The sequence below is a fragment of the Artemia franciscana genome, chromosome 9 (assembly GCF_032884065.1).
Source record: "Artemia franciscana chromosome 9, ASM3288406v1, whole genome shotgun sequence".
Classification (NCBI taxonomy): domain Eukaryota; kingdom Metazoa; phylum Arthropoda; class Branchiopoda; order Anostraca; family Artemiidae; genus Artemia; species Artemia franciscana.
The window spans coordinates 15,646,385-15,790,563 of NC_088871.1; the positions used below are offsets into that span (position 1 = coordinate 15,646,385).

At 34.7% G+C, this 144,179-nt stretch overlaps 1 protein-coding gene and 1 long non-coding RNA gene across 3 annotated transcripts; one reads left to right on the forward strand and one right to left on the reverse strand.

Moving 5' to 3' along the window:
- The first annotated feature begins 16,544 nt into the window (after positions 1 to 16,544).
- LOC136031052 (uncharacterized) lies at positions 16,545 to 71,399 on the forward strand. Of its 2 annotated transcripts, none has more exons than XR_010618418.1 (3): positions 16,545 to 16,693; positions 38,607 to 38,842; positions 70,984 to 71,399. It is a non-coding gene; the product is annotated as an uncharacterized LOC136031052 (long non-coding RNA). The 2 variants fall into 2 exon arrangements; XR_010618419.1 differs by lacking the exon at positions 16,545 to 16,693 and adding an exon at positions 23,474 to 24,128.
- LOC136031531 (forkhead box protein I1-like) lies at positions 41,746 to 58,652 on the reverse strand. The gene is made up of 2 exons (XM_065711201.1): positions 58,504 to 58,652; positions 41,746 to 43,044 (listed from the first exon to the last, which is right to left on the reverse strand). The coding sequence occupies exons 1-2, from the start codon at positions 58,650 to 58,652 to the stop codon at positions 41,970 to 41,972; spliced, it is 1,224 nt and encodes a 407-aa protein (XP_065567273.1). The 3' UTR covers positions 41,746 to 41,969.
- Positions 71,400 to 144,179: the final 72,780 nt, after the last annotated feature.

A 144,179-nucleotide genomic window follows, 5' to 3' on the forward strand; every position in this document is an offset into this window, starting at 1 on the left:
AAGGTAAAAAACAAAAAAAAAACTAAAAACTAAAAAAGAAAAAACTGAAAAATAAGAGAAAAAGAAAACTAAAAAAATATTAATAAATATAAAAAATATAAATATAAATATAATATAAATTAGCAATCAACAAAGCACCGAGACACAAATGACGACCGGGACACAGGGAGTATAAATGACGACCAGGACATAAGTAAAAAAAAAAAACTAAAAAAACTAAAAAAATGGTAAAAACTACAAAAAAACTAAAAACTAATAAAAAAACTAAAAAATCTAAAAATCTAAATAAACTAAAAAAGAAAAAAAAGAAAAAAGGAAAAAAATAAAGGAGAAAAACAAAACTAAAAAACGAATGTATATACAGACCGGGACACCGGGATACAAATGACGACCGGGACACAGGGAATATAAATGACGACCGGGACACAGGGACACAACTACAATGGGGACGCCGGGGGGCACAGGGGGATATAAATGACGACCGGGACACCGGGACACAAAGAATGTAAATGACGCCCGGGACACTCAAAGAGAAATCACAGACTGGAACACCGGGACACAAATGACGACCGGGACACAGGGATATAACTACAAAGGGGACGCCGGGGTGCACAGGGGGATATATAAATGACGATGGCGACTCAGGGAATGGTCGATTAGCAATCACCATCAACAAAGCTCAAGGGCAATCATTAGAATCATGAGGTATAGATCTGAATACGGATTGTTTTCCCATGGACCATTATATGTTGCATGTTCAAGAGTCGGTAAACCTGACAATCTATTTATATGCACAGACAATGGGACAGCAAAGAATGTTGTATATTCGCAAGTTTTACGTAGTTAAAAACATATATATATATATATATATATATATATATATATATATATATATATATATATATATATATCTATATTCACAGGTGGGACATAGGGACACAACTACAATGGCGCGTAACTAATATGGCGCGTAACGACTTACGCGCGCGGGGGGGCTTGGGGAGGGGGGGGCGAAGCGCCCCCACCAACTAGGTGTTGGGGTGGCGCGAAGCGCCACCACAACAGCTAGTTTTTATATATATAGACTACTTAAAATCCTAGCAGTGTTTGATCGGATGAGTCATTTCAACATTATACGATAGATCTTTGGCAAAAACCAAAAGAGATTGGAAACATCTTTTTTTCTTTTTTTTTACCAAATCTATGCTATTGTGTAAACTATGAGACGCTTGTATTAAACAATTCTTTTTTGGGGCAATTCCAATATTATGCAGCCCCAAAGTTTTGCAGTTAAAAAGAAATACATGACTTAAAAAAATAGCCTGGGTCATTTTAAAGGATTTTTAAAGGATTTGTGAAAAATTATTTTTGAGCTATTAGTACGTTGGACATTTGAAAACAACATTTAATTGTTTGTGTCACAATTGCGTAGAAACTTCTTTTAAATAAAATACTTTAATTATTGAAAGGCAATTTAAATATTGTAATAACTCGATCTATTTGGTTAAATCCGATGATTTCTTGTGTCATCGGTTAGAAAGCCCTGTGCATTGAAGGAGGATACACAATCCTCTATCGGAAACATGGTTCAGATATAAACTTACCACATCAATAAGTGGAAGTAGGTAGCATTATGTAGCAAATCGAGGGTGCAAACTAGGAGAGGAAGTTCAAGTAACCCAAGAATAAAAAAGAATCTTCGCGAATAAAAAAATGAGATTACAAAATTTAAAACTCATTCATACATAGTTTATTTCTTTTGCTCCAGCATTACCCTCTGTACATTGACTTTTAATCTATAGTTTCCTAATTTAAGGTTTTGGTTAAATTTAACTTTCTTGGGAAGCACATTTCTTCTAGACCTGGATTATGGTGACGATTTAAGCATCCTAGGTAAAACTGTTAGCAACAGGTATGAACCTTTAAAGGTTTTAAGAGTTAAAAGTACAAGGACAGGTTTTGATGTTAAGGAGACTAGGTCGCTAAGACTAGGACTAAATGAAGATGAAAGGGTGGTTTTGGCTAACGAGTAGATCGATAAAGTGGGCAGCTTTATTTACATAGGTAGTATTATTATTGAAGATGGTGGGTGCAGTTAAGATGCTAAATGTAAAATAGCCAAGGCCCAGGGTTTCTTATGGTTAAAAAGTTTGGAAGGAAATGAAGATAATTCCCAAACCAAGATCAGAATATTGGAAGCTACAGTGATGACAGTGTTTAAGCATGGTCGTGAAGCATGGGCAATCCGAAAAACCGAGGAGGATTTGCAGGGTTGAGAGAAATTGCCTACATATTGCTTTGGGTACCGTATCTCAAATAGTAAGCTTCACGAAAAATGTGGCCCAATCCCACTTGCTACGGCTATAATAAGGGAAAGGTTGAGATGGCTAGGACGCGTTCTGCGAATGAAGCATGACAGATTTCCAAAGATCGTCCTAGTCGGTCAACCTTCTCGGGCCAAACGAAAAGCAAACCATCCTCGAATAGGGCGGGAGGATGTCACGAGGAGAGATTTAAGGGAAGTGGAAACTTCTTGGGAAGGTGTAAAGAGGGAAGATTTGAATAGATTGAGATGAAGAGGAGCGTTTTTAGCTGTGTTGGCCTCAGGCGACATGTTGCTGCAGTTAATTGTTAGTAGCATTAGTAGTGATTTAACCTTTACTATATTAAGGGTCTAGCAGATTGACAGGAATGCATATATATACGTAAATAGAGTAAGTAGTGCCATCTCTTCCATGAGTATCGATGTAGGTAGTTTTCAACCATTCGATTCACACAGAGTGAGATCTAAGTCATACTTCAACACACTCTAAGTACTTGGTATCATAGCGCTAAAGGACCGTCGGATTTTAATTCATGGACAAGATTTGGAAACAACTCTAGACAGCTGAAAGTGTGTTAAACTTTAATTATAATCATAAAAGTCTTTTTCACTTAAAAACTTAAACATTTAACCACAGGAGTGAAGCTTCTTAAAACAATGAGCATTTAACGTTTTTTATAACTCAAAATTCAACATGAGACCAAGATTAAGTTTGATTTATAATCAGAGTATTTTAACAGAAACGATACAATCAAAAGCCATATTACGTACTATCAAAGCAATATGGTAGTTAGAATTGTAATAGGCATTTAAACCATTTTTGATGAAAGATATAGCAGCTTTTGTTTTTTTAGTAGCAGGTGGTGGTGCCAATAAATCAAAAGTGATCAGTCTGCCTCTTGTCCTTTGCCTTTTTTAATCACTAGTTTTTATCCATACCTTGAACTATCAATCAGGTCGTGGTAGCGATCTGTATGTAAGGAGTCACGCGGCTTAATAGTAACCGAAACTGTTAGGAACAGAGTCTTGATAACAATTGATGCATAAAAAAAAAAAAAAATCAAATTTTGGTGCTGATTTAAAATATATAAAATTCATCAAGCTTAATGTTACCCATCAAAAGTTACGAGCCTGAAAAAATTTCCTCAATTTTTGAAAAACGGGAGAAAAAAGGGGCCGAGTCACGACGTAGGCAATAATGCTCCTAAGCCAATGAGACCCCCAAAAAATCAAACGACCTTAATGAAAATCACGACGTCTGAATCAGCATATTAGAAAACCCTACTGAAGAGGTTTCAAGCTCCTATACACAATAAATATAGAATTTTCCATTTTTTTTTCAGAAGAAAGATCACGGATGCGTGTTTATTCATTTTTTTGTATGTTTTTCCAAGGGGTGATTGGATCAAACCAATAGTCCTAAAAGATCGAGAGAAGGCTTATTTGATAATAAATTGAAATTCTAACGCCCCTTTTAAGTGACCAAAAATATTGGAGTGCAGCTTTCCCTCCTCCAACGCCCTGTTTCTATAAAGTCGTCAATCAAAACTTTGAGACAAACATTTTGTTCACCATAGTTGAAAGATTCAATAGCTATGCTCTTAGGGATAGTATGACGCTCATAGTGCCTGGGGAAAAGGTTGCAGGATGCAAAATTTACCAATTGTTTACTTATAATATTTTTCAGCGAGGATGGAATTGTCTAGAGAGAGCTTTACGGGGGGGAGTTGTTTTGCGTAGGAGAACTTTCTATGGAGGAGTTTCCCGTAACGGTAGGGGATGTTTCATTATGTAAAATATCAAAAATCAAATTAGAAAACAAACTTTCTTCAACTGAAAGTAAGGAGCAAAATTAAATTGAAAATAAATAGAAATTACTCTGTATTTGAAGGGGCTGTCCCTCTTCTAAATACCTTGCTCTTTTGCGTGAAGAATAAACTTTAGCGTGTTTTTTTTTTTTTTTAATCGTCTGAAAGGATTACCAGATGAATCTGATGGAGAAATATCTTCGGGGATGATGTATCTTTGAAGGGTAAATTTGGAGACCTTTTCATTACTGAGATATCAATTGCTTTACTCGGAAATTTAATTTTAAGCCCTTTATGGATCCTTAAAGATGATACCTTTTTCTCTTATTTTTGACTTTACGTAAGGGTTGAAATACTGGTTGAAAACTTACTAATTGATTTAAATCCATTTCTGCTTAAGTTATATAATCCACAGGATTGATTTGTCGTGAATCAATGAGTAAAAAAAAATCATGAATAAAAAAAAGGCATTGGGTGGTTTGTTCTCCTAATTCGTACCTCTGTAATAGAAAAGGCCCGAGCCTTACCCCTCGAAGATATAATGTTGATATGCATCGCAGAGGGTTTTTATTTTAAATATTGTATCTTTGGTGTTTCATCTTGTGAGAACTAAGAGTTTTAAAAATAGGTAGTTTCTCTATGAGTTGCCTTGTTTTTCTCGTTATCCTATTTTTTTTGTAATTTCTTGTTTAGCAAGTGTGGTACCTATTTATGTAATCAGGGCTAGCTATGTTCCTATATCCAAAGAAAAAAAGAGTATATAATTGAACTATAGTTTTATGTCATATAGTAGGCTTCAGTTCCACTGGTTTATTCTTGGCAGGTATTCTCTTGTTTGTCGATAAAACTATTTAGACGCGCGTTATCTGCCAGGGCATGAGAATAAGAGAGACTTCCATATTTGGCAACAGGCCTTATTAAAATTGCATAGAGGGGCGTTCGAGCCTCATGGATGAAAGTTTTTTGAGTAAATAAATTTGGTTACTTGTATGATATAGCTACTACATTTTATAACCTTAGCGACCACGCTCAAGAAGTGAAGTTAGGTTAATCATATTAAAATATAACAAAATATGATGAATGTGTAATACTTTAGTAATAAAATTACGGAAAGTACAACAGAGAATAATGGAGAACAGGCCGCCCAGAACGCATAATATTTAATACCTAATACCATTCAATTAAAAAATATGTGCACAGTAGTTTATCTCACTCAGGCTATGCTTATTATCTCAGAGTGCACGCGGAAACCGGTTTTATTACAGGTCAAGAACAAAATGTGGTCACTATATCATATAGCGCTATTGGGTTTATAAAAAAAAACATACCTCTAGCAAAGTCGCTGCAGGAGGAAATTTTGCATATTTTAATAACTTCTGTTTTGAGTGTCTTCTCTCCTTTTTTTTGATTTTTTTTATATATTAAGTTTTCTAAGAACAAGAAAAACTCAAGATTGTTAGTACTGATTAAGACTAATAAAATTAAAGCTGGAAAAAACAATCCCACATATCTTGAAAAACGACTCTGAGGAAAGGGCAAAAAGACAAAGATGGCAAAAAAACTGACCAAATCTATATAAATAAATAAATATTACTTTATTTTAAACTTGTGTTGTTCTATTGGAAGCCAAAAATAAGGAGGGAAGGGTTACGAAAAATTTCAAGCAAGAGATCAACATCATTAGTTGATTTGTTGTTTTTCTTCTTCCGGTAACGCATTCTATAAATAACTTTTGGTGTGAGATTTGTCATTTAAGTTAGTTGTACTATTTTGAATACAAAAGCTGTACGACAAGAAAAAAAAATAAACAATTAAAATTTTTAAAACAGATTAAGGTCGGTGAAAACAAGAAAAAAATGGACGAATATTTTGTATCAATATTCTTAAAAACAAAAATTCACACCAATATTAAAATTATTTATGATATTAATAGAAAATATTTTTTGCCGTTTCCTCCCCCCTCCTCTTTACGGCTGAAGAGGACAGTGGAAATCCGTCCGGATTATTTGCCAACATTTTCACTCGTTTTTCTTTTTTCAGAACCCCGACCGATAAAAAAGTAATGTTACATTTCCTTTTCGTTTTGATTGGCCAATCCTACCCAAAAATCGCAATAATAGATTTTTCAGTGAAAGTGAAAATCATGATTTAAGCTTTAAAAGAAAAAAAAAAGGCTACTGCCACTTCTACCCCGGCTGTGAGTTTAAGCTAAGAGACAATCTTGTCTAACAGAAGGACATTTTGTGCCATGAATAAATTTCAGAGAATTTTGAGAAAATCTATTGTGACCCATTAGAAACCGCGTCTTACTTAGCCCTGTTGGCTTGGAATTACTCTAAAGACTAATTTATATATTTTTCGTTTCATATTGTTAAAGACGATGTCATATTTCTTTTAGAGCACAGTCAAAGACACGTGATTTTTTTCTCTTTTTTTAAGGGTTGATCGTATTGAACCTGTAGTTACAGAATATTGTGAGAGGGCTCATTCTAACAAAGTGATTAAGTTTAGTGCGCTTTTAAGTAATGAATGCAGGGCCATATCCAGGACTAAATGGAAGCAGAAACCCTCTCCCTTCTGAAGGCGGGGGGTCAAGAGGGTGTCGTTACCAAATAATTTTTATTCGGAATGGGATTAGGGGTGCCAAGGGAGTCTTTTCGGAGGGAACGGTGATTGTCAAGGGTTCTTACCTGCAATTTTTAAGTTTGAGAAATAATTGTTGTTTTTTTGGGAGAAATAGTCTTCTTAGCAGCATTTTACGGTTAATTGACAAGACGCAGGAACTTTTCGGGGGATAGTTCAAATGCAGTAGCCCTTAACTTCTCACATCCACCTCTTTAGTGTATCCCACAGAACAAAAGAGAACGAATTCCAACAAGCATATTTTTCAGCCTTTTTGTGCTGTAAAACAACAGTTTTGGCCCAAATAGGGCCAACGTACTGCTGTCGATTAGCAGTAAGTTTAACGTTATCCCTTACTTTCAATTAGAAACATCATACTGCAATGGGGTCTTGAACGCTTTCCAAAAAGCTCCTTTGCTTAGTTTTTTGTTTTTGTCAGCTTTAGCTATACTATTTATTAAATTTCAAATATTTGTGCTTACGCTTTACTTCTCTTACTATCCTCATGAGCATAGCTAGGAATTTTCCTGAAGTGGGGGGGGGGACTTGCCTGACCCTTAGATTCATAAAATTACAAGGATATGCTTTCCTTTCAACACAAAGATAAATTGAATCGAACAATAATTTTATTTTAAGATCTATTTAAATAATTCCATTTTAAAATGCTAAAACAAAATATTCATACTTAATGACTCATAGATGGCATTTTGGATCTCTATAAAGGGGCGAACTATAAGTATTGCGAATTGTTTTCCAACACATATTTGAGATTCTACTCACCGATTATTTAGAAATCTTCACTAGAGCATTGGTTATCTTGCGGTTCGTAAGCACATGCTATGTTTTACTTTGTTTACGTACTTCTTCTTCTTTTTCTCCTGGAATTAAAGGATAGAACTACTGGTTGGCAAAGACACAATAAGAAGAACTTAGAATATCAATTGAAGTACATCTGATAAGTTTTTAGTATTATATTTATCACCCGAAACAGTTTGGTCATACCGTTTCATGTCCTACTCCTTTTTTTAAGCTTTGATATTATCATGGTATATTGGTATATTGGGTATATTGCATGGTATATTGGCGAGACAGACGCAGCGTTTTTAGGCGTGTTTGAAAACTACTAAAATATAAGCGGGTAGTCCACAAAGTATAGCCCTACTCTCATTTTCGTGAACGAAAGTTTAACAAATATCTTTTAAAAGATGATTTAGGACGCATTTGTATGAACAGATAAAAGTTTAAATTATATTTGTTAATTTTGATGAAAATCTTATATTTATATTGACAATAAAAATATAATTTAAACATCATTCGGCAAGTAAAAAAGCAATCAAAACTGGGGTTTTGTAGGCTGGTGGAGTTTGAAAGAAAAATATAAAGTGAATATTTTACTTTTGTTATTAATACCAACAGAATGGCAAAATGTCCTTGGAGTTTCTGATGACATTCACTTTGCTCGGACGACAGCTAAGGCTGACTGACCTTGCAGATCTCACTAAACGGGGATTGACGCTTTTGTGCTACTTGACCAATACCATCACGTCATAAAATCTCACTCTAAAATCCTCGCCTTACATAAATTAATATTTCTATTAAAAAAAAAACTGTTTGGCAAAAACAGATTTTGGCTAGTAAAAAGTAAAAGCAATTATAGAAAAATTATTGCGGATTCTTTGCCTTTATGAAATACCATTTTGAAACTTCACTACTCGTAGGAGACAATTTTCGTCTAAAATCATAAAAGCCTCATGGTATTAAATCTGCCCGTAGTTCAAGATACGTGTATAAATGTGATCTGGAATAGTATCCTCATGTGATAAAACCCAAACTGCTTTCAATGAGTGTCTAAAGTTCATGTATCCATGAACGTGATTTTGTGATTTTTGAACGTGAATTTTGATGAACGTGATTTTGTAAGCACGTGATTTTGTAACAACTTTATAGCTTTAATTTGCGCCTAAAAGACAATATACTTGAATAACTTGATTTATTACTTTCAGATTTATCCATTCATTAAACCAGAGCTATGTTATTACTTAAACTTTTTCTGAGAGTGACCAAAACTTGCTTAGAAATAGAGAAACTTTTCTATTATGTCTCTGCGACGTTTTCAGTATATTTTGCCAAAAGAGAACAGCTGAATTAAAAAAAAGAAAAGAATTTGGTAGACAAATAAATCTGAATCTGAGCTATCAAATGATAGTACGGAAATTGCTGTCGAGTTAAAAACATTAAAGTCATAGGACCGAAGAAAAATAACCTACCGGGAACTTAAACTTTAACTGACCGAAGAATTGTGGAAACATTCTCCAGCTGGTAAAAAGTGTACTAAAAACAAACTACCTGTCCTTAAATAATAACTTAAATATTGAGATTGAAATTTTTGATTAAAATATCTTCCCTTTAAATAGTAGCTTAAATATTGAAATTGAAATTTTTGATTAAAATATCTTTCCTCTAAATATTAACTTAAATATTGGAATTGAAATTTTTGATGAAAATATCTTTCCTCTAACTATTAACTTAAATATTGAAGTTGAAATTTTCATGAAAATATTTTTCCTTTAAGTAGTAACTTAAATGTTGAAATTGAAATTTTTGATGAAAATATCTTTCATTTAACAGTAACTAAAGTATCGAAATTGAAATTTTTGATGAAAATATCTTTCTTTTAAATAGTAACTTAAATATAAAAATTTAAATTTTGATGAAAATTCTTTTAAATTTTATAAACTGTTTTATGGACTTCGTCAAACTGCCTTCTTATCCATTTTACAACTCTCCCTCCCCCCTAAAAAAGAATATATATTCCTGGTATTTTACTTTATACCGAAGGAAAATTGTGATCTCACGCTTGGACTCACGACACTGTTATTGGGAGTATGATGATCTACGATCAGATCTAACCAGGCCTGTTAGTGGGTTTTCCTCCTTTGCTGCATTCAAACATATACTCCCTCTTAAACAAGCAATTTCACGACAAGCCAGCAGCTGTAATTTACAAGAAAAGGACAAGATACTCATGTCATTGGATTTGCTTGTCTCAGGTCTATCTATCACCAACATAGAGCTATGTTATTACTTGGAGTTTCTTCCAAAGAAGGATCTAAACATGCTTAAAAAATTACCCTTTTTTTGACAATTTTTGAACAAACTTTCAAATTATCTTCAATCTATGTACCCTATATAACAAGTTTCAAAAATTCCAGGTCGATAAATACATAAAACTCAATCTCAGCTATGGTGCGATAGCAAAATTTTCATCCTTCGTTCAGAAATAAAAAAAGGGACGAGAGCAGAAAAATAGTATACCAAATTTTTTTAAGGGAACATTCACCTTAATATTTGCACACAAATAGGTTTTGTTTTCTCTAGACATAGGTACATAAGCAAATTATATAGGTAGAAAATGGTGATATTTACTAAGTGAATTTTTCCTTTTTTTTATAAGGTGAATTCGGATAAGGTAAGGTGAAGTAATAAGAATTTTTCAAACAGTTCGTGGTAACGAACTGTAGTATGGAATGACCCGGCTCAATAGTGACCGAAACTCTAAAAAACGGAATTTTGATACCAATAGTTACATCAAAGAATCATACTTTAGTGCTGATATTAAATATATAAGTTTTATCCAGTTTAGCCTTACCCATAAAAAATTACGAGCATGAGAAAATTTGCCATATTTTAGAAAATAGGGGTAAAAATCCCCTAAAAGTCGCGGAATCTTAACGAAAATCACACCATCAGATTCAGCGGATCAGAAAAGTCAACTGTAGAAGTTTCAAGTCATATTTACAAAAATTTAGAATTTTGTTTTTTTGCGAGAAGACAGATCACGGAGGCGTGTTTATTTGTTTTTTTTTGTGTTTTTTTTCCCAGGGGTGATCATATCGACGCAGTGGTACTGAAATTTCGGGAGAGGGCTTATTCTAAAGGTAGTTGAAAGTTATACTTTCTTTTTTAAGTGAAAATAAAAAAAAACAAGTTTTTTGAAATGAAAGTAAGGAGCGACATTAAAACTTAAAACGGACAGAAATTACTCCTTATATGAAAGGGGCTTTTCCTCCTCGACACCCCGCTCTTTACGCTAAAGTTTTTTATTGTTTTAATAAGTAGAGTTGCGAGAAAGAGTCATACTTTAGCGCAAGGAGCGGGGTGTCGAGGAGGAAAAGCCCCTTTCATATAAGGAGTAATTTCTGTTCGTTTTAAGTTTTAATGTCGCTCCTTACTTTCATTTCAAAAAACTTGTTTTTTTATTTAATTTCTGAAAGTTTTTGAATTAATGCATGTCTGATTTTGGCTCTCCGTACATAAATTTGCTATTAATTCTTTTTTTGGCTAAATGGCTTTCTCTTAGTTTTGATCAGACGATGTTGAGAAATAAGGGGTGGGGAATGGGGCCTAGTTGCCCTCCAATTTTTTCGGTTACTTATAAAGGCAACTAGAACTTTTAATTTCTAACGAACGTTTTTATTAGTAAAAAATATACGTAACTTAAGAATTAACTTACGTAACAAACTTTTATATTCTTATATTTTTGATTATATATATGAGGGAGTTTGTCCCCCCGTTAATACCTCACTCTTCACACTAAATCTTAAGTTTTGTCCCAATTCTTTAAGAATGACCCCTGAATCAGAAAGGCCGTAGAATAAATAGTTGAAATTACTAAAAATAATTTAGCATAAAGAGCGAAGTATTTATCTCCTTCTAAATACCTCGCTCTTTATGCTAAAGTATTTTAGAACCCCTCATATGCGTAATAATCTCTGTTCGTTTTAAGTTTTAATGCTTCTCCTTACTTTCAATTGAAAAAACTTTTTCATGTTTATATTTTCATTGTTTTTTTTTTTAATAGTAATGCTAGAAAATCCTTTTCATTGAATTTCTCTTCCCCCATGAAATATTCCTCCAAGGAAAGATCTTCTCATATAGTCCTCTCCCCTCCCACACCCAAACAATAAATCCCCCTGAAAATGTCGGTACACTTCCCAATAACCATTACTGTATGTAAACATTGGTCAAAGTTAGTAACTTGCAGCCCCTCCTCCAGGGACTGTGGGGGGTAAGTCATCCCCAAAGACATAGTTATTGTGGTTTTCGACTATGCGGAACAAAATGGTTATCTCAAAATTTTGATCCGTTGACTTTGAGAAAAAAATGAGCGTGGGAGGGGGCCTAGGTGCCCTCCAATTTTTTCGGTCACTTAAAAAGGGCACTAGAACTTTTTATTATCGTTAGAATGAGCCCTCTTGCAACACTCTAGGACCACTTGGTCGATACGATGACCCCTGGGGAAAAGATAAAAAAAAAAAAAACAAATGAACACGCACCCGTGATTAGTCTTCTGGCGAAAATTACGAAATCCCACATTTTTGTAGATTGGACCTTGAAATTTTTTTCTATAGGGTTCTCTGATACGCTGAATGCAATGGTGTGATTTTGTTACGATCCAATAACTTTTAGGGGGTGTTTCCCCCTATTTTCTAAAAATAAGGCAAATTTTCTCAGGCTCGTAACTTCTGATGACAAGGACTAAATTTGATAAAACTTATATATTTGAAATCAGCATAAAAATCCGATTCTTTTGATATATCTTTTAGCATCGACATTCCGTTTTTTAGAGTTTCGTTTACTATTGAGCCGGGTCGCTCCTTACTACAGTTCGCTACCACGAACTGTTTGACCAAAAAATTGGAGGGCACCTAAGCCCCCTCTCACGCACATTTTTTCCCCAAAGTCACCAGATCAAAATTTTGAGAAAGCCATTATATTCAACTTAGTCGAGAACCTAATAACTATGTCTTTCGGGACGACTTAATCCCTCACAGTCCCCAGGGGAGGGGCTGCAAGTTTTAAAATTTGACCATTGTTTACATATTGTAATGGTTATTATGAAGTGTACCGACGTTTTCAGGGGGAATTTTTCGCGTTGGGGTGAGTGTGGGTCGTGGAGAGGGGGTTATGTGGGAGGATCTTTCCATGGAGGAATTTATCATTAGGGGAAAAAATTTCCATGAAGGCCGCGCAGGATTTTCTGGCATTATTAAAAAAAAATGAGAAAATAAATATTTTTTTTCAACTGGAGGTAATGAGAAGCATTAAAACTTAAAACAAACATAAAATATTATGTATATAAGAGGGTTCGTCCCCTTCACAATACCTTGCTCTTTACGCTGAAGTATTTTTTGTAACTTCAACTATTTATTCTACGGCCTTTGTGATTCAGGGGTCATTCTTAAAGATTTGCGACAAAATTCAAGCTTTAGTGTAAAGAGCTAGGTATTGACAAGGGGGCGAGCCCCCTCATATACATAATAAAAATACACAAATATAGAAGTTCGTTACGTAAGTTAATTTGTAAGGTAAGTATGTTTATTACTAACAAAAAAGTTTGTAAAAAATAAAAAATCTAGTTGCATTTGTAAGTAATCAAAAATTGAAGGGTAACTGTATATATTTTAATTTTGCCTGGATTCGGAATAAAGCCATTTAACAAAAAAAAATGTAGATTTCGTTTTAATTATTCACGTGCGCTGAGCCAAAATCATAACATTTTGGCGTGAAGAGTATTGAGGATGGGACAACCTCTTTCATATACGGAATAATTTCTGTTCCTTTTAAGTTTTAATGTCGCTCCTTACTTACAGTTAAAAAAAACTGTTTTTTTTAATTTAATTTTCTTTATAAGGTGAAGTCGGATAAGGTAAGGTGAAGTAAGGTGAATTATTTTCTTTATTAGGTGAAGTCGGATAAGGAAAGGTGAGATAAGTGATTTTTTTCTTTATAAAGAGAAGTCGGATAAGGTAAGGCGAAGTAATGTGAGTGGTTTTTTCTTTGTAAGATGAAGTCGGATAAAGTAAGGCAAAATAAGCAGATTTTTTTCTTTATAAGGAGAAATCGGATAAGGTAAGGTGAAGTAAGGTGAATTATTTTTCTTTATTAGGTGAAGTCCGATAAAGAAAGGTGAAATAAGTGATTTTTTTTCTTTATAAAGAGAAGTCGGATAAGGTAAGGCGAAGTATTGTGAGTGGTTTTTTCTTTGTAAGTTGAAGTCGGATAAGGTAAGGTAAAATAAACAAATCTTTTTCTTTATGAGGAGAAGTCGGATAAGGTAGGGTGAAGTAAGGTGAATTTTTCTTTATTTGTAAGGTGAATTCGGAAAATATAAGTCAAAGTACGGTGAATTTCTTTTCTTTATAGTGTGAAGTCGGATAAGGTAAGGTGAAGTAAAGGAGATTTTTTTCTTTACAGGGTGAACACGTATAAGATAAGGTGAATTTATTTTCTTTTTATAAGGGAATGTCTTCTTCTGTTTCACCTCTGTTCTTTGGAGTTGATGAGAACTTTACAAAATATCAGCCGCTATTTGCAGTCTTGATCCAACTGTTTCATTGAGCTAGTCAAATTTGCCTTTTACCTATTAATTTAACCTTGTAGCTATTCGAAGCAAATGCGACGATAAACATGGAATGTAAATATGAGTTAGGAATCCAACTTATAGATTCTAATCCATTCTGATGTTTGAATATACAAACGTGAAGGGTGGGCGGATGTCTTAATATAATCTGTGTTCCTGTCACTTCATCCCCACCTGTCCAAAGGGTTAATCCTGTCAACCCTTCCCTTGAATATACTCGTAGTATTGTTACACCACTCAAATTTAAACCACTAGGATAGTACACTTAGACATCTGATTACAATCGATTCATTCATAAAGGTATTCTTCTTAAGGTCATTATGGGAATATGAGTGAGCAAAACTTATGGTTTTGTTTCTAATGTAAATTCCTACTTGCTTTCTAAAACAATTTTGTTTATCTGATTGATAAAGGACTGAAGTTTTATTTTTTATTGCCGCTAAGTGTTTTAAGCAATTTCAAGCACCAAGGGTGACATTTTTCAGCTTACAAAATTATATTCAATGTCCAGACATGTATCTTAAAATAATTGTGTATTTTACACTGAAATAAACGTAAATTTTTTCTAATGTAAACTTTTTTCTCTTTACTATGAGATTTCTTTATTTAGACTGAAGAAGAACCTGTCTTTCATACTGTATTTCAAAGTGAAATAGACAAATGTTTGTTAATTTGTCCTATCAGTTAAATTTTTTCCGGAATAGCATTTCCCTAGAATTAACAAATCTTAAACCTCATACAGGGTCATATCCAGTATTTTTTTAGGGGGATGGGTTATAAAATAATTTTTGGTGGGGGGCTATAAAAAGATTTTTTGGGGTACAAAAAAACTTTAAGAAACACAGCTGTAAATTGTTTATACTGATTTTTGTAACGTTTTTACGTGTCCAGACAAAATTTCCACGGAGGATTTCAACCCCCAACCCCCCCCCCCTGTATACGGTCTTGGCCCCAAGAAATCATATAAAATGGTTGGTTATTTTTCTTAAGGTTATTAATAAAGAAAAATTAGAATCATTTTTACTAATACAAACGGTTTTTTAATATTATTTTGTCTTAATTGGAAAATGAATTAGTTAATTTCTTACGTTGAACTTTGCCTAAGTCTAAGAAAAATAAACTCTTATCGATCAATTTTTTTCTTTAGTTTTAGTTTATGTTTTTAGCATCAAGAAGTGATCTAAATTACTTAACTTTATATTATTCTTCTGAAATCTTCAATTTTTGTTTAATCAAACTGCTTACACCACTGAGTTCACTGATCACGCAAAGTTGTTTATATTCAAATTTTTCTGTGAGATACTGAAAGGAACATAGGGCTTTGTCGATGTTCTTATCAAACTCTTTTGATCACTAATCAGATCAGACTGAGCTTGGGTCTCCTAAAGAGCTTCTTTTTTTTCAGAGTATGCAAGGTTCTTTAGTTCTTGTTAAAAAGTTTCTTTTCTAAAAAAAGGGCTTTTTTCTTAAAAACCAGCATAAAAAGCCAACACAAAACAATAGATATCTTCACTTTAATTCAAATCACCCCCCACAAGTTAAAAGAGCAGTTGTAACTTCCCTCATTGATCGTGCCCTGAATATTTGCTCCGATTCGAATATAAATGCAGAAATAAACTTTATCAGAGATATTCTTTTTGGTAATGGATACCCCATTCCTTTTGTCAATAAAATAATTAACCGTAGAGTAAAAAGACATTCTTGTAAAATCGAAGAAGATATTTCACAATGTGAGGCTACTGATAAGCCTTCAAATATTGTCTATCTTCCGTATGTCCCAAAAGTCACAACAAAATTAAAAAATATTTGCACAAAAAATAATCTGTGCGTAGTTTTCACTAATAATTTTAAAATCATTAATTTCTTAAATTCCGGTAAAGATAAGACCCCAGTTACTCGCCAAAGTGGGGTCTATCAAATACCCTGTGATTGTGGAAATTACTATGTCGGTAGGACCCATCAGAATCTAGAAAAACGGTTACAACAGCATAAAAAAGACATAGACAAGGCATTAATTTCATATAGTTCCAACAACTCCTTTGATTCTGCTTTAGGTTGGCATATATTTAATAATCCGTCCCACACGATACTTTTTGAAAAATCTTCACTCATCAGTAATGATTTGGGGATAAAACAGGTGGTTCGAGAATCAATCGATATTAATCTTAAAATAAATAATAATATTTCTTTGAACTAGGACTTAGGGGAATACTCACTAAATTCTTTATACTCAAATTTAATTAAAAATGATCTAACAAAATATTTTACTAAACCGATTTATAATAGTGTTGAACCAGCTACGAAAAGGCCTTTGAGACAGGCTGCTAAAAAAAACAAGGTTGGCTCTGAGAGATTGCACTTAATCACTTTGTTCTCTTTAGTTTGAATGAATTTATATTCTCGCTTCATTCTTTTTGTCAGTCCTGGTTGAACTTCGTTGAAGTAAGGATGCTAGGGATGTTTTTAAAAAAAAAGTTTTTAAAATATATTATTTAGTTTTAATTCTCACAATTTAATGTAAGCTTATTTATGTATTCATATTTTCTCTCTTATTCTCGTATTATGCTGAAGACGGCCCTTGGACATAGGGCCAAAATATTCACAGAATTGATTTCCACTGTCTTGAAAAGATTTTCCTTATTGTTTCTACTTTGTATTTGTTTGTTATTGAAAGGCAGTGTGGTCTTCGTCGCTATTTTTTACCCTCCTTATTTGGTACTGCACTGATTTGAAATAGCCCTAAAACACTTAAAATTGTTGACCTTCAAGGCCAACTTTGGCCTTAATATGCCTGAAGCCATTGGTAACCCCAGAGATAGGATTTGAACAGAATTATCTGAAAAATCTAATCCGGAAAAAAAACAAAGCTAAAACGGATAATCTGATAATCTACAAAACTGAAAAACTTGATTTTATTCTTACGTCCCAGGAAGTCCATTTTGAACATCAGTATATTTGGGAAAAATCAATTTAGTTTCATTTGTATAACTTCCATTAAATTATCATCAATATTTTCTTCATTTGAAAGCCATTTCAGACAAAAACTACCAATTAACGTCAAAGTTTAATTTAGGCATCAATTTCTATTCTTGTAAATGAAATCAGATCAGAATGAAGAATGATGACATAAACAAATTTGTCCTTTTAAAAGAGTAAAAGTAAATGAAAAGTCACAAATATCTTTATTTTTAAGAATTTTTTTGCCAAGTATAAAATTGATTACGGTAGTGGTTTTATTAGTACTTATCTGTTAGCCAGTATGCACTCGAGGATTTGGATCAATATATATATATATATATATATATATATATATATATATATATATATATATATATATATATATATATATATATATATATATATATATATATATATATATACAAAATATAATTTGGGCTGTATATTTCCATATTAGGGGGTTGGGGTTAAGTATAGTAGGGATGTATGTAAAATTTAACCTAGCCAAACCAAAATAGTAATTAAATATTTATTAAAATATGGCTACAATGTCGTTTTCCACTTAGCCTAAACCAATTATCTCCGTATACAAACAGCAATAAATCAGTTACTGTCTGATTTATTACATCCAAATTCTCGAGTGTGTACTGGCTAACAGATAAGTACCGTTTTACTATATTTTTTTCTAGATGCTATGACATATAGAAATCGCTGTTTAAAGTATATCTTGCTTTTGGTGAGGTGCAGATGACACTCAATCCTTTTTAGGGGGTTTTATTTCCTCTCTTAGTTGTTATAATTTCAGTTTGATTTGAACGTGACCTGATAATTGATCTGAGGTTCTGTTTGACTTGGGTTTTAAGCTAAGTTTGCGTTGTTGTTTCAACAATAGTGGTCTTTCAGCTGGCCATCTAGTAATGTTAGTAATTTAATGTCTTTATTTTTGAACGCTTAGACTTTAATATCATTCATTTATTTTTCTTCGGAAAAATTCTTTTGGAAAGTTTATTTGAATCAATTACCCAGAAAAGTTGCCTTTAAGAGTTATTTTACTGTCCACACACGTCCGCTCTTGAAACTTTCAAAGAAACGCTACATCTATAAATGCCCTTAAACCCAAACTATTATTTCGTAGTCTCGGACTTGTCACATTCGTAAACCCTAGTGACATGCGACTCCATTAGAGACATAATAAAAAAAAGGTGTTTCTAATCCCTCGTTGTCAAAGTTAATTCGTTGTCATAAGTAAATGCTTTCAACCAGTTTGGGTAGACATATCAACTAATGCTAACTTGTCATCAGAACTGTACCGACTGATCACCAACCTTAAAAGCATTACTCAACTTTTTCTCTACCGCCATTCCTCTTTTATTATTAATAACAGTACATGAGCTATTAACTACTCAACTATCTGTCTTTATTATCTAAAACGTAGCCACAGATGATTACTTGTTTAGAAGCTTTTGGTGGGATATTCGCGGCTTATAATTATAAGGTGATACTCCTTTGATTTGCTAGATAAAAGTGTTTGTCCTGGCGTGAATGCTGTAACCTTTCTAGGGTAAATATTTTCCTAGCAAGTTTTGGGCATAATTTATTCCAATAAATGGGGCAGTGTGGGAATAAATTGATAAAGAGTAATTGTCAAAAAGCCTTTAAGTATGGCAAGTGTCGATATAGCTATAGAAATACCTTGTGTGTATGTCCTCTTGCATGTATGGAGGGTTTAAAACACTTTCCTTTTGCTAAGAGCAAGAATCAATCAAAGGGACTTTAGTTATACCAAGAATAAAAAAAAAGTAAAAGACAGTAACTCTAATCTGGTAAAAAAAAATATAAAAAGTTCTTTTGCAGGCCCAAATTTTCCATTTTTAGGGAACCTCCTTCAGATAAATTCAAAAGGAGGGGATGGAGGAAACTTTAGCCCTTGGCCTCTATTCTTCATGATAATTATTTTTGGGCCAAGTCTGCAATATTGTTACTGTGGGTCGAGAGCTCTCCATTTATTGTAGTTTATTCTAACTTTTACGTAAAGTATTACGACTCCCACATAACTCAACCACCGTCAACTCAACCACTATAACTTGACTACCAAACAACTCAACCACCTTGAAATCAACTACCACATAACTCAGATCTGTTCCAATTGTTGTCTCGTGATGGATTTTTTAATATATTGTTTTAGATAAGGAGCAAAAAACGAAACTGTGTAAAAGGTGCCGTTTTTCAGAATAGCAAAACGTGACTCAAAGAGAGAAAATGCGACTCCAGAGGGCAAAAGTGTTGCCCTCTGGGCAACAGAGAGCAATTCGTATTTATTTTTCCGCTATTTTTTCATAAAATCCTCAATAACTGTAAATGTTGTTATTTTCCAAATTTATTTAAGCTTCGGTGTGACCATAGGCATTGGAAATGTTAATAGAAAAGCACGTATTTGTGGGTATTTTTGCATTCAAAGCATCTTTTTATTCTTGCATATGAGCAATTGCTTGTTTTCTTCCTGAGGGTATATTTAAACGTATCTTGAAAGTCGTTGACAAAGTATTTTACATTTTGATATTTTCTGACCCCGCTGTTGAGCAAAAAGCTTCTAAAGACTTGGAATGAGCACAGATGAAAACTAACCATTAAGGATGTTCATCTTAAGAAGTTACTCAAGAGAAAATCACAATTATTAGTTTGGGCAAAATGAACACAGTGTTCATCAAACACTCTTCCAACATCTTTAATGGAACAAAAGCTAAGGCTGAGATGCTTTTGACGAGAATATAAAAAAATTGGGTTCGTTTCCAACTCTTGCTTTAGTCTCAGCGATTGAACTTTTCTTATTTCTAGACTCTTAAAAGTTAAAGAAACATCCCAATAGCTTAGAATTTGGAAACTCAACTCGAAAAGCATTTATACCAGCTTTTTCAAAATCTGTCAGAGTTCTAGGAGAATTGGCTCTTGCACCAAGTCTTTAAGTGGCGTTTAGCATGCCTCAATATGTGCTTTCCACCTTATCAGGCAAAAGAAAACAAATACATGATGGATATGAATCCCCTGCTTAAGCATGTATTGTATATAGCTGGAAGAAAAAGCCGGGGAATGAATCTTGAATGTTTCATCACCTAAGAACAGTCCTGATCTCTCAAGATACTATAACATATCCCTATGACCTATAGCCAAAATTATTTTGGGTATGTTTTTTTTCTGGAATCGTAAAGGACAAGATCTCGTTACAAATGTGTGACTTCAAAATCCATTGGCTTTTGGTTCAAGAGCCAATGGTTCTCGAAAATTATAACCGTTTTTTGTCTTTCTCGACGAATAGACTCTTCTAAGGCACTCTTTGCAGATATTCTAGCAAGTACGACCTCATTTTCAATTTGAAGCTGCTCCCCTAAAAGGTTTCTAGTTGAAGTGGCTACTGCTTGTTCAATGTTGGACTTTATTTGAGAAGTCCTCACATTGCTCTGATCACCAAGATGTGAATACTCACCAGGCTTTAGGGATTGATCAACAGATCTGAGTAAAACAGATCTGAGTTATGCGGTAGTTGAGTTACGCAGTGGTTGAGTTGTTTAGTGGTTGAATTTAAGGTAGTTGAGTTAAGTGGTAGTTAAGTTCTGGGTAGTTGAGTTGTTTGGTGGTCGCGTTGATGGTGGTTGAGTTGTCTTTTCACCAGGATTACGTACAAATATTTACCCGTACAAAAGGGAAGAGGTGGGGCGCCCTCAACAGAGATACTGTTTCTTTTTAAGAACTCCTCTTGTAAACGCAGTGACCTTAACATTCATTGATACCATTTTACAGTTACATACCTATAGAAAACTCTTCTGTAAACGCTTTCATGTATTGGGGGCTTTAAAGACATTTCTTGTACGAGATTTTGATTATAAACATTCTGAAAAATGTATGAAACCGATCCCCTTTGACAAAAAAAGAAAACAAACAGGAGCTAAACAACTTCACAAATAATTCAGTTTAAGTAGTTAAATTAATTGATCAATTAAGTGGCAATTTCCCTTCAATATTTTAGTAGAAATTACAAGATAGTACTGACGTATTATGCACTGAATAAGCAAAAGTTCCATAAGGATGCATGCAATCATAATTTAGATGTCACCAATCGATACCGTTAAGATTATTAGTGCATTTGAAGTGTCACATCAAGATGTCCTATGTTTTAAAACTGAATTGCACCAAAGTATATCCGTGGACCTAATGAAAAAAAATGAGCCACGTCATGATTAACCGGCGCTGAAATGCTTTTCTTTGGATAAATGGTCTACCTATTTTAGACACCGACTGACAAAATGCCTCAGATAGAGCCGTTCTAGGTGTTGGTGACGCACAGGATAAAATTTATCTCCCCCAAACCTCCCAAGAAATATTATGAGAACTAGGAAATAATTAAGGCAATTGCCTAAAATGATTTTGGCCATGGCTCTTGAAGCAGATTGAATTCACCCCCCCCCCCAATGAACAATTTTGAAAACTAAAACAATTTGAGCATTTAGAGAAATGTCAATAAAACTGATAGAAGACTATGTTGTAATAAATCTGAGAAAAAAAGGACTGGCTATTAGAATTTCTTCATTCCCAAAATAAGGGCTTACTTGACACTTTCGTAATCTAAATAAAGGAGATTTTCGCAAAAACAGTATGTGTTGATGTTTTAATAATATCTTTCTTATAAAAAATATGTTGACTTGGTGTAAGAAAAAGAGAGAAATAAACATTTTCCCTTTACCGTTTATGAATAAAATTTACCGCTGCAAACGCAACTGGTGAAAAAAAACTTATGCTGAGTGTTTCTTTGTAACTTATTAGGTCAAACATTTTAGCTTTCTATCATGAAATAAAATTGAAAAAGTTGATAAGAAAACTTTTGTTTTTGACTCTATAAATTTAGGAATGGAAGAATTTGGTTTAGTTGCACAAGGAACAATAGTATTTCCAGCATAATAATAAATCGGTATGTAATTATGACCATTTTTTATTGTGGGTGCGGGGTCAAATTTAAAAAAAAGGCATAAATTTTGATAGAGCGGAAGACGTGCACTTTAAACTGCGTTGACAGAAAATTATGTAACAATCACCACAGTCATGGGGAAAGGCAGACACGATCCCGCCTATTTTTGCGCCAAGGCCTATTAGAGCCTTAATGTTTTCCTCAATAGGGTAAAATTTAAGAGGGGTGAAGAAGAATGAAGGAGATGTAAACTATCCAGAACTTCAAAGTATAACACATTTTGCCCCTGGGTCCAGAGGCGCCATTTGGGAGGGGGGTCAGGGGTGGGCAAATGTCCACCTCAGATTTTCCAGGGGGCCCAAGCTTCCACCACAAAGGGCCCTTTGCCGGCCTTAATAATCCATTATGTCCAACATAATCCAGTCTGTCCAATTGATTTGAAATTACTGCACGCCTTGAGCGTGCAATAATTTCAAAGCTTATGCTACTGCACAAGTAATTTGAGCGTGCTACTGCACGCATTAACCAAAGAGCGTAATTACATGACGACCCTTGGGGTAATTACGCTCTTTGCTCTTAATTACTGTAAACTTTGAAAGTAGGTAAGATACATAATAAAATTCTCGAGTTCTGTCGAATGCCCATTTCCTAGATGATTACGCGACACGAAGTGAGTCGGGGGGGGGGGGGGCCCAAGGTGGAGTTTATGCCCACCCCAAGATTTGGTCCAAATGGTGCCTCTGCCTGGGTCCATTTTTGGCCTATCCTTACCAAAAAATCAAAATTTTCTAATTTTCTTTTGCGTGTTTCAAAATCATGAATCTCTTAGGAGAATACCCAATTTTCGTCTGTGTTGCCTCGTTAAATTGTGAAAATCAAATAATAAAACCAATTATTAAAATTGACAACACCTTTCGTCCGTAAAAATTCAAACGTTTACAATATGTTAAATTCTAAGGACAACAATACCTTCAAAGGATAGCTACACCGATTTAAGGTGTTTGGTGCCAAATGCTTTATGCCTTTTGTTGCACTTTTCAAGGCACAGATCAAGACTTCAATCATCCAGGCAAGATCGTATCTGAGGGGAGGGGGTACAGGGGTTAACCCCATCCCCCGTAATTTTTGCTTGACTCGAAAGAACATAATAAAAAGGTACATAATAAAAGTTTTTTTTTAATTAAAAAAAAAGTTTTTATAACCCCTCTTCCTCCAAAAAAAAAAAAAAAAAAAAAAAATACTGGATGTGCCCTTGCATTTTCGCAACAAGAATTTTTAAAGAATTAGCTATTAATAGAAATAAAAGTTACCTGTATTGTACAGAGTTGTTCAACAGGAACGTTTATAGTATGTTTTTTCAGTTATTGAGCTGATAGAGAAAAAAGTAAAAATTCAAAAAGTATAAATCGTACGAACGTCAGCATTCTTCAGCATTGTTTTTCCTTCAAGTTTACCGAGGAAGCTTTGAGCTACTTGAGCTGAAAAAGTCTATTTGCCTACTATCAATTACAAAAGCTAACGGACAAACCCATCTTCCCGTCTATGATACGGAATGACACTAAGAGTAGTTTGTAAACATATTTGGAAAGACATTTCTTGTCTGTCAACAGATAGCATAGCTGAACAATCATTGACAACTCAGCATTTTTAGAAGAAATAGTTGATTGTATTCATATTGCTTGTAAGCGACACTGGGATATCGATATTTTGTGAAGTAATGGCGTTAAGTGAGGTATTAAATGTTTGCTCTTCTGATACACCCTCCATTCTGTTCAACCAGGTGTGTGATAGCGACACCCCTTCTCTTTATATTCGCTAAATTCTTTGACGCTGTTAAGTGGGAGCTGAAAGTGGAATGTCTCCTCTTCAACATGCAGCACCAGACAAATTCTAAGTAGAAGCTTAAAAAATAAAAGAAAAAATTGGCAACTTTGAACCAGTGGCATGCGGTGGAATTCTTCAGCTTTGGGACGGAATGAAGTCTGTCTCTACCCTTTTTTTGACAGAAAACATTGATTGCAGTGAGTCTTCAATGAGGTATTTACCTTTACTATCAATTATCAGCTGTTAGTTAAAAAAAGGGGAAAAGAACAAGCCGTAATTTGAAACTGTAATTTTTTTCAATCAGTTAAAAAATATTTTCATTTTATTTTTGTGATGCATAGCCCATCACTCATCCCAGTACATATTTGGCTTTCCATGATAGTTTCAGAGGAAAAAGGTTCGTTCCATATTGCATGCGACAAATTATTTCCATTGCTTAATTTTTTGTAACAAAAGTCTTGTAGTTATGAAAAGATATTATTATCAAAAACTCTGCTTATCGCAAAAAAAGTGTTAAGTGCGAATAATACTATTAAAAAAAAATCCGATTAAAGAGTGACTTAAAGAAAAGTGTAAAAATTAGGAACCAAACGTAAAGCCCCTTCTATTCAAACAAGAGCTAAGAGCTCATATGGCACTTGTGACGAGGTCGGAAGAGCCAAGAGCCATGAGCTCATATGGTATGAGCTCTAGCGAAATTCTAAGAATCAATAGATTGCTTTAAGAGGAAAATCAGAAGCTTAATGACGGTCGGGATTTAAATTAAGTGCTCTGAGTCACGAGGTCCTTCTAAATATCAAAATTAATTAAGATCCGATCACCCACTCGTAAATTAAAAATACCTCAATTTTTCTAACTTTTCCTCTCCCTTCAGCCCCCCCCCCCCGATGGTCGAATCGGGGAAAAGGACTTTATAAAGTCATTTTGTGCAGCTCCCTGACACGCCTACCAATTGTCATCGTCCTAGCATGTCCAGAAGCACCAAACTCGCCAAAGCACTGAACTCTACCCCCTAACTCCCTCAAAGAAAGCGGATCCAGTTCGGTTACGTCAATCACGTATTTGACGTATCTAATACATTTATAAGTGTTTTCCAAGATTTTTGGTTTCCCCCTCCAACTCCCTCCAATGTCAACAGATCTGATTGGGATTTGAAATAAGAGCTCTGAGACATGGCTTCCTTGTAAATATCAAATTTCATTAAGATCGCCCATTCTTAAGTTAAAACACTTCAATTTTTCTAATTTTCCCAAATTAACAACCCCCACCTCCTCTAAAGAGAACGGATCCGTTCCAATTATGTCAATCACATATATAACTTGTGCTTATTCTTCTCTTCAAGTTTCATCCATATCTCTCCACTCTAAGCGTTTTCCAAGATTTCCGGTTTCCCCCTCCAGCTCCCCCCAATGTCACCAGATCTGGTCAGGATTTAAAAAGAGAGTTCTAAAGCACAAGATCCTTCTAAAGACCATATTTCATTAAGATCTGATCACCTGTTCGTAAGTTACACATACCTCATTTTTTCTATTTTCCCGAATTACCCCCCCCCCCCCAACGCCACCAAAGAGGTCGGATCTGGTCCGGTTATTTCCGTCACGTTTCTTGGACTTGTGCTTATTCTTCGCACCAAGTATCATCCTGATTTCTCCACTTTAACCGTTTTCCAAGATTTCCGCCCCCCCAATGACTTTAAATCCGGTCGGGATTTAAAATAAGAGATCTGAGTTACGAGGTCCTTCTAAATATGAAATTTCATTAAGATCCGATCACACCTTCGTGAGTAAAAAATACGTTTTTTTAATTTTTTAGAATTAACCTCCCCCCCAACTCCCCCAAAGAGAGCAGATCTGTTCCGGTTATGTCAATCACGTATCTAGGACTTGTGCTTAGTTTCCCCACCAAGTTTCATCCCGATCTCTCCACTCTAAGCGTTTGCAAGATTTTAGTTCCCCCCAACTCCCCCAAATGTCACCGGATCCGGTCAGGACTTAAAATAAGAGCTCTAGGGCATGATATACTTCCAAATATCAAATTTCATTAAGATCCAAGCTCTCATTCGTAAGTTAAAAATACCTCATGTTTTCGAATTTTTATCGGAATTAACCCTCCTCCCCCAACTCCCCTAGAGAGAGCGGATCCGTTCCGGTTATATCAATCACGTATCTAGGACTTGTTATTGTTTTTTCCACCAGCTTTCATCCCGATCCCTCCACTCTAAGTGTTTTCCATGATTTTAGGTACCCCCCCCCCAGCTCCCCGCAATGTCAGCAGATACGGTCGGGTTTTGAAATAAGAGCTCTGAGACACGATATCCTTCCAAAAATCAAATTTCTTTAAGATCTGATCACCCGTTCGTAAATTAGAAATACCTCATTTTTTCTAATTTTTTCCGATTTAACCGTCCCCCCATTCCCCCAGATGGTCAAATCGGGGAAACGACAATTTCTAATTTAACCTAATCTGGTTCCTGATGCGCCTGACAAATTTCATCGTCCTAGCTTACCTGGAACTGCCATTTTGTAGCAAAACTGGGACAGACAGACCGACAGACAGACCGACAGAATTTGCAATCGCTATATGTCACTTGGTAGATACTAAGTGCCATAAAAAGTTACTAGATATAGGTGATATATAAAGCTGCTTTACAGTTGATACAGAAGTATCAAGCTCATAATGATATAAATTGATATTTGAGTAAGGTTAAATTGAAATAGAGACCTCCTGTTGTTTAATTGACTCAACTGATACATATAGCATTGTTCTTAGAACCAACCCAGGAACTGAGCACCTGAACCACCGTGGAACTAAACCCTTTTGCAACTGAACCCACATGTAGCTGAGACACTGTATAATTGCAATCACCGTGCAACTGAACCCTTGGATAACTAAACCCTCATGCAACTGAACAGCTGAACTCAGTTTTTTTAGTATTCTACAAATACGAGGCAATATCATTGGATAAAACACAAGCTAGAATCTTTACATGTTGGAATTCTCTTTTGTTGTCATAAAAATAAAGAAAATCAGGTGTCACAAACCACTAAGCCAGATTCGTTTCTGGTCTTTTTTGTCTGTTAGTCAGGTTCGCTCCGCCCTATCATTGTCTACTGGTCAAAGCATTTACTCTCCACCTAGAAAATACCCCATGGAAAATAAACTTTAATTGTGAATACTTTAAAAATTTTTACTTGAAACTTTAAAGTTTAGAGTTTAAACTTTTCTAAAGCTTTAACTGTGAAATTGATGCTTAATCCCTCTTGGCTTCTGATAATAATTCTGGTCTGAATTGTTATACCATTGATATACCATTTTGACAACCTTCAGGCATAGAGCGCGTTTTGATCCACATGCACCCTAACACCCCCTGAAAGTTTCACTTTAATGCCCTTATCCATTCCAGATATGTTCCAGATTTGCCCTATAAAAGTCTATGCTTAGTTAGACATCCTCGTCAACATGTACTGAAAGCTATAACTTACCTCCCTTCATCTAGTCCTAGGTTATCACAAATCCGCCCTCATGAAAAAGCTGAATGGACCAATGTAACGCCTCCAGCTGTTCCTGGGATATTGCAAATGCACCTTTTTGACAGTCTGGATACACACCGTACCTTTTCATACTTTTTCACCTCCTCAAATTTCCCTGAAAATTTTCAGGGAGAGTAGAAATAAAATTTCATAAAATAAAACTTATTTTTCAGGGTTTTTATAGCATTTTGACAACCTGAATGAACTTAAACCCTTTTCATTTAGTTCAATTGCGGTAGCAGTAGAGGCAGTAGTAGTAGCTAAGAAAGTTTCAACTTAATAGTCTCAGCGGTTCTTTAGATATTGCTGATACGTCCTATTAACAAACAACATATACATAGCGCCTTTGATTTAGTTTTTTGGCAACGAAAACTTTACCTATAAGTTTTTATTTCATATCCTGCTCTAGTCTTGAGATATCCGACCTGTGCCATTTTGACAACCTGAATGTACTTAAATTATTTCGATTTAGTTTGATGTTAGCAGTAGCTATAGCAAAAGTAATAGTGTATAACTAAAAGCGAACGTGGTAGTAATATTAGTAGCCCTGAAAGTTTTTGCTTAATACCCCAAGGTGTTGCTAGGATAATGTTGATACGCAGCATTGATAACCCATACATACATAGTTCGATTTGATTTAGTTCAATATCCCCCCCTATAAGCTGTTTCTTAGATATTGCTGATATGTCATTTTGACAATCCGCATGCACATAGTGTATTTTGAATCGGTTCAGCACCATCCTCACCGTTCCCTGTATGTTTTACCTTAATCCCCTAAGCATTAGAAAAACCAATAGCCTAGGAGTAGTAGTAGGAGTAGTGGAAGTAGTAGGAATAGCAGTAGTAGTAGTAGTAGTAGCAGCAGCAGTAAAAGTAGTTGTATGAACATGGTGCTTTTTATTTAGTTCCATATCCCCCTTAACATGGCCCGAAATTTCAATTTAATATCCTAAGTCGCTTGTGGGTAATTGCTGATACGCCCTTTTGATAACGTACATGGACATAGTGTGTTTTTATTTAATTCGCCATCCCCTAAGCTTTCCTGGAAAGTTTCACCTTAGCACCATTAGTCTCAATAGTGGTATTATCAGTATGTACATATTGCCGTTTCGTTTGTTCAATATCACCCTTAACATGCCCTGAATGTTTAAACTTAATGCTCTAAGCTATTCCTGAGAAACTGCCAATCCTCCCTTTTGATAACCTGCATGTGCTTAATGTATTTCCAATTTGTTCACTTTTGGAACTTCAACATTCCCCTAAAATTGCCAGAAAATTTCATTTTAATACCATTAGCCTCAGCAGTAGTAGTCGAAGCAGTAGTGTAGTAGTTGTAGCAGTAGTAGCAGTTGTAGCAGTAGTAGTAGTCGTAGTAGCTGTAGCAATAGTGGTAGTATGCAATAGTGACTTCCGTTAGCTCAACATCCACCTCAACATCCCCTGAAAATTTCAATTAAATAGTCTAAGCCGGTGCTAACATATTAATTACATAAAAAAACTAGTTTTTTTTAACTGAAAGTAAGGAGCAACATTAAAACTTAAAACGAACAGAAATTACTCTGTATATGAAATGGGTTGTCCCCTCCGCAATCCCTCGCTCTTTACGCTAAAGCTTTTAATTGTTTTAAAAAGCAGAATTGTGGCAAAGAGTCAAACTTTAGCGTAAAGAGCGAGGGATTGCGGAGGGGACAACCCATTTCATATACGGAGTAATTTCTGTTCGCTTTTGAGTTTTAATGTCGCTCCTTACTTTCAGTTAAAAAAACTAGTTTTTTTATGTAATTTCTGAACGTTTTTGAATTAATGCATGTTTGATTTTGGCTCTCCACACATAAATTATAAAAATGAAATTTGCATATTAATTCCTTTTTTGGCTAAATGGCTTTCTCTTAGTTTTGATCAGACGATTTTGAGAAATAAGGGATGGGGAAGGAGGCCTAGTTGCCATGCAATTTTTCGGTTACATAAAAAGGCAACTATAAATTTTAAGTTTTCACGAATTTTTTTATTAGTAAAAAATATACGTAACATAAGGATTAACTTACGTAACAAACTTTTATATTCTTTAATTCTTATTATGTATATGAGGGGGTTTGTACCCTCGTTAATACCTCGTTCTTTACACTAAATCGTAAGTTTTGTCCCAATTCTTTAAGAATGACCCCTGAATCAGAATGGCCGTAGAATAAATAGTTGAAATTACTAAAAATACTATAGCATAAAGAGCGAGGTATTTATCTCCACCTAAATACCTCGCTCTTTATGCTAAAGTATTTTTAGAACCCCTCATATGCGTAATAATCTCTGTTCGTTTCAAGTTTCAATGCTACTCTTTACTTTCAATTGAAAAAATCTTTTCCATGTTTATTTTTTCATTGTTTTTTTTTTTTAGTAATTTTAGAAAATCCTGCGCTCTTTTCATTGAATTTCTGTTCCCCCATGATATATTTCTCCAAGGAAAGATCCTCCCACATAGCCCCCTCCACTCATACCCACCCCCAATACCAAAAAAAATCCCCTGAAAGCGACTGTACACTTCACAATAACCATAATTATATGTAAACACTGGTCGAAGTTTGTAACTTGCAGCCCCTCCCCCAGGGACTGTGGGGGAGTAAGTCATTCCCAAAGACATAGTTATTATGGTTTTTGAATATGCAGAACAAAATGGCTATCTCAAAATTTTGATCCGTTGTCTTTGAGAAAAAATGAGCGTGGGAGGGGGACTAGGTGCCCTCCAATTTTTTTGGTCACTTAAAAAGGGCACTAGAACTTTTCATTTCCGTTAGAATGAGCCCTCTTGCGACATTCTAGGACCACTTGGTCGATACGATGACCCCTGGGAAAAAAACAAAACAAACAAACAAATAAAATTGATTTTGAGAAATAAGGGATGGGGAATTAGGTCTAGTTACCATGCAATTTTTCGGTTACATAAAAAGGCAACTATAAATTTTAATTTTTCACGAATTTTTTATTAGTAAAAAATATACGTAACTTAAGAATTAACTTACGTAACAAACTTTTATATTCTTTAATTCTGATTATGTATATGAGGGGGTTTATCCCCTTGTTAACACCTCGCTCTGCACAATAAATCTTAAGTTTTGTCCCAATTCTTTAAGATTGACCCCTGAATCAGAAAGGCCGTAGAATAAATAGTTGAAATTACTAAAAATAATTTAGCATGAAAAGCGAAGTATTTATCTCCTTCTAAATACCTCGCTCTTTATGCTGAAGTATTTTTAGAACCCCTCATATGCGTAATAATCTCTGTTCGTTTTAAGTTTTAATGCTTCTCCTTACTTTCAATTGAAAAAACTTTTTCATGTTTGTATTTTCTTTGTTTTTTTTTAATAGTAATGCTAGAAAATCCTGCGCCCTTTTCATTGAATTTCTCTTCTCCCAAAGAATATTCCTCCAAGGAAAGATCCTCCCATATAGCCCCCTCCCCTGAACCCTACACCCAAACATAAAAATCCCCCTGAAAACGTCGGTACACTTCCCAAGAACCATTACTGTATGTAAACATTGGTCAAAGTTAGTAACTTGCAGCCCCTCCCCCAGGGACTGTGAGGGGTAAGTCATCCTCAAAGACATAGTTATTATGATTTTCGACTATGCGGAACAAAATGGCTATCTCAAAATTTTGATCCGTTGACTTTGGGAAAAAATGAGCGTGGGAGGGGGCCTAGGTGCCCTCCAATTTTTTCGGTCACTTAAAAAGGGCACTAGAACTTTTCATTTCCGTTAAAATGAGCCCTCTTGCAACACTCTAGGACCACTTGGTCGATGCGATGACCCCTGGGAAAAAACAAAAAAAAAAAAACAAATAAACACGCACCCGTGATTAGTCTTCTGGCAAAAAATACGAAATCCCATATTTTTGTAGATTGGACCTTGAAATTTTTTCTATGGGGTTCTCTGATACGCTGAATGCGATGGTGTGATTTTCGTTAAGATTCTGTGACTTTTAGGGGGTGTTTCCCCCCTATTTTCCAAATTAAGGCAAATTTTCTCAGGCTCTTAAATTTTGATGACAAAGTCTAAATTTGATAAAACTTATATATTTGAAATCAGCATAAAAATATAATTCTTTTGATATATCTTTTAGCATCGAAATTCCGTTTTTTAGAATTTCGTTTACTATTGAGCCAGGTCGCTCCTTACTACAGTTCGTTACCACGAACTGTTTGATGATGGGCCTTTCTGACCACCTGCATGCACATAGTACATTCTGATTTAGTTCAACATCCCTGTAAACATGTCCCGAACGCTTCAATTTAATACTCTAAGCCTTTTGGTTACTTCAGCGTCCTCCTCAACATGCCGTGAAAGTGTCAACTTAATACTCTATGCTGTTCTTAAGATATTACTGATACTCTTTTGACAACCTGCTTACACATACTGTGTTTTGATTTGGTTCAATAATCCCCCTTAATATTCTCTGAAAATTTTACATTAATACACTTAGCTTTAGTAGAAGAAGCAGCAGCAACTGTAGCATCAGCAGTAGTTTTAGCAATAGTAATTGCAGTAGTATTAGTATTAGTAGTAGCGTGCAAAAATCTGGTCAGTCTATTCAATTGTAATGTGGTCAGTTGCTCATCCCCTCGTCATTCCTTGACAGTTACAACTTTTTACCCTAAGCCGTTCTTTAGATACGCCCTTTTGAAAACCTGCATGCACATGGAGTGTTTTGATTAGTTCGACATTCTCCTTAGCATTCTCTGAAAGCTTAAACCTAATACCCTTAGCCTTATTGGACACCAAGGGTCAAACATGGCCCTCTTTCTCAATACCAAATGCTACATGTAAACAGCGTGAAAACTGCAAAACTTCAGCCCTTGCCAGACTGCCTTTTATTTTCCAATCAAATGACTCCGCTCTGGGGTATCTACGTCAACCCCTTCCCTACGAAGTACCTCGGCAAAAAGAAAAAATACAATAATACATAGACATCGCAATGTTAAAATAAAAAGATGTGGGAGGAACCTTCTATGGAGGAATATGCCATGGGGGAAAAGAAATTCAATTAAGAGGGCACAGTAGTTTCTAGAATCACTATAAAAAAAAAACAAGAAAAAATAAATATGAAAAACTTTTTCAACGGAAAGTAAGGAGCAGTCCTAAAACTTAAAACGAACAAAGATCATTACGCATATGAGGGGTTCTTGTCCTCCTAAATACCTTGCTCTTTACGCTTAAGTATTTTTAGTAATTTCAACTATTTATTCTACGATCTTTCTGATTCAGGGGCCATTCTTAAAGAATTGGAAAAAAGTTTAAGCTTTAGTGTAAAGAGCGAGGTTTTAACGATGGGACAAAGCCCCTCATATACACAATAAAAATATACGAATTTAGAAGTTCGTTGCGTAAGTCAATTCTTAAGTTACATATATTTTTTGCTAATAAAAACTTCTGTTAAAAATTAAAAGTTGTGGTTGCCTTATTAAGTAACCGCATAATTGGAGGGCAACTAGTCCTCCTCCCCCGCCACTTTTTTCTCGATATCGTCTGATCAAAACTAAGGGAAAGCCATTTAGCCAAAAAAAAATGCAAATTTTATTTTAATAATTTATGTGAGGAGAGCCAAAATCAAACATGCATTAATTCAAAATTTCCAGAAATTAAATAGAAGAAACAAGTTTTTTTTTTTTTACTGAAAGTATGGAGCGACATTAAAACTTAAAACAAACAGAAATTACTCTGCGTATGGAAGGGGCTGTTCCCTTCTCAACGCCCCGCTCTTTACGCTAAAGCTTTTTATTTTTAATAAAGTGGAATTGAGAGAAAGAGTCAAACTTTAGCGAAAAGAGCTGGGCGTTGAGAAGGGAATAGCCCCTCCATAAATGGAGTAATTTCTGTTCATTTTAAGTTTTAGTGTCGCTCCTTACTTTCAGTTAAAATAACTAGTTTTTTTGTATTCAATTTTAAAAAATAATTCCAACAAAAAGTCAAACTTTAGCCTAAAGGATGACTGGTTGAAGAGGGGTAGATCCCTAATATGCAGAATAATTTCTGTTTGTTTTGAGTTTTAATGTTGCTCCTTACATTTAGTTGAAAAGACTTGCTTTTTCATTCAATTTCTGATTGTTTTTTTTTTCAATTCATGCCTGGGCATAACCAAGAAATAATGGGTAATACCAGCCCCATGAACCCCTCATCTCTTTTTATTGACGTTTTTTCAGTTTTTCTGCTTAAGAATTGTGTTGCGAGAGCAACACTTTGGTTTTGTCGTGGTTTTTTTTTTTTTTTGTTCCTAGCACCCCGATTTCAGCTTATTCCTAGAAAGTGGTAAGGGTCTAACCTCTGCGGTTTTTACGGAAAGTGTGGACCTTAGGCCGGATTGATGAATATGACTTTACATTTTGGAAAGCTTCGTAGAACTCTTGCCTGGGGCCAAAAAGGATGGTTTTTGCTTGTCCTTGAGCCAGAGCCTATAGTATGTGAAGTGAAGAGGAGTTGTATAGCCTATGTCAGAGAGGACTATCTGAAGTTATGCAGCCAAGCTTTCGTTTCATCAAACCATGTTTCTGCTTTCGAGTGGAAAGCTCCGTTCTAGCAGGCAAGCAGGCAGGCACCAATTTCAAATTGAAGATGGACTAAAATCTATGAGTGTTAAATATATGTAGCAGTTACCCGGCCCCACAGCCAATATATCTTCTTTGAGTGATAAATAGAAAAATTTACAGAAATAAAAAAGTGGGAACCGAGAGTGCTGCCATCTATTCTTTCTACCCATTTCTGTTCGTGATTTCAGCTGAGTTTATCATTCGGTTTTTCGCACTTGGGATTGCGGTAGAGAAATGGTATCAGATGTGCCTCTTAAACTTTAAAAGTTCTCTCATTGCTAAAGAAATTAGAGTTTATCCTTTGCTCCTTTCTAAGTGATGACGTTAGAAAGTTGGCCTACGGCGAAAAAGTCAACTTTTGAACTAAGACAGATAGATTTTTTTTTTCGACGGCAGTCGATAGCTTTTGATGAGCTGATCAAAGTATATGTCATCCATTTTTTTGTACAAAAATACCTTCATGGGATATACCAGTTTGAAAGTTTAAAGGGGTTGACAACTTCAGTAGTAAGGTACACACCGAAACCAAAAATAGGCCGATACCAATTGTGAGACAAATAGGGGAGTTGTAAGCAACAGTCGGCTGTTAGCTCATAATCATCCTCGGCAATGAGGGGTTCGCAACTCTTACTAGTTGGTGTAGGCCTACCTATTTTTTGTTTCCGTTGTATTTGATGGTAAGACCAATTTAGTTCCAGTGGTAAGACATGTAGGGGACTTGTAAGTAATAATCGGCTGTAAGGCTACAATCATCTTTAGCAATGAGGAGTTTGCAACTTTTGCGAGTTGGTGTACCTAGTATGTATTTTAGCATCCTTACAGATTAACAACTTCAGCGTTTAGTCGCAGCGAGGAAACAAAACCAAAGTGTTGCTCTCGCAACACTTTACTCGGCGAAGCCGAGCAAAGGTTGCCGCAACACCTCACGTTGCCCATGCAACGTAGATCTAGTTAAAATGTTGGATTGTAATTAAAGTTGCGGACGAAACTTGAATATTTAGTTATAATTTTCGAGGGTAATTCGGCATTAAACTCTTTAAAGCATCTACCCTCCAACGCCAGTAAATGACCCAACACCCCTCTTTTAAGATTATCTGACATGCTGAATTTTAAGGTGTGATTTTATTACAATCCTTTGGGGTGTGTCACCCTGTTATCGAAAAAAAGGCAAATTTTCTCAAGCTCTTAATGCTTGATGAGGACTACTTTTGATGTACCATTTGTTGCCAAAATTCGCTTGTTAGAATTTTGGTTACTATCGGCCCGAATCGCTTCTAATTTACAGTTTGTTACTACAAATTGTTTGAAATTTGAAGACAATAAAAAGAACGAAAGTTCTTAAGCCGACACAGGGAATTTAAATATTGACCCAATTTATGATATTCTTTAAAAAAATGAACCAATAGCCGATGGGGGAATTAAAATTTTACACAATCACCAGGGGACGAGATTACCCACTAGACCAAAAAGAGTTGCTTCAATGTTAGCTTACAAGAGGATTATTTCGCAACAGAATAATTAACTAAGTTTCAATTTTCATAAATTTTTCCTCAGTTGCTCTTTGATTCTCATTGAAGTAACTCGCATAGCTGTTTTTCCCTACGTGGATAAGTAGCGACAATTGTATTTATTATATTTGGTGATGTTTTCTTTTTTATTAGTTTTCTTTTAATTTTCTATCTTGTGATCTTAACTTTCTATTTTTGTAGAGTTTTATCTCTCTTGATTGTTTATTAATAAAAAGAACGAAATGTATTTGAGTCACAGTATTTTTACCAAGCAAGCTCTCTATTTGCGTGTTCATCACCTTGAAAAGTTAGTGAAATTTACATCAAACCTTTTTTGAAATATCTGGTGAATTATAAAGTACTCAGCTAGTAACAAATAAATACGCATAAAAGAAAATTTAATTTTTCTTACCCTTAAATGTTTCTTAAAGCCCTCTTGAATAAATTCTCCACCGTGTATCTCTATTCCTTTATCGCCGGAAGCGCTCAGATGGAACTACTACATGCAAATAGTTCAAAGTGTTTGATTTCAAGTTTGAATTCTGTTTTCGTTCCAATGTTCCTTGGTTTTAGTTTGACATGGCCAATTAAATGGAAGCGAACTTTCTAAAATAGAATTATGCTAATATCTTTTTGACGGCTGAATGTCAAATGGATTGTAACACCTTGTTATATTAAGAGGCGTTTGTCTCCCAGCTTTTGATCTTTCATTTAGACCAATTTGCAAGTACAAAACTTTGTTCCAGGCGTGATGGAGATACACAAACAGGAAAATTTAAGTACCAGAGGGATATGCTAAATTTCCAAGGAAGTGTTGAGAAATAACCGTATTCTTTTTCAGCAATAAAACAATAGGTTCTATCGAGTTGCCCATTTAGGATTGCAAAAAGAAAAATTTTCAATAAAGGCTAAAACGGTTCAGCCTACATAATGTTAGGATTGGAATTTCCCTTTTCTACAATAAATAAGTGTAGAAAGTCGGTTAAACAGTTTTTTTTTTTTAGTTTAAGCAAGTGCGTATATTTCAAAAGCAAAAATAAGAATTGAGAAACAAATAACAAGTAAACGTCTTCGTATTACTTTATTTTCTTTTCTTCGTTACTTAAGTTTTTTCTGCTTCTTTGGCTGTCGTTCTTTTATTTTCAATTCTATTTTTTTATTCTTGTCTATTCAGTTTTCCTATTTCCCCCATTCAGCAGTTATTATGCGTCGTTTTATTTCCTATTTTTGTCATCATTAGTTGATTTTCAAGATTTCCAAGAGACGACTTTGGAAGTTGTTTCTAGGCACCCAGTGTGCATGACTATATGGATAAGTTGACTATAGCGTTCCCATTAGATTGCTATTGCGGTCGTTGGTAGCGCAACAGATTCTGCGAGATCAAGGTTCATCCCAGCTAAGTCGACCCACTTTGTTTCTAATCTGTTTGAAAACTATTTGTCTGAAATCAAGTCAGATCGAACTGAGTCTAAGATTTTTCCTTGTTGCTTAGAAAATCGTTCAAGTTTTTACATGGATAGGTGAATAGCCTATCTTACAGCCCTCCACCTTCACGGAGTTATGCCAGGCTGCTTGTCAAACCCTGGGAGGGCATAAATCCTTACAAGCAGAGGTGAGGATTCGTGAAACTATGGAAATAAAACTCCTGGCTGAAGCTAAGTAAAAAAAAAAAAAAAAAAAAATACTCGTAAGTATTAAAAAGCTCGTTTATAAAAAAAAATTGTTTTCACTGGTGAATTACGTTTTTTATTGCAAAATCCATTATCGTCTCAAAGAAATAGAATAACTAAATTAAAAATCATTTATCTTTTATTTCAGATTATTTTAAAGCAAATTACTGTAGCTTTTCATTCTTGCTGCACCTCTCATTTGCCACGCTTTCATTCTAAGCTCCCTAAACTTCCTAAGAAGCTACCACAGAGAAACAGAAAACTTGCTTGTAAAAAAGTTGTTACTACAAGATTTGTTTATGTCTACTGCTTGAACTAATCAGGTTTTAAAAAAGCGCCATAAAAAGAGTTAAATGTCCCTCCAGAAATTATATTTCCATCACTGTCCAGATTTGTCTTTCTAGACCCAACTTACCATATTACCACTTACCAACTTACCACTTACCATAAGTTGACCCAAACCATTCGTCGGCCCGGTTTTAGAAGGGTTGATGCTGTTTGTCTTTTCAGAAGTAAGGGATAATGTGGCTATTTTGCAAAAATATTTTACAAAATAAACCAATGAGTTAAAGAACACATTTTAACAAAGAAATATAGGATAGCAGTCTCTCTTTTTTTCCTCTTTGAAACTATTTTAAGTTCCTACGGAAACATTCTAACTTCCTGGGAACAGATATTTAAATAATTTTAAATAAAAAAAAAATATTAAATACGTTTTATCTTATTGTTCTTATGGAAATATCCCCTCCCAAGTTTTTTTTAAGCTTTTCCACGCTAGTTTTCCCCTAAATGTAAGAAGGAGACTTATTTGGATTAGAATTTGTAGTTCAGTCAAAAATTTATTATAATACAATTTTTGTTTTGATTGTCTGTAGTGGTAATTTTTTTTTAGCAGCCAATCTTGTTTGTTTTTCGAAATCTTGTTTTTCTCTAACGGGTAATCCCAACGAAGCAGTAGTCGTAGAATACCGCAAAAGGTTTCACTCGAATGGATATCGAAGTTTCAATGCTCATTTTGAGAAATAAAGAGAATGTGCCAAGAAAAGTGCTGATTTCTGCAATTTTAAACCTTAAATAGCTCTATATGCCCAAAGAGGATAAGACACTACAAAATGAGAATTTTGAGATGGTCAATCCGTTTCAAACTACTGACAAAGCAGTTAGAATCCTTTCGTAGTTTTTTTTTTATCGCCACAAACATTTAGTTTCCTACATTTTGTGCCACAGACGTACATTTTTCCCTGAACAGGGCCAAAATGCTAGCAAGTAAAAATTCCAGGACAACTCATCGGCTTAGAAATATGGAAAAGTTGGATATCCTTTCAGTTTCAGAGGTTATTGTTATCCATATGTATCCATTTCAGCATCTATTTCTATATATCTCATCATCTGTTTGCATCTTCTTCAGATGCCACCGGCAATCTCTGCTAGATTTATACACGACTTTGACCCCAAATGCCAGGGTTGGTCATGCCCAAAGGGCATACCTTTGGCTAGATGGAAGGGCAGCCCACAGAAGTTTATCAACATGGTCAACATTGCTGCTGACGAGGCCTCTTTCATAGCAGCAGATCGGTCCGCCTGGGGTAGAAAGGCTGCTACACTCTCTACGCCACACGTCATGCGACAGGAGCCTTAAGTAAAGTAAGTCAAGCTATCTTTATTACTCTGTTACCCTCTTAATAGTTAGCAATGCCATATCTAGGAGAGGGTAGGAGTGAACCCCCCGAAATTTGTGTCTGATTTTTAAAAGCGCAACAAAATACATTAAATGAATCTTAAATGCGTGTCTTAACACATTCTTGTTTAATTCCCCCTTCCCTCTACCCGAATAAATATACCCTCCGAACAAAAATACTGTATTAGTTCCCATACCGACATTTAATTGTACTTGAATTATCATTTTGTATAATCTCAGTGTTAATTGTATGTATTTTTCATCAATGATGTTAGGTCGTGCATTAGCTTATAATTTTTACCAGTGAAATGACTTAGTTTGCCCTAGTATATCAAAGCGGCGTGTAATTTTCCTAAATGGATATTTATGAATGAATTGGTGAGAAATGTCTTCGTAACCTAGTATGGGACTTTGGATTAGAAATGTTATTTAAATTGAGTAATTTTTCTAAGTCACTTCGTGAAAAGGTTGAATTAGTATTAATAAGCTTCAAAAGAAATAAAAGTGGAATTTTTCTAGGATAGTAATAATGTCAAATATATAACAATTGTAAAAAAAATTCTAATTTAAAAAGAGGGAAAGAGTAGTATTGTGGAGTGATAGGTATTGGCATTTTCAGGGTTTCCTTTTGGTCCTGTTCTTCTGTTGTATCAAGACGAAGAAATTGATCAAATATATTTTAAGTTGTCCTAGAATTTTGATTCTGAGAGGGAGTCAAGGAGTCACTCTCTTTCCACCACCTGGCTTACATCTCTGTACACCAAGTGTGGTGTAAAGTTTCGCTTCAAGTGGCACAGTCCCCATAACGCTTGAAACAATTCCACCGTGCTTGGCAAACTTTCGCCGCACTTGACATACGCCACCTAGTGTACGTGATTTCTGAAATTCAACACTCCTCGGAAGGAATAGGAACATTTATAACAGACAGGTTCCAACGTGGTACTGCATTCGTTCTAAATTATGTATACAGTCCATGTAAAATGAATGGTTAAGATATAAAATGTATTTAACATATTGCTAACGGTTATAAGGTATTGTATTATTGTATGTTAACTATAAGGGGAGAGTGGAGGATCAGTGGATCTTATCTAAGGAGTAAGGGGTGTCCGAAACCACGAAAACCGAATTCATTTTAAGTTTCTTAGTTTGAATTCAGTGTTATTATTTTTTTTTTTAGATCTTCATCCATCAAATGAAAGTAAAGGTTGACATCACAACCTTAGAAACAGAAATTATCGTGTATATAAGCCGAAATTCTGCCCCCTTAAGTCCTACGCTTACGTTTGACCTTTTCCCACCGATTGCTTAAGGAACAGATGCTCTTATTAAAAGGCAATCTGATAAAGAAGCTCTTTTTTGTAACGTAAAAAAAGGAAGGGTTTATTTAATTGAATAGTCTTTAGACAATGAAGCTTTTAGTTTAAGTGTTTTGAAAGATAATCGGTGAATCAAGACCTGCAATAACCAACTGGCAATATACTTTGCCCGATTCGACGATTTTGTTTAATTTTTAGTTAAAATTCAATGTAAAGAGTGGAAGGGTGAGGGACAGTATCGCTCCTCAGCCAGAGAATAATTTCTATTTGTTTTCACTTTTGATGTCACTCTTATATTTCATTTGAAAAACTTGTTTTAAGTATAATAGCCTTATTAAGACGCAAGTTGGAAGGCATTAGAATGTTTAATGGCTTACCACCTACTGCGTGGCATATCAGGCGGTGAGTAACGTTTACTGTTTCTGCTAAAAATCTGGATTTAAATAGCTGTCAAGTTTTTGCTATTAAACCTGTCTACTACTACTACTACTACTACAAACACAAAGAGAAAAACAAACACACAAACAAAATCAACAAAAGAAATGGATAAGACGGTGGTGAGGGGATAGGCACAAAGAAGCTCTTCTGAAGAGTTTTCTGTGTAGAATCTCCGACTTTAAAGTTATTAAACAAAAAAAACAAGTTTTTTTAAATGAAAGTAAGGAGCGACATTAAAACTTAAAACGAACAGAAATTACTCCGTATATGAAAGGGGCTTTTCCTCCTCAACGCCCCGCTCTTTACGCTAAAGTTTTTTACTGTTTTAAAATGTAGAGTTAAGAGAAAGAGTCAAACAAAGAGTCAAACAGCGGGGCGTTGAGGCGGAAAAGACCCTTTCATATACGGAGTAATTTCTGTTCGTTTTAAGTTTTAATGTCGCTCCTTACTTTCATTTAAAAAAACTTGTTTTTTGTTTAATTTTGCAAAAAAAACACCTGAAGAAATTCCTGGATACGACTCTGACTCGAAGCCTTAATTTAAGCAGGTTAAATGTGAACTAAAATACATAAATTTACTTTTTCATTTATAAAAACAGGATTGTGTGTCAAATCACATTAACAATTCAAAGGAGAGTCCTTGAATTTCTTGTAAATTCTGTAGGGTGTGGGATTCCTCTGGAATTGGAACCATATATGTAAATAATAGAGGATATATTCTTCGTATATATATCGTTTCTATTTCTTTCGTAAAGAAAATCATTTCTATATATTCTTAAAATTTTGGTTTTAAAGTATAACTATTAATAATATCTTTATTCCATTGGCAACGGCTAAAGCATATCACAGAAAAAAAAGTTTATGGTCTTAGAAAAGTCAAGTTGCATCTAATTAAAACGACACCTGACTCTTGTTTTTTTTTTACAATAACCATCAAAAAGATTAAATTTTTTAATTTTATTTGATTTTGCTTAATCAGTATATTCAAATTAATGAAAAATTAGATTAGTTACGAAATTCATCTAGTTTCAACTCTCAGGGCCTCTTACCTCTTAATCATGTGAAAGAACGACATAATTTGCAGATTTTGACCAATCATTTAGACACAAACCACTCTCTAAAGAACCCCTGGGAAAGCAGATTTTGGCCGTGACAACACTGCAGAAGAAAAGCAAAATGTGCCTGTGATCAATACCAATTAAATGAACACGAAAAATAACAATTTCGAATAAACATCTATTTACTTCGTTTAAGGGATGATAATAAGATACAAGTTTTACAGCGCATAACAAATAGCTAAACATCTTAATTCACGTATCACACAGGCAAAAGCAGTTGGTTTAATGCAGAGTAGCTTGATCATCTGGACTTTCACTAATACGAGGACTGGTATCACTAGTTAGGCATTCAACAACATAGTTAGTTCTCGTAGATGTTTCCCTAGGTGCAAGCAGTGTTGCCACATCAAACAGTCTCTTTGGTTGCACACCCGAATGAGATAAGTGCTGCGTCCCTGATGAGGATGGTTGTTCACAAGAAAAATAGCTACTTTCATTTTTAGTTACTGTTGCTTGCGCAACATCTGGGAAGGTTCCTAAAAGAGGAGAGGACGGCGGTGTAGGAGAGTCTTCACCGTCAACACAAAGTCCCATATGTTTCCTCACTTTTCTTTGGGCCTTTCTTCTGCGGAAGTCTCCTCTTTTAAAGTCTTCGATGTTTGCCGGATGTATTGCCCAGTAATGACCTTTTCCGTTCGCAGACCTACCCGCTTTAATGAAGCAATCATTAAGTGACAGGTTATGCCGAATTGAATTTCGCCAGCCTGGACCTCTTGCTCGGAAGTAAGCATAATTGTCAAGTATATACTGGTATATATCACTTAGAACTAATTTTTTTTCAGGTGAACTCAGTATAGCAAAAGCAATAAGTCCAATATAGCTATGCTGTGGTTTTGGTTCTTCTGTAATACCGGGGAAACGTAAGAAATTAAATCTTGGGTCGAAATTTTTCATTTGGAATAAGAGAGGGTTATGGTAATTCATTGGTATTCCTGCCGAAAGACTTTGCTCCATTGCATCTCCAAATCTAAACAGCCCATCCCATGGCTGCACCGGTGATGGTAAAGACGGCAGATATTGCGCAGCCGTGGCGACAGCTGCCATTTTTAGCCTTTCATTCATTGCTAGATGGTAATAGTTCATTCGAAATGTTTCCAAAAGCTGACTTGGATTTAGCTGTGAAGGGGGTGGCATAAATCCATGTATAGGCGGGAGAGAACACTGTGACTTAGTTAAAGGATTACCATCATTGTGCAGGGGGTACATTCCAATCTCGGGTTTCTTGGGTGGAGTAGAATGGGAGTACAGAATTGTCGGTGGACTTACTGATTCTGAGCTCGGACTTGCATCTTCCATTCTAAAACAAAAATAAATTTATATAGCTAGTATAATTTAAGGGAGCAGGTTAGTTGATAGAATAAGAAGTCTTAAGAAGTGATAAGCTCCCTAAACCTTTAAAGAGCATTCATTCACGCATTTGGAGTTTAACAAGTATATTTTTGAGAAAGCAAGCCAAAGACTAATCTTAACCGTGTGTTAATAGATATTAGCTTAGATTTACACAGAGCAAGTAGCAAGGGCACGCCCTGCATTTTTGTTCGTTTTTTTTCAGGGGAGGGGGCTCACAAAAACTTTTCAAAATTCGTTTATACGTATTTTCTTTTATTTCGTACGAAAACAATTTTTTGAGGAGGTTAAAACCCGGTTACAACCACCCCCGGTGGATACGGCCTTAGAAAACAGGTGTACATGGTTTGAAGAAGTGATATAAAGAGCGGTGGAATGGCCGTTGTACGTATCTGGAAGGGTTAAAGCACACGGTTTAAAGAAAAAAACCCAAATAACAATCGTAATAATAATTTGTATAATGTGGAAGCTAACAAACAGACAGAGTAGATAGAACTTAACACAAAACAAGCCAATACAATCGCTTTAATATGCGAAAAAGAGCCCATGATTCTGTCCTAGTCTCAGGAAGTTCTACATCTTTAGAGTTACCCCAAAATCCTTCTTTTGCAATTGTTCACATCCAACTAGTCGGTAAAATTTTACCCCAAAAAGTATTTCTTTAAATCTGCCAATTACACAAAATGGGAGGCCAAATCGACATTAGGGTTTTGGATGATATCAGATAATTTTTTTCAAAAGTAAACTTTCATAAAAGTTTGTAAAAGATCAGTAGATCATACTTCTTTAAGTTGTAGTGATAAGGGAAGAAAAGAATGGTTTAAACAGAGCTCCTCAACCTAACTTTATTCTAGGCTATAGAGTAACTGCCGAGTCGACATTAATTGGAGTAGTAAGTACAGCAAAGCTTTTTAATTACATTTCTGTTCATTAATATGATTTTGATTTCAAGAGGTACCAGAACAAATATCGTTGGTTTCTTTAGCGACTCTATTGAATCTACCTCCTCTACAATTGAACCTGCTTAGCTTCAGGTCTGTTTCTTTGATGCCTATTTTAAGCCCGTGTCTCCGTTCAGCCTCACTGCCTTAGCCGTACACGGTGAAACATTGTTTGGAACGTGATTTCTCCCTCTTCTTTTATTAAACTATTCTTATTAAAGGTTGTCTTAGTAATCCTGTACGGTTATTTTTATACTTTTTCCTTAATCAGATTTTTGAATGTGCACTTTGAAAATCACTATGTGGGAATACAGACGTGAACTATCAAACCATCCATGGTAATGAATATTATGTAAGAAATGAGGTTTTTCAACAGAAACCAAACCCCCCTCCCCCCAAAAAAGAAAAACAAAAAAAGAAAAAGTTTCATAACAGCTATACACGAAAAGAAATCTGCCTTCAAACCTAACTAAAAATAGATTAAATCATAAAGTTACCCACTAAACGTTGCTTGTTTAAGCAAACATGTATAGTATAGGTTAAAACACCCCTAAAAGGGAGGGCGATCTTAGCAGAGGTGATCATATATCAGTTATATGAGTGATTGTAGAATATCGGAAAATGAATCAATTGAATGAAACTTTAATCTTTAGTGCCTTTCTTTGAAACAAAAGGAGGCTGCACCCCAACAATATAACAGTATATGCTATTTAATGACACAAAAGTAAAAAACACTAGCCAAACTTACGCCAAAGTGCTCGCAGGTGATGATTTTGAGATAGTCAATCTGTTTAGAATTACCAATCTCCCAGCTTTAAAGGGTTGACTGCCGCGCGGCATTGTATTCACCACTCAATACTCGTAAAGCAGTATATATGGTCAATAAAGCTTTGTTTTTAGAACTTTATTTCAAAATCATAAACGAATTCCAATATTACTATCAAGGTGGTGTTGGTGACAACCTTCTTTTGGTGCCCCCGAGAGTAATATGAACAAATATGAGCCTATAGTGGTAATTTCACTCACCATCCAGCCGCAGAGCGTCCTGCCCTCTATCTGATCATAAAGCGAGGTATTTTGTAGGATATGCTGAGATTGGATGGAATGAATTTAAAAATGGCTTATAAAATGACGCAAGAGGGGGGGGGGTCTTTACCCCTGAGTATATGAAGCACAAACCGTGGTGCAAGAAAAGGTCCATTGGAAGAGAAAGAAATTAAATTTCCAGTATTGGTTCTGAGGATCAAATACCGCTTGTCATGTTTGACTGAATAGTGATAGACAACTCCCTACTCTGTGTTTTGAGGGAGGAATGCAGCCCGCCTAAACCGGTCTGAAGCTCACGGGTAGGGTTCTTAGTAATCGGGGGAAACAACAGTGGATACCTTGACACTAATAAAGAAAGCTCTTGTGGAAACGGGAAAAATAGATGGACATAATCCCTGTCTGAAAATACCACACCCAAGGTGGTGTGAATAGACCAGTGGGCTATTGGTGGTATTCCATTAATTTAATTTTATTTTGTGGGTGGAATAGATGGGCTTTTGTCACCAGAGCCTCGACTCAGTCTTGTGAGTACGCCCACAATAATAATAACGATGACAATAATTATAATAATAACGGTCAGTTGGTTTAAATCAAAAAGCTGCAGATACAGCCTCCCTGGTCCAAGAACCTTACTATCATGCAGTGACAAATCTGTCCCTCAAGATATGTAGACCAGTATAAATATTGTCACTAAAGGGAAGTTCAATATTCGTCTTTAAAACAAAATCACCCACACTTGTTATTCGATTGATAGACATTTTCAGAAATCCACTCTTGAGATCACTCAGGCGTGTCTTCAAAAATTTCTAGACAAATGAATGAAACCAATCACTATAAACGTGCTTTGTTGCTCTGAGCTTCATTTTGGAAAGGGGTAGAAACCAAGAAGGGTAGAAACCAAGTCCATCAGAACAGAATGTGAGGCTTGTATGCCATGTCCCACTAAAGCAATGGGACGATTGTTAAGGCCCCTGGGTATCTACCTGTATTTTTATTTTGGTATTAAAAAAGTATAAGGGTAAAAAGTATAAGTCCCTTAGTTCATAGACAACAAGAAATATAAAGAGGTCATCCCATTCAGTATTTCTAAAAGGTTATAAGTGTCACGTCCTAGAGTACTTTGTTTCATTTCTTGTATATATTATGAAATGCATTTCTTGCCTATAGTCTCCGACAATTTTCTTAAAATTGAAAAAAAAAAAAATGAATAATAGGGAGACATTGTGCTTGTGACGTTAAAGAAACTAGTCAAGTTGTTCGTGATTCTGAATGATAGGTACAGAGTAAATCTTTACACAGTAACTGAAACTAAAAAATGAAAGTTTGAAAAAGAATAAACCTTTTCATTCTCATCAAATTTTAAAGTTATATGAATTGTGTGAAGCTTTGAGCAATTACAGACAAAAAGTACCCCCCCCCCAAAAAAAAAAAAAAACACGATTCTTACAAAAAGTCAATGATTGACTGGAGTATATCTAAATAATAACCAACAAGAGTGGTTTTAGGTCTGTATAAAAATAAAAGCTTTCTATCACTCGCGTTGCATGTAATTGAAACAGGTTTATTTAAATGAACATTTTGAAAAGTAGCGCCCAATTGGAGAAACAAAAGAATCCATCTCTTGATAATTTGCCGTTTTCCGTATATTCGTCATAAGCAGCCACAATGTCTTCAACCCAAAAATTAAAGACGGCAATTAGATCAAAAGTGCTGAAAAATTATAAATGTACTATTTTCTAAAGAAAATACCCACATGGTTGAAAATTCTATTTCTAGGCATAATTTTACATATTTTGAAAAAAAATTTATCATAAATGGAAAAAGAAAGTTTTTTCACACGGAAGAGAAGGCTGACTCTAAAATTAAGGCCGTTACAAAGTTATCTTAAGTTAGAGCGGATTGCCCCACCCTCCTAATGATGAAGTTTCATACACTTTACTTCACTGGAAACATATTAGAATTTAACAGACATAGTGACGTGGTAATTTAACACAAAATCGTGTCCATGTTCTTCCCTATTTTGCAGCCTATAAACCTCTTTGAGCATATTTATTCTTGTAGGTTTTTAATCAAAAATAAAAAATTTTGCCAAAGCTAAAATATATGACGATGTCTAGTGTTTTCAGCAAAATGTAACTTAAGTTTTAGTGTGAAGACGGGATTGCAGGGGATGGTAACGTCCCTCCTAGTTTGGGTATATCTTTTCATTCACAATCTTAATGTCACTCTGGATGTAATTTCGTGTACGAAAAACTTGTTCTATTTTTACAGAATAAGACTGTATAACTTTTACGACTGTATTTTATCCATTAATTTATCACTCGCGGTCCTGTAAAGTTGCGTTATAATATTTTTGAATCACTATATATTCAAATATTTCATACTATTTGTCTATTTGGCTGAAAACATCTTCGTTTATAGTATCTTCAACTTGAACCAGAGAATAATTCTACTTGTCTGAATCTTATGAATTAACAACAACGACTAAAACCCAGTGTAATTTAATAACAAAATTTTTTATATTGATATAAAATGTTACCCCCTACTGAGCTGTGGGACTATTAAACGTAAATTTAATGCATCTCAACAGTTTTAATTCACTGCGGGTATATTTCAACAGATATCAGTTTCAACAGATGTAAAACAGCTTTTAGAGGATCTATGTTATTAAGGTTTCGGTTATTCCCAGGGATGTCAATTGAGTGGGTGGATGGGGGGGAAGTGTTAGCAGAAGGGGTCAGGGGGCTATACCCCCGACGTCCTTACCACAATCATTATAAGAAAACTATTCTAGATGGAAATCAAAGCATCGACAAAGTATAAGACGGGGATTTAAGTGTAAAAGTCTATTAACTAAAAGTTTAAAGGAAAAGTTTATTAATTGATTTCTGATATTTTTATTTCCTTATTCAGAAAACCATTTTGTTGCTGCTATATTTCCTTATGTGTCTCCCTGTGTCTTTTACAGCGGAACATAAGCTTGTGCAACGTCAAATTATAGTCCGAGTCTATTTGGGACCACTAGCGGATCCAGGAGGTCTGAGCGGACTCCAGGTTCCCAAGATTTTTTCTCAAATATATTCTAGATATAGAATATACATTTTTTTTCAACTTTTAAAAGACTGTTTTTCATTAAATATGTTAGTTTGGTCAATTATTTGCACCCTTGTCAAATTGATGCCAACCCCCAAGATTTTGCTCTAGATCCACTTTTGTTTGGGACTGCCTATGTTAGGGAAGAAATTTGTTCGTAGGACTTACGTAAAGGAATGACTTATGCTAGTGGGAAAGGTCCTACGACGTAGCGTGAAACAATTGCGTAATGGTTAAAGTAACGGCACATTATTACCTTTTTTAATAGTTACTTTTTGTTAGAACTTTGCCGATGATGCCATTACATAATATAAAGCATAATAATTTATTGCTTCGCAACGCTAACTTCAGGCACAGCAATGAAAGTTTAACACATTCTCGTGTATTTACTGCTAGTACTAAAAACTAACCATAGGCACAAGCCACCTGAAGCCGACACATCAACGCACGCTCTTCCTCCATCTCAATATTTTCAAAGCCTCCTTCTTTCACCCTCCCAAGAAGTTCTAATTTCCCTTGAGACTTCCCTTACGACGTCCTCCCACCTCAAAAAGTAGTCCGAGGGTAGCCAGTCCCCCTCCTATGCTCTTTTCCCCATTTACATCCGAGCAAAATTTTGAGATGGATATTTTGCTCAAAATAGTCCAAAGGTCAAATACTCAAACACAGCTTTGATCGCTCAATACCCAAACCGAACAGTTATTTCTGATACATTCCTGCATATGAGGTGAAGTTAAGGGTAAACTATATTGATTTTGATGAACTTTTAGGAAGAGTTTAAAAATTGGGTATAAAAATGCTTGTTTGAGGCTTACCCAATCTCCCCTCTCCTCTGTAAAAAAAAGATTTCACCACTAATGGGTTGCGCATAACTGTACAACCGTGTACGATGGTGGGTACTATTTTATAGACACTTTTTAATGCTCGTAATTAAAAACAAACCACTTTTTATATTAGTCCAAATTATGTAATATTCATCAAGTTTAAAGCTATCCACCCAAAGTTAAATTTTTCTGGTATTCAAAAATTAGAAAAACACCCGCCCCTCTGATTAATGAAAAAGAAAAGAGAAAAAGAGATGTGATATTGATGAAAATTCACGCCACCAAAATCGCATATGAAAAACCCCAAACCCACCTGGAAAATTGAGGAAAATGAAAAACCTTTAAATCATTTGGTATTTCAGCCCCCCCCCTACTCTCCTCAGAAATGTTTTAAGAAATGAGCTTTTTCAAGGACGGAGTATTATTCTCAAAAAAAAATGCTAAAGTAGAATTTAAAAATCTCGTATTCAACGAGGGAGAGGTTGTTTCCCTCACTTGCAAGAGAGCCTTGGATAAAATTAAATAAAAAAAAACAAGTTTTTTTTTGCTGAAAGTAAGGAGCGACATTAAAACTTAAAACGAACAGCAATTACTTCGTATATGAAAAGGGCTGCTTCCTCATCAACGCCCCGTTCTTTACGCTAAAGTTTGACTCTTTCTCTCAACTCTGCTTTGTAAAACAGTAAAAAACTTTAGCGCAAAGAGCGGGGCGTTTATGAGGAAGCAGCCCTTTTCATATACGAAGTAATTTCTGTTTTTTTTTATTTAATTTCTGAACGTTTTTGAATCAATGCATGTTTTGATTTTGGCTCTCCGCAGAGGAATAATTAAAACGAAATTTGTATATTTATTGTTTTTGGCTAAATCGCTTTCTCATTGTTTTGATCGAATGATTTTTGAGAAAAAAAGGAACGGTGGAGGAAGCCTAGTTGCCCTGCGATTTTTTGATTACTTAAAAAGGCAACTAGAACTTTTAATTTTTTACGAATGTTTTTATTAGTAAACGATAAACGTAACTTATAAATTAGCTTACTTAACGAACTTTTGTAATCTCATGTTTTTATTACATATATGAGGGGTTCACCCCCTCGTCAGTGCCTCGCTCTTACACTAAAGATTAAATTTTGTCCCAATTAATTAAGAATGACCCCTGAATCACAAAAGTCGTAGAATAAATAGTTGAAATCACTAAAAATACTTTAGCGTAAAGAGTGTGGTATTAGAAGGAGGTGAGCCCCTCATATGCGTAATAATTTCTGTTCGTTTTAAGTTTTAATACTGCTCCTTATTCCAGTTGAAAAAACTTTTCATATTTATTTTTTCATTGTTTTTTTTTTTTTAAATAATACTAGAAAATCCTGCGCTTCCTTTATGGAAATTTTCTTCCCCCATGACAAATTCCTCGATGGAAAGTTCCCCCAACATATCCCCCTCTTGTCAACCCCTCCCCCAACCAAAAAATCCCCCTGAAAACGTCTGTACACTTTCCAATAAGCATTGCTATATGTAAGCACTGGTCAAAGTTTGTAACCTGTAGCCCCTTCCACGGGGATTGTGGGGGAGTAAGTCGTCCCCAAAGACATAGTTATAAGGTTTTTCGACTACATTGAATAAAATGGCTATCTCAGAATTTTGATCCGTTGACTTTGGGAAAATAATTAGCGTGGAAGGGGCCTAGGTGCACTCCAATTTTTTTGGTCACTTAAAAATGTCACTAGAACTTTTCATTTCCGTTAGAATGAGCCCTCTCGCAAGATTATAGGACCACTGGATCGATACGATCACCCCTGGGGAAAAAACAAACAAACAAATAAACACGCATCCGCGATCTGCCTTCTGGCAAAAAAATACAAAACTCCACATTTTTGTAGATAGGACCTTGAAACTTCTACAATAGTGTTCTCTGATACGCTGAATCTGATGGTGTGATTCTTTTTATGACGTTAAGATTCTATGACTTTTAGGGGGTGTTTCCCCCTATTTTCTAAAATAAGGCAAATTTTCTCAGGCTTGTAACTTTTGATAGATAAGACTAAACTTGATGAAACTTATATATTTAAAATCAGCATTAAAATGCGATTCTTTGGATGTAGCTATTGTTATCAAAATTCCATTTTTTAGAGTATTGGTTACTATTGAGCCGGGTCGCTCCTTACTACAGTTCGCTACATTGTTTTTACCACTTAAAACGACGTTTTTTACCACGTTTTTATCAAACAGTTCGTTACCACGAACTGTTTGATAGTTTGTATCTACAAATTATAAGTAAAAACATCTTACGTGTCAATAGAAATTGAATCTCTAAAAACAGAGCTCTGATAAGAAAATTAGAATATATGTAACATCAAAATATAATATTTATGCTTACTCTAAACAAGTAAAATTTAGTAATGTTATCTCGTCAGAAGCTTTAGCAAATAAAAATTGGCATAGTTTAGGTGTTAGGTTTAAATTCCCCAAAAAGTGGGTACCATCTTCATTAAAATTTCATTGAAATTCAAAGTGTATGGGAACTCTAAGGCCGCTTTCTACAAAATGTCGAATGTTCTATTTTTGCAGGGAAGGAAGGTCACACACACATACTACTGTTTTCCCACCAATGGTTAATCGTATCATCCCAGCAATAGTAAATTATTGAAAAAGAATTCATTCGAAAAAAAAATTTAAAGATACTAAATAAAAAAAAAACTTTTTTTTAACTGCAAGTAAGAAACGACATTAAAACTTAAAACTAACAGAAATTATTCCGTATATGAAAGGGTTGTTCCCTTCTCAACCCCCCACTCTTTACGCTAAAGTTTGACTCTTTGTCACAACTCTACTTGTTAAAACAATAAAAAAAACTTTAGCGTAAAGAGCGAGGCGTTAAGGAGGGGACAGCCCTTTCATATTCGGAATAATTTCTGTTCATTTTAAGTTTTAATGTCGTTCCTTACTTGCAGTTAAAAAAACTTGTTTTTTTATTTTATTTCTGAACGTTTTTGAATTCATGCATGTTTTGATTTTGGCTCACCGCACATGAATAATTGAAACGAAATTTGCATATTATTATTTTTTTGGCTAAATGGCTTTCTCATAGTTCTGATCGAACGATTTTGATAAAAAAAGGCGTGGGGGGGCCTAGTTGTCCTCCAGTTTTTGTATACCTAAAAATGCAACTAAATTTTTTTAGGAACGTTTTTGTTAGTAATAAACATACACACCTTATGAATTAAGTTACGTAACAAACTTCTATAGTTGTGTATTTTTACTACGTATATGAGGAGTTCGCTTCCTCGTCAATACCTCGCTCTTTACACTAAAGCTTGAAGCTTGTCTCAAATCTTTAAGAATGACCCCTGAATCACAAAGGCCGTAGAATTAATGGTTGAAATTACTAAAAATACTTTAGCGTAAAGAGCAAGGTATTGTGGAGGAGAAGATACCCCCTTATATACGCAACATTTTATGCCCTTTTTAAGTTTTAATACTGTTCACTACCTCCACTTGAAAATTATAATTTTTATTTTTTGGATCTTTTTTTTAATAATACTAGAAAATCTTGCACCCCCTGTATACATTTTCTCCTCCCTCCTGATAAATTCCTCCATGGAAAGATCCTCCCACGTAACCCCCTCCTCCTGAAAACCCCCCACCCCACGCGAAAAAGTTCCCCTGAAAACGTCTGTGCGCTATATGTAAATTAAATAAAAAAAACAAGTTTTTTTAACTGAAAGTAAGGAGCGACATAAAAACTTAAAATGAACAGAAATTACTTCGTATATGAAAGGGGCTGCTCCCTCATCAACGTCCCGCTAAAGTTTGACTCTTTCTCTAAACTCTACTTTTTAAAACAGTAAAAAACTTTAGCGTAACGAGCTTGAAGAGGGAGCAGCCCCTTTCATATACGAAGTAATTTCTATTCGTTTTAATGTTTAATGTCACTCCTCAGTTTCAGTTAAAAACAAACTTGTTTTTTTATTTAATTTCTGAACGTTTTTGAATTAATGCATGTTTTGATTTTGGCTTTCCGCCCATGAATTATTAAAACAAAATTTGTATATTTATTTTTTTGGCTAGATGGCTTTCTCATAGTTTTGTGAATGATATTGAGAAAAAAGGAGCAGGGGAGGAGGCTTAGTTGCCCTCCAAGTTTTTGGTTATTTAAAAAGGCTACAAGAACTTTTAATTTTTTATGAACGTTTTTATTAGTACAAAGATATCCTTAACTTACAAATTAGCTTACGTAAAGAACTTCTGCATTCGCATGTTTTTATTACATATATGAGGGGGCTCACCCCCTCGTCAGTACCTCACTCCTTTCACTAAAGCTTGACTTTTTTCCCATTTCTTAAGAATGACCCCTGAATCACAAAGGCCGTAGAATAAATAGTTGAAATTCCAAAAAATACTCTAGCGTAAAGAGCGAGGTATTAGGAGGAGGTGAACCCATCATATGTGTAATAATTTCTCTTCGTTAAAGTTTTAATATTTATATTTATTTTTTCATTGTTTTTTTTTAAATAATGCTAGAAAATCCTGCGCTCCCTTCATGGAAATTTTCTTCCCCTATGAAAAATTCCTCCATTGAAAGCTACCCAACATATCCCCTCTTGACAACCCCTCCCCCAAACCAAACAATCCCCCTGAAAACGTCTGTACACATCCCAATAACCATTACTATATGTAAGCACCGGTCAAAGTTTGTAACTTGTAGCCCCTTCCACGGGGACTATGGGGGAATAAGTCGTCCCCAAAAACATAGTTATAAGGTTTTTCGATTATGCTGAACAAAATGGCTATCTCAGAATTTTGATCTGGTGACTTTGGGAAATTAATTAGCGTGGGAGGGGGCCTAGGTGGCCTCCAATTTTTGGGTCACTTAAAAAGGGCACTAGAACTTTTTATTTCTGTTAGAATGAGTCCTCTCGCAACATTCTAGGACCACTGGGTCAATACGATCACCCCTGGGGAAAAACAACAAAAAACAAACAAACAAACAAACAAACAGCCATCCGTGATCTGCCTTCTGCCAAAAAATACAAAATTCCACATTTTTGTAGATAGGAGCTTGAAGCTTCTACAGTAGGCATCTCTGCTGAATCTGACTGTGAATCTGATGATTTACAGTCATTTTGACTGTGAATCAGGGATCTACGCTGAATCTGATGGTGTGATTTTCGTTGAGATTCTATGACTTTTAGGGGGGTTTCTCCCCCTATTTTCTAAAATAAGGTGCATTTTCTCAGGCTCGTAACTTTTGATGGGTAAGACTAAACTTGGTGAAACTTATATATTCAAAATCAGCATTAAAATGCGACTCTTTTGATTTAACTATTGGTATTAAAATTCCGTTTTTTAAAGTTTTGGTTACTATTGAGCCGGGTCGCTCCTTACCACAGTTCGTTACCACAAACTGTTTGACAATGGTCAAAGTTTGTAACTTGTAGCCCCTCCACCGGGGACTGTGAGGGATTAAATCGTCCCCAAGGACATAGTTATTAGGTTTTTCACTAAGTTGAAGAGAATGGCTATCTCAAAATTTTGATCTTGTAACTTTGGGGAAAAAATGTGAGTGGTAGGGGGACCAGGTGCCCTCCAATTTTTTGGTCACTTAAAAAGGGCACTAGAACTTTTAATTTTCGTTAGAATGGGCCCTCTCGCAACATTCTGGGACCACTGGATCGATACAATCACCTCTGGGAGAAAAAAACAAACGAACAAATAAACACGCATGCGTGATCTGTCTTCTGGTAAAAAATACAAAATTCCACATTCTTGTAGATAGGAGCTTGAAACTTCTACAGAAGGGTTTTCTGATACGCTGAATCTGATCGTGTGATTTTCGTTAAGATTCTATGACTTTTACGGGGTGTTTCCTCATATTTTCTAAAATAAGGCAAATTTTCTCAGGCTCTTGACTTTTGATGGGTAAGTAAGTTTAACTTGATGAAACTTGTATATTTACAATCAGCATTAAAAAGCAATTCTTTTGATGCAACTATTATTCTCAAGATTCCGTTTTTTAGAGTTTTGGTTACTATTGGGCCGGGTCGCTCCTTACTACAGTTCTTACCATTACAGTTCCCACGAACTGTTTGATTGTTTTGTTTTTAAGTGACAAAACAGATCACACTACAGAAAAAGTTCTGTGTTCTAGCATTTTGACCGTAAAACATGTATTTCGACCTGAAACGGGTCCGAAAGGTCATCAAGCAAAAAATGTTTGAAGTATTTTTGTCAAAAATGACAAAAATACAAGCAAAATAGTTTCTATCACTCAGGGTAAGCTGATTATCTCCGAGCGAACGCAGAAAACCGGTTTCATTAAAGATCAAGAACAAAATGTGGTCACTATATCCTATAGCGCTATTGGGTTTATAAAAAAAAACACACCTCTAGCGAAGTTTGCTACAGAACATAGGTACCGGTTGCATTTTGTCCCTTTTAAAAGCTGACCATGTTTAACTTGGTAACCACACTCACAGAGCACGTACGAAAAAATTCATTTCAAACACAGCCCGTTAACAAAAAAAATTGATAGTTCCAATAAGAATTAGACATTTAGGAAAATTTAAAATTTTTGGGGAATGCTTGGGCTCTGAGTCTAACCAGCGTACACCCCTGAAGCCCACCGTTTGAAGCTTTGATACTTTGTTGGGCAACCGATTCGGATGGGATGCTTAGAGCAATAAGGCACCGGGCAGGGGGAATTACAGGAGGCTTTAAACAATAAAACATTCTGTTTTAAAAGATAATTGTATAAAAAACTAGTTTTTTCAACTATAAGTAAGAAACAACATTAAAACATTAAACGAACAGAAATTATGGTACTTAACTATTACACGAGAAACACTCAGTAAGTGAAGTTTGGTTAATGCTAATGAAATACACCTAAGTAAGCTAAAAATATAATAGTTTAGAAATAAATTTGGGCGATATATGTGTGCATCAGAGGTGGGGATAAAGCATAGCATATATTAAATACGTAACATAAACAAACCTATTCTAATTTAACCTAACCAAAATACCAACTAAATATTTAATTAAAAATTAGATATTCATGGTCAGGCACTATATTCTGTCGCTATACATTGTGAACGAACCGGGATGAAAACAGGGTAATGTCTCTAGTGTTTCTTGTAAAATAAGGAAGTACCGAAATTATTACGTATATGAGGGGTTTCGCCACCTCATCAATACCTCGCTGTTTACTTTAAAGTTTTTTTAAGTACTTTTTAAAGAGCTTCTTATTGTAAATAAGCGGCCTTAGTGATTAATCGGTCATTCTTAAAGAATTGGAACAAAATTCGAATTTTAGCGTAAAGAGCGAGGTATTACCTAGAGGTGAAACCCTTCATATACGTAATAATTTTTGTTCGTTTTCAATTTTAATGTTACTCTTTACTTTGAGTTGAGATAACTTATTTATTTTTATTTGATTTCTAATCGTTTTTTTAATAATGCTGGGAAATTTGGTGCCCCTTTTTGGAAAAAATTCTCTTCCCCCATGTAAAATTTCTCCATGAAAATATCCTTCCAAGTAACCCCCTCTTCCTGACACCTCCTCCACCAGAAATATTTCACCTGAAAACGTTTGTATACTTCCCAATAACCAATGCCATATATAAACAATGGGCGAAGTTCACAACTTGCAGCCCTTCCACCGGGAACTGTGGAGGGTTAAATCATCCTCAAAGACATAGTTATTAATTTTTTCGACTATTCTGAACAAAATGGCTATCTCAAAATATTGATCTGATGGCTTTGGGGGAAAATGAGCATGGGAGGAGCCCCAGCTGCTCTCCAGTTTTTGGTCACTTAAAAAGGACGCTATAACTTTTAATTTTCGTTCGACTGAGCCCTTTGGAGACATTCTAGGCCTCCTGGTCGATACGATCGCCCCTGGGAAAAAAACAAACAAATAAACACACATCCATAATATTTCTTCTGGTAAAAAATTGAAAAATTCCACATTTTTGCAGACAAGAGCTTGAAACATTAGGGTTCTCTTATTAGCTGAATTTGATGGTGTGATTTTCATTGGGATTCTATGATTTTTAGAGGGTGTTTACCTCTTTTTCAAAAATAAATAAAATTTACTCAGGCTCGTAACTTTTGATAGTTGAAACTAAACTTGATGAAACTTATATATTTGAAATCAGCATAACAATTCAATTCTTTTTATGTATTTATTGGTATCAACATCCCATTTTTTTGGAATTTTGGTTACTACTGAGCTGGGTCGCTCCTTACTTACAGTTTGCTACTACAAACTGTTTGATCATTAAATAAAACACTCATTATTACCCGTTAACTACCTTTTGGGCTGCTACTGGTACCTACAAGGAACCTAACGGGGTAGAAGCCTCATTTCTCCTTTCTATGATAGCAAAAATTACAAAACTACATCATTTTGTGTTATTTGGGAAAAAATACAATACCCTCCTAGCATAAAATCGTTTTTTTTCAAACCCCGCCCACCCCATGATTTATTTTTTGGGAATACACCGCTCATAAAATACTTACTGGGGCCGTCTTTGTCAGGGCCGTTCCTAGAATTGGTGACACCCGGTAGTTTCTGTTGGTGTTATCTTTACTGGGGCGTTTTCTGTATTCTGCCGCCTAAAAGCTTTTTAATTAGATATTAGTCCCAGATATTCTTTATTCTATTAATTACGCTTTTTAAAAGCTTATATAAAGTGAATATATTTTTTTTTAAATTGGAAAGGGGGGAAATTATTCCAGAAGGGAATTGGTTACTTGTCGGCTATTGGAAACACATTCAAGAACTGTGCCTAGGTTACATCCCAGAAAACTGGTTTCATAGCTACAAAAACAAGCAATGGATGATACAATGCATTGGACTTTGACATAATGTATTCGAATCGTATAATTTGGGCTATATAGTTGCATATTAGGGGTGGGGATGCGAGTTAGGCTATGTTAGGTTGGATTAGGTTTCCATGATTTTATTCTTAAAGTATCATTTTATCATCATCAGTGGCACAATTTCGTCAATTTTTTTTTTGGGGGGGGGAGTTTGAGCCACTTTTTTGAAATCAAGTGAAAATTACAGTGAAAACTGAGCCATATAATACCATAAAGGCAAAGATATACAGAAGAAAACTCCCCCCCCACTGACCTATAGCAAATTATGCGTCTGATCAGGATGTCTAACCCAACTTTTGGATTAACCTAACTTCACTTTTTGGGTGTGTCTCCTGTAACTGACAAGTACCGAGAATGGAAACGTAAAAATTCCCATTCTTTCACTGGAAATATCTATTTCCAAAGTTATTATCTATATACATGCTACTGTGAAACCAAAAATATTTTTTTAGATGTTTATCTTAATATTTTAGTATCAATTACTAAATTATATTTAGTTAATAAAATAAATTTAGTATGTATTATTAAATTGGTATTACGTAGCCTATCGTATTTTATGTTTCTTTAGTAGTATATATTATGATATTCAGCTAATAAGTTCAAAATTTATTGGTCTCAACTTTTGCTACTTACCTAAAAATAACATAAAAATTGTATCCTACAATTGTCCTATCTTCTTCACCAAGTTTGACAGTGTATACAACTATTCCTAAGGATCGTTTGAACTCAAGTCTACAAACACTAAAAATAAGGCAGTTATTGTCACATCCCGCCCATTTCATATAAGCGCCGCCTCAGCTTCAAATTGAATTAGAAGCTCCGCCTCTTATTAACATAAGTGAAACATTTGAAAGCAAATAATCAAGTAGAAACCATAATAGATTGTAGAAAAGAGGGTGAGAGAATATTTTCGAAGTTTTGATTAGATGTAGCTCTAACTACAGGATAGAAGTAAACAAAAGTTGATGTATTGTTGGCAAAATGTTTTCACTATCAAGGGTTGTTGAGCAAAAGGGATTGGGGGGATAATACTTGAGCCAGACATTGTACTAAAGTGGTTTCCTTTCTGATATATTGTTGTAATATTTATTTTAAAAGCCAGCTGGGTGAGATAAGAGGTAGTAGAAATGTGAATTGTCAGCGGGTGAGTTTTCAGCCATTAGAAAAACGATATTTAAATACGCTTGGAATTTCCTCCCATGTTGGACAATTTAACGATGTTATTTCAACAGACATATGGGTGGAACTCGTATTGGGGCCGAAAATCGTCCTACTTGTTGCTCAAGAGGTCTTTCTTGCTAGTTTTATAAAAACTGTGGGGAGGCAATAGCTACATTGTACTTATGTCTTGTAGTGACCACACCAAAGAAGTGAAATTAGGTTAATCCTAATGAAATATACCAAAATATATACAATATTTTACAACACAAATTATGGAAAACACAAGGGAGAGCTAGTCAAAGCAGGCCCCAAGAACGCATCAAACATTTGTGCTAACAAGCTGTAAGTAATGAGCGACCGGCTAAGTAACGAGTAAGCCGAAGCTCTAAAAAAAAACGATGTTTATACCAATAGACATGCCAAAAGAATTGGCTTATTATACTGATTTCGAATAGTTAAATTTCCTTCAGTGTAGTCTTACCCATTAACGACTACGAGCCTGAGAAAATTTGGCTGACTTTCGAAAGAAGGGGGAATCACCCTCTGAAAACATAGAATCTTAATGAAAATCACAACATCAGATTCAGCATATTGGAAAAATATAACTGTAGTGGTTTCAGGCTTCTATCTGCATAAATGTGGAATTTTGTAATTTTTTCACCCGAAGAAAGATTTCAAATGCGTGTTTAATTGTTTAATTGTTTGTCTCCCGGGGGTGATCATTATAAGGGAAATTATAAGTTCTAGTGTTCTTTAAAATGACTAAAACGGTGGAGGGCAACTAGGCCCCATAACTCCCCCCTTTTCCATAAAATAGTCCGATGAAAATTTTGAGAAAGTCATTTTGTTCATCATAGTTGAAAGACCCAACAACTATGCCTTTGGATATAATATGCCCCCCAGAGCCCCAGGGGAAATGTCTTTAAGTTATAAAATTTACCCATTGGGGGTTTCCACGGGGAGAAAAGTTTCAAGGGGGTAAAATTGTCAAGGGAAATTATACACTGGGAGCATTTGTAAGATTTCCTGTACAATTTTTTTTATATATGTTTTGCTTTCTCTTTTACGTCTAAACTTTACGAGTGTAGTTGTTAAGGGTAATTGTCCTGGATAAATTTTCACCGGTATTGAATTATCTTGGAGATATTTCCGTGGGGAGGGTGTTTCTCTGTTGATGTTTGGCCAGATTTCCTGGGATTATCTAAAACACGATCAAATATTAAATAATAAAAAAATCAACAAAAAGTAAGGAGTAACATTAAAACTTCAAACAAACAGAATTTAATAAGTATATGAAGGGGTTTGCCTCCTCCTCAACACCTCGCTCTTTACACTAAAGTTTAAATTTTGTCCCAATTCTTTAAGAACGACTCTTGAAACACAAGGGTCGTTTAATTAGAACAATAAGAAGCTGTTATAAAAATACTAAAAAAAACTTTATCGTAAAGAGCGAGGTGTTGAAGAGGAGGCAACCCCCTTCATATGCGTAATATTTTCTGTTTGTTTTAAGTTTTAATGTTGTTCCTTACTTTCAGTTGAAAAACTGTTTTTTTTTATTTAATTATATTAAATACCTAACCTAACCCCCTCTATATATTAAATATTTAATCAAAATATACCTGCAAAGTAGTTTCTCTCACTCGGGCTAAGCTGATTATCTCCGAGCAGACACAGAAAACCAGTTTCATTGATCAAGAACAAATTGTGGTCGCTAAAACATTTAGGTACAGGTTGCGTTTGTGTATTTGTTAAAAATTGACCATGTTTAGCTTGGTAACCACACTCACAAGACGCGTACAACAAATTTAGTTTCAGGCACATCCTATTAATAGATTAAATAAAAAAAAATAAAGTTTTTTTTTACCTGAAAGTAAGCAGGGACATTAAAACTTAAAACGAACAGAAATTACTTCGCATATGAAAGGGGCTGCTTCCTCAACAACGCCCCGCTCTTTACGCTAAAGTTTGACTCTTTCTCTCAACTATTCTTTTTAAAACAGTAAAAAACTTTAGCGTAAAGAGCGGGGCGTTGATGAGGAAGCAGCCCCTTTCATATACGAAGTAATTTCTGTTCGTTTTAATTTTTAATGTCGCTCCTTGCTTTCAGCTAAAAAAAAACTTGTTTTTTTTTATTTAATTTCTGAACGTTTTTGAATCAATGCATGTTTTGATTTTGGCTCTCCGCAGGGGAATAATTAAAATGAAATTTGCATGTTTTTTTTTTGTGGCAAAATGGCTTTCTCAGAATTTTAATCGAATGATTTTGAGAAAAAAAGAGCGGGGGAGGAAGCCTAGTTGCCCTCTGATTTTTTGGTTAATTAAAAAGGCAACTAGACCTTTTAACTTTTTACGAATTTTTATTAGTAAAAGATATACATAACTTATAAATAAGCTTACGTAAATAACTTTTGTATTCTCTGATGAGGGGCTTCGCCCCCTCGTCAGTACCTCGCTCTTTACACTAAAGCTTAAATTTTGTCCCAATTCATTAAGAATGACCACTGAATCACAAAAGCCGTAGAATAAATAGTTAAAATTACTAAAAATGCTTTAGCGTAAAGAGCGATGTATTAGGAGGAGGTGAGCCCCTCATATGGGTAATAATTTCTGTTTGTTTTAAGTTTTAATGGTGCTCCTTACCTCCAGCTGAAAAAACTTTTTCGTATTTATTTTTTCATTATTTTTTTTTTTAAATAATGCTAGTAAATCCTGCGCTCCCTTAATGGAAATTTTCTTCCCCCATGACAAATTCCACGATAGAAAGTTCCCCCAGTATATCTCCCTCTTATCAACCCCTCCCCCAACCAAAAAATCCTCCTGAAAACGCCTGTACACTTCCCAATAACCATTACTATATGTAAGCACTGGTCAAAGTTTGTAACTTGTTGCCCTCCCACTGGGACTGTGGGGGAGTAAGTCGTCCCCAAAGACATAGTTATAAGGTTTTTCGACTCCGCTGAATAAAATGGCTATCTCAGAATTTTGATGCGCTGACTTTGGGAAAATAATTAGCGTGGGAGGGGGCCTAGGTGCCCTCCAATTTTTTTGGTCACATAAAAAGGGCACTAGAACTTTTCATTTCCGTTAGAATGAGCCCTATCGCAACATTCTAGGATGTTGCGTTCTAATTTCTCAACATTCTAACTGGGTCGATACGATCACCCCTGGGAAAAAAAACGAAAAAAAAAAAACAAACAAACAAATAAACACGCATCCGTGACCTGCCTTCTGACAAAAAATACAAAATTCCACATTTTTGTAGATAGGAGCTTGAAACTTCTACAATAGGGTTCTCTGATACGCTGAATCTGATGGTGTGATTTTCGTTAAGAGTCTATGACTTTTAAGGGGTTCTTTCCCCTGTTTTCTAAAAACACGCAAATTTTCTCAGGCTCGTAACTTTTGATGGGTAAGACTAAACTTGATGAAACTTATGTTTAAAATCAGCATTAAAATGCGATTCTTTTGATGTAGCTATTGGTATCAAAATTCCATTTTCTAGAGTTTTGGTTACTATTGACCAGGATCGCTCCTTACTACAGTTTGTTACCACGAACTGTTTGAAAAAAAAATATTTGATACTTTAAATAGGAAGTACACAGAAATTTAGGAAAGTTAGAATGTTTGGGCCTTGAGACTTCCCCGGTGTACATCCCTGAAACCCACCATTTAAAGTTTTAATACCTTGCTGGCTAACTGATTCTGATCGGGCTCTTTAGAGCAGTTAGGCACCAGGCAGGAGAATTTACACAAGACATTGATAATTGTCGGGTTCATCACTAAGGGGGCGCTTTTGTCACAGTTTTTTTAATAGTAAAAACAAGGAGCAGCAGTGTTAATGGCGAGGAGGGGGGATTACCTTCTAGATTCTGAAAATGCCTTTCTTTTTATATTTTTTTATTGAATATTGAAAAAACAACTAAGTTGCCCCCTCCCTAGATTTCGAAAAATATATTTTGTACCCCACTTTTTCTTGGATTGACACCACTGGGAAGGTCATGGTTTCATTTTATTCCAGATAAATGCCCACTATATTTAGTTCGGCCATTGTACAGACTCTTCAGAGCATAGACACTTAAAGGCTGCCTGATTCAAGTGAAGGTAGACGGTGCAACTGTACCCTGTCACAGGTGAAATATTCTTTCACCAATGACTGGTGTGTCTATTTCTTTCTTCTAGAGGGACAAGTACTCTAAAGTGAACTGGAATTCAAAGCAAAAGAGTTGTGTTTTTAAGTTAATACAGCCGAAATAAACCACATGTTAAAATATTTAACGAAGTATTCGAAAGCGGATATTGATTTTTTTTTTATGTAACAGGGAATAACAACCACCCTCATGCGTGTCATTTTTTTATACAGGATACATTTTTTACGCAATTGGTACTTTTTTCAACATTTATTTTTCGACAGATCCGTCCCTCCTTGCCAGAATTATGGATCTACTACTGACTACAGGTCAAACCCTGTAACCCCCTCCCCTGGATACCGCCTTGTCCAACATCCTTCGTCAAACCTAATTTTTAAAAATACTGCTTAAGTTTAGCACGCTCTAATGATTGGTATAAGCGGTTTTCATGGGTCTTATTTAGTTCTCAAGATATTCAGAAGCTTATGTTTTTTCCACAATGAACCATAGACTATGTAAGTATTACATAAAAAGAAAATACTGAAGAATGGAAATTATGAATTTAGCTCTTCGCCCAAATATTGGAGCTTGTGATATCAAAATATTTTGCAACTTATCTTGAATAGCTTAGAAAACTTCATTTGTGTATGCATCTTATTGCTGATACTAAGGTCTATGTTAATTTCGTTTTGCTTTTTGTCTTTATTTTTCAATTTTTGAGCGTTTCCTGAGAGTGTTTGGGATACAAATTATCTAGATTCAAGACTCTTCATTATTATACGATACTAAGGAAATTTGGTAAAAATACAACTAGTAAAAATTACTAAAAATGGCTATAAACAATTTTTTATGCGTTTTCAAGGTTTTTTGTGGCCCCCCTATAGGGTAGCCTCCTACCCCGATCAAAAATCTTGGATACACCCTTGGCTAATATCAGCAAAAAGGAAAAAAAACGTATTTTTCAGTTTTTCAGCACTCATTCAAAATTCATTTCTTGTAACATAGCACCTATTAAGTTACTGCAGACTCACTGTATTTCAAAATTACGCTTCGGCCACCTACTAAGGCATCATCAGGCCTTTATGATGATTTTCTAATGTCTTTTTATTCTAATCAAGCAAGTGTCATTTCTCTCTAGCCTGATGCCGACTATTTCGTAAAATTACTCTTGGGATTTAGGTTAGTGCGTCTTAAGGACATACCCGATTCACTACGTAAATATTGAACAAATAAGTGCCGCATCTACTTTGTATCGCCTTAAAAATATTGCTATTAACAGTTGGTATCTAAATGCCATTTCAAAAGGTTTTCTTAGCTCTATACTACAGGGAGTTTTTTTTTCGCTCACTTATTCATCATTGAAAAACAGGCAACTAATGAACACATTTATTTTTGAAAAAAAACATAAACAAGTAAATATACTGTATTTACTACTGTGGGTCTGTAGGATTCATGCCATCCCTGAAGATACTTTTTTGAGGCTTTCGCCTATTTTAGGCAAAATGCCTATCTTAAAGTTTTGGTTAAGGCTGGTTGTTCGACGCTTATTATACGAGCTATAACTTTTAATTTAAAATTTCAATGACCCATTTCGTTCTTGAGATTTTACAGTTACCCGAACATAGTTTCTTTCACATAAACAATTCTACTTAATACCCCTAGCTGTACGGAAGTTTTAAATACGACGATTTGGCACACTGGATTTCAGTGGTATTACTTGACTTAGTTGAACTACCCCTTAAGCATTCTCTGAAATTTTTAACTTAGTACCCTCGGTAATTCATCCTGAACGTTCCCTGGAAGTTTTTCCTTAATACACTTACCCAATTTCTGAGATGTTGCAGATACGTATCTTAGACAACCTGGATGCACTTAGTGTCATTGTGCATTTGATTCAGTCGAATTCTTTTGATCCATGCCTTTATATTTGTTTAGCAAATAACCGAGTTATTGGCATTAGTTATTTTGTTGATAAAGGATAGACCTCCATCAGGCTTGCTATAGCAAGGCATTAACCTAATACCTAATATTTGACTATAGGCCTGCATGAATAATTAGTTTGGTTTCCTTTTTTCTATTAATAATCTGCTACCATGTCATACAGTTCTAAATGTGAACATATAATAATGAAGAGTCTTGAATCTAGATAATTTGATCCCAAACACTCTCAGGAAACGCTCAAAAATTGAAAAATAAACACAAAAAGCAAAACGAAATTACGACAAAAGTAAATATACTGTGTTTGTTACTGAGAAGTACAGGCAATAACATAATAAATTATTTTAGTGAAGCTTAATATTATTTTTCTGTGTTTATTGGGAGTAAACGTGAATTTGTTGACTTTGTTTAGAAATCTAATTATTTTCTTGCCTTTTTTCAGTTTCTTTTCATCTCTTTGTTCCACTTTTTTAGTTTTTAGCTGTTTTTGTTTCCGTTTCTTGGTTTTCATCAGTTCCAAAGAAATGCTGTTTGATACTGGGGAAATACTGTGTTATTTTTCTCTTTTCTTGTCTTAGCAATGGGCTTAGACAATCTAAACAAAAAAGAAGGAAAGAAAAATAGGTCTAAGATAAACTGTTTCTTAATTAGAGTTTTGTTTTTCTTTCAAAATATTACAGATTTTTTTTAACGAAATATAAAAAAAAGTTTCTCCTGTCGTGATACGGTGAAAGAACATTACCTTGACGCACACGTATTTTTTTTAACGAAATATAAAAAATGGTTTATCTCGTCCCCACCATATCTTCTGTAATATCCCCCAGTGCAGGCACATACCCAGGTATTTCTTGGAGTGGGAAGGAGGGCATTCTCCTCTCCCTACATCTCTCTTGTATATTTTAGAAATATTTTTGATGGAGTTTTCATTGAAAAATGCATTTTCTTTAGTATTTTCAATGAAAAAATTGGAACAGCAGTAGAATTGTCCCACTAGGTTTTAAAAACACATTTTACACCTCCCTCTACATCTTTGTGAATTTATGACACTGAAAAAAGGGGGAGGGGGATAAAAATTGAAACAATTTAATGGGTGGCCAATAATAAAACAAATTTTACTTGAAAATTTAAATAGGAAGTGCCTAGAAATTCGAGGGAATTAAGGATTTCGAAGGTGGGAGTCCTAGGTCCATCTTGGTACGTCTCTTCCCCCGGGGTACTGGTTTACTTGTGGGCAAACAAAAGCTTTGGTAGTGATTTCTGCAATCATGGTCGTTCGTAGATAAAAATTCTTGGTAGAAAAGCCAATAATTCATATTCAAAAGTAACTTCTACCATGTCAAGAAATCTAAGCATTATTTTTCTTAATATTACTCATTCTTCCTAAACATAACTTTAATGAAGATGGTTTTGACTCAAGAACGTGTACAGTTTTTTGTAGGGGGGGCATGCAATAATGAAAAAGCTAATTTTACTTAAAAATATTATTTCAGAATTTTGCACCTTGCTCACCTTGTACAATGGCCATCAAAGTCTTCAGTCTACACTATTTTACTATCTCAATTACTATAAATAGATTCGGAATTGGCAGTTTATTTTATATGACAAGATTCAGATTACTGATATGTCCCAACAATTTTAATATTTCATTTTGATTTTTTTTTTAATTGTCCCCAATTTATTGTACGAACCACCTATTTTTCAAGTATCGTAGTCGTGGTCAAATAAATTGATTGACAACCGTCAAATTCCATCGTCAAAATTAGCTTCTCTACTTAACAGTTAATCTACCATGATCTAAAGTCTATGTAAACCGTATATAACGCTCTGACTAAAGGACAATGCAGCCACACTTCCAGCAGAAAGCCTTCCTCCCCCCTGTAGATTAGCCTCTGTCCATTATGAACTCCCATGGAAATGCACATTAACTAGCTGAGACTGTATAATTGCCGTGAATAACAGCTTCTCCAATAATAGAACTGGTAGACTATTGTTGCTAACAGTTTAAATGGAGAGATTTAATTGCTTCCTAGCCCTTGAAGAGCTAGCAGTGTTTAGTATTTCCTTGAGGAAACTGGGATAGAAGGATACAAAAGAATAATTGGACTTTTTTGTTCAGGCTACTTCCTCTCAACTCAAATTTTGCTGTGGTTCTCATTTAAATTGCTTTGAAAACAGCTCATCTACTCGTCCTTTTTTTTCGGTTGAATGATATCTTTCTTATGTTAACAGTTTTTTTCTCAATTTTTCCTGGGGATAAAGGCTCAGCCCAATTGTGTGTGCGGGATCATTTGAAAATAGTTCATCTTGTAATTTCTGTTTTTTTTTATCTGATTTATTTCTTTTATTCACTTTATTCTTTTTGTTTCTTAGATATTGATTCAGTCCAGCTATACAAGAGGGCTCAGCTACTTCTAGGGCTCATTTGAAAATAGCATATATACTCATATTATTTTTCAGTTAAATATTTCTTTCTTATATTTAATAATTTGTCTTTTCCTGCCTGAAATACAGATTTAGCCTAACTGTGTTTGAGGGATCACCCACTCCTACCGCTCATTTGAAATAAGCTTATGTACTCGTGTTTTTTTCAGTTGTTTGTATTTTCTAATATTTAATTGTATTTTCGCTGGAGGCTTACTTGTAGGGTTCCTTTTATTTATTTTCTGAAGGCTCATTTTCTTGTATTCTTTTAGGTTGTCAGATTTTTTTTTTATATTTGTTTTTTTTTTGTTTCTTCTTAACAAGCTGGAATTAAGATTTAGCCGAATTGTTTCTGAGGGTTCATCTACTTGTAGGGCTCACATGAAAATAGCTCATCTAGCATATTTTTTCGGTTATCTGAATTTTTTTTCAATTACTTATTTTGTTCTTTTCCTGAAATAAAGAGTCAGACCAACTGAGTTTGAAGGCTCTGAGATTGGCCTGGTAAGATAAGCTTAAGTCAGAGCTGGAAGATTACATCATATTTAAAAACTTATGAAACAGTTCGTGGTAATGAACTGTGGGTAAGGAGCGACCCGGCTCAATAGTAACTGAAACTCTAAAAAACGGAATTTTGATACCAATAGATATATCAAAAGACTTGGCTTAGTATGCTGATTTCAAATATACAAGTTTCGTAAGTCCAGTCTTACGCATTAAAGGCTATTTGCCTGAGAAAAATTTGCCTGATTTTCGAAAAAAGAGGGATTCTTAATGAATATCACATTATCAGATCTAGCGTACCAGAGAACCCTACTGTCGAAGTTTTAAGCTCCTATCTTCAAAACTGTGGAATTTTGTATTCCATTTTTATTGCAAAAAGAAAGTGTTTATTAATTTTTTTGTTGTTTTTTTTCCAGGGATTTTCAAAAGGATCCAGTGGTCCTAGAATATGGTGACAGGGCTCATTCGAACAGAAATTAAGAACTCTTTTGCTCTCTTTAAATGACTAAGAAAGCTGGGGTGCAACTAGGCCCCCTCCCCACCCCTTTATTCCAAAATCTTCTGATCAAAATTTTGAGATAGCCCTTTGTTCATTCTAGTTGAAAGGCCCGATAACTATGCCTTTGGATATAACATAAACCCCTCCCCCCACAACCCCAGAGGAAAGGTCCTTAAGTTATAAAATTTGCCCATTGTTTACGCACAGCATTTGTTATTGGGATGTCTGTATGCATTTTCGGGTGGGGGGCAAATTTTCTGCTGCGGGTTTTCCCGGATGAATTTCCATGGGAAGGGAAGTTTCCAAGGGGTGAACTGGTCAGGGAAAATCATACACTGGGAGAATTTGCCAGAATTCCTTTACAAAATTATTTTTGTATGTCTTGCTTTCTCTTTTCTGTATCAATTTTATGCGTGGAGTTGTTAAGGGTAATTGCCCAGGGCGAAATTTTACCGGGACTGAATTGTCTAAGAGGTATTTCTGTGGGAAGGGGACAAACCATTTTATATACGGAGTAATTTCTGTTCGTTTTAAGTTTTAATGTCGCTCCTTACTTTCAGCTAAAAAAATTATTTTTTTTTTTTAATTTCTGAACGTTTTTGAATTAATGCATGTTTGGTTTTGGCTCTCCGCACATAAATTATTAAAATGCAATTTGTATATTAATTCTTTTTTTGGCTAAATGGCTTTCTCTTAGTTTTGATCAGATGATTCTGAGAAATAAAGGGTGGAGAAGGGGGCCTAGTTGCCCTCCAGTTTTTCGGCTGCTTAAAAAGGTAACTAGAACTTTTAATTTTTAACGAACGTTTTTATTAGTAAAAATTATACGTAACTTATAAATTAGCAACTTACGTAACAAACTTTCATAATCTTATATTTTTATTATGTATACAAGGGGGTTTGTATCCTCGTTAATACCTCGCTCTTTACGCTAAATCGTAAGTTTTGCCCCAATTCTTTAAGAATGACCCCTGAATCAGAAAGGCCGTAGAATAAATAGTTGAAATTACTAAAAATACTTTAGCATAAAGAGCGTGGTATTTATCTCCTCCTAAATACCTCGCTCTTTATGCTAATGTATTTTTAGAACCCCTCATATGCGTTACAATCTCTGTTCGTTTTAAGTTTCAATGCTACTCCTTCCTTTCATTTGAAAAAACGTTTTCATGTTTATTTTTCATTGTTTTCTAATTGTAATGCTAGAAAATCATGCGCCCTTTTCCTTGAATTTTTCTTCCCCCATGACAGATTCCTCCAAGGAAAGATCCTCCAACATAGCCCCCTCCCCTCAGCCCCACCCCCCAAACAAAATAAAATCCCCCTGAAAACGTCTGTACACTTCCCAATAACCATTACTATATATAAACACTGGTCAAAGTTTGTAACTTGCAGCCCCTCCCCCAGGGATTGTGGGGGAGTAAGTCATTCCCAAAGACATAGTTATTAAGGTTTTCGACTATGCTGAACAAAATGGCTATCTCAATTTTGATCCGTTGACTTTGGGAAAAAATGAGCATGGGAGGGGGCCTAGATGCCTTCCAATTTTTTGGTCACTTAAAAAGGGCACTAGAACTTTTCATTTCCGTTAGAATGAGCCCTCTTGCGACACTCTAGGACCACTTGGTCGATACGATGACCCCTGGGGAAAAAAACAACAAAAAAACAAACAAACAAATAAACACGCACCCGTGATTTGTCTTGTGGCAAAAAATACAAAATTCCACATTTTTGTAGATAGAAGCTTGAAACTTCTACAGTAGGGTTCTCTGATACGCTGAATCTGATGGTGTGATTTTCGTTAAGATTATATGACTTTTAGGGGGTGTTTCCCCCTATTTTCTTAAATAAGGCAAATTTTCTCAGGCTCGTAACTTTTGATGGGTAAGACTAAACTTGATGAAACTTATATATTTAAAATCAACATTAAAATGCGATTCTTTTGGTGTAGCTATTGATATCAAAATTTAATTTTTTAGAGTTTTGGTTACTATTGAGCCGGGTCGCTCCTTACTACAGTTCGTTACCACGAACTGTTTGATATTGGCTGCTACGCAACGCTAACTCATTTCGGGTGAAGAAGGCTTTCCGAGATCAACTTAAACATCAGTTTTGAAACAATATTATAAATTCAATTTACCTAGTTCATCTATCTTTTTTTTTGCTTTATATTATGTTTTTGCGCACTTTGTAATTTATTTTGTTGGCCATTTCCTTGTTTTTTATATATTCTTTGTGTGTATGGCCTCAGGATTTTTGAAATACACCGAGGCATATATTTATCTATCTATGTTCCTTGAAATATTAAAGATAGTTTGTTCGGAAAGCACCTCTTTACCTTAGTTCATCTTTGCTTGTCTTCTTAAATAATTTAGTGTACTACCGGTCCTAGTTGGAAATTTCAACGGATATTATCATTTATTATCAACGGATATATCAACGGATAGCACCATTTATCTTTTGTAGAAATATGCCACAGAGGGTGCCTGTCTGACATACTGAAAAGTCCAATGGGGAATCCACTACCAAAACGCACTTATACTAGGTAGTGCGTGCCTAGAGTGGCGGGAATGTACCAAGCGTAGCGCAAACTGTGCCATCCATGGTTGAAACTGTGCCAAGAGTGGAAAAAAAATATGTTAAGTGCGGTGGAGCCTTCCGGATTAGATGGCGTACTGAGATGTGCACAAGACAGTGGAAAGTGAGTGTCCCTCGGATAAAAACACTTCCAGTGCTGGCGGAAAAAATTGATTGTGTACTTTTGATTGAGCTTACAACTTTTGCTTGTATTTTACCAAATCGAAAAAAAATATAGACATAAAAAACACTTCACTTTTCTTTTAAGGAGGGTCAATAGACAAAAATGTTATGTTGGACTAAACCATAGAAAAGTTGCTTATTTACACCCTTTTGGGGAATCATGTCCCTCTTTGATATAAAATTTATAAACTTAGGGCAAAGATAGGGTTAAGACCACACACCCTTCCCAAGTTAGAGCTCCTGACTGACATTTTATACCTTTTTCAAAATTTCACCTGAGCGATATCATCCACTGCAAACTTATTATTACTCTCAGCCGTCCGACGTGAACACACTGACAAATACCTCTTTTCCATTCAGCCAATATTAATCCAAACAGTACTAACTATCTTCTTTACATCATTGTACCATTGAGTACAAGTAAAACTTATGAGTACAAACATACTGATGTGGAAATAAACAATTCTTGAAGTTTGGGCAGAATTTAGTTTTTAATTTTATGTTATAATAAAGGAAAACTGCATAAAAATTTGCTGTCAGTTTTTGTAGATCTTATCAACAGTGTTTTTTTTTAGGGATTTTTTTTTCTGTGTATATGTGGTTGAAGAATTTGAGAGAGAGCTCATTTGATCGGAGATTAACATTTCTATTCACCTTCTTAAGCAACACAAGAGTTTGTGTAACGACAAAAATTCAAGTTTAACCATGTTGTCCTTTTTCGGTCAGTTTTGGCCAAAAAAAGACCAGCATCGTATCAGGTTTGAATTCGAAATCGACAATTAATTACGCTTTTCATGCAATTCCTTAATTTTAGAAGCCGTATAGCCATAAGGCGGCTCATTCGTCCTAAATGTGTATGTAATCCCTGTAAAACAAACCTTAATTGCACTAAAATTATTTCTAATCTTCATTTAACTGATTTGATTTAGCTGAGGTTTGATAAATTTATATACAATAGCAAATAGGTGCCCACAAGGTTTGAAACTTAATATAAAAAGAGGGAGCCACTCATATCTTAGGGTCAACCATATGGAATATAAAAGAACAGAAAAAAACAAAAGTAACAAAAGTGGAAGCCAAGACCCTAAAACTTAAAAAGAACCCAAATGTTCCTATACATGAGTGGTGCCGTCCACTCCCTTAGCTCCCCCATTCAATCCATATCTAAGAATTACAGTTTGACTAATGCTCTCTCGGAAGCCTATTGGAATACAATAAAATAAATCCAGTTGCGGGTAGCAATTGTTTAATTTGATGATTGCCTTTGGTAAATTTGGATTAAGAATTTTATGGGTTTAAAGAAAGACAACTGAATGAGGGTTTTTTTCACCAAGCATTGTGATAACAAGAATATCTTATATATATATATATATATATATATATATATATATATATATATATATATATATATATATATATATATATATATATATATATATACATTTTTTTTTCTTGCTAAATTATCTTGGAGCATTCATATAAAGTGGACCTGCTTCATGCATAGGACAATACCTGCACACTTTGTGTTTCATGTTGACCTTTACTTTCTTTTGAGAACAACTAGTTTTTTATTTTATTTAATGAACCAAAATATGCTGATCAACCCGACTATGACATGGTCGGCTACAAAATTATCCTGCACAGCGCTCGAAATATATATTTTTTCAAAAAATCAGATTTTCGGGTGAGATATCAAACAGTTCGTGGCAATGAACCGTAAGTAAGGAACTCTAAAAAATAGTAATAGAAACTCTACAAACAAGGAATTTTGATACCAATAAATACATCAAAAATGAATTTTATTTTCATGCTGATTTCAAATATATAAAATCATCAAGTTCAAGCTTACTCATCAAGAGTTACGAGCCTGAGAAAATTTGTGTTATTTTCAAAAAAAGGGAGAACCACCCTATAAAAGTCATAGAATACTTTTGAAAATCGCACCATCAAAATTCAGCGTATCAGAGAACCCTACTGTAAAGGTTTTAAGCTCCCGTCTACAAAAATGTGGATTTTCTGTTTTTTTTTTTTCAGAAGAAAGATCACGGATCCGTGCTTATCGGTTTTCTTGTTTTTTTCCCCAGGGGCGATCGTATCGACCAATAGTCCTAGAATATCGCGAGAGGGCTCATTCTAACAGAAATTAAAAGTTTTAGTGGCCTTTTAAGTGACCAAAAAAGTTGGAGTGCAACTAGGCCCTCTCTGACGCTCATTCTTTCCCCAAAGTCACCCGATCAAAATTTGAGATAGCCATTTTGTTCATCATAGTCGAAAAATCTAATAACTATGTCTTTGTGGATGTCTTAATCCCCCAAAGTCCCCGGGAGAAGGGCTGCAAGTTATGAACTATGCCAACTGAATACTTATAGTATTGGTTATTAGTAACTATGCATACATTTTCAGGGGAGATTCGTATCGTTGAGGGGGTGGGGTTGGGAAAAAAGGGTTACGTTGGAGGATCATTACTTGGAAGAATATTTCATCGGGGAAGGGAATTTTCTATGAGGGGGAGCCAGATGTCCCAGCATTATTTGAAAAACGATCAGAAATTATCTAAAAAATACCACGCTGTTTATGCTAAATTCTTTTTTTTCCAATTTAACTGTTTAAACTGTTTATTCTGATTAAACCAGCTTTGTCATTCAAGGGCCATTTTTAAAGAATTGGAACAAAATGTGAGCTTTAGCGTAAAGAGCGAGGTATTAACGAGGGGGTGAACCCCCTCATATACGTAATAATTTCTGTTCGTTTTAAGTTTTAATGTTGATCCTTACTTTCAGCTGAAAAAAATTGTTTTTGCTTTTTATTTAATACTACGTAAGAATCTTAGCTTTCATTTTCATTTTTTAAATTTGATTTTAAGGTTCACAAGTTCGCCACTTCCTTTTGCTCAAACAATATAATTACCTTACATTTTATCTTTCCAAACTTCATCCCAATGAAAGGCGATATCTCAAAGTCTATTTAGCGGTGTTTAAATTTGGTTAGAGACACTTTGAATCAAAACACTTTGTTTATTAGGCGACAAAATTTGGATTTTATTGGTTAAAAGCAAGCACTCTAGAGGTACTCAATTGAATTAGAACCCTTCTCGACAGCTAAACGGTAAAAAAAACAAGCACAGAGGTGTTTCACTCAAAATATATGAAGGGAATCAAGAAATGATTCCCTTCCAAGGTCAAGATTTGCCCAAATAGCCCCTTCCTTCTTTACAAATCTAGAAGGTATGCACATTCAATTCAAAGTGGCTTTCAGACCCCCCCCCCCCTGCAGGAAAGTCTTTAGGGTTGCGTTACTTAAGGGGCTATTGCATTAAAGTAAGGAGGGTAGAAAACAAAATGGCTATCTCAAATTTTTGATTAAATGTGTTTGGGAAAATGGTTGGTGTGGGAGGGGGTTAGATGCCCTCCAATCACTTTCGACTATTAAAAAGAGCATTAGCCCTTTTTGCTTCTAAATATGAGGGTAGCTGTTGTACTCTCATTCCCCCTACCCCTTAAACAAAGGGTTAACTTGTTACTTGCTAAATGCATTAAGGATGGCTTAGACGGTGTTCGTAAAGTTCGTAAAGTTGCTTCGTTAACCTTCCGTAAACCTTTACGTGAGCAAGTATTAAAGTTAAACTTTATTTAACTTTTTTCGTAAAGTTCATACAGTTGATCAATAGGGAAAGAGTTCCAGAGCAAAACTTTTTAACAGACTTGGAAATGTGAAATCGGGAAACTGAAGATATGCTTCTAATAGATATAACTTCACAAGAAAATAGGAAAAACCAGGGAATCTTGATATGCTTTATCATGAAAACGGAATATGTAAAAAGCCCTTATGCCTCATCAAACTATACTCACACCCTAAGCTCCTTATATCTACAAGACTTTTTCTCTGAAATATGAGATGGTTCAGAAATTTGAATAGTTTGCTGTTCAAATGTACGTAAAGTAAAGGCTCATATGAGCGGTGAAACTTTACGGAAACACACTTTACGAACGACTTTACGAATTTTACGAACGCCGTCTGAACCGTCCTTTAATGTACGAGAAAAGAATAAAAGCATTGCTACTCGGGAAAAAAAACTGGGAGACAGAGTGGGTGTGGAGAGAGGCTGGGGTAGAATAATTGCAGTGAAAATATATTCCAAAGCAGTGAAAATATACATTGAAATTAGGATATTTGTCGGAGTTGGTAGTTTAGCAAGATTTCCATTAGTATCGGGCCTTTAGCGTGTCGGGAGGTGTGTTGAGCCTTTTGAAATCTTCCTCTCAATTCAGAATAAGGAAATTATGTCCTAATTGCAGTTATAATCAAATTAAGCTATATTTTAGGGCACTGTATTCCTCGTAAAATATGGGAAAGCTGAAAATAGAAACTAATTAATCTAAATAAATAAAACTGATGATGGTAGAAACAGTTCAATCTGAATATTCAGAAGAAGTAGCCGAAGAATGAAATTCACAAAATTTCCTAAAAAGACTGCTCAAGCAATTTTTAGTATTTATTTAAGTTTCAAAAAGTAACCGGCTCATTATTTTAAATTCTTTTAGTTGTTTCACTCTGGATTCATTTTCTGCAGATTGAATTTAAATAACGAGGTGTTTTGTAAATCTGAAGAGTGGTGTTTAAGGAAATGCAGCAAAGTCGTCCAAAGTGCGGGTGGGGGGAGGACGTTAAGACATTTTTTTGGTGAAACAGTATTGCGGGCTACGTCACTTGATTTTTCGAATATTTGATAAACTGTGCTCAGCCGCTTAGCCTTTAGAGAAAAAGAAAACTAATACGCCTGTAACAAAGCAAAAGTAAGCATGACTATCCTACAGGGTAGCCTTAGCAATGGTATGTAGCCAAGCACAAGTTGCGCGAAGCAAAGATACACCAACAAAGAAACTAGATATAGAGATTAGGGCCAGACTTCTATCACTGTAATGAGGTCTTAGAACCTACATTTGCTTATGTTTGAGTGATTTGAGCCAAATAGCTTCTATAACTCTCTAGAGGGACTTGATATTAACCATAGATGGAAATCCGCTCCATGGACGCCCTTTCAATACTGTTAAATACTATGTGCGGTTTGATTTTCATTCCTAATAGGAATAATATTATATATATATATATATATATATATATATATATATATATATATATATATATATATATATATATATATATATATATATATATATATATATATATATATATATGCATTATATTGCAAAATAATGAAGTTCTAGAATATCCACTAGATTATTTTTCACTAGATTGTTTTCAAAGAGAGTTCACTGAAAAAGTTTATTCAAAGTCTTGATGTAAATTTCCTTCTTTAATGTTGCCCAAAAGTAACAAATTTTTAATAAAGGTAGCAAATCATTTCGTGTCTTAAATTGCAAACGAAATGCTGAGTTTATAGTTGTTCACTTGGTTGGTCTCATTTCCCCATATATACGACGTAACGCCTAAAATTAGGTATTCTTTTCTTAGACCACTTAGCCGTTCTATGAGATTAAGTTCAAGTTCTATTTATTTTCATAAAATAACAATAACAAAATCCCAAAGGGCTCAATGGCCCGTTATTTGGGAAACGGCATACAATAAATAAAGAATCATAAAACTTGTCATAAACATACTAACCAACATCTAAATATAAATATGTAAGGAAAAGAAATCAACTCACCGGCAGTCCCCACGAAACAATGACATGACAAACACATAAACACACACACATATATATATATATATATATATATATATATATATATATATATATATATATATATATATATATATATATATATATATATTGTGGATTTAACAAATATGGTTGTTTTCAAATTTCCGTTGGTTGTCAAAATTCTTTTTTTTCAGTCAAAATCCTGTTATGCTGATGATATTTTTAACATAAGCCCAACTTTGGAAAAAATTTCTAAAAACTTTCGAAAAACTGCAAACAGAATATTTAAAATCTGGTCTTGTATTTAATGCTGCAAAGTCCGACGTCGTGCTTTTTAATTAGAAAGGCCCACTTTCTTATGATATTGTACTTGAGACTTCAAAAATTTGCCCGTCTGACCAAATCGTTTATCTTGGTATTTCCATAGGAAAAGCCATTTCTCATACTCGTCATCTCCTAAGAGAAGTCATCAAACGCAGCATATCGGCTGCCTATGCTTCCATAGTCTCTGCTAAGCTTCGTTTCAATCGCCGTTATCTCGCAACGCTGTACAACACTTCTGCTGTACTTCTGTGTATTATACACTTCTGTGTATTACAGAATTTTAGCAAAATGGAATCATAATCAATTAGTAAGTTTAAAACCAATTAGTAATCTTTTTCTATAGTCAAACGTCAAGAGAAAAGGTCCATAAATGGGATAAAACTTAATTTCCGAGTAAAATCACTATTATATTCAGAGAGAGAATAAAAAGGTATTAACTGTTCACCTAATTTGTAGGAGAACCCTCTCCTTTCTGCATAGGTGTTATGCTATGATTTAATAACAGTCATGTAAAATATATTCTTTTTTGTATAGTTTCTCCTCGAAATCCCTTATAATGTAAGTCATTTAAAAATTAAACAGAGTAGCATTTCCTTTTTTTAAATTATAATCCAACTGCCAAATTGGATCATCGACTTTCTGTCGATGATCCAGATTCAACGGAACAAAAACGTTCAAATAATATTGCTTACCACGTCTTACGAAAGATTTTTATGACATTTCATAAAATTACACAATGTTCTGAACACGATGCTTTTACTAACATTTGAAGAAATGGTCTATAACGATTTCTTTCCCGTTTTTGACGGGTTGTAAATCACTGAGAAATTTTTTTCGAAAAGTAGTGAAAATTTATGTCAATCAAACAGTTCGTGGTAACGAACTGTAGTAAGGAGCGACCCGGCTCAATAGTAACTAAAACTCTAAAAAAGATTGTTTTTATTGGAATTCAAAATGGTATTCAAAATTGGAATTTTGATACCAATAGTTACATCAAAAGAGTTGCATTTCAATGCTGATTTTAAATATATAAATTTTATCAAGATTAGTCTTACCCATCAAAAGTTACGAGCCTGATAAAATTTGCCTCATTTTAGAAAATAGGAAAAACACCCCCTAAAAGTCATATGATCTTAACAAAAATCACACCATCAGATTCAGCGTATCAGAGAACCCTATTGTACAAGTTTCAAGGTCCTATCTACAAAAATGTAGAGTTTCGCATTTTTTTTGCCAGAAGTCAAATCACGGATGCGTGTTTATTTTTTTTTTTTTTTCCAGGGGTAAACGAATCGACTCAGTGGTCCAAGAATGTCACGAAAGGGCTCATTCTAACGGAAAATAAAAGTTCTAGTGCCCTTTTTATGTAACCAGAAAAGTTGGAGGGCACTTAGGCCCCCTCCCACGCTAATGTTTTTCCCCAAAGTCACAGGATCAAAATTCTGAGATAGCCATTTATTCACCATAGTCGAAAAGTCTTTGGGGCGACTTACTCCCCCGCAGTCCCCGTGGGAGGGGCTGCAAGTTACAAACTTTGACCTGTGTTTACATATAGTAATGGTTACTTTGAAGTATACAGACGTTTTCAGTTTTTTTTTTTGGTTTGGGGGGGGGGGGTTGAGGGGAGGGGTTACTTGGGAGGATGTTTACATGCAGGAATTTCTCATGGGAGAAAAGACTTTCAATGGAGGGGGCTCAGGATTTTCTAGCATTATTTAAAAAACAATGAAAAAATAAATATGAAAAGCTTTTTTTCTACTGAAAGTGAGGAGTAGCATTAAAACTGAAAGCGAACAAACATTGTAACGCATATGAGGGGTTTACCTCCTCGTGATACCTCGCTCTTTACGCTAAAGTATTTTTTGTAATTACAACCACTTATTCTACGGCCTTTGTGATTCAGGGGTCATTCTTAAGGAATTGGGACAAAATTTAAACTTTAGTGTAAAGAGCGAGGTGAGCCCCCTCATATACGCAATAAAAACATACGAATACAGAAGTTTGCTACGTAATTTAATTCGTAAGTTTCGTATTTTTTACTTATGAAAACGTTCGTAGAAAATTAAAAGTTATAATTGCCTTTTTAAGTAATCAAAAAATTGGAGGGCAACTAGACCTCCTCCCTCGCTCCTTTTTTCTCAAAATCTTCCGATTAAAACTATGAAAAACCCATTTAGCCAAAAAAAATTAATATGCAAATTTTGTTTTAATTATCTATGTGCGGAGAGCCAAGATCAAAACATTCATTAATTCAAAAACGTCCTGAAATTAAACAAAAAAACACGTTTTTTTTAAATGAAAGCAAGGAGCAACATTAAAACTTAAAACGAACAGAAATTACTCCGTATATGAAAGGGGCTTTTCCTCCTCAACGCCCCGCTCTTTACGCTAAAGGTTTTTACTGTTTCAAAAAGTACAGTTAAGGGAAAGAGTCAAACTTTAGCGTAAAGAGCGGGGCGTTGAGGAGGAAAAGCCCCTTTCATATACGGAGTAATTTGTGTTCGTTTTAAGTTTTAATTACATCAAAAGAATCGCATCTTTATGCTGATTATAAATATATAAGTCTTATCAAGTTCAGTTTTACCTATTTTTCATTGTTTTAAAAAGTAGAGTTGTGAGAAAGAGTCAAACTTTAGCGTAAAGAGCGAGGCGTTGAGGGCGGGACAACCCCTTTCATATACAGAATAATTTCGTCGTTTTAATATCGCTCTTTATTTGCAGTTAAAAAGACTTGTTTTCTTTTTTATTTAATTAAAGAAAGAGTTACCAGGAGTAGATGGTCACTAATGATGAATCACTAGGGTTGGCAACCCTGGGCTAAAAGTTTGAAATAAGTATATTTCTGATTATTTGAACAATTCATAGTTTACCCATTATCATCAAAGGGGACTTGCTTTTAATTTCAATTTCTTTTTATTCATTTTAACGGTTTCAAACGCGGGGCCTGATTAGGCCCAATCGCTCCAATCACCTTTTATCCGGTCCTGCCGTGAGCATACCTGTCTCGGAGCTAGAAGAAGTATCGAATGCATATTTTGAATGAGAAGATTAATGTTACGTATTATCTCCAAGATACAGGAGTTCTAATGCCGCCAAATATAAACTTATCGTTAGTTTGGAATGAATTTCCAGTTTATCTATTATTCATTTTGCTGGCTTCTGCTGCTGAAACGTGCATGCATATTTTGGCCCCTTTTTTGGTTATATTGTTGTTAACGTATTTTATAGGCATTCGGAAGGGAGTATGCCTGAATTTAAAGTATATAATGATGGTCAAAAAGTGTCAAAGTATTTATCAAAATCAAAGTATTTACATATAATTTTATTTCGGGCAATAGGGAGAGGGTAATATTTTTCAGAATAGACAAAATTTGCAAACGTAAACAAAACACGAGTTACACGAAATATATAATATTTTAATAGGCAAATCGTAACAAATTGAAAGATTTACTAGGCTATATCTTCTTTTCCTTAAAAACTTTCTAAGAAATGTCTCGATTGCATATTATTGGGCTGTATTACAGAAAAACAGAACCTTTGGCACATGAAAATAGCTTTTTAGTTCGGGCAATTTGGTGGGTTTTAAATTTTAGAAAGCTGTTTCAGCTTCAAGTACCAAAAACTATACTAAAAATGTTTAGATAAAAAATTTAGTATCAAAAGCCTCCTCTGTCAGGTAATTTACTTGCGGGTATTTTGCGGTAACCGCGGGTAATTTCCGAGTAATTTCTTCAAGCCTGTAATTCAGCAGTTTGGAATTTCGGAATAGTTTTTTAAGGCTAAAATACCAAAAACGTTTTAAATAAAGTTTTAAATGTTTCAAATAAACGTTTTAAAATACCAGAAACGTTTTAAATAAAGAGGGCTGAATATAAAAAGATTTCTCTTCGAAATGATTTGCTTTTCAGAATTTTCCTATGTTTTGCAAAGGCTCACTCAACTAGTTTCTGAAAAACATTCTCCAGTATGATAACATATACCTGTATTCGCTAGTTAAAGTACTGAGGACATCAAAATAAAATATTTTGTTCATTTTAGGTCCCTTCATACCCGAAAACCTTTTTTTTAGTTGTTTCAAAATTGTTCATTCTTATTACTCCGTCAGTACTTCCCCTTCGAACCATGAAAGTAAGTAAGTGAAATAAAGCATTAAAATTTGAAAACACTTTTAGTCCGTCTAAATTCAAACATTAACTAAATGTTGACTTCAAAAGATAGCTAAGTCTTCAAAGTTAATTTACAGTTTCTTAAGATGTTTTGTACCATGTGTTTTCAGTTTATTTTTGGCTGATTCTTTTTTTACCCACGTTTCTTTTTTTAACTTGGGGCCCTCTACTACAAAAAGGCATAACTGCATATGGAGACACTTGAATTTAAAATTGAATCTCTAAGTTTGAATACATGTATGATTGTTTCACTTTCCACTTAACCACTTCATACAACCAGGTTTTATTTTGACCGGCCTGGGGACCCCAGGCCCCCAAGATTTTTTTGACTATTTTTTTCCTTGTTTTTTATTTTTTCAGTCTTTCTTCAAATTAAATTTGTCAATTAGATCAATTAATGGCACCCTTGTCACATTGACCCCCCCCCTGTGATTTGGCTCTAGACCTGCCCCTACCGGCCTTAACACTTTAAATTGAACTGCTAGAATATTATTAGTAGATTTATTATTTTGACACAAAGTATTCGCTGGCTGTAAGATATATAGCCTTCAACATAAGTGCACAGCCATTAGTAATTAGTAGGAAATCGCGATTAGTGGTTACTTTTTCTAATTCCAGATCACTTTACATTTTGTAGATAAAAATGGACATTTTAACACGTTTGAATAGTAAACAAAGACAGCATTTTAATCACTGGCCTTCCCATTGTAAGATAGCAGTCTTGATAAAACGCATTTAGACAGGTTTCCGACCCATCATCAGCGTCAATTGGTGTTATTTCTTCTTTTGTCAAAAGGTGTCAAATATTTAGTACCTGAACTAAATGGATTGCTACAATCAGTAGAAGAATCGAGAATCAGGTATCAAATCATTAGCTGGCCAATCATGTTCTGAGTATTCCGGGCAGATGTTCTCAATTTTAGAGGAAGAAGGGAAAATGATGTTTAAAACATTTTTGTTCAACTGTAATGGCTAGTTTGACACACCGGTAAAATAACGTCTCCTCCCAGTCTAAGGGTGTATTCAAGGATAGGGAGCAACAAATTGGACGAAAAAGCATATACAAACTAATTTTCCAAAAAGAAAACTTTTAAAAATATTTAGAAACATTAATAACTTGAGAAAACAAACATTAGAATTCTTTCAGCGGGAAAAAAAGATAATTTTTTTCAGAAAACCTCTTAATCATCCACAGAAGCCAAAAGTCCCAAACGGCGTTTTTCCGTGGCATAAAATTTCTTCCGCATTGGTCTTAAGCATAAAGGTCGAAATCTAATGGTAAAATTTTATTGTTTATCTTATTGATTAAAATATTTTCCCAAAAAAGAAGTTTTTTTCAATAAACAGCTATATATTAAAGCAAAAATGAGAAGAAGCAAAGTCATGTGATAATTTCCACCTAAAAAGGGAGGATATCGCTAATAACGAAGAAATGACCAAAACGAAAAGAAATTATAATGAATAATCAACTCAAACTTAAAACGATGGGAAATTAACACAAAAAGGAGCATGACTAGCGTCCCTAAGCCTTCTAAAGTTCTGTACATTTGTTTGCACTATACTGAAAACAATTTTTATTTCGAACTGTGGTATTTGTCATAACATCAGAAACAAAAACTAAGTAAAAATTCCATTTTAAGATTAATCAATGTTTAAAAATAAGAGTGGTGCTACCTATCATCTTCCCTCCCTCTTACAACCCCTAAACGGCTTGAATGCCATCTGCAAACGAAACGGTTCGTGGTAACGAAATCTAAGCGACAAGGCTCAATAATAACATAAAGTCTAAGAAACGGAATGTTAATATCAATAAATATATGTTTATTATACCGAAAAAGAATCGGCTTAATATACTGATTCCAAATATATAAGATTTATTAAGCTTAGTGTTATCCATAAAAGAATACGAGCCTGAGAAAATATATCCGATTTTCAAAAAAGAAGAGAAACATCCCTAAAAGTAAAAAAGATTAATGAATATTGCATCATCAGATTTAGAGCATCAGAGAAACTTGTTGTTGAGCTTTCAAGCTCGTATCTGCAAAAATTTGGATATTGTATTTATTTTATTTTTATCTGAAGAAAGATCACGTATGCATGTTTATTTGTATTTTTTTAAGGGGTGATGGTGCGAAACAGTTGTCCTAGAAAATCGGGAGAGGGTTCATTTGAACAGAAATTAGAAGTTCTAGTGCCCTTTTTAAGTGACCAAAAATATTGGAGTGCAAATAGCCCCCTCCCCTGTCCCTTTTCCTCAAAATCTTCCGATCAAAATTTTGAGACAGCCATTTTGTTCAGCATAGTTGAAAAGTCCCAAAGCCATGCCTTGGGAGATAACATACCCCCACCCCTTAGGATCGATGCTAAGTTATAAAAGTCGCCCATTGTTTACGCATAGTATTTGCTATTGGGAAGTATGCTTACATTTTTCGGGTGGGGAGGGAAGGACGAATTTTCTGTTGGGAGGATTTTAGTTTGTGATAAAAACTGGAAGTAATAAAGTGACTTGGTCCAAAATTCACCAAAACTGAAAATGGAATTCTCGTGACAATTACTACATCGACAGCATTGGATTCTTATGTTGGTTCTAAATATATACAATTCTTCTAGTTTATTGTTATACCCAAAACCAACAGTCTGAAAATATTTGGCTGATTTTTGAAAAAAGAGGTAACACATCCAAAAAAGCAAGCGATCTTATTGAAAATCATTTGATTATATACATCATACCAGAGAACACCACGGTAGAGGTTTCAAGCTCCAATCTTCAAAATGTGGAATTTCGAATTTTTTTTTTCCCCAGAAGGAACATCATCGATTCATGTTTATTTGTTTTGTTTTTTTCCCAGGGGTGATTGTATGAAACCAAAGGTCCAAAATTATTGGGAGAGAGCTCATTCAAACGCAAGTTTAAAGATCTTTTTTATGTGAGCATACAGATTGGGTCAGGGGAAATTCTTATTTTCTGGCATTTTAGGGCACCAAACTACGACTTTATCCCAAAGAGGACGAATTTGCCGTCAATCTAAAATTCTGAGAAGCTAATTGGTTTAAAACTATCAATAACTATATTTTAGGCATCCCAGTTGGAAAAGAAGTTATGCCATGCGGTGGCGTACTGGATTCAATCAAGTTGATTCGCTTTATTTCTAATGGAATGAGGATGATCTGTATTTGAGTCATAATTTAGGTGGGAATAGTTAGGTTCCTAAAAAAGTACATTTTGATGGACCAACTATTTACTCTTCACGAGGCTTCAGATAAATGTTGAGGGGTAAGGAGGGTTAAGTATTAAACAAAATGTTTCTCCATGCAGCTAATAATGTCACATTCCCATGTTTACCAGCACATAGGTGGAAAAAGCAAGGAAGGTCATCATCAGCCCTGCCAGGAAATTTCTTTGGGGCAGCAAATACTGCTAGGAACTTAGTATTCAGCAATTTTAAATGGTAATATTTTTCTTTTTTATCTATAAGAAGTACTTCAATGCATTTAAACTTGTCGAACATCGACAAGAAAATCTTACTGAAGAGGTTGTGATGACTTCAGTTATGTTGAAGATCAAAAGTCTCAGCAGAGGAATTTTCAGCAATTTCAAATGGTAATTTTTTTCTATTTATGTGAAGTACCTCAATGTACTTAATCATATATATGTATTGTATTTATCAAAAAGTAAATACTATTGTAGAGGTTGTGATGGCTTCAGTTGTGTGGAAGATCAAAAGTCTCATAGAATTTCTATCCATACAGACAAAAATACTTCTTTTCATCCAACCGAAATTCTTCAGTCGTAATTTTAACATAGACCTTTTACCAAAATTGCTATTCATTGTCAATTTTTTAAGGATATTCAAATTTTAACTAAAATTGAAATTGTAAATTTAAACGTAAAGAGTTACTAATCAACGTACAATTATCAAACTACCCATTTTAAAAGCATTTAACCAGGGATTTAAGGGACCGGTACCTCAAATTATATCTTGGTTAGGCCCTGGGTATGATTTGGAAAACAATCAGGAAATAAATAAAAAAGGAGCTTTTAAGCAAGGAGCAGAATTAAAACCTATTTGGAAAGATTATTCTTTATATAAAGGGGGTTTCCTCTTTACATACTAGTGTGAAGTCTGGCTTTTGTCCAATTTTTTAGAAAATTTGCAATTGGGAAAAAAATTCAGAAGGGGACAGTCCCCCGCATAATTGCTTGCTTGCTTGCTTACGTAAGCTTGCTCCTTACTTTAGTTTAAAAAAAACTTTTCCATTTGTTTGATTACATTTCATGAAACTGTAAAGTCTTATGAATATAACACTTTGAGTAACGCTGAAAGAAAAAAAAACAATATTTCAATAATTTTTGTTTAGATTTTGATAGAAGATCAAACAGTTCGTGGTAACTATTTGTAAGTAAGGAGCGACCTGGCTCAATAGTAACCGGAACTCTAAAAACTAAATTTTGCTACCAATAGATCTATAAAAGGAATTGGTTTATTATGCTGATTCCAAATAAATAAGTTTCAGTTAGTCTTACGCATCAAAGCGATCCTAAGAAAATTTGTCTAATTTTCAAAAACGGGGAAATACTCTAAGAAGTTACAAAATTGTGATGGAAATCACCCCATCAGATTCAGCGTGGCGAAGAACCCTATTGTAGTGGTTTCAAGGTCATATCTGCAAAAATGTGAAATTTTGTAATTTTTGCAAGAAGAAAGATCACGGATGCGTGTTTATTTTTGTTGTTGTTTTTTTTTTTCATCCCAGGGGTGATCGTATCGACCCAGTGGGGCCTAAAACGGAAGAGGGATCATTCTAACTGAATTGAAAAGTTCTAGTGCCCTTTTTAAGTGACAAAAAAATTAAAGGGCAAGTAGCCCCCCCCCAACCCTACACGCCACTTTTTCAAAAAATCGTCCGATCAAAACTTTTATATATTTGTTTTGTTCAGCATAGTTGAAAGACTCAGTAACTATGTCTTTGGAGATAACATGACCCCCACAGCCTCTGAAGAAAGGTCTTTAAGTTATAAATTTTCTCATTGTTTACGCATAGTATTTGTTATTGGGAAGTATTCATAAATTTTTTCAGGTGGGGAGAGCAGGATGAATTTTCTGCTGGGAGGATTTTGCACGGAGAGAATTTTCCATGCAGAGAGACGTTTCCAGTGGGTGAGCTTTTGAGGGGAAATTTTACACTGGGTGAATTTGTCAGAATTCCTATACAAAATTTCTTTATATATCTTGCTTTTTCTTTACAGATTCAGATTTACACGTTGAGATGTTTAAGGGTAATTATCCAGGGTAAATTTTTGCCAGGATTAAATTGTCCAGAGGATATTTCTGTGGAGAGGGGAATTTTTCCGTGGAAGTGGAACCAAATATCCTGACAACGATCAGAAATTAAATTAAATAAAACAAGTCTTTTTCAACTGAAAGCAAGAAGCCACATTAAAACTTAAACAAACGGAAATTATTACCTATATGAGGAGGAGTGCTCCCACCTTAACACTTCGAACTTTACGCTAAAATTTGAATTTTGTCCCAATTCTTTAAAAACAACTTCTCAAAAACAAGGGTCGTTTAATTAAAATAATAGGGACCTTTTTTTTAAGTCCAAAAAACTGTAGCGTGAAAAGTAAGGTGTTGAGGAGGGGGTAGCCACCCTCATACACATAGTAATTTCTCTTCGTCTTAAGTTTAAATGTTGCTCCTTACTTTCAGTTGAAAAACTGTTGTTTTTTTCATTTAATGAAGCTTAGAGACAAACATTTTTTAAAAGATAATGGAAAAAGTATGTCAATTAAAGTAAAAGTATATAAAAATGAAAAAAGTAAGTAATTATAAAAACACACAAAAAAATAGCCCACTTACAAAAACTAAGATATAAACTCTCAGTATTCAGTTACATTGAGCAATGCCAAAGCGCTGGACAGATTTTTATAACAATATTGACAGTTTTGATCTTGGGTATCAAACACCAACATATTTAATGTCTTTAGACTCAGTGATTGCACTAAGTAAAACATTATCAAAGTAGTTCGTTAAAATTAGAACATTAAAACTAAGATAAAGAAAATCAAATACAAATTTTCAATTCAGTATTTTTAATTTATTTTTGAATGAAAAAAAAAACAATATATTTGACATCTTTATATTTCATAACTGTAAATAACTCAACCTTTTTTTTCAATTCAGTATTTTTAATTTAATTTTGAATGAAAAAAAAACAATATATTTGACATCTTTATATTTCATAACTGTAAATAACTCAACCTTTTTCAAAGTTACAAATAGATAAATACAGTCACTCCTGGAAAAAAAGAATGATAATAAAACACAAAAAACGTATCCGTCCATGGGGAAAACACGGACATTCCCAGCACGCCTTTCAGGAAAAATGTTAGTGGCTTCATATATCAACTCTTGGGTACTTTCGCAATGCAAGCAAAAGTTGAGAGCATGTTTTTACCGAAATTGTCCCTTATTAAGTTGTTTTCTCTGTGTTCTCTGTAGGTACACGAACTTTCTTGTGAACTAACAACTGAACTAATAAACAAATTCATATTTAAGATCACCATAAAAAGCTTACTTTTTGATTAATTGTTATTAATAGTTAGGCTCATATACTTTCGTTATTGACATGGATCGTTATCTATTTACCATTCATTACTATGAAATAATTTGATCTTTTTTTTACTCCAACCAAATCATATTGAAAAATATTTGTGGAAAACTGGAAAGGGGTCATTCAGTCAGAATTTAGAACTTAGTTTTTCCTTATTAAGGGTCAAAAGCTATAGACAGCCAACAATGGGGCCACAAAAATTTTGTCAATGCCTTTTCCTTATTCTGCTCTTTTTCCTTGGTTTCCTCTTTTCTTGATTTCCTTTTAATTATCTTGTAGTCCCAATATTCCGAGGGGCATGCCCCCCTGCCGGCACCCATGTTAGGAGGGGTGTATATTACATTTGAAGAATTTTACATGGAGAGGTGTCCCGCTAGGGGATGGAACTTTTCATGGAGGGTGGGCTAGATTTACAGGCATTATTTGAAAATCGATCAGAAATTCATTAAAACAAACACGTTTTTCATATGAAAGTAAGCAACAGCTTTAAAACTCATAACGAAGAGAAATTATACTATATACTAAGGGGCTGGAACCTCCTCAATACCTTGCTCCTTGCGTTAAAGTTTTACTGTTTGTCCCAATTTTTCTACAAACGACTCCTGGAACGCAAGGGCCGTTTAACTGGAATAAGAAATACTTTTTAAAGGTGTTTAACTGCTGATGATGAACACTGTTTATGTGTTCGAAATATCCAGTTAAAAATTTTATATCTGTTCACTATCGATTAAAAGGTTTTGTCCCTATTTTGAACTGTTATACTTCCGTCATGGGAAGGCAGTGCGGTCTTCGAAGTTATCTGGATACATACAGTATCTTCCGAAGTACTTCGCCCAATTCCCCCAAGCCAGAACTTAGCACTCAGTCACCACTTCTAAAACTCCCTGGAAATCTTAAATAAATGCCCTATTAAGCCGTTTTGAAATATCACATGAACGCTATACTGAAAACTTGGGAGCATATAGTTCCTTTTGATCTGTCTAGCCACTGAATCGTGCATAAGCCTTAAGTCTTTCTGGAGATTATAGTGCCAAAAAAGCCGTTTTTGTACCAATTAGAGCAAGAAATTAAATAACCCTTTATCCTCCCCCATAACTAAACTTTTTCAATTCCTGTTATGGCTTCTGTAACCATTTACGTCTTAGGCCTTCTCAGTCAGGTGGGGTTGAACTTCGGGGATAATTCATTCGTTTCTATACACCCCACCTTCCTATGTCAATTTTGTTCCGCTCTCTCATTGCTCCAACTCCTCACTGCCACCTTCTAGCAACTCTGAGAAATTGATGAGCGGTTCTGGACCATAATATCTCTGTGATGTCTCAGTCTTAGCTGCTTCATCTGTCATTTCATTACCCTTTATTTCAGAGTGCCCTGGGAGCCATATCAAGATAATTTAGTTCCCTTTTGATGCCAAGCCATTCAGAAATTCATACTATTCAAATTCTCTATTTTGTTGGTTCTTTACCTTCTGAAGAGCATTTAGCCATGCTTTATTGTCAGCTAAGATACATGTATCTTTCCCTATAATTCCATTTTCTAGTAGTCTTCCTGCTGACCGTTCTATTCCGAACATTTAAGCCTGAAAAACTTTAGCAAATTTTCCCATGTGATAACTGATTACCTTTAACTGATGACAACATAATTTTTTTCCATAAAAAAAAATATATATATATATATTTTCAAACACCGTAATAATCTTTAAATAAAGAAAAAAATCCTTTGTTAAATTTATGACCATTCATGAAAAATATTTACGAACGTCATATGAAGTTTCAGACTGTATTGCTAAAAATAAAATGCCGTTCACCGTTGGAGAAAATCTTGTATTGCCTACTGCTATTTATAGAAAACGGTAGAAATACTAGATGAAAATAAATACGCCAATGATATTCAAGAAATTTCTTTGTCAAACGGCACTACAGTAGTATCCTTTCAATTAGTTTGGTCACAGCCCACCCCCTTCGATCGCTGGTGCTTGAACTTTTTTTAAAGACTGAGCAGGGTGAGGATTCCCCAAATGCTGTCATCTGCTTATCCAAAGCCAGAAATATCGTTATTACTAACTACACTTATACATGGTGACATGTTTGTTTTTCCAGTGATACATTTTTTAGCTTCTAAGCACTTTTCTATTCATTTTAAGAAGTTTATATTTGGTTACACACACACGCGCTGTGTGTGTGTGTGTGTGTTTGTGTTTGTGTGTGTTTTTTAGTGTATCTTCCTCAACATCACCTGAAAGGTTAATTTAACACCATTAGCCTTTCCTGAAATTTTACTGATATGCCCTTCTGATAGCCTGGGTGCAACTAGTGTTTTTTTGCTTTGGTCCAACATCCCCCTCAATATACCCCAAAAGTTTAAACTTAATACAATTAGATGTTCTTGAGATATTGTAGATCCGCCCTTTTGATGACGTGGATCTACGCACTGTCTTTTGGCATATTTATTGTATCTCTCGACTATATTGAACAAAATGAATATTGTAAAATTTTGATCAGATTTTTTGGTATCAAGAGGGAGATGGGTAGCTTTCAAGGGTATGGGAGAAGACTGGCAATCCTCAAACACCGTGGACTCTTAAAAGGAAAGCTAGAACTTTCAATTTCCAAATGTGTGAGTCCACTTCGAAGTTTTTACGAACACTCCTTCTAAACGAAGTGGCTTGAAAAATAGAAATTAATAACACATTGAAGCCATATAGTTCTTTACTTTAGTCGTGCTATTGCTGCCTAACCATCCGTCCTCACTTTTTGCACCCCACCTAGATTTTAGAAATATGTTTGTTTAGTATTTTCATAGGTGAAGAAAACGAATTTACAAAAAAATTGTCTCCAGTAGAATTTGAACACTACATCACTTCTTACATTTTGTGTTTTAATGCTCCTGTGAGAAGTTGTGGTGTGTAGATTTGTGGTATGGAGAATTAGGGGATTGAAAGTTTACGATGGGAAGCTGTAAAGGGTAGTGTGGATGGGGAGCTGCTTTAGTGAGAATTTGTGGGGTGGAAAACTGTAATGGTGATGAATTTCGCCAGAGACATATGTGGTTTAAAACCTCACAGAATAGCATTTCACCGCTGCTATGCTATCAAAACTATTATTACTGAACATGTAACAATATCTTGGATCAAGTTGATTGGTAACAATATGATATGTAATATTTTGTTACAAATTCTAATTTTCATTTTATTAGCTTTGTGATGAGTGAGGTAAGCTGCCTCAAAGAGCCTTCAAAGCTATTTAATGACGTTCTATTATTATACCTAACATTATTTCCTTGGTAGAAATATTTTACCTTTGATTAGCCCTCATTGAACTGGGGTCATTTCTAGACAAGTTAGATTACTCTTTACAATTTTCAATGAAACACCTCTTACGTAAAATAATCTGAAAAATTTCGTTAAGATTTTTCCACGTGCAGTTATTTCAGTTTTGGGAATTATTAATTGTATTGTATTTTCTCAAAGGGATATTGAGGATTTTCTGTCTCAGAGACAATGGATCTTAAGAAAATACTAGATTTACGTTGCATGGGCAACGTGAGGTGTTGCGGCAACCTTTGTTTGGTTTCGCCGAGTAATGTGTTGTGAGAGGAACACTTTGGTTTTGTTTCCTCGCTTCAATTAAACGCTGAAGTTTTTAATCTGTAAGGATCTTAAAATAAATACTAGGTACACCAACTCACAAAAGTTGTAAACCCCTCATTACAACGTAAAAGTTGCAGACCCCTCATCGCTGAAGATGATTGTAGTTTAAGAGCCAATTATTACTTACAAGTTCCCTGCATGTCTTACCACCGGAACCAAATTGGTCTTACCATCAAACACACCGGAAACAAATAATAGGTAAACCAACTAGCAAGAGTTGCGAATCCCTCTTTGCCGAATATGATTCTTGAAACTGTTGCTTAAAACTCTCCTATATGTCTCACAATTGGTATCGGCTTATTTTCGGTTTCAGTGTGTACCTTACTACTGAAGGTGACAACCCCTTTAAACTTTCAAACTGGTATATTTCATGTATAAATTTTTCTACCAAAAAATGGATGAAATATACTTTGATCAGCTCATCAAGAGCTATCGACCGCCGTCAAAAAAATCTGTCTTAGTTCAGAAGTTGACTTTTTAGTCGTAGGCAAAGTTTCTAACGTCATTACTTAGAAAGAAGCAAAGGATAAACTCTAATTTCTTCAGCAATGAGAGAACCTTTAAAGCTTAAGAGAAACATCTGATACCATTTTTCTAACGTAATCCCAAGTGCGAAAAACCGAATGATACAATCAGCTAAAATCACGAACAGAAATGGGTAGACACAAAAGCAAAAACCCTTTTTTGGCCCTAGGCAAGAGTTCTACGAAGCTTTCCAAAATGCAAAGTCATATTCATCAAACCGGCCTAAGGTCCACATTTTCCGTAAAAACTGCAGAGGTTAGACCCTTACTACTTTCTAGGATTAAGCTGATATCGAGGTGCTAGGAAAAAAAAATGACAAAACCAATTAAGTTAACACAACAAGTTATATAAGACAATAAGTTAAAATATATCCCTTAATCGCATACGATTTGAGCCATAAGTACCACATATATCAACTGTCATTTTTTGGTAATTAAATAGGAAAAATCCCTTTGAATATCATTCTAAGTTTTGACAACTAGAAAAGTTCCAATTTTTTTAGTGATGCTTAAACAGCAAAGTTAGCTTAGACTGTTATTGCTAACTTCCTGCTATTGTTACATAATTTGCTTTGGTTTAAGACGAGCAAGATCTCAAGTTGTTTTAGCCCAAATGAAGGCCAAATGCATAACATGTAGAGAGGTTTTACTCATAAACGGGGGAGAGGGGGTACCATACCTTTTTTGCATTACGATAATTCACTAAAGATAAGATAAATTCATTTAAGTACAATCAATTCCCATAGCCTATTCTTCTTATGTACACAATACCAATTAAATCATTCCAGTGAAGTTGAGACAATTATTGACAAATCCTTTGAATTGGGCCTTAATTCCCTAACTGAATATCAAAAACATCACAGAGGGGAACCTAAAATATCGCTAATGCATTAAAAAGGGCAGATCTAAAAGATGTGCAAACTGTTGTGCAAAGTGTGGTCCAAACACTGGGGGTATGAGGTGTTGTTGAATGAAAACAGGGAGGGGACAAGAGAACGACTGTCAGTCTATTAAATTAGTGTGACAAGTCTATTTTGAAGCATCCGGTTAAAAGGGAGGAACGGGATGTTTTTGTAATCAGTAAATTGAATCGACAGTGGGGGGTTGTCAAGTCTTTATTCTTTAGTTCTATTATTACTATTTCTTCGTTAAAGCTATAGAATCTTTTATTACTTATAGTACTTTCTAAATTGATACTAAATTCTAAAAACAAGTTTTTTCAATTGACAGTAAGGAGCAACATTAAAATTTCAAACAAGCAGAAATTATTACGTATATTAGGGGGTTCGCCCCCTCATCAATACCTTGCGCTTTGCGCTAAAGTTTGGATTTTGTTCTAGTTCTTTAAGAATGGCCCATGAATGACAAAAGCCGTTCAATTAGAATAAATAGCACTTTCGAAATTGCTAAAATGACTTTAGCGTAAAGAGTGAGGTATTTACAAGGGGGGGTATCCACCTCATATACATAATGTTTTCTGTCCAGTTCAAGTTTTAGCGTTACTCCTAATTTTCAGTTGAAATAAATTGTTTTTTATTTAATTTCTTATATTTTTATTTATTTTTTTATTTAATTTCTTAAATTGTTACTTCAATAATGCTAGGAAATCCCGCGTCCCCTTCAAAGAAATTCTCTTGCCCCATGAAAAATTCTTCCATGGAAAGATCTTTCCACGTAACCCTTTCCCCCGCCCCAGTCAGAAAAAATTCCTGAAAACGTCTGTGCACTTCCCAATAACCAGTACTATTTGTACACAATGGGTAGAGTTCATAGCTTGGAGCCCTTCCTCCAGGGACTATGGGGCTAAGTCAACCTCAGAGATATAGTTATTAGATTTTTCGACTATGCTGAACAAAATGGCTATCTAAAAAATTTTATCCGGTGACTTTGGGTAAAATGACCATGGAAGAAGACCTAACTGTCCTCCAATTTTTATACTTTAAAACGGTACTGGATCTTTTAATTTTCGTTTGATTGAGTCCGCTTGCGAAATTTTAGTACCACTGGTATGACACAATCACCCCTGGGAAAATTCCATATTTTTGAAGATAGGAGCATAAAACATCTACAATAGGGCTTCATGATACGCTGAATCTGATTGCGCTATTTTAATTAAGATTCTATGACTTTTAGGGGGTGTTTCCTCCCTTTTGCCAAAATAAGGTAAATATTTTCAGGCTCGTAACTTTTGATGGGTAGAACTAAACTTGATGGAACTTATATATTAAAAATTGGGGTAAAAATCTAATTCTTTTGATGTATCTATTGGTATCAAAAATTCTGTTTAGTGTCTCGGTTACTATTGAGCCGGATCGCTCCTTATAGTTCGTTACCACGAACTGTTTGATGAGAGAGAGAGAGAGAAAGATGGGTTTATTAATATAAATAACAAAACAAAACAAGCAAATGGCCCGAAGCAAAGCTTGTTTGGGCTTACAACCCCAATACACATACAAATAAAACAATACGAAAAAGAAGAAAAAATAAAAAGAAAAGAAAAGGAAAAGAAAAAAGAAAGAAAGAAGAAGAAAAAAATCAATTACCCTGCATTTCAATCGAAACGGATTTACACTTCAAAAGAGACAAAACAAAAAGAAACTAAAACCACTTTACCAGTATCGCCAAAATCAAAACCAACATCTTGGCTCCACTTGAGGTCCACTCAACTATCAAAACCATAAATATTAAGGCAAAATAGCTTTAATTCCCGCCAAAATTCAAAAAAACTATCCATGTTTCTCAAAGTCATAGGTAAACAATTCCATGCATGGAATTGCATGCATGGAATAGCCGAATAGATGCCTAGATGCCGAATAGAAAATTGAGATCTACGGGTAATAGCAAGCGGACGACGAATTATATCGGACTGTCTCGTAGAATGTGTATGAATATCACTTCCTAATTCAAACATACTTTTAAAACATATTGGTAAACAATTTTGAAAATATTTATATATAAACAGGCTTCGATAAAAAATAATAAGTCCTGCTAAAGGCAAGATTTTGCATTCTATATACCTCTTTTGTACCGAGTCTTTAAAACCTACACCACATAACACTCGAAGCGCTTTATTCTGCAAAACTCGAACGCGATGGAGATGAGAAGGAAATGTACTACCCCAAACATTGCAACAGTATAGCAGATGAGGATGAATTAAGGAATAATATATTGTTCTTAAAATATCTCTTGGGAAAATATACTGAACGTATTATAATTTTACAATTACGTGACACCCGTCTCAAATCTTTAGCCACTTTCTGATTTGAATCATTTATAGGGTGGAAAAGTGTTTATGATTCTTACTATTGTTATTAGTTTTGTAAACAATCCTTACAGCTGGGCAGGCAAATTTTATTTTGCCCTTAAATTACCTAGGACACACAAAAAAACATTTTTTAGCAAAATCATTGAAGGAACAATATATTTAACTACCTTAGTAAGGATAGAATCTGCACCAGAAGAAGAAAAGTTTTTCAAGCCATTAACATTCTTAGTAATTACACTTACTGTCATTGGCCATAGAAACATAGGCTTTTTCAAAACGTTTTTCAAGCCATTAACATTCTTAGTAATTACACTTACTGTCATTGGCCATAGAAACATAGGCTTAAAGCAAGGTGGCCCAAGATAAGATCTAAAGTCAGGTTTAAACTACGACAGAGTAACTATAGAAACAATATTCTTACCAATATTAGCGAAGAATCAAGTGAATGCCTCTTAATTATTAAGCTCATCCTCCATAGATTTATCATCAATTACAAGACTCATAGGTACAGAGCTAGGCAGAGAAAAGGGCTTAAATGCAGTATTTACTACCTTTCCAGGTTTAAGGAACACCATTGCTAAACGTACAAAGGACACACAAAAAAAACAAGCATAATAGACCCATCTTGGGTTTATTCATACTTGAAAAATGCCATTTTCTAAGATTTTTGTTTTCAATTCAAAGTTATAAAGTCTTTAGAGAAGTACCGCATTTTCGTCCGTGCCACCCAGATGAAACACAAACATAAATAGGCATAAGCAATTAGTTAAAATTTGTCGCTTGTCCGTAAAACCTCAGACATTAACAAATTGATAATTGCCAGTGACAAATACGCGTCTAAAGAACCGCTAAACCATAATCTAATGAAAAGGGGGAACTAATAGAAATGGTCAAGAAAATATCCTTAAGAATCTTTTCAATGCCCCGTATTCTCCGGAATACCAACTTGGCCAGTCTTATGAAAAGAGCAAACATCCCCTTGTGATTTGATAATAGTATCCTCAAAAGCTCCAGACAAATTAAACCCTCCTTATCTTTTTCAGGAGTAGCAATGATGTATGCAACATAGAAAGAACATCCTTATTTGGGCACTAGTGGCTCCCTATACTACTGAACTTGCACCCTTATTTGGGCACCAAAGGTTGCCTTTCAAACAGTTCGTGGTCACGAACTGTAGTAAGGAGCGACCCGGCTCAATAGTAAACGAAACTCTAAAAAACAGATTTTGATGCTAAAAGATACATCAAAAGAATCAGATTTTCATGTTGATTTTAAATATATAAGTTTCATCAAATTTAGTTTTTGTCATCAAAAGTTACGAGCCTGAAAAAATTTGAATTATTTTGGAAAATAGGGGGAAACACACCCTAAAAGTAATAGAATCTTAACAAACATCACACCGTCGCATTCGGCGTATCATAGAACCCTATAGCAAAAATTTCAAGCTCCTATCTACAAAAATGTGGAATTTCGTATTGTTTACCAGAAGACAAATCACGGATGGGTGTTTATTTTTTATTTTTTATTTTTCTTTTCCCCAGGGGTCATCGTGTTGACCAAAGTGGTCCTAGAATTTCACAAGAGGGCTCATTCTAACGGAAATGAAAAGTTCTAGTGCCCTTTTTAAGTGACCAAAAAATTGGAGGGCACCTAGGCCCCCCTCCCAAGCTTATTTTTATCTCAAAGTCAACGAATCAAAATTTTGAGATAGCCATTTTATTCCGCATAGTCGAAAACCATTGTAACTATGTCTTTGGGAATGACTTACTTCCCCACAATCCCTGGGGGAGGGGCTGCAAGTTGCAAACTTTGACCAATGTTTACATACAGTAATGGTTTCTTGGGGGAACGTTTTCAGGGGGATTTTTTGGTTTGGGATGGGGTTGAGGGGAGGGGGATATGTTGGAGGATCTTTCCTTGAAGGAATATGTCATGGGGTAAGAAAAATTCAATGAAAGGGGTTCAGGATTTTCTAGCATTACTATAAAAAAATAAAGAAATTAACATGAAAACTTTTTTCAATTGAAAGTAAGGAGTAACATTGAAACTTGAAACGGACAGAGATTATTACGCATATGAGGGGTTCTAAAAATACTTTAGCGTAAAGAGCAAGGTATTTAGGAGGAAATAAATACCTCGCTCTTTATGCTAAAGTATCTTTAGTAATTTCAACTATTTATTCTACGGCCTTTCTGATTCAGGGGTCATTATTAAAGAATTGGGACAAAACTTACGATTTAGTGGAAAGAGCAAGGTATTAACGAGGGTACAAACACCCTCATATACCCTCATATACAGAGAGAGAAAGAGAGAAGAGAGAGAGAGAGAGAGAGAGAGGAGAGAGAGGAGAGAGAGAGAGAGAGAGAGAGAGAGAGGAGAGAGGAGAGGAGAGAGAGAGAGAGAGAGAGAGAGAGAGAGAGAGAGAGAGAGAGTGAGAGAGAGAGAGAGAGAGAGAGAGAGAGAGAGAGAGAGAGAGAGAGAGAGCACCTACAGACACACAGAGACAGACATACAAACAACAAAGACTGATGTGGAGACAAGCAAACATCAGCCAGAAACACAGCCACAGTGTCCAATTTTCTTGAATTTCACATTCAATCCAAAGACTTAATTTTGACTGTCCATGGTATGTTAAATAATTTTTCTTGTTCTTTGGATTTAAAAAGAAAATTAAAAACTTAAAAAGTATATTTCTTCATTTTGATTAGAAATTCGACTAGGTGAAACTTAATGGTCACCTTTTTTAAATTAAAGAAAAATTAAACTCTTAAAAAAAAACTTTAATGCTGTATAATATAAAATTTAATCATTGTAATATTTTAAGCACAAAAAACCCATTCTCGGACCCCATACATTCTTTGTTTCTCAGTATTATCTGACCAGAAGAATTACTGGTTCTCACATCCCAAATTATTGCTCTTTGCTGCAACTTAAATGCAGTCAGATTGAAATATTTTCATAAAACAATTCATGTAGCATAAGAGGAGTAAATATACACTTTGATGACAATAATCGAAGGAAACATAATGTTTTTTTCACGAGGATTTCAAAATATGTGTAGAAATAACTCAATTGAAGTTCTCGCTATAAACTTTGAGCCTAAAAAATTATAAAAGAGTTTGTATTGATGAAAAAAAGTTTGATATTCAATGAAGGTAGAATTATCATATTCAACATGCCTGAGAGCCCTTTTTGCGTTTGTTTTGATTTACTATGTTCAAAAACAAAAAATATTGTTTTCCCGAGAAATTTACGAGCGGTTTGAGTGTTTATTGGTTTGTCCACTATTGTTCTATTAATAATGATAGCAAATCGGTCTTAGAATATCGGGAGGGGCTCTTTCAAACAGAAAAAAAAATTAATGCAGTTATTAAGTACTATAAGAGACCTTGCCAAAACAAATTAACGGTATCTGCTATTGGGTATTTTAAATATATAAAAAAATTGGCCTAAGCAAGGTCAAAATACAATATATGAAAAGACTTCGCTATTTTGTGCTACAAACAGAAATTTCGACCGAATAGGGTCAAAGCACATTCATTTGAAAATTCAGAGATCGCCAATGGGAATTTAACTGTCGGAAAGCTAAGCAATTGTCTTCTAAGTATCATAAATAATACTGCCACATTCGTCCCTAAACATGCAGATAGTTCGTTGAAACAGAATAACCACTGTACATGAAGTATATAAAGTAGGTCTGTTGCTAAAGACCCATTCACGATCGAACTTTAGCATACAGACATTTATCTAGCGTTAGTTTCGAGAATTAGTTGAAACCAACCCATTCATAGTAAATCTTAAGCTAGTGCAGACAATTATATTCAGACTAAAACTGAAGTCTAACTGAGCCGAGGGAATAAGAAGTTTCTTTAGAATTTCCTGATTGCCTAACGCCCCAACAATATTCAGATAGAGAAAAAAACTGCCTACAAAAATAATTAATTAATGGAAGTAGAAACGAAGAAAATATACATTGGAAGGATTTACTGGAGCTTGTTAGAACTCAAGAACATTTTACGATAAATGAAATTTGAAATAAGAAAAGTGTAATGCATAATCATGGTGTAAATTAATTTCAACTAGATCTACGTTGCTTGGGCAACGTGAGGTGTTCGGCAACCTTTATTCAGCTTCGCTGAGTAAAATGTTGTGAGAGCAACACTTTGGCTTTGTTTCCTCGCTTTGATTAAACGCTGAAGCTGTTAATCTGTAAGGATCTTAAAATAAATACTTTGTATACCAACTCGCAAAAGTTGCAAACCCCTCATCGCTGCAGACGATTGTAGCCTAAAAGCTGATTGTTACTTACAAGTCTAGTATATGCCTTACCACTGGAACCAAATTGATCTTATCATCAACTAGACCAGAAAATGGGTATCGGCCTATTTTGGTTTCAGTGTATAACCTTACTACTGAAGTTGTCAATTGTCAACTCTTTTAAACTTTCAAACTGGTATATCTCATGAAGGAATTTCTCATCCCCTTAAAAAATTGTCAACCCCTTCAAACTTTCAAACTGGTATATCTCATCAAGGAATTTTTCTACCAAAAAAATGAATGAGATATACTTTGATAAGCTCATCAAGAGCTATCGACTGCCATCGAAAAAAAAAATCTATCTGTCTTAGTTCAAAAGTTGACTTTTTTGTGGTTGCCCAAGTTTTTTTTTTACTAAGAAAGGGGCGAAGGATAAACTTTAATTTCTTTAGCAATGAGAAAACTTTTAAAGTTTAAGAGGCATATCTGATACCATTTCTCTACCGCACTTCCAAGTGCAAAAAACCGAAGGACAAACTCAGCTGAAATCACGAACAGAAATGGGCAGAAACCATAGATTTTTGGCTCCAGGCAATAGTTCTTCGAAGCTTTCCAAAATAAAAAGTCCTATTCACCAATCCGGCCTAAGGTCCACACTTTCCTTAAAAACCGCATAGGTTAGACCCTTACCACTTTCTAGGAATAAGCTGGAACGGGGGTGCTGGAAAAAAAAAATACGAAAAAGAAAAACGACAAAACCAAAGTGTTGCTCTTGCAACACAATTATCAATTATGTTGAATCTGATCACTAGCAACAGTTAAATCAGCTTTGGAACGCCCTGAATTTTGTTATAAGTTAAATATCAGCCTTTAAAACTATTCAATAAAAAAAGTAAATTTTTTCAACTGAAAGTAAGAAGGAACATTAAAACTTTAAACTAACGGAAATTATTCTCCATACATGTGGGGCTACCCTTTTCTCAACCCTTTATTCTTACGCTAAAGTCTTAAAGTTCTTTACAAATGCATCTCATTAAAATTCAATTACCTTTGGGTTTCAGCAGCCTTTACTAAAGCATTGTAACATTAAGATAAACTTGAGCTTAAAAAGCAAGGGCTGAGGAAGGGTAGGCCCCCTCATATACAGAATAATTTTTGCTCTTTTTAAGTTTTAATGTTGCTCCTTGCTTTCAATTGAAAAGAACTTGTTATTTATTCAATTTTTGACCGTTTTTCAAATTATTCTAGAAGATATCCTTTCCTCCCCAAATGTAAAATTGACACCAGAACCCCCCCCCCCCCCCCCGTGTACAATTGTCTTTAGGGAAAATACCTTCCCCTAAAAATATAATATATCCCCTCTGAGTTTTTGTTGTATATTTTCTAGTAACAAATACTAATTGTGGATAGAGGGCAAATTGCGTAACTTGAAGCTCTTTTGCTGGGGCTATGGGGGGGGGGTCTTGCCATCCCCAAAGACATAGTTGTCAGACCTCTCAACCATGCTCAATCAATTATCTAGCTCAAAATTGTGATTGGATACGTTTCGAGAAAAAATGACTCCTGGAAAAACTAAAAAAAACACAAATAAATGAACAAGTATCCGTGATCTTTCTTCTAGCAAAAAAAAAAAAAAAAAAAAAAAAAAAAAAAAAAAAAAAAAAAAAAAAAAAACCATGTATTTTATAGATAGAAGCTTGGAATCTCTCCAGTAAATTTCTCGAATATTCTTTGAGGGTTGGGGCTCCCCCCTTTTGAGCTTTTGAGGGGTAACATTAAACTTAGCGAATTTTCAAATAGTTAGTGACAACGAACGGGAGTAATCTAGGGAGTAATTTTGCAAGTTTTCGTGAGAGGTCCATCCGATCAAAGCGGAGAAGGGATTTAACCTTTAGTATCCCCTTATTTGCAATACATTTTCGATAATATATTTCGACTAAGCATGTAATATGGATACTAACGGTAGCTTGGCATCAAACAGCTAGTGGTAACAAACTGGAGCGACCCGGCTCAATAGTAACTGAAACTCTAAAAAACGGAATTTTGATACCAATATATAAATCAAAAGAATTGAATTTTTGTACTGATTTTAAGTATATAAGTTTCATCAAGTTTAGTCTTACCCAGCAAAACTTGAGAGCCGGAGAAAATTTACTTCATTTTAGAAAAAAGGGTGACACCACATGCAAATCATAGAATCTTAATGAAAATCAGACCATCAGATTCAGTGTATTAGAGATCTTCGTTGGAGAGATTTAAAGCTCCCATCTGGAAAATTTTTCATTTTTGCCAGAAGAAAGATGATGGATAGTCCTAGTCCTAGGACTAGGACCAAATAGTCCTAGAGTATCCCAAGGGAGCTTATTTTAACGGAGATTAAGTTTTAGAGTGCTTTTTAAGTGACCAATAACTTGGACGGCAGCTAGGCCCCCTCCCAAACTCATTTTTTCTAAAGTCACCGGATCAAATTTTAAGGTAGCCATTTTGTTCTGCATAGTCAAATAATCTAATAACTATGTTTCTGAGGAAGACTTAATCCCTCACAGTCCTCTGGGAAAGGCTACAAGTTATGAACTTAGCACATTGTTTGCATATAGCATTGATTATTTGACAAAGTATACTGACGTTTTCAGGGGGTATTTTTTCTTGTGGCGGGGTCCGTGGTTTCATGAGAGAATCTTTCCAATGGAGGAATTTATCATAAGGGAAGAGAATTTTCATGACGGGGACGCTGGATTTTCCGGCATTATTTAAAATAACAATGAGTAGTAAAATAAGAAAAAACTATTTTTTTCAACTGAAAGTAAGGAGCGACATTAAAGCATAAAACGAACAGAAATTATTACGTATATGAGGGGGTTCGTCCCATCCTCCATACTTCGCTCTTAAAGCAAAAGAAGTTTTAGTAATTTCAAAAGACCTATTTATTCTAGCTAAACTACTTTTGTGATTCAGGGGTCATTATTAAAGAATTGGAAAAAATTTCAAACTTCAGCGTGAAGAGAGAGGTACTGACGAGGGGACAAATCCCCTCGTATGCATAATAAAGATATACGAATAGAGAAGGTCATTACATAAGTTAATTAGTATATAATAGATATACGTAAGCTGCGTATATCTATTACTAATAAAAACGTTCGTAAACAACATTAAAAGTTCTAGTGCCATTTTTAAGTAAACAAAAAATTGGAGGGTAACTATACCTCGTCTACCGATCCTTTTCCCTCAAAATTGTCCAATAAATCTTTCAGAAATTCTTTTAGCCAAAAATCTAAACTTAATGTGCAAATTTTGTTGTAATTATTCATCTACGGTGAGCCAAAATCAAAACTTACATTAATTCAAAGAGTTCATAAATTAAATAAAAAAAAAACATTTTTTTTCATCTGAAAGTAAGGAGTAACATTAAGACTTAAAATGAACAGAAATTATTATGCATATGAGGGGGTTCGACCCCTCCTCATTACCTCGCTCTTTACGCTAAAGTGTTTTTAGTAATTTCAAAAGAGCTATTTATCCTAATTAAACGGCCTTTGTGGTCCAGGGATCAGTCTTCAAGAATTAGAATAAAATTTGAACCTTAGTGTAAAGAGCGTGGTATCAAAGAGGGAGTGAACCCCCTCAAATTCTTGTTTAGTATATACTTCTATATGAAATATAGAAGTTCGTTACGTAAGTTAATTTGTAAGCTACGTATATTTATTATTAATAATAAAACGTTCTTAAATAAAATGAAAAGTTCTAGGGGTCTTTTTAAGCACCCCAAAAAATGGAGGACAACTAGGCCCCCTCCCCCGCCCCTTTTTCTTAAAATCTTCCCATCAAAACTTTGAGAAAGCCATTTGGCCAAAAAAAAGTAAAATTAATACACAAAATTTATTTTAATGATTCATGTACGGTGATCTCAAATCAAAACCTACACTAATTCAAAACCGTTCAGAAATTTAATAAAAAAAACGTCTTTTTAGCTGAACGTAAGGAGTAACATTATAACTTAAAACGAACAAAAATTATTTCGTATATGAAAGGGGCTGTGTCCTCCTCAAAGCCCGGCTCTTTACGCTAAAGTTTGACTCTTTCTCACAACCTTTCATAGTAAAACAAGAAAAAACTTTAGCTTAAAGAGCGGGGTGTTGAGGAACAGACAGCCCCTTTCATATATGGAGTAATTTTTGTTCGTTTTGAGTTTTATTACCACTCCTTAACTGAAGTTAAAAAAAAAATTTCTTATTTAATCACAATTATAACTTAAAAATTTCTAATGTGAAAATAAAATATTTTATATAACTGATACTTTTGGGTGGTTTGGAAACTCCTCAGGAGGCAGGACGGGCTCTCAAGGAATTTTCCTATACCTCCCATTTCAAACATTTGGAGTTTGCCTGACGTTCCTGAATTATTGATTTCGGTGGATTTTATTTTAACAGATATAAGAAAACCAGGTGAATATTTTTATTTAATCAAATCTTAAAGCCGACAATTATTTTTTTTATAATTCCAAAATAATTATAAAATCTGTTTCGGGTTCACATTCTAGATTGCTACACTTGACACTGCTGTTGCGTGGTATAAAAAATAGAGCAAAAAAATATTTAATTCAACAATCAGAAACTTATTTCTATAATATGTACTTGCCGGCTGCAGTCCCTTCAAATACTTAACATATTTGTGTTCCAAAGTCAAAAATTCCTCTCAAAAGACTAGATGCAGCTGTAGACGTGGGAGAATGCATAAATTAGACCAAGGGCCTAACTACTCGGATCGTTCTTGAGCAATTCAGTGAAGTATTAGCTAGTTTTAACCATTTTAAACAGAGTCTGGAGAATCAGTAGCGTGCAGACACCAAACTGCCGGTTAATAAATATATTATAAAAAATTATATTGTATAAATAATTACAAGAAGAATTGCTAAGAATAACCTGCGCCTAATCCTAATTTTGAGTGAGAAACCCCTTAAGTTCAACCTTCTCCTGCCTATCTAGTTCAAGTGATGAAGAAAACTGAAAACTTTGTCTTTGAACAAGTTGCCGCCCCTGAAAAAGAATTTATTAGGGAGTAAAATGCTTGGACTTCCGCTAGACCTTAAATTATCATACTTTAAGGGCTATAATCTATGGGCTATGAGACATAGACCTATTCACATTTATTTTGAGATGTTTATTTTTTATATTTTTGTTTAGTTTTGTTTGTTTCAATGTTCTAGTATCTTTTTGTAATATATTGATATAATAAGAATACTTGCACAAAGGCAGAAAAGAGGAGGGGGATTACCCGAAAGTAATATTTCCTGGCCAATCACTCCCTAAAAAGTGAAAACATTACGACCTGAAAAACCCTTTTGGCTTTTCTGACCCAATCAGAAAGATAAGTTTTATTTGCTAGGGTAATTTGAAAAGGACTCATTTGATTGGAAATTGAAACGGCTAGTGTCCTTTTTAATAGTCGAAAGTGAAGGCAACTAACCTCAGGGCAAGGGTTGTAATTTCTGCTTTGGGGGCATATAATGTTTATATAGAAATGGTGATCGCATGAATTTAGGAAAGGGCTCATTAGATTGCTAATCAGAAGTTTTAATGCCCTTTTTGAGGTTCAGATTGATGTGAGTGTAGACCCCCCCTCCCAAACCTCATATGTTCACGAGGCGCGTCTGATAAATCTTGAGATAGCTAATTGTTAACTTAGAAGCTTCAAAAATGACTCATTCGTATGGAGATTGAAAGGGCTAGTGTCCTTTTTGATAGTCGAAAGATGTGGGAGGGTAACTAACTCCCCTTCCATGCCCACCATTCTAGTGCCCTTTTAGAGATTCAGAGTGATCAGAGGGTGGATATCCCTCCCCACACCTTGTATTTCCCAATCACGATGTTGAGATTGCCATTTTGTCCAACGTAATTGAAAGGTCCAGAGATTATGTCTTTGGGGAAGACCCCCCCCCCGCCGACAGCTCTCTGAGCAAGGGTTGTAAGTTATGCCCTGAAGCATATGAGGTTTACACAGAAAGAGTGATCGTATATACTTCAAAGGTGGCTCATAGGATTGGTGATCAGAAGTTCTTGTATCGTTTTTAAGATTAAGAGTGTCCAAAGGATGGATACCAAGCATCGTGTTTTCCTGAAATGTGTCTAATATCGAGATGGCCATTTGTTGCTGTAGAAACTTTGGAAAAGGCTTATTCGAATGGAAATTGAAAGGGCTAGTGCCCTTTTTAACAGTCGAAAGTGATTGGAGGACAACAAGCCCCCCTCCCATGCCTCCCATTTTCCGAGACACATACAATCAAAGTTTTGAAATAGCCGTTTTGTTCAACGTAAATGTCCGAAAATTATGTCTTTGAGGTTGATAACCCTCCATACTAGAGCCCTCGGGGCAATGGTTGTATCTAATACCCTGGGGCATGTAAGGTATATATAAAAAAGATGATCTTATAAACTTTGGAGGAGGCTCATTGAATTGATATTCAGAAATTTTAATGTTCTTTAAAATATAAAAGCCCCTTTCCTATACGGAGTAATTTCTGTTCGTTTTAAGTTTTAATATCGCTCCTTACTTTCATTTAAAAAAACTTGTTTTTTGTTTGTTTAATTTCTGGACGTTTTTGAATTAATGCATGTTTTGATCTTGGCTCTCCGCGCTTAAATAATTGAAACGAAATTTGTGCATTAATTTTTTGGGGTTTAATGGCTTTTTCATAGTTTTAATCGGAAGATTTTGAGAAAAAAGGAGCGAGGGAGGATGCCTAGTTGCCCTTCAATTTTTGATTACTTAAAAAGGCAACTATAACGTTTAATTTTTACGAACGTTTTCATAGGTAAAAAATATACGTAACTTACGAATTAACTTACGTAGCGAACTTCTATATTCGTATGTTTTTATTGCGTATATGAGGGGGCTCACCCCTCGTCGATACCTCGGTCTTTGCACTAAAGCTTAAATTTTGTCCCAATTCCTTAAGAATGACCCCTGAATCACAAAGGCCGTAGAATAAATAGTTGAAATTATTAAAAATACTTTAGCGTAAAGAGCGAGGTATTACGAGAAAGTGAACTCCACATATGCGCAATAATTTCTGTTCATTTTAAGTTTTAATGCTACTCATCACTTTCAGTAGAAAAAACTTTTCATATTTATTTTTCATTGTTTTTTTAAATAATGCTAGAAAATCCTGCGCCCCCCTCCATTGAAAGTCTCTTCCCCCATGAGAATTTCCTCCATGGCAAGATCTTCCCAGGTAACCCCCCCGTCAACTCTCCCCCAAAACCAAAAACATCCCCCTGAAAACATCTGTACATTTCCCAGTAACCATTACTATATGTAAAAGCAGGTCAAAGTTTGTAACTTGCAGCCCCTCCCACGGGGACTGCGGGGGAGTAAGTCGTCCCCAAAAACATAGTTATTAAGTTTTTCGACTATGGTGAATAAAATGGCTATATCAGAATTTTGATCCGGTGACTTTGGGGAAAAATGAGCGTGGGAGAGGGCCTAAATGCCCTCCAATTTCTTGGGTCACTTAAAAAGGGCACTAGAACTTTTAATTTACCGTAGAATGAGCCCTTTTGCGACATTCTAGGATCACTGAGTCGATAGGATCACCCCTGGGAAAAAAGAAAAAAAATAAATACAAAAACAAAAAGACAACACGCATCCGTGATTTGTCTTCTGGCAAAAAATGCGAAATTCCACATTTTTGTGGAAGGGCTTGAAACTTCTACAATAGGGTTCTCTGATACTCTAAATCTCATGGTGTGATTTTTGTTAAGATTGTATGACTTTTAGGGGGTGTTTCCCCCTATTTTCTAAAATGAGGCAAATTTTCTCAGGCTCGTAACCTTTTATGGGTAAGACTAATCTTGATGAAACTTATATATTTAAAATCAGAATTAAAATGCAATTCTTTTGATGTAACTATTGGTATCAAAATTCCATTTTTTAGAGTTTCGGTTACTATTGAGCCGGGTCGCTCCTTACCACAGTTCGTTACCACGAACTGTTTGATTTAAAAAAAAATAAAAAAATATTTAATATGCTAAAACTTTCAGCGTGTATTGGGGGGGGGTTGCTGAAGAAACCAAAGGTGCTATGTGAATACTGCTGCTAATGCTGCTACAACTTATTGCTACTTCACAAGCTAAGGGTATTAAGTTGAAGCTTTTAAGGAATATTTAGGCGGATGTTGAACTAAATCAAAACTAAGTCTGAGCTTGTGGATTTTCAAAGAGGTGACAAAGCAATATTTGAAGAACAGCTTATATGACCTTTATATGAGGAACAGCTTATATGAAGAACAGCTTAGACCTTTAAGGGTATAAGTAATAAGTAATTAGACCTTTAAGTGTACAAATAAGTAACATCATGGGCAGCACCACTCTATAATAGCTAGAAATATCTTTGAAAGTTTTAAAGGCGCCAATCCAATTCCAAATTAAAAGTTCTGGTGTCCATTTTAAGAGTGACAAGAGATTGGAGGGTAAGCAGCCCTTCTCTTAAGCCCATTTATTTTCCACATGCATCCAGTCAAAACTTTGGGACAGCCATTTTGTTCAGCATAGTAGAACGGTCCTTTTGTTCAGCAATTATGTCTTTAGGTATATAAAGGATGTCAACCCACCAAAATTATGCAATTTGCCCATTATGCTTAAAACTAAATGCTATTTTAGAAAAAATCAAAAGGAAAGGCATTGCATTTATGGTTGCCAATAAGACACTTCCGCAATATATCGAGAACGACTGGGGGTGTTAAGCCTCCCATTTATATAATCCTGTTGCATGCCAAGTGCTGGGGCCCGGCGGCTGGTAATTGCAAAAATATTTGTATATATTTTAACAATGGATTGCAACAATTCAAAAACCTTAAAAAAGAAAACCAAATTTTTAAGCTGAGGTGATATTACTGTTAGAAATCGGACTTGCTTTAATAATCAAATATCTTTGAAAAGACCGTAATATAAAAAAAACAGCAAACTGTCTAAAATTGTCTGCGGTCAGAAGACCAGTGACAATGAGAATCCATATATAGAAGGCTGCCACGTACCGGGGCTAGGTCTATATATATATTAAATAAAAAAAACGAGTTTTTTTAACTGAAAGTAAGGAGCGACATTAAAACTTAAAACGCACAGAAATTACTTCGTATATGAAAGAGGCTGCTTCCTCATCAACGCCCCGCTCTTTACGCTAAAGTTTGACTCTTTCTTTCAATTCTTCTTTTTAAAACAGTAAAAAACTTTAGCGTAAAGAGCGGGGCGTTGATGAGGAAGCAGCCTCTTTCATATACGAAGTAATTTCTGTGCGTTTTAAGTTTTAATGTCGCTCCTTATTTTCAGTTAAAAAAACTTCTTTTTTTTACTTAATTTCTGAACGTTTTTGAGTCAATGCATGTTTTGTTTTTGGCTCTCCGCAGAGGAATAATCAAAACGAAATTTGCATATATTTTTTTTGGGGGGGGGGGGGCTAAATGGCTTTCTCATTATTTTGATCGAATGATTTTGAGAAAAAAAGAGCGGGGGCGAAGCCTAGTTGCCCTCCGATTTTTTGGTTAATTAAAAAGGCAACTAGAACTTTTAATTTTTTACGAATCTTTTTATTGGTAAAAGATTTACGTAACTTATAAATTAGCTTACGTAAAGAACTTTTGTATTCTCATGTTTTTATTACATATATGAGGGGATTCGCCCCATCGTCAGTACCTCGCTCTTTACACTAAAGCTTAAATTTTATCCCAATTCATTAAGAATGACCCCTGAATCACAAAAGCCGTAGAATAAATAGTTGAAATTACTAAAAATACTTTAGTGTAAAGAGCTAGGTATCATAAGGAGGTGAGCCCCTTATATGGGTAATAGTTTCTGTTTGTTTTAAGTTTTATTGCTGTTCCTTACTTCCAGCTGAAAAAGCTTTTTCACATTTATTTTTTAATTTTTTTTTAAATAATGCTAGTAAATCCTGATCTCCCTTCATGGAAGTTTTCTTCTCCCATGACAAATTCTCGATGGAAACTTCTCCCAGCATATCCCCCTATTCTCAACCCCTCCCCCCAACCAAAAAAATCCTCCTGAAAACGCCTGTATACTTCCCAATAACCAATACTATATGTAAGCACAGGTCAAAGTTTGTAACTTGTAGCCCTTCCCACGGGGACTATGGGGGAGTAAGTCGTCCCCAAAGACATACTTATAAGGTTTTTCGACTAAGCTGAATAAAATGGCTATCTCAGAATTTTGATCCGTTGACTTTGGGAAAATAATTAGCGTGGGAGGGGGCCTAGGTGCCCTCCAATTTTTTTGGTCACTTAAAAAGGGCACTAGAACTTTTCATTTCCGTTAGAATGAGCCCTCTTGCAACATTCTAGGACAACTGGGTCGATACGATCACCCCTGGGAAAAAAAAAAACAAACAAAAAAACAAATAAACACGCATCCGTGATCTGCCTTCTGGCAAAAAATGCAAAATTCCACATTTTTGTAGATAGGAGCTCGAAACTTCTACAGTAGGGTTCTCTGATACGCTGAATCTGATGGTGTAATTTTCGTTAAGATTCTATGACTTTTAGGGGGCGTTTCCCCCTATTTTCTAAAATAACGCAAATTTTCTCAGGCTCGTAACTTTTGATGGGTAAGACTAAACTTGATGAAACTTATATATTTAAAACCAGCATTAAAATGCAATTCTTTTGATGTAGCTATTGGTATCAAAATTCCATTTTTTAGAGTTTTGGTTACTATTGAGCCGGGTCGCTCCTTACTACAGTTCGTTACCACGAACTGTTTGATATATATATATATATATATATATATATATATATATATATATATATATATATATATATATATATATATATATATATATATATATATATACATATATATATATATATATATATATATATATATATATATATATATATATATATATATATATATATATATACATATATATATATATATATATATATATATATATATATATATATATATATATATATATATATATATATATACATATATATATATATACATATATATATATATATATATATATATATATATATATTTTATATATATATATATATATATATATATTATATATATATATATATATATATAATATATATATATATATATATATATATATATATATATATATATGTATATATATATATATATATATATATATATATATATATATATATATATATATATATATATATATATATATATATATATATATATATATATATATATATATATATATATATATATATATATATATATATATATATATATATATATATATATATATTGGAATACAGACACGGATCTTATCACTAAAAGTATTTTTCCTCGGGAGCTATAGAGGACGCTTCTTAAGATGGGAAAATGGCATTGGGTATTAGTGATGGAGATTTACCTTGATTAGAACGTCCATTTCATACCTTCTATCGCTGTTCTATTTTGCCCTTTCTTTTAAGACACATGCCAATGAAGTCGATAATCTCCAATTAGATGTCTTTTTCTAATTACTTCGCAATAACCATTTGTTTATCGATGACAGATGCGAAGATATAACTTACCTTCCTCCCAAGTGACTCCATATTATTGATACATTCAAGCAACAATGTCAATATCTGCTGGTAAAGTCTCTAGTAAAGGATGAAATCCAATTAGGACTCTGCGTGTAGAGTTATCATGTTAGAAAATACCATCCCTGTGGAATTTATATATCAGAGAAGAAGAAATCGGCTTATGACGAAATGCGGCATTAGGTCTTTTGCTCACAACTTAATCATGGTCTGCTGATGTTTTCTGTTGAACACAAAATGAATACGGATGAAAGAAGGGGAACATGCACGGAAGGATATTTGGCTTAGTTTAGTAAATAATTACTTCTAAATTAGACAGAAGAGTTTTATGGACTAGTAGCTTGTCACTTTTGGTATACATATACAAAAAATATGTTGCAGGAAAGGTATTTGAAAGTAACTCTTTATATTCTTCAAATTCAAGTAACATTCACATTAGAGAACTATCTAAAAGTTGATTGCAACAGTAGAATTGTTTCAACTTCCAAGAATTCGGAGGATGAACATTTTCAGTTTCAAAATAAGTGATCAGTGAAAAAATAATTTATCGAGACGGAAATAGAAATCTATTACTGGGGATAGGGGACTTCATATTTTGGAAGGGGAGTTATATTTAAAAATAAATCGTTTAAAGTACTGAATTACTAGTAAAACCTTGAAAATGTCCAGATTCTAGGCAAAGGGAAAGGGCAGTAGTGGACCTGAAATTCTGCAAATTTTTTTTCTTTGTTAATTTTTTATTCGCTGGGCTTGTAAGCTAGTATTTGAATTATCGACGAACCTGTTTACATATGAACGAAAACTAACAAAACTAAACAGCACCCAAGACAAAGGACATATCTCTCAGATCTACCAACGCCTTAAAGACCTAAGTCCAACCGCTACTCACTCTATGATACCCTCCGCAATTTAATTCCATATCAACTCACATATCTCCAAGGCAGCTATCCAGAAGTTCATTAAAATACTTGTCATAACGTCGTATAGATAGGAGGTTTTTACTATCCATTGGCGATACTTGAATACAGCTATAAGTAAAATCAATATCTAAAAGAGGATATTTAAGCTTCTATAAAATTTATTCCCGTTCTATTTTAATCCGCAATCTTTCTAGCTCTTCCAAAATTCTTTCTTTTCTTACCTCACAAAGAACTTTCAGATTTTGTTCGAAGCATTTAAAATCTATAAATTCCTTCTACCAAGGGGGGTAGTGTCCGAGTTCTTAACTAATTGACACTTTCTGAATGGACTTAATCTACTTTAACAAGTTACTCGCGTGCTATAACTAAACAATGGAAAACAGTGACAGAATTTGTCATTTAAGTGAATAATTGTTGGGATGAAAGACACGAATGCCTCAAGTTAAGGATTAAATTACTTACAATATTTGAATAGAACTTTCAAGGGTGGTATTTGAAAAATTTACAGTGGATTAATAGCAATGAAATAAATCCATTTGACATCTTTTTGGAGTGATTCGTCAAATCCTTTTACCGGTTTCTAGAAATTGTTCGTTTGAAATTGTCGCCAATTAATTTTTCAATTATATTACACAGCAAGAAAATATAAAATGGAAATATGTGGAGAAACTGAATAAAACGGTGAATAGCCTACAACCTAAACGAATATTTTGGCTATGCATGCAAAAGTTCTAGGCGTTTACCCCCCCCCCCGGAAAATACTCTCGGAAATTATCCCCCCGCATAAAATACGCCCCTACCCCCGAAAAGCACCCGCTCAGAAAGTACTCCAGGAAAATACCCCTTCGCAGAAGATTCCCCTCCATGGAAAATGTCTCCCTGGAAAATGCCCCCCCCCCTCCATGGAAAATTATGTTTTTCAAATTTGAGATTTTTGTTTCAGTTTTTTTTTATCTTCGTTGAAAAGTGCTAATGAAAGCGAAAAAGAGGAAGCACGCCATAAGTATCTTAAAAACTTAATTTTCCACGGAGGGGGGGGATTTTCCGGGGAGACATTTTCTGTCTCCTCGGACAAATTTGCAGTTTTTTCTGCCGATTTGTAGAAGAAACTGCAAATCTATTTTGTTGAAAGGACTTCCATATGAACTTCTGCAATTTTTGGCAGTAGCGGGCACCAAATTAAAAAAAAAAAAAAAAAAAAAAAAAATGCGGGCGAAAAATCATCAAAACTAAGCTAAGAACAAATGACACCAAAAAGTTTAAGAAATTTTATCTCCTTTGAAAGCATAGTTCGCTTTGGGAACCAACAAATTATTATTGTTCAACTTTAAATTTTTACAGGCGAAAGTGTTAACCCAGAATCATTTTTTTTTCTATCTTCAAAGTGTAAAATTTCCAAAAATCGCAATTAATAAATAAATCGAACCCAAGACAAACAGAAATTTGGCTTAGTAGAGCTCTTTACTTTTCTTTGGCAAACTTGTTTTGTGGAAAACGTTCTAAAATTGATTTTTGTTCGTTTTTTATTGACATGGTCTCTTATATGGAAATTTTTTTTTCATGGAAACCAAAAAATCTTTTAGTTTTTTTCTATAAGACTCCATCATTTTCTATTTTTCTATATACTACGCGGGGGTACTTTCCGGGGGTGGGGTATTTTCTGGGCGGTAAACCCGTAGGCCACCATACGCAACAGCCGTCATCAGTGAGAGATTAAAAAAACTGATTAAAAAATATCATTGGTAAAATAAATTTATCTAAAATAAATAAATTTGGAGGGTCTAGGTGCTCTCATCCCATATAGGTTCAGCCAAGAGAGTTTGATGCATATATAGCCGAAATATCCTGTTAGCTTGTACTCAATGTATTATTCATTGTCTTAACAAATTTCCTCGTTAACTTCTCTTGTTTTGAGCTCAATAGAAAAGACAACTGTTTCCTTCTGAGAGTAAGGAGGAATATTAAAACTATGTAAATTATTTTACACATGAGAGGGGCTGCCCTATCCCTTATACCCTGCTTTCCATGCTACTCTTCATGCTAAAGTTCTTTAGTGCTACTTTAAAAGATTCTGTTTCTAAGAAAGGCCCTAGAGTTTCTGGAATCGTAAAAAAAAAAATTGGGATAAAAGGTTAAACTTTAGCGTGAGGAGTGGGAAAGACCTTTTATATTCACAAAAATTTCTGTTTGTTTTAAGTTTTAATATAGCTCCTTACTTCCAGTAGAAAAAAACTTGTTTTTCCTATTTAATTGCTGATCGTTTTTCAAATAATCAGAAGTAATCCACATCCATTTCCAATGACCCCCCTTCAAGGAAAAACTCCACCATAGAAAAGTCTTCCTATATAAAGACCTTCTCCCCTGAAAATTACCACAGGACAATTTTATCATCGCTGCACACTCCCCCTAGAAAATTTTGTATGGACAGTACCACCTGAAAAATACTCTTTAGATTGCTTCTCTTTGAAAAAAGACTTGTTTTTAATTAATTTCTTATCATTTTTTCAGGTGATCGTAAAATTATCCCTGTGTGGCAAATTTTTACAGGATTCCCCCTCCCCACAACTGATTTTTTTCCCGCTGGAAACTTTGCCATGGAATATTTGTCCAGATGAAAATTCCCCTTGAAGAATTTTTCCTGTGGGACATCCCCCAGGTAAAAATCCTACAGAGATTTCTATCTCCACTGAAAATTTCCCCCGGACAATACCCCAAAGCATCTCTACATGTAAAATAGGGTTGCCAATAAATCAGTCATCTTATTAACAGTTTCATCTAGGATACTCAATTCATCAGCACAATCTAAGACTAGGAGAATTTTACTTTCCCATTCAAGTCCATATTCTCTCATATTTTTTTCCAGATTCCTTGCGATATGGTCAAGTTCAAGTTCAAGTTCTGTTTATTACTACATAATTTCAATATAAAAAGCCAATTTGGCAGAGAGAGGGCTCTTCTCGTGCATAGAACTGTTCATGTTAATTGTTTATTTAGTATACCCTTCAAGTGTAGTACAATCGTTTAAGTTCTTTAATCAAATAAATTAAATACTACTGGTACTGGTACTAAAAACTCACCGCAGTGCCAAGCCGCCTGGCGTGAGACTAGCATAGCTAAGCACGCTCAACCTCCACTCCAATCTATTCAAAGCCTCCCTCATTACAACCTCCCAGAATGTCTCCATTTTCGTTAAATCTTTCCTTAAGACGTCCTCCCACCGGAAATGACCTTCTTTCCGTTTAGCCCTAGACGGTTAGCCGAAAAGAAAAACCTTTGGCAATCTGTCATCCCTCATCGGGCAGATCGTGAAGACTGTCATCACAGCAGCTTACAATATTCTAATCTTGATTGGCAGACTTATCTTCCCATTCTTCCAAACTTTTTTCAGCTGTGAAAAAAATACCTTGAGTCTTGACTATTCTACCTCCAACATCTTCACTTCACTCACCGTCTTTACTAATAGTACTATCAAGATATGGGAAGCTACCTTGATCTTTTCATTACCCAACGTCAACTTTTCGTCTTCACTTATTCCTAGTCTTAGAGAATTATATATCTCAACATTAGTTTTCAAACCTATTCTAGCACCCTGAACTCGCAAAATCTCTAAAGCTTTATTCATTTTGATCACACTTTCATCTAGGATGCTAGAATCATCAGCATAAACTAAGTCCAGGGAAGTTTTTCTTCTCCATTTGATTCTGTGTACTCCCATCGCCTCTCCTGTGCTTTTTAAGACAAAGTCCGTCAAAATGATCTATAAAAATGGGGATAGAACACAGCCTAGTTTAATTCCTGATTTAATTATATATTTAAAATCAGCATTAAAATGCGGTTCTTTTGATGTAGCTATTGATATCAAAATTTAATTTTTTAGAGTTTTGGTTACTATTGAGCCGGGTCGCTCCTTACTACAGTTCGTTACCACGAACTGTTTGATAAAGAACCAGCTACTAACCTCATTGATATTCAGTGTTATTCTTGTACATTGCACTAATCACTTTAATGTATTTGTCTGGCTTACCATACATGGATAAGACCTTCGCTAGAGTTCTTCTATCAGCTGAAACAAACGCTTGTTCATAACGTATAAAACTGAGGACAGTGGTTTACAGAGGTTTAATTAGGGTTTTCCTAAAATCGCTATGTACTTCCCATTAAAAAAAAAAAAAATTATCCATAATTTTCAGCTACCTATTTTTAACTTTATGGCCCCCATATTTAAGAAAATCATTAAACACACTATCAGCACCTAAGACTTATGATTTTCAAATACTTTTAGTGCTGTCACTAGTTAAATTCTTCCTCACAAAATAAGTCTTCCTTAACATACAAAATATCACAAACTTTTTCATTTTCCTCTGTATCTGTCCCTCCAACTCTATCCCGGTTTGGCACATTCTTATAATGTTTTACCTTCTCTCTTTAACTCCTTTCTTATCACTAATTGTCTTATCTTTAACTGGGATAAGTCAAGATTGACTACTGTCTCTCAATTGATTAACATGCTAGTACTATATTTCACAATTGTGCCGTCTAGCTGCATGTTCCACATCTTCGGCAATTTTCTTCATGGTCTCCACTTCACACCTCCTTAGTTTATATTTTAATGCTTACTTTCCTCTTACTTTCATATTAAATATCACTCAAATAATTCTTGTATAAACCCTTCTTCTCTCTATTAAAAATAAAGCATTTTCACTAATATTTCTAGCTGTGTTCCTAACTTTCTTGCTTAAGACACCATCAGCAACTTTACAAATTTTGTTTCTAAAATCATTCCATTCATCTTCTACTTCAACTGACTATTTCTTCCGGATATGTTTGCATTTGAAGCGGTTATTGATGAAGGACACAGCGGTAAATAAGTTTCTCGTCATTAATTGTTTCTTTCAAAATAGCAACAAACCCTTTTTCTTACGCCAGTCATACTTCCAACCCCATCTGTTGAAATCAGCACAATTTTATCTAGGTCGTTTTCTGAAATAAAAATAGTAAAGCATATGAACATAATAAAATTGTTGAAAGACAGTCAGTGTTATGAACACAAGACTGAAAATTTCCGTGCTATTAGAGAAAGCCCGAAAAAGTGCAGACCGAAAACCAGAAGGTTGAACGATGACATCTTTGTGGTCTGATATGAGCATGCAAAGGTTGGCATCACCTATCATTACGCCCCGGACACAGAGATATCGAAAAAAATGAATGAAATACAGACGTCCAACTGAAATAATTTTATCTTCATCACTTAACTTGCAAAATTCACCAGCCTGCTCCAACGCTATCAAAATGTTTGCCTCCTTGAAAGCAGCCGTACAAGGTTATATGAAGTACCCTGACAATGATGCCAATTCATCTACTAGCAATCTAAAGTCTTTGCCTCATTTGGATGCATTGAATAAGCTTACATTTGGGATGAAGACACTGGCTCATCACCTGTCATAAGGGTCAAGGTTGTATCTTCCTTTTTAGCGGATGGTTTTGGCATCCCTCTTAAAAGAGATTTAAGAAGCGCATGCGTCACCTCATACCAATCGGGAGTCAGAAATTTTGCTTCTCAGTTTCTTCTGTCAAGTCAATGTCAATTTTTAAGTGAGACCCTTACCACTGACATTTCACAACTCCCTTGATATGAGACCTGGTTAAACTTACTTTTTCTCACACGCGGAACCCTATGCAGGGCACCATAAAGCCAATTAGACTTTCTGGGGCACCATAACGGAGTCCTTTACACTGAAATTTCCCTTCGAAGATGCATTTGATGCTGCTAGGGCCAGGTATCCCAGCACCATTTATCACTCCTTTATCTATGCGGTCTTTTTTTCTTGACATTATTATCAGTAAGTTCTCTTCCATCAAACTCACTCAACAGTTTGTTGTACATTGTATCGATAATGCACTGTTTGTCTTCTTTTAATCTTCTGCCGCGTTTACTTATTACATTTAGGATGAGTTTTGCAGCCTCAGCAATTTTTTTTTTCGTCTAACTGGGCTTTTTTTTATTCCTTGCCCTTTCCTTCGCTTTTCAGTGCCAATAATACCTATAACAACACCAGGAATAATCCTGTTGTTCTTCAATATCGTCATCTCAACAATTTGTGCGTTCTCGGGCACCGTAGTTTGAGAGAGGATTTTTCTATTTTTTCCCATCAAACAGTTCGTGGTAACGAACTGTAGTAAGGAGCGACCCGGCTCAATAGTAAACAAAACTCTAAAAAACGGAATTTCGATACTAAAAGATATATCAAAAGAATCGGATTTTTATGCTGATTTTAAATATATAAGTTTCATCAAATTCAGTCTTTGTCATCAAAAGTTACGAGCCTGAGAAAATTTGCCTTATTTTGGAAAATAGGGGGTAACACCCCCTAAAAGTCATAGGATCTTAACGAAAATTACACCATCGCATTCAGCGTATCAGAGAACCCTATAGAAAAAATTCCAAGGTCCAATCTACAAAAATGTGGAATTTCGTATTTTTTGCCAGAAGACAAATCACGGGTGCGTGTTTATTTGTTTTTTTTTTTTTTTTCCCCAGGGGTCATCGTATCGACCAAGTGGTCCTAGAGTTTTGCAAGAGGGCTCATTCTAACGGAAATGAAAAGTTCTAGTGCCCTTTTTAAGTGACCAAAAAAATTGGAGGGCACCTAGGCCCCCTCCCACGCTCATTTTTTCCCCAAAGTCAACGGATCAAAATTTTGAGATAGCCATTTTGTTCCGCATAGTCGAAAACCATAATAACTATGTCTTTGGGGATGACTTACCCCCCACAGTACCTGGGGGAGGGGCTGCAAGTTACAAACTTTGACCAATGTTTACATACAGTAATGGTTACTGGGAAGTGTACTGATGTTATCAGGGGGATTTTTTGGGTTTGGGTGTGGGGTTCAGGGGATGGGGCTATATGGGAGGATCTTTCCTTGGAGGAGTATTTCATGGGGGAAGAGAAATTCAATGAAAAGGGCGCAGGACTTTCTAGCATTACTATAAAAAAAAACAATGAAAATATAAACATGAAAAAAATTTTTCAATTGAAAGTAAGGAGAAGCATCAAAACTTAAAACGAACAGAGATTATTACGCATATGAAGGGTTCTAAAAATGCTTTAGCATAAAGAGCAAGGTATTTAGGAGGAGATAAATACTTCGCTCTTTATGCTAAAAATTTTTTTAATAATTTCAACTATTTATTCTACGGCCTTTCTGATTCAGGGGTCATTCTTAAAGAATTGGGATAAAACGTAACGTAAGTTACGTAAGTTATGTACGTTTGTTACGTAAGTTAATTCTTAAGTTACGTTTTTTTTACTAATAAAAACGTTCGTTAAAAATTAAAAGATCTAGTTGCCTTTTTGAGTAACCGAAAAATTGGAAGGCAACTAGACCTCCTTCCCCATCCCTTATTTCTCAAAATCGTCTGATCAAAACTAAGAGAAAGCCATTTAGCCAAAAAAAGAATTAATATGCAAATTTCATTTTAGTAATTTATGTACGGAGAGCCAAAATCAGACATGCATTAATTCAAAAACTTTCAGAAATTAAATAAAAAAAAAACAAGTTTTTTTAAATGAAAGTAAGGAGCGACATTAAAACTTAAAACGAACAGAAATTACTCCGTATATGAAAGGGGCTTTTCCTCCTCGACACCCCGCTCCTTGCGCTAAAGTTTGATTCTTTCTCGCAACTCTACTTTTTAAAACAATAAAAAACTTTAGCGCAAGGAGCGGGGTGTCGAGGAGGAAAAGCCCCTTTCATATACGGAGTAATTTCTGTTCGTTTTAAGTTTTAATGTCGCTCCTTACTTTCATTTAAAAAAACTTGTTTTTTTTATATTTAATTTCGAGAAGGAAGTGAAATTGAAGCTATTTCAGATTTCAAGCAAAATTCTAGATGGAGGGGTTATGAGTCAAGCGAAGTTAAATTGTAAAAAGACAATAATAATTAATAAACAAATAAAAAGATTGGTACAAGCAGTCGGTAAAAAAGACAAACCATTCAACCCATTTTAATGGTTTAAAGAATTTCATCTTGAGTTTCTTCATAACGACTTTTTAGAAGTGTTTTCCTGTTTGTTTCAGCGTAGCAACTTTCCAGTTGTGTTTTCTGCAAAAGTGAATTTTTAGTCCTTCCTCAAAATCATTTTTGGACCCCATCCCTAACTTAAAGTTAATTTAGAATTACCAGTGGATAACTTACCTTTCCTAGCTAGTATTTCTATTAAAAATGGTGGAGGTACTTAATATATTATAAATAGATTAGCTATGGCCCAGGGTGTTCTTTTGCATGAGAAAAAAGCCCCTGAGCCCTGATTAGAACTTTGGAAGCAACAATGATGACAGTGATCAAGCATAGTTCTAAAATGAGGGCACTTCGAAAGGTGGGGGAAAGTTTGTTAGACGTTTTCCAGAGAAATTACCTACAGGTTATTTTGGGTACCCGTCTGACTGACTGTATTTCAAACAGTAAGCTTTCCAAAAATCTGGCTCTATCCTGCTTACCAATGCTAAAATAAGAGAAAGCTTGATATTGCTAGGACACGTTCTATGGATGAAGGAAGACAGATTGCCAAAGATTGCTCTTGTTGACCAACCATCTAGGGCCAAACAATAAGCTGATCGTCTTTGAATGGGATAGAAGGAGGTTGTAAGGAAGGATATAAGAGGAATTAGAAATTAAGGAAGGATAATAAGAGCGAGCTTAATATGGCTAGAACACGTTCTGTGGATGAAGGAAGACAGATTGCCAAAGATTGTCCTTGTTGGCCAACCATCTAGGGCCAGGCAAAAACCAGATTGTTTTCGAATAGAGTAGAAAGAGGTTGTAAAGAAGGATGTAAGAGGAACTGAGACTTCTTTGGAGGGAATAGAGAAGGATGTTTTGAATACATCGGGATGGAGGGGAAGCCTGTTTAGCTGTGTTGGGCTCAGGTGGCTTAGTGTTGCAATGGATTATTAGTAGTGGTAGTAAACATAACAGCTTCTCAATTTTTGTTCATATAACAATGAAAAAACATTGTGACCGTACGAGAGACGCTATGATTTTTCAACGGTTCATAGTTCCCAAAGATGCACGTAACCTCTTCAAAATAGAACAATAAATATGTATGTTACATAAAAGCTTTATTTACCTTTGTTGACCCATTTTAAGCTTTTGTGCAGGTGTATAGAATTGTACAACAACTATTAAGGAGGATATTTTGTCAAGATCTGCGCAGGCGAGGGAAAGGTGTGCTTGAAGCCTCAAAATGTACTTTTTTATAACCCAATTCTTTTATCTTTCAAACAACATTCAGATAAATATTGAAGAAAATTTGAGGGAGAGGGAGGTTATGTAATTTTTTTTATTCTCTGTAATATTTTTGGGCTCGCTTTGCAGCATCGGCGTAACGGATTGACAGCCCCTCTCTTATTTTAGATAAATTTCCTTTTATGTCAAATAAGAGATTAGGTTTGCATGCTTCGGAAAGTTTTTACTTTCCTTTTTTTCTGATTTTCTTATGATTTTTGCTTACATTTCCTTATCTTTTTAAGTTAGTTCTGGTTTAATTTTTGTTGTATATACTAGTCAAAGATTTGCTTGACATTCCGATTCCCAGAATTTCGGTTTTGACCGAAATTCTGACCGAGTGTCGTGCTTCATTAGCAAAAACTGCGCGTTATGTAACGTGATATAAATATAAAGAGGAGTGGAAATTGAAAAAAGTGAGTTTTGGGTTTCTACAAGGATGGCTGTTTTAGGCAAACTGTCGAAAGATATTTTGACAGCCAATTTTCATCCTTCATCTTTCAATTTAAAACGTTCAACTACATCCGTACGCCAGCAGCACGGCAAACTGAAAACTGCAAACTAACTATTCGTAAAACTATTTCCCCTTCGCTGCGAATATTATCTCCAAAGACTTAGATGCAATTTTGATTTTAAGCTTACTGCACTAGAAAAAATGAATTAAGAAAACTTCCTACTTTCATCTTTCAGGGCATGAAATACGCTCAGATCTAATGTCTTCTGCATTAATTTTCCATTTCCTGCGGTTTTCAAAGACCAAATTTCTACTACTCTAACAAATAACAGCGTTGCTGCACACAGCCAATTGAGGCAATCACAGGTCTGCACGCTTAACCTGTTCAAAGTTTAGCTCTTTACTCCATTCCATAAAATTCCAATATCCTTTAAATCCTTTTTTATGACTTTTTCTTGCTTTAGTTGGGAGAAACTTGCTTTTCGTTTGACCCACATAGTTGGTAATAAAGTGCAAATTTTGAGAATTTATCATCCTTCATCAGTAAAACTTGGTTTTTTAGCCATTTTTCTTATTATAACCCTAAAAATCGGGAAAGAAACATATTTTTGGGGTACCCTATTATTAGTATACGGTTAGCCAAACGAGTACCTGAAACAATTATTAGCAGATTCTTTTGTGAGACATCTAGCATGAGACACCCTCGACTTTTTGAAGCACCCATGCTTCGGAGCTATCATTTTTTTTTTATTGTGAAAATAATTAAGTGTAAGAAAACAGAAACAAAATCAATTGATAGCACATCATAAATATCGCTTGTAGAGGGTGTGCTATTAACAAAAAAAATTAAAAAAGCAAGACAAGTATATTCTAGAAGAAGTTGGAAGATGAAAATCTGTACCAAAAAACAAACTGCATAAATATTTTGTACTTAATAAAACTATTTAGTATCATGATCCCAAAGCCAAACGTTTATACGGTTATTATTTTTTTTTAATTCCATCAACCTCAATTTGTTTCAAAAGTATGCTTATAGAGCACCCCATACTTGACTACTGTCATTGCCAAGGTTTATATTATTTTAATTCTGGTTCTAAGACTTGTCTTTCTTAGTTCCGAAAACAGTATCCTGCTAATACTCAGTGGTGTGAATTGAAGGTTCGGGTATTTGTCCCCAGGGGTTTTTACCCCTCAATTTTGAAAAATACTTTTTTTATTTTTGTTGAAAAATAGCTTTTTAAATTTTTTTTGCAAACGAATTAAAAGAAAAATATCACCACGACTAAATTTTGAAAATTTACTTGTGTGATTTTGAAAACTACAGCCCTCGGACCAAATTTTCAAAATACATTTTTTTTTGTATTTCCATTAAAAAACGCTTATACTGGTATTTTATTGAAAAATTAAAAACAAAATTGCCTAACCCTTATATATCGAAAAATTCATTTTGTATTCCTCCCACCCCCTCTACGTTTCTGTGAAATTCCCCATTGACTACACTAAAAAATATGTGAAGCTAACTTGTTACCTTAAGCTATCTCGTTAGTCTAATCCTCTGGTCGGCAAAGTGCGGCTCCAGAGCCACATATAGCTCTTTGCTTACTTAATTGCGGCTCTAGCACAAAAATATCCACGGAAGGCGCGATAACATTTTCATTGAATTTTTTTTCATTAGAAAAAAAAGCTTCCGGTTTTTATGCATCAAAATTCGTCAATGAGTCAAGAATGTGCAGAGTTTTTGTTTAGGTTAAAAAAATTTAAGAATAAAGGGGGTATTCTAAAAAGAATTAAAGAGTTAATTATTAAAGATATAACTATTAAAATTTTTTTGAATATAAGCACACACCACATCAAAGATCTAAAATTGGTTTTGGCTTTACCAACTGCAGCTGACAAGTCTTGTAACATAAATAATAAAGCAAAAGTTTCACTTTTTGTAAAATATATATCTCATTCAGGCACTAAATAGAAATTTTAGGATTATTACCACCCAAAAGTCAGGCAAGTGAGAAGATATCTCAAGTGCTGCGATTGAGCGTATGGATAAGCATCATATTCCCCTAGATAAAATTCTGTTGATTTCAACAGATGGGGTTGAAAGTATGACTGGCGTAAGAAAAGGGGTTTGCTGCCCTTTTGAAGGAAAAAATAATAATAACGAGAAACTTATTTACCACTGTATCCTTCATCAACAAGCGCTTCGTGTGTAAGTATTTCCGGAAGAAATTTGTAAATTTATGAATTAGCGATTACCATTATCACCTCCATTTTAGCTAAAGCTCTTAATCATCGTCAATTCAAAGAATTTTATTTGAAATGTAGATTGATTGCGGATGATTGGAGATTGAGATTGATTCAGTGCAAAATACCTTAGAATATATTAGTCCTTTGAATACCATTTGTAACTACTGCTTGAAAAATAAATCTCACCTTTTCAAATTGTTCGAAATATTGTCATTCTTTCTTATATCATTATGTGCGATTATACTAGGTTTAGCACATTTTAGATTGTTTTGTCCATCTGAAATGGCCAATATAATTTCGTCAAATATATTTTTTAGCCATAAATCATTCCTTCGGGAGTTTCTAGAGCTGATTTAATCCAAATTCTGGAGCAAGAGAGTCTCTTGTGTTTGGATGACCTTAAAAAATGTTCAAACTGACACACTGAATTTATTGGGATAGTTCTTCTGTTAAAGGCACGCCACTATTCCTCAGAAGTATTTTCATATTTGAATTGCGATGTTGAGTTTTTTGTGCATAATATGTAGTTCTTTTTTATTTTTGCTTTTTATTTGAGTGAAATTTTCATGTAGCCTACACTTTACGAATTTGGAAATGTTGTTTTGTTTTTTTTTATTGTAAAGTTTCCTTTCTGGTTGCATCCTCTTACTTCTTTTCTTTTCCTTTTTCTTTGCTTACTTCTCTATCAGGCTTTATTTAGCTATGTAAAGAGTATAGAAATAAAATAATAACCATAAAAATGTTACAATTTTTCCAAAAATGAAATAATGCACACATACAACATTTGTTACAAAAAGCTTTTCAAATACAGAGAACATAAATACCAGCATAAGATTTCCAAATTATCTCGTAGCAGCATTGTCTCTTATGTTTGCTTACAAAATATGTGTCTGAGACATTACTAGGAAGCTCTGTTTACGAAACTTATCTAATTTCTATGAAATTTAACGACATTTTGTCTGTAATATAAGTGGGATCTAAAATGATTCTTTTCTAGATGTCACCAATTACTTTGGATGTTGAATGTATTGAACGGCCAAAAATATAGCATAATGGTCAATTGTGCTAAGACCCTTTCTACAATGAGATAGAAGACCTGGCATTGGCGGAATATTAAAAAAATAACAATAATAACAAATAAGCAAGTAATTGTGGTATGAAAAATTTATTTTGCAGTCACAGACAAAGTGAAAACTAAAATAAACTTTACTCCTGTCGAGCCTTCCTGTTTTATTCAAAAAAAGGAAATAAGAAAAGAGAAATCGGCTTCTAAATCCCACGGATGGTATGGCCATGTTACATGTATTAGTGAGTGCTAATGTGCTTCCCATGTTTTTATCTCTGCTGCGGTATGATAAAATTTCCTTTTATGTCAAATAAGAGATTAGGTTTGCATGCTTCGGAAATTTTTTACTTACCTTTTTTTCTGATTTTCTTATGATTTTTGCTTACATTTCCTTATCTTTTTAAGTTAGTTCTGGTTTAATTTTTGTTGTATATACTAGTCAAAGATTTGCTTGACATTCCGATTCCCAGAATTTCGGTTTTGACCGAAATTCTGACCGAGTGTCGTGCTTCATTAGCAAAAACTGCGCGTTATGTAACGTGATATAAATATAAAGAGGAGTGGAAATTGAAAAAAGTGAGTTTTGGGTTTCTACAAGGATGGCTGTTTTAGGCAAAGCTGTCGAAAGATATTTTGACAGCCAATTTTCATCCTTCATCTTTCAATTTAAAACGTTCAACTACATCCGTACGCCAGCAGCACGGCAAACTGAAAACTGCAAACTAACTATTCGTAAAACTATTTCCCCTTCGCTGCGAATATTATCTCCAAAGACTTAGATGCAATTTTGATTTTAAGCTTACTGCACTAGAAAAAATGAATTAAGAAAACTTCCTACTTTCATCTTTCAGGGCATGAAATACGCTCCGATCTAATGTCTTCTGCATTAATTTTCCATTTCCTGCGGTTTTCAAAGACCAAATTTCTACTACTCTAACAAATTACAGCGTTGCTGCACACAGCCAATTGAGGCAATCACAGGTCTGCACGCTTAACCTGTTCAAAGTTTAGCTCTTTACTCCATTCCATAAAATTCCAATATCCTTTAAATCCTTTTTTATGACTTTTTCTTGCTTTAGTTGGGAAAAACTTGCTTTTCGTTTGACCCACATAGTTGGTAATAAAGTGCAAATTTTGAGAATTTATCATCCTTCATCAGTAAAACTTGGTTTTTTAGCCATTTTTCTTATTATAACCCTAAAAATCGGGAAAGAAACATATTTTTGGGGTACCCTATTATTAGTATACGGTTAGCCAAACGAGTACCTGAAACAATTATTAGCAGATTCTTTTGTGAGACATCTAGCATGAGACACCCTCGACTTTTTGAAGCACCCATGCTTCGGAGCTATCATTTTTTTTTTATTGTGAAAATAATTAAGTGTAAGAAAACAGAAACAAAATCAATTGATAGCACATCATAAATATCGCTTGTAGAGGGTGTGCTATTAACAAAAAAAAATTAAAAAAGCAAGACAAGTATATTCTAGAAGAAGTTGGAAGATGAAAATCTGTACCAAAAAACAAACTGCATAAATATTTTATACTTAATAAAACTATTTAGTATCATGATCCCAAAGCCAAACGTTTATACGGTTATTATTTTTTTTTAATTCCATCAACCTCAATTTGTTTCAAAAGTATGCTTATAGAGCACCCCATACTTGACTACTGTCATTGCCAAGGTTTATATTATTTTAATTCTGGTTCTAAGACTTGTCTTTCTTAGTTCCGAAAACAGTATCCTGCTAATACTCAGTGGTGTGAATTGAAGGTTCGGGTATTTGTCCCCAGGGGTTTTTACCCCTCAATTTTGAAAAATACTTTTTTTTATTTTTGTTGAAAAATAGCTTTTTAAAATTTTTTTGCAAACGAATTAAAAGAAAAATATCACCACGACTAAATTTTGAAAATTTACTTGTGTGATTTTGAAAACTACAGCCCTCTGACCAAATTTTCAAAATACATTTTTTTTTGTATTTCCATTAAAAAACGCTTATACTGGTATTTTATTGAAAAATTAAAAACAAAATTGCCTAACCCTTATATATCGAAAAATTCATTTTGTATTCCTCCCACCCCCTCTACGTTTCTGTGAAATTCCCCATTGACTACACTAAAAAATATGTGAAGCTAACTTGTTACCTTAAGCTATCTCGTTAGTCTAATCCTCTGGTCGGCAAAGTGCGGCTCCAGAGCCACATATAGCTCTTTGCTTACTTAATTTTTTTTCATTAGAAAAAAAAGCTTCCGGTTTTTATGCATCAAAATTCGTCAATGAGTCAAGAATGTGCAGAGTTTTTGTTTAGGTTAAAAGAATTTAAGAATAAAGGGGGTATTCTAAAAAGAATTAAAGAGTTAATTATTAAAGATATAACTATTAAAATTTTTTTGAATATAAGCACACACCACATCAAAGATCTAAAATTGGTTTTGGCTTTACCAACTGCAGCTGACAAGTCTTGTAACATAAATAATAAAGCAAAAGTTTCACTTTTTGTAAAATATATATCTCATTCAGGCACTAAATAGAAATTTTAGGATTATTACCACCCAAAAGTCAGGCAAGTGAGAAGATATCTCAAGTGCTGCGATTGAGCGTATTGATAAGCATCATATTCCCCTAGATAAAATTCTGTTGATTTCAACAGTTGGGGTTGAAAGTATGACTGGCGTAAGAAAAGGGGTTTGCTGCCCTTTTGAAGGAAAAAATAATAATAACGAGAAACTTATTTACCACTGTATCCTTCATCAACAAGCGCTTCGTGTGTAAGTATTTCCGGAAGAAATTTGTAAATTTATGAATTAGCGATTACCATTATCACCTCCATTTTAGCTAAAGCTCTTAATCATCGTCAATTCAAAGAATTTTATTTGAAATGTAGATTGATTGCGGATGATTGGAGATTGAGATTGATTCAGTGCAAAATACCTTAGAATATATTAGTCCTTTGAATACCATTTGTAACTACTGCTTGAAAAATAAATCTCACTACCTTTTCAAATTGTTCGAAATATTGTCATTCTTTCTTATATCATTATGTGCGATTATACTAGGTTTAGCACATTTTAGATTGTTTTGTCCATCTGAAATGGCCAATATAATTTCGTCAAATATATTTTTTAGCCATAAATCATTCCTTCGGGAGTTTCTAGAGCTGATTTAATCCAAATTCTGGAGCAAGAGAGTCTCTTGTGTTTGGATGACCTTAAAAAAATGTTCAAACTGACACACTGAATTTATTGGGATAGTTCTTCTGTTAAAGGCACGCCACTATTCCTCAGAAGTATTTTCATATTTGAATTGCGATGTTGAGTTTTTTGTGCATAATATGTAGTTCTTTTTTGTTTTTGCTTTTTATTTGAGTGAAATTTTCATGTAGCCTACACTTTACGAATTTGGAAATGTTGTTTTGTTTTTTTTTATTGTAAAGTTTCCTTTCTGGTTGCATCCTCTTACTTCTTTTCTTTTCCTTTTTCTTTGCTTACTTCTCTATCAGGCTTTATTTAGCTATGTAAAGAGTATAGAAATAAAATAATAACCATAAAAATGTTACAATTTTTCCAAAAATGAAATAATGCACACATACAACATTTGTTACAAAAAGCTTTTCAAATACAGAGAACATAAATACCAGCATAAGATTTCCAAATTATCTCGTAGCAGCATTGTCTCTTATGTTTGCTTACAAAATATGTGTCTGAGACATTACTAGGAAGCTCTGTTTACGAAACTTATCTAATTTCTATGAAATTTAACGACATTTTGTCTGTAATATAAGTGGGATCTAAAATGATTCTTTTCTAGATGTCACCAATTACTTTGGATGTTGAATGTATTGAACGGCCAAAAATATAGCATAATGGTAAATTGTGCTAAGACCCTTTCTACAATGAGATAGAAGACCTGGCATTGGCGGAATATTAAAAAAATAACAATAATAACAAATAAGCAAGTAATTGTGGTATGAAAAATTTATTTTGCAGTCACAGACAAAGTGAAAACTAAAATAAACTTTACTCCTGTCGAGCCTTCCTGTTTTATTCAAAAAAAGGAAATAAGAAAAGAGAAATCGGCTTCTAAATCCCACGGATGGTATGGCCATGCCGGGCGAGGTGGAAACGCCTGATTCCCGCCACAAGTACAAGTAAAAGTAAGTAAGTAAGTCCCGGTCTGTATATACATTCGTTCTTGAATTGGTATATAATGAAATAAATTTTTGTGTTTTTCCCCTTTTTTTCTTTTTAGTTTTTTTTCTTTTTTCTTTCTAGTTTTTTTTGTAGTTTTCACCTTTTTAGTTTTTTTTATTTTAATTTTTTTTTAGTTTTGTGTTTCTTCTTTATTTTTCAGTTTTTTTCCTTTTTTATTTTTTTTTCTTTTTTAGTTTTTTTACTTTTTTAGCTTTTATATATATACATATATATTGTGATTCCTTGGCACGCTTTCTGTTCTTACTTTCTCTATCAGCCACAAGCCTGTTTTCTTGCTGTTCTTGTGATTCCTCGGCACGCTTTCTTTTCTTACTTTCTCTATCAGCCGCAAGTTTTTGGCATAGACTCTTTGAGCAGCTTCCTCAGCTGTTGCCATTGTAGCTTCTTCATTCTTTTTACAATTAAACATTTTTCCGTCCCCGATCTTCTTACAATTAAAAATTTGTCTTTGAACGATTTTCTTAAATACCTTTAATGACGTCATTGTCATAACAAACATGACGACAACTAACTTCATGGCGACATGATGACATGACGTCACTCGACAGACAACCCACAGACAACTTATATATATATATATATATATATATATATATATATATATATATATATATATATATATATATATATATATATATATATATATAGATAGATATAGTTTATTTTTTAGTTTTTCTGTTTTAGTTTTCTTTTTTTAGTTTCGTAGCTTTTTTAGTTTTTTTTAGTTTTTTTCTTTTTAGTTTATTACCTTTTTTATTCTTTGCCTTTTTTTAAGTTTTTTATTCCTTTTTTTTAAGTTTTTTTCTTTTTAGGTTTTTTCTTTTTTTAGCTTTTTTCGCGCCATGTTAGTTACGCGCCATTGTAGTTTGTGTCCCTGTGTCCCACCTGTGAATATAGATAGATATATATATGTTTTCAACTACGTAAAACTTGCGAATATACAACATTCTTCGCTGTCCCATTGTCTGTGCATATAAATAGATTGTCAGGTTTACCGACTCTTGAACATGCAATATATAATTGTCCATGGGAAAAACAATCCGTATTTAGATCTATACCTTATTATTCTAATGATTGCCCTTGAGCTTTGTTGATGATGATTACTAATCGAGCATTCCCTGTGTCCCGGTCGTAATTTATATTCCCTGTGTCCCGATGTCCTGGTCGTCATTTGTGTCCCGGTGTCCCGGTCTGTAATTTCGCCAGTCGACAAACATGACGTCAGTCGACAAACAACTTCATGACGGAATAATGCTCAATGCTTATAATAACGTCAGTCGAGTCGACAAACATGACGTCAGTTGACGCACAAGCATGACGTCAGTCAATATCCAAACAAATAACTTATTTTTATATATATACTAGCTGCTGCGGTGGCGCTTCGTACCACCCCAACACCTAGTTGGTGGGGGAGCTTCGCGCCCCCCAAGCCCCCCAGCCCGCGTAAGTCGTTACACACCATATTAGTTACGCGCCATAGTAGTTGTGTCCACCTGTGAATATAGATAGATAAATACATGTTTTTAACTACGTAAAACTTGCGAATATACAACATTCTTCGCTGTCCCATTGTCTGTACATATAAATAGATTGTTAGGTTTACCGACTCTTGAACATACAACCTATAATTGTCCATGGGGAAAACTATCCGTATTCAGATCTATACCTCATTATTCTAATGATTGCCCTTGAGTTTTGTTGATGGTGATTGCTAATCGAACATTCCCTGTGTCCCGGTCATCATTTATGTATCCCCCCTGTGTCCCCAGTGTCCCCGTTGTAGTTGTTTCCCTATGTCCGGGTCGTCATTTATATTCCCTGTGTCCCGGTCTGTAATTTCTCTTTGAGTGTCCCGTTCGTCATTTATATTCCCTGTGTCCCGGTGTCACGGTCGTCATTTGTCCCGGTGTCCCCGTCTGTAATTTCGTCAGTCGACAAACATGACGTCAGTCGACAAACAACTTCATGACGGCATAATGCTCAATCCTTATAATGACGTCAGTCGACAAACATGACGTCAGTCGACAGACAAACATGACGTCAGTCGACAGGCAGACAGACAAACGACTTATTTATATATATATATATATATATATATATATATATATATATATATATATATATATATATATATATATATATATATATATATATATATATATATATATATATATATATATATATAGATAGATTAGTCTGAAGCTGTGCTCTTTTTTTTACAGAGAAAAATTAAATTTTAACTTTTTGCCAGAAACCCCTTCAAGTGGAGGAACAAGAGCAGATAAGCCTACCCAAGAAGTAAAGAACATGTAGAAGCATGGAATAAAATCTTAAAATAAAGTAAAATTAGGAATTTCCCCAATATTACCCCTTCCCTTTGAACAGAAGCTTTTATTGCCCCCTCCCCCCCCCCCCCAAAAAAAAGAATCATGATTGATTAATTTCTATTGATTTAAGTATGGATGTTTGCTTTCCATCAAAAAATAATAGTCAAATTTAGAAAATAAAGATTTCCACGGAACAACAGAGGTGATACAGCAATTAACACGAGATGAGTATAGTAGGAATGCCTTATTTATGGAATAATTGTCTTTGCTCTAGTGATGTACCTTTGCTCTAGTTTTGGATTTTTTTTTATATTTTGTTGTTGTTGATATTTTTTTTCTCCCCTGATCTTTCCCGGCCATGGAGCCTTATGGGGGACATTGTCTTGAAGCGATTTTTTGTTTATGGATTTTATTGTTAAATAAAGAACTCGGAACTCAGAATAAGACGTTAATAATAATAAAAATCAAACAATAGACTCTCTCGCTATAAAATAACATCTGCAATTCGGCGTACTGGCGTAAAAACTGAGATTTTGATATTATGTCGGTACAACATCATCGCTTGATGTAAAGTTTTTTTAACTGACAGTAAGGAGTGACGTTAAAAATTAAAACGAACAGAAATTACTCCATAGATGAAAGGGGCAGTTCCCTCCTCAACGCCCAGCTCTTTACGCTAAAATTTTCTCTCTCAACTCTATTTTTTAAAAACAGTAAAAAATTTAGCGTAAAGAGCAGGGTGTTGAGGAGGGAACTGCCCTTTTCATACACGGAGTAATTTCTGTTCGTCTTAAGTTTTAATGTCGCTCCTTGCTTTCAGTAAAAAAAACTTATTTTTTATTTAATTTCTGAAAGTTTTTGAATTATTGCATGTTTTGACTTTGGCTCTCTGCACATGAATAATTAAAAGGAAATTTGCAGATTTATTTTGTTTTTATGGCTAAATGGCTTTCTCATAGTTTTGATCGGACGATTTTGAGAAAAAAAGGAGTGGGGGAGTAGGCCTAGTTACCCTCCAATTTTTGGTTACTTAAAAAGGCAACTAGAACTTTTAATTTTACGAACGTTTTTATTAGTAAAAATACACGTAACTTACGAACTAATTTACGTAACGAACTTCTAAATTCGTATGTTTTTATTACGTACTAGCTGTTGGGGTGGCGCTTCACGCCACCCCAACACCTAGTTGGTGGGGGCGCTTCGCGCCCCCCAAGCCCCCCCGCGTGCGTAAGTCGTGACATGCCATATTAGTTACGCGCCATTGTAGTTGTGCCCCTGTTTCCCACCTACGAATATATATATATATATATATATATATATATATATATATATATATATATATATATATATATATATATATATATATATATATATATATATATATATATATATATATATATATATATATATATATATATATATATATATATATTTAACTACTTAAAACTTGCGAATATACAACATTCTTGGCTGTCCCATTGTCTTTGCATATAAATAGATTGTCAGATTTACCGACTCTTGAACATGCAACATATAATTGTCCATGGGAAAAACAATCTGTATTCAGATCTATACCTCATTATTCTAATGATAGCCCTTGAGCTTTGTTGATGGTGATTGCTAATCGAACATTCCCTGTGTCCCAGTCGTCATTTATATATCCCCCTGTGCCCCCCAGCGTCCCCGTTGTTGTTGTTTCCCTGTGTCCCGGTCGTCATTTGTGTCCCGGTGTCCCAGTCTGTAATTTCTCTTTGAGTGTCACGGTCACCATTTATATTCCCTGTGTCCCGGTCGTCATTTGTGTTCTGGTGTCCCGGTCTGTAATTTCTCTTTGAGTGTCCTGGTCGTCATTTATATTCCCTGTGTCCCGGTCGTCATTTGTGTCCCGGTGCTTTGTTGATGGTGATTGCTAATCGAACATTCCTTGTGTCCCGGTCGCTTTCTCTTTGAGTGTCCCGGTCGTCAAACATATAATTGTCCATGGGAAAAACAATCTGTATTCAGATCTATACCTCATTATTCTAATGATTGCCCTTGAGCTTTGTTGATGGTGATTGCTAAACGAACATTCCCTGTGTCCCCGTCGTCATTTATATATCCCCCTGTGCCCCCCGGCGTCCCCGTTGTTGTTGTTTACCTGTGTCCCGGTCGTCATTTGTGTCCCAGTCTGTAATTTCTCTTTGAGTGTTGTGGTCGTCATTTATATTCCCTGTATCCCGGTCGTCATTTGTGTCCCGGTGCTTTGTTGATGGTGATTGTCAATTGAACATTCCTTGTGTCCCGGTCGCTTTCCCTCTGAGTGTCCCGGTCGTCATTTATATTCCCTATGTCCCGGTCCTCATTCGTGTCCCGATGTCCCGGTCTGTAATTTTATCAGTCGAAAACATGACGTCAGTCGACACACAAACATGACGTCTCTGGACAGACACACACATATAGACAACTTATTTTTATATAATAATAGACTAGCTGTTGTGGTGGTATTTCGCACCACCCCAACACCTAGTTGTTGTCGTAATTTGTGTCCCGGTGTCCCAGTCCGTAATTTCTCTTTGAGTGTCATGGTCGTCATTTATATTCCCTGTGTCCCGGCCGTCATTTGTGTTCCGGTGTCCCGGTCTGTAATTTCTCTTTGAGTGTCCCGCGCGGGTAAGTCGTTGCGTGCCATATTAGTTACGCGCCATTGTAGTTGAGTCCCTGTGTCCCACCAGTGAATATAGATAGATAGATATATGTTTTTAACTACGTAAAACTTGTGAATATACAACATTCTTGGCTGTCCCATTGTCTGTGCATATACAAAGCCTTACATACTTACAATGACGTCATATGAAAACACTCTTTTTACAAACAAACAAACATGCATACATACAACTTAATTTTTATATAGATAGATAGATAGATATACATACAAAATACAAATTAACTACGTAAAACTTGCGAATATACAACATTCTTCGCTGTCCCATTGTCAGTGCATATAAATAGATATTCAGGTTTACCGACCCTCGTATATGCAACGTACAATTGTCCATGGAAAAAATAAAATCTGTATTAAGATCTATACCACATTTTTCTAATGATTACCTTTGCGCTTTGTTGATGGTGATTGCAAATGCTAATCGGTCTGGGAATTGTAATCTTTTAAATTGAAAAGGCAGATCCGTTGGAATCATGGGAATGCGAGGAATAAGAACAGCCTCACCCTCAAAAGATCCTGTCAAGATTGTTGCCTCTATTACGTTTTCCATTGTTTTTTTTTTTTTTTTTTTTTTTTTTTTTACGGCAAGTCGCGTGCCATTGCAAAGCTTTGGTGGGTTGACGTTTCGTAACAATATTATTGGTACGCCTATTTTTAGCTGTAGCACATGTGGTGGAAACCCTGGGAGACCCAGGGAATTTAAAAATTCAAATAGATAATTAACCGCCTCATTTAGCTCTAGAACTGTGTTGACTGACTTGTAAAGGACTGCCTGGTCTCGAATCTTGGTCAAAACAATATTGTTGATTTCGTGGACGGCTTCATTCTTGGCTGCCAGAATCGCTCGTTCTTTTAGCCATTTATGATTTTTATAATTGGTTAGAATATTCGGAAATACTTTTTCAACCAATTTATTTTTGGACGTCACTAAATTACAGCATTCAGCAGGTAATTGTATACGTCCTGAAATTGAGTCTACTGGGAGCTTTCCGTTTCCAATTGCCAGCAATTGATCTGAAAATATTTGACCGGATTCATCGTTTTGCAATCTGACACGCATATTTGTAGTTAATTTTAATGTCTTTACGTGTGACCATAAATTAGAATTTGTCAGGCAAGCATTCATTTCGTCTGCAGGGGTTGATCTAGGTATTATAGGTAATGTTTGCCTGAAATCTCCTGCAAGCAATATTAATATGCTGCCAAAGGGTTTCGAACTCCCTCGCAAATCTCTCAATGATTGGTCCAGAGCCTCGAGCGATTTTTTGTGTGCCATTGTACACTCGTCCCAAATAATAAGTTTGCATTGCTGCAATACTTTACCCATCCCAGATGATTTGGAAATATTGCAAGTGGGAGTTTCTGTAGAATGAAAATTCAGAGGCAATTTCAAAGCGGAATGAGCAGTTCTTCCACCAGGCAGCTACGCTGTGGCTATTCCGGACGAAGCAATTGCCAACGCTATGTTATTTTTTATTGAATTGATGCCAGAATCAATTTTATCACAAATGTTTTACCAGTACCTCCTGCCGCATCCAAAAAGAAGATTTCTCCAACGTTGTTATCGACACAATGCATTATCTTATCATAAATGTCCTTTTGCTCAGACGTTAACTTAGAAATGTTATTTTGTACATACGACAATAGATCACTCGTGCTGTAACTTTGTTCACGATCCAATTCTACACATGTTGAAACAGCAGCGTTACGATTAGGTGAAGGCATTCCCAAACCCTGAAGAGGTTTGTTTGCCATACATATGCACAAATCTTCAATAATAACTGAAGTGTAGTTATAAATTTCTTATGTAAAATCAAAAGTCATATATGACGTCTCTAACCGTTTTCGATGGAGTATATCCTCGGCTATTTTTGATTTATATTTTCCCCATAACTCTGTAGGAGCTGAAGGAGAGCAAGTTTTTAGTATGATTCCAAACAATGCACGAATTTGGCTTGGAGTTGACGTTTCGCACGCGTCATTGATGCAGTTATCCCAGTGTTGGTCATTCTCCAATAAATTCAGAGTTTGGCATGCACTATGGTAAGTGTCATGTATAATACCGTTTACAGTTCTCAAATACTCAAAGGACGTCGGACCGGGTACATTCACCAAAAGCAGGCAGAGAAAGAAGCATTCATGTTGATTGAGGTGAATGGTGTAGAGTCTTCCTATCGTGGTATCTTTGAAGATGGTAGGTTGGCCATCGACTGACTTACCCTGTTTTCGACGTTCAAATACTTTATTTTTAGCATTCCATGTGTAATACGAAGGCACTTCAGTATAAAGCAGTTTTTTTTGCAAAAGAATCATTTTGACGTAACGAAAAGAAAGCAGTGAACGTTGTATCCGGTGGAATCAGGGAATTCAGAATTTCTATCACTGATGAAGTACAGTTGTAAAAATTTATGATTCTCGCCAGAAAATGGTAGAAGGGACCTTGCTCTATGATAAATTTGCCCTTTTACTTTGAAAGTAGACATAAATTGATCTGGATTTTCGATTTGGGCTCCAAACGACGTCGTTTGGAAACATGAGTTGTATTTTCTGATGTATAACAAAAAACGCTTAGATTCTGACGTAGTTCCAGTAAGCAAAGTCTTCAATGGCTCTGGTGGTGCAGCCAGTTGAGGAAGTTTAACTTTTTCTGAGGCGCAACACAATCCCATTGTTTCACCATTAAATTTCAAGGCCTTGCAATAGGGACAAATTTTAGACACATCTACGATTCAGGATAGTCCCAATTTGAACACATCTACTCAAGCTATAATCATCGACTGGGCTGTACCTGAATGCCAGGCGAAAATTTTCAGGTTACTCTTGTGATTCCCCGGCACACTTTCTTTTGGTGATTTCTCTTTGAGACGCAAGCCAGTTTTCACGGTGTTGTTGTGATTCCTCGGCACGCTTTCTTTTCATACTTTCTCTATTAGCCGCAAGCCTGTTTTCACGCTGTTGTTGTGATTCCTCGGCACGCTTTCTTTTCATACTTTCTCTATTAGCCACAAGCCTTTTGACATAGACTCTTTGAGCAGCTTCCTCGGCTGTTGCCATTGTAGGTTTTTCTGTCATTTTAAAATCTATATTAAAAATTTCTCTTTGAAAGGCCTTTTTATATACTTATAATGACGTCAGTCGACACACAACACACAAACAATTTATTTTTATATTTATAGATATGAGGGGGTTCGCCCAATCGTCAATACCTCCCTCTTTACACTAAAGCTTAAATTTTGTCCCAATTTGTTAAGAATGACCCCTGAATCACAAAGGCCGTAGAATAAATAGTTGAAATCAATAAAATTATTTTAGCGTAAAGAAACTTTTTTATATTTATTTTTTCAATGCTCTTTAAAAAATGCTAAAAAAAAAAAATCCTGCACCTCCTTCACGGAAATTCTCTCCGCCCATGACAAATTCCTCCATGGAAATTCCCCCATATAACCCCCTCCCCTCAACCCACCCCCCCCCCCAACCAAACATACCCCCCTGAAAGCGTCTGTACACTTCCCAATAACCATTACTTTGTGTAACTTCCAGCCCCTCCCACGGGGACTGTGGGGGAGTAAGTCGTCCCCAAAAATAAAGTTATTAGGTTTTTTTTTACTATGCTGAATAAAATGACAATCTCAGAATTTTGATCCAGTGACTTAGGGAAAAACATGAGCGTCGGAGGGGGCCTTGGTGCCCTCCACTTTTTTTTGTTACTTGAAAAAGGCACTAGAACATTTAATTTCCTATAGAATAAGCCTGCTTACGACATTCTAGGACCATTTAGTCGATACGATCACCCCTGGGAAAAAAACAACAACAAAAAAAACAAATAAATAAACACGCATCCGTGATCTGTCTTGTAGCAAAAAAAAAAAAATGCAAAATTCCACATTTTTGTAGATAGGAGCTTGAAGCTTATACTGTAGGGTTTTCTGATACGTTGAATCTGATGGTGTGATTTTCGTCAAGATTTTATGACTTTTAAGGGGTGTTTCCCCCTATTTTTTTAAAAAAAGGCAAATTATATCAGGCTCGTAACTTTTGATGGGTAAGTCTAAACTAATGAAACTTATATAATGAAAATCAGCATTAAAATGTAATTCTTTTTATTTAACAATTGTTATACAAATTCCGTTTTTAGAGTTTCGGTTACTATTGAGCTGGGTCGCTCCTCACTACAGTTTGTTACCACGAACTGTTTGATAAGGACTGTCAAGCTTGATTGTTTTAACTGGAAACCTAAACAACCAAATATGTCTTTAGAAATTAGGAAAAGACCTCCATATAGAGCTATGCAACTTTGGTAGTAGCAGGTACCAAATTTAAAAAAAAAACATGGGGGAAAAATCAGTAAAGAATTGTTATTGGAATTGTTATAGTAAAAAGCCATTGTCAAATTTAGCTGAATTATTTTACTCATTGATTTTCACTGCTCGATGTGGCAACATTAATGAAAATATTGTTTTGGACTAAAAGCCTCAAAATCATTAAACAACTAAAACAAAAATCTTGAAACTTTGAAAATCGTGGTTGCCAGGTATGAATATACCTATTCTTGGTTCAAAAGATAAATCCGTTTTTTCTTTTCATAATGGCTTCAAGGAATACGTTCGTTTTGTATTTTCCTGTCCTTGGCAATTCAAGAAAAATGACTTCATCGGAATAAATGAAACTCCATTTCGAAAAATTTCTAATTAAGGAACGGAATTCTAGCAACAGGTTCGTTTCCACACTGGTATTTTTTTTTTCATTTCTCTGACTCTATCTTATTGTCATTGCTAACATTTTTTGTCAATGAGAATGTAATACTTGTTCACAAAAGACTTTTAACTGTGCAAGCAAACGCTTTTAGAAGCCCTTCTTGTCCCAATAAGAACCTTCACTGAAAGATATAGAAGAACTCTCATCTCTTACATGACAGACATAGTGAATCTCTGCAGCCCCCCCTCACTCCCCCCTCACTTTAACCTCATAATTTTTAATTGTAATGTTCATTTTGCAAATTTTGAGGCTTTATGTTTTAATCATATAACTAACTTATATTTTTGTTTTGATTTTATCTCCTTTTTAATTTTATGAGTTCTCATTATTTTGACATTTCTGCTGATCTTATATTGACCCCAGTGCTGCCATCAACTGATGCATTGAAGTATATAGTAATAGAATAAACAGACACTCACGGCTACCCATTTTAAAACAATGAACGCTTTTTTTTACTAAGTTCATTTACAATGTTATGCGTGTACTTTCATTTCTGGTTTCCCTTTGTTAAGTTGTCATCATTCTATGGATTTCGTCTCACGAATAAATTCAATTCAATTAAATTTGATAACACTATTAAAATTTTTAGTTATATCTCATGTATAATCTATTCCACCATCTTCATGCAATATAGTTTAATAAAAACAATAAATTACAATATTATAAATAAATATAAGTTAGTATTTAATGCATCAAATATAACTCAATATTGAGAAAGGACATGACGCATATTGAAGGTCACAGTTCCCACCATTCTCGCCAATGGATTGTGCTTCCTCATATTCATCAGTAGATATTTTGCTTCTGATGTCTCCTGATCTTACCCTTGAAAATATACAAGAAGATAGAACAAGAATTCAAAACCTGTTGCACTCTAATTTAGTTTCGACAAATACATACAATTAATCGAATTATATTAAGAAGTGATGTGAGCAAAAGATGGGTTTGGTGGACTTGCTACCTTTCCCACTACACAGTTTCTCTTATAGAAATGCTTCGTTTCGCCTTTAAAATGACCTTATGTAGATTTGATACCCCCCCTTCGTAAGAAACATTGAACTGCAAGGTCCATAGTCCCGAAAATCCAAATCGAGACAGCCCATTATATTGAAATCAGGACTAGTTCCTTTGCATTAAGTAATACGCCACAAGCACTAATATTGAATATCTTGCTGTAACAATACACCAGTGTTTTAACAGATTAAATAAAAACTAGCTTTTTAACTGAAAGTAAGGAGCTACATTAAAACTGAAAAGGAACAGAATCTATTTTTTACATGAAGGGGTTGCCCCCACCTCAATACTTGGATCTTGACGATAAGTTCTTAGCGCTTAAAAAAAATAATCCTATTCTAATTAAACGGCCTTTGTGTTTCAAGAGTCGTTCTTAAAAACATGGGACAAATAGTCAAACTTTAGCGTAAGGAGTAAGGTATTGAGGAGGGGGTACCCCTTCATATACGGAATAATTTCTGTTGGTTTTGAGTTTGAATGCTGCTCCTTACTTTCAGTGAACAATTGATTTAATTTAATTTCTGATCGTTTTTCATAATGCTGTTAAATCTGACTCACCTTCCATGAAAAGTTCCTTCCCTTAAGGAAAACTCCTCCGTGGAAAGCTCCTCTCACGTGAAATATAGCCCCTCTCCCCGTAAAAACCTTCAAGACAATTTAATCCTCGCTGAAATTCCCCCCCCCCCTTCCGTAAAATTTCCTGCAGAAGATTCAGTCTGAAAATTCTCCTTTGCATACTTCCATGTGTAAAAGGCTTCCAACTTTAATTGTTTTCCAATCACTCCGGAAATCCCCCTTCCATGGAGTTTTTACTGTTTTCAAAAGTAGAGTTGAGAGAAACAGTCAAACTTTAGCCTAAGGAGCGGGGTGTTGAGGAGGGAACAGCGGCTTTAATATACGGAGTAATTTCTGTTCGTTTTAAGTTTTAATGTCGCTCCATACTTTCAGTTAAAAAAAACTTTTTTTTTTGTTTAATTTTCTTCTAATAAGAAGTGATTTTTCATCTGCAGAACCTATATTAAAGGCTCAGCCCAAAAATATTCTTCAGGATGAAAGCAGATTTGGGGGTGAAATTACTACCTTCCTTCAAAGTTTATCTAAAGGTCCATTGAAAGTAAGAAGAAAATTTTTTTTCTGTAAATTTCTCGAGATTTCTAGTCTACAGCAATTTCAAGATTTTCAAAATATGCAGACTGTTATCATTTCCCCATATTGTTCTTGTAATTTACCGCTTTTAGGATTAATAAGAAAAAAAAATTCTAAAACACAAGTTTTTCAAAGAAAAGTAAAGACTAAACTAAGCTACAGATGGACACAGATAAAGTCATCTAACAATCACAGCTAATACCAATAAGATAATCAAATAAAGCTAAAGATGGGTAGAAGTATTGTCAATTAACAATAACAGCCAATACAAATAAAATCACTATCAATGTATAAATGAGACCCAAAGCGAACAAAAATTTCTCTTAACAAAATTTGTAAGTATGCAAATCAAATTAAACCCAAAACGAACAAAATTTACCACAACTCGGAGTAAGGCAAACGCCCACTATGCTTTTTAATAACAGAGCGTCCTATGCGTTTTACTTAAAACAATTTTCACTTCGGTGCATTTCGATTTTATCATAGCATCTCCGAAACAACATAATACCAAAATTATGCCTCAAGGGTAAGAAAGGTATACAAAAATGATTGACGCTGTCTCTCAACTTATCTCCCACTCAAAACATCTAAACAGCCAGAATTGCTTTTTATTGAAAATATTTTGTATTTTTAAAGAGTGGTTTTTATTTATCATAATATAAAAACAAGAAATTAGAAAGATCATCACCATAAAAAAGAAGATAATTGAAGAGGACTAATGAGACTACAAATGAATTTTTAATCTATAATGATATTCATATCTGAAATTTTACAAATTTTAGAATTTAGAAACTTCTAAGAGGTAAGCGTTTCAAATATATTTTGTCGTCAGTAAAGTGCAAATGACTGGTCCGGCTTTTAGGAGGCCTGGAAGGTGTTAGCCGGTTCGTGGAAATTTCTTTTCGTTTTTAATCACTGGATTGTTCATTGAACTCTCTGTTTGTTTTGGGTTTCATCTTTTCAATGATGGTAATTTTTGTTTGTCTTAACCTTCAATTATTATATGATTTTATATGTGTTTGTTCATGGCTTAATTTAATTTTTTGCTTTACTTTTAAAAACCTTTTTTTTTAGAAAAAATTCGTTTTATATAATATGTGTTTCTTTTTAGTTAAGATGTTTAATTGGTTAATAAAAGTAATATTTGTTAGTCGTTTTTCGGTTTTTCTGCATGAGAATTGCATAATTTTTGACTATTTACAGCGCTGAGGCCATCGTGGCAGACATTCACCTTGAACAAAGACGAGTATTGGTCAACCATTTTTTCGAATAATCTTATTGTGTCATATTTCATTTTAAGTTCTTCTTTGTTTAAATAAATGCGTCTTGAGATGATTTATCAAAAACTGTTCTTTGTAATTGTTTCGATAACAAAATAAAAACAATGCGCCAAGAATCAATAAAACCTGATTGTTTCTTGTTTAAGGCTTCCTATTTAAGGCTCCCGTTTAAGGCTATGAACTTTTAATTTAATTTTTTAATTTTCGATTTTTTCAATTTTTCAAAAATACTTCATTTTTCAATTTTATTTTATTTTTAATAGCCTAAAAATTTAAAGCAAATCGGGGCAAAAGAAAGGGGAATATAATGTCTTTTGATTTAGTTTTATCTTTTCCTCGAAGCCACACTTTGCGTACACTTGCTATCCGCTGACAGGGCCGGATAAAGTGCGATTGGGCTCAATCGGGCCACGCGCTGCCATCAAAATGACAGAATTTCTTTGAAAACTGTGAAATATTCTTAACAATATCTGTAAGTGTTGCTCCTGGAGAGATATCATTTTCCAGGCAACAAATAATAAAAAAAACTGTCTGATATCAACAATGAATCAAGAATAGATTAAATGGTGCAGCAATTATGGCGATTGAAAGTGATAATTCTATTTCAGAATTTGATAATTCTATTTCATCTTTCTTAAAGCAGAATTCCAAAGCATGAAGATTTCACGTTGGTTCTATCGGAACATATTTATAACTATCCAAATCATTATATTTTGTTTGAAAATGTTTCTTTGATTTCTAGGGGCCAAGGTTTAAAGCAAATTTGTAGAGAAACAATTGAAATTAAAAAGAAATTATTCAAGAATAATTCCATGAACAGAGATAAAGGTGAATTTGTATTGAATTCAATTTATGATAATTTCTTAAGGTCAAATAAAGTAAATCTAACCTCACCTATGAGCTATGACCTCTCTCCACCTGATTCGTCAGATAAATCTAATGAACCGGAACCAAAACGGTCAAGAAGATTTGCTTCCGCTGTTGCATTGAAAAAAATAAGAGCACTAAACTATAAGCAAATAGTTTTATGGGTATGAATTTTGTTTGTTTTATTGATGTCTTTTAGTTTTATTGCTGATGATGAACACTATATATGTGTTCGAAATATCCAGTTAAAAATATTTATATCCGTTCAATGTCGAATAAAAGGTTTCATCCCTATTTTGAACTGTTATACTTTCATGTGTGTTTTTATGTTTATTTAAGTGTGTATGTGCGCTGTCTCTTTTTTTTCTCTTATAAGAACTTTTAAACTATTTTAGAATTATAAATTCAATGTTAAACAAGAGCTAAGAGCTCATATGGCACTTGTGACGAGGCAAGAAGAGCTAAGAGCCAAGAGCTCATATGGTATGAGCTCTAACACAATTCTAAGAATCAATAAATTGATTTAAAAGGAAAATCAGAGGCTTAATGCCGGTCAGGATTTAGAATAAGAGCTCTGAGTCACGATGTCCTTCAA

Coding starts and splice junctions, on each gene's coding strand:
- LOC136031531 (XM_065711201.1), bottom strand. CDS start 58,652: ATGAAATGGGCGGGATGTGACAATAACTGCCTTATTTTTAGTGTTTGT. Junction 43,045..58,503: donor AATTTTTATGTTATTTTTAG/GTAAGTAGCAAA, acceptor TTTTTGTTTTAG/AATGGAAGATGCAAGTCCGA.